The sequence below is a fragment of the Lontra canadensis genome, unplaced genomic scaffold (genome assembly GCF_010015895.1).
Source record: "Lontra canadensis isolate GAN:19392208 unplaced genomic scaffold, GSC_riverotter_1.0 scaffold150, whole genome shotgun sequence".
In the NCBI taxonomy this organism is placed as follows: domain Eukaryota; kingdom Metazoa; phylum Chordata; class Mammalia; order Carnivora; family Mustelidae; genus Lontra; species Lontra canadensis.
Window position 1 is genome coordinate 2,303,130 of NW_022631144.1, and position 144,179 is coordinate 2,447,308.

The 144,179-nt window shown below is 41.9% G+C and overlaps 2 protein-coding genes and 1 long non-coding RNA gene across 4 annotated transcripts; 1 reads left to right on the top strand and 2 right to left on the bottom strand.

Annotated features, from left to right (window-relative positions):
- Nucleotides 1–8,648: 8,648 nt before the first annotated feature.
- Nucleotides 8,649–74,964, bottom strand: PAH (phenylalanine hydroxylase). The gene is made up of 12 exons (XM_032844331.1): nt 74,776–74,964; nt 68,911–69,018; nt 54,478–54,661; nt 40,400–40,516; nt 23,576–23,839; nt 21,303–21,438; nt 20,175–20,244; nt 16,636–16,692; nt 14,743–14,838; nt 14,162–14,295; nt 10,899–11,014; nt 8,649–9,261 (listed from the first exon to the last, which is right to left on the bottom strand). Exons 1-12 carry the CDS (start codon nt 74,830–74,832, stop codon nt 9,218–9,220), a joined length of 1,383 nt encoding a protein of 460 aa, XP_032700222.1. The 5' UTR covers nt 74,833–74,964; the 3' UTR covers nt 8,649–9,217.
- Nucleotides 74,965–93,631: 18,667 nt separating this feature from the next.
- Nucleotides 93,632–103,363, bottom strand: LOC116859203. Its single transcript, XR_004381108.1, has 3 exons — nt 103,242–103,363; nt 100,663–100,882; nt 93,632–93,653 (listed from the first exon to the last, which is right to left on the bottom strand). It is a non-coding gene; the product is annotated as an uncharacterized LOC116859203 (long non-coding RNA).
- A 4,690-nt stretch (nt 103,364–108,053) lies between these two features.
- Nucleotides 108,054–110,663, top strand: ASCL1 (achaete-scute family bHLH transcription factor 1). 2 transcript variants are annotated; one of them, XM_032844316.1, is made up of 2 exons: nt 108,054–109,132; nt 109,510–110,663. In XM_032844316.1, exon 1 carries the CDS (start codon nt 108,384–108,386, stop codon nt 109,083–109,085), a length of 702 nt encoding a protein of 233 aa, XP_032700207.1. In that variant the 5' UTR covers nt 108,054–108,383; the 3' UTR covers nt 109,086–109,132; nt 109,510–110,663. The 2 variants fall into 2 exon arrangements, with proteins under 2 accessions (XP_032700207.1, XP_032700206.1); XM_032844315.1 differs by having other exon boundaries at nt 109,504–109,567.
- Nucleotides 110,664–144,179: the final 33,516 nt, after the last annotated feature.

Sequence of the window (144,179 nt, forward strand, 5' to 3'; positions counted from 1 at the left end):
CGTAAATAAATAAATGCTTTAAAAAGGAAAATTTTGAAATAATGAAAATAAAAACAAGAGGAAAAAACATAATTCAAATTATTTTTAATCACATCACTTTTCTTCTTTTTAAAATAGAATATAAGGTAAAGAATGAGAGTAGTCTCCAACCCCCATTCCAGTCCTAGTAGAAACAACTGTCAACAATATGGTCCTCACCAGTCTTTTCTTTCTTCTGCGATTATAGAAACATACCTATAGGCCATGTACATACCTATATATAATGGACAGCTTTTTAAAAAAAAATAAAAATATGATCATGGGTTTTTCACTTAACAATACCTTCTAGACTTCCTTGATAGTCAGTATTTACAGATTTTACCTCATTTTGTTTTTAATTCCTGTACATTTCATTGTACAGATTGTAATTTACCTAAACAATCTCTTACTGATAGACATTTGACCTGTTTCAAAATGCTTGCTAATAAAAAAATGCTGCAAAGTTCATCTTAGTGTCTTTTTACACTCTCCAGGTGGTGTCTTTTTAGATCATTCAGGATGAAAGATGTCAGATGGTTGGGATTTTCTCCATTTGAACTAAGAAGGTAAAGTCTAACTGAGCAGTTTTCTGATTCCCAAACTCCATTCCACTAATATTTCCTGCTTCTAATTCTAGTTTAGATGTTTGCAACCATTAACAATGATTTAAATTACGAATCCTTAAAGGCAATAGTGTATTTGCATTCCCATTCTAATACCCAACCAAGAGGAAGATCTGGTAGGCTCCTTCCTCCATCTTCTCTCCACCATCTGCTACCTCCACCTAAGTGTAGCCTTCCAACCTGACCATTGTTTTCAGGGCCAGCCCTGAGTCTTTTTGAATTCACAGAGACCAAAGCCTTGGAAGCTGTTGCTCAGCTGAATTGAAATATGCTTTCCATCCCTTCCCTTTATCTCCACCATGCTCACACAGAATGTCCAGCTTCTTGAACAAAGGCTGTATCTGAAATGTTTCTTCGGTCCTGGAGAAACAGGAAGGCTTTTTCTCCTTGCACTCTGTCTCTACATTTATAATGGAAACCGGGAGAGAAGACTAACTTGAAGCAGAATAATCTCACATTCTCTCTTCACTTTTCAGCAGAAGGCAAGAGCCCCCAGGCCTTAATCCCAGTTTGGCCCTTGTCACCCACTTTCCTATCAGCTCTTTCCACAGGACCTGGACATTGCTGGATTCGGAAAGAGGGGATGTGGGGAGTGTGGAGACAACCCGGTGTCTGGTGAATCCGGGCCAATGGAAAGGGGGACTATGAGTAAGGGCATTACACATTTGGCCAATCCCTCCCCCCAAGGAGCCAGTTAGGAAGGGCTGGAGTTGGGGTGTGGAGGGAAAAGCAGAGAGTGAGCTTATCACCCTGGGAAATCTCAGCTCCGCTGTGCGGAGTCTTCTGACACGTCTCTCTCCCTTATCCTTCACTTTGAAGCGAAAATGGACGTAAAGTAAGAAGTGGTACCTCGACGACTTAGGTTGATTTCAACAAGCCAGCCACCCCCGGGGGGAGAAAAAGCAAGGTCACCTCCGCCCGGTCTACTCCCAGGAACCCCGCGGCTGCCTTCTCTCCGCAGTCATCTTCTGGGTGCTTTTCTGGAGTTGAAGCTGAGCTCCCAGGGAGCTGAGGACTCGGTCTGCCTAGGGAGCCCCATTCTTGGTTCTCTGGCTTTGGCCCTTTGTGGGCGCCTAGCTCAAGGACAAACCCCAGGATCCTAAAGAACACACCCAGAGGTGGCTGGGGAGGGAGCAGAGCCAGAGGAGGCCGATCCGGGCGGGTGGAACTGGAGACTGCCCAGCACAGGAGAGGCACAGGGACCTCGGGGCGGGAGCTGTCCGTGGTCCTGGCCTACGTCAACGCGTGGATATTTAAGGCCAAGAACAGCGCGTCCGTCTTCCACTACAGCTGATGAAGTCCCGGATTGTGGAGCTGGAACTGATTTTAATGAACTTGCTTGCATGCAAGGTCTGAGAGTCACGTTTCTGCACCCTCCCGAGCGTAAGTCATTGCCTGGGCGAATGTGAAAGTTTCTTTTCACGTTCCCCTTCTGTGCTCCCTCTCCTCTTTGGATTTAAAAGACCTTTACTCTTTTGGCGCTTCCCTTCCTCTCACACTGCCCCCTCCCGGAATCTGTTCTTCCTCCAGCTCCCTCTCCTGCCCCACCTCAGGATGTAGGCGGAAAAGCCAGAGGTGAAGTTTGCTTAGCCACAAGCTCATGTCATCTTTACTCCTGATCCCCAGGCCATCAAGCGGATCCTGACCATTTTTCAGGGCAGCCTGAAGCTGGATTGGCTTAAAAGCCACTACCCTGGCCTGTATGTGAAGGGGATGGACCTTTAATGCCGTCAAATAGAAACTGGATCTTTGAAACAATGAGGTTTAATCCTCTTTAAATGAATCGTGTGCTTGAGGTTTCATCCGAGATGATTCTGAGCCAGGACTGTAAAATGGAGATTGCCCCCTTTAATCCGGACACTTTCCGGGGAGGGACGGATAAAAAAAGCTGAAGAATGAGGTGGTGCATAGGTGGAAACATAGAGCTGCTTCATCCGCTCCGGTCAGTGGGACCACTAAGGTGCTGCTGCATCGCCCTCACAGAAAACATTTTAATGCTCCAGATCTCAAAAGCAGCAAGAAATAGACAAACATATACTTGTTGAATTAATCCCAAAAAAGTATAATAAGTTGTTATTTTAATTATTATAATTTAATTGCTTATCTCTTCTGCCTGTCAAACTATACAGGTGATTCCAGATTTCTGGCGACATTTTCCCTACAATCCTTTAATGAATGTGAATGGAGCAATACTCTTACAGGAACAGGAATCCTTATTACATCGACTTACTTGAAGGACTAATTTGTTCTAGCCTATTTTGCAGGAATCTTTATTTCCATTTTGACATATACATTGGCTTTTTATAGGGTCAGCCTTGGAACAAAGTGCTCAGAAGGGGAAATGGCTTGACCCACAGTTTCAATGACATTTATTCCTATAATTGGTCTCCACTTCCTGCCCTCAGAAAGACAAATAGTTTCCCAAATCTCGTTTCCTTTTTTTTTTTAAGATTTTATTTATTTATTTAAGAGAGAGAGCATGTGCATAAGCAAGGAGAGGAGCAAAGGGAGAGGAAGAAGCAGACTCCCCACTAAGCAGGGAGCAAGGCGGGCAGATCCCAGGACCCTGGATCATGACCTGAGCAGAAGGCAGACGTTTAACCTGCTGAGCCACACAGGCGCCCCCAAATTTCATTTCTTTTTTTTTTTTAAAGATTTTTTTTTTTATTTGACAGACAGATCACAAGTAGGCAGAGAGGCAGGCAGAGAGAGAGAGGAGGAGGAGGCAGGCTCCCTGCTGAGCAGAGAGCCCGATGCAGGACTCCATCCCAGGACCCTGAGATCATGACCTGAGCCAAAGGCAGAGGCTTTAACCACTGAGCCACCCAGACGCCCCCCAAATTTCATTTCTTAAGGGGATCTTAAAATTAGGCAGCAAAGTGAAGGCATTTTTTTTTCCTTGTATTTGTTTCTTAGTAAAACAATATGTCTGGAGAATGTTTGGTTTTTAAATCAATCTTGTTTATGTTAACTATTTCATAAATTGAGCACATGATATTCTCAGTTGAGAAATAGTGTCTTTAGCACCAGAGCAAATGCTGGATTTTTTGACATTGTGATTAAAACTATACCGGTAATACTATAGCTCTGGAAGAAGGGAAATGCCTAATGGTGTCTGAATACCAGAAATGAAAGTGGAAAGTAAAGTTCTATTGCCTTTAGCTTCAAGCAGGACATTTTCATTTCAATCTCCAGAGTTGTCTTTTTTGCAATACAGTTTTAGCTTCAAGTTGATGCAGATTTCTTATTTTACTGCTCACAATATCAATTTATATGTACATATAGATTTGGACTGTGTTGAAATGTTTAAATTCTGCTTTGGTCAAATTCTTTTCTCAAATGGAAGCCAGAGAGTCTTTATGTAGGGCACTTCAATAACTGCCCATATTTTTTGGAAAGAAGAACCAACTGAGATCATATTGCTGGACCAAGATGTACAAAAATATAGTAACCAATTCTTTGGGGAACTCATTTGTGCTTTATAACAGAATAATAAACATTTGAAATTGCTAGATACTGCTGAAAGTGATTGAGAGGCTTCCATGCACATGATAATGCTATTTTATCTTTGTGACAAGCTTATGATGTAAGCATGCATCTTCCCTATATTACAAAGGAGGAAATGAGACTAAGGGAGAGTAAGAGTCCGACCAACTAGATCCAGCTTGATGGAAAAACTGGCATTCGAGTCACGATTGTCAGAGCAGCACTACTGAGAAATATTACACCCTTTCATTTCAAACAGCCAAAATTTATTCAAAGTCTGCAGTGAGCAGAGACAATTATCAGAATCGTGTTTCCTGGCTTCTGTACTAACGTCTTAAGTACCTTACCCTATCCTGAATTTTGTTCCAAAAAGGATAGGTTTTGGGACTTTACCACTCCCTTCCATGCCAGTGGTACCTTTCTGGCTGTCCCACGGTGCTAAGAAACTCTGCTCTGAAAGGCGTGAGTAGTCCTGTCCTCTCACTCTTCTCCAGTCTCAGCATGCTCTCTTATGAGGCACTTCACATCATAAAACCACTATATTCTAATCTCAATCTAATCTAATCAGACTGCTCTCTGCTCTAGAAAGCAATTTTTTTCCCCCAAGAGGGACTCAACACAGAGCCTCTTGTCTCTCTGAGTTTCCCAAGGACATTCAGGGAATGGATACTTTTGGAAAGATTGTTTTCTCCTTCCTCATCCAAAATCTGACTTTTTGTTAGGCCAAGGAAATGGAGCTCATCAGGCATCACAGCTTCAGGGCTCATGGCAGAGAGCAGTATTAGGACCCTGGAGGAGATAGAAAGCCTTCATAGTCCAACAGTTACCCTTTGCAATTAATGCCTTTGTTCTAGGCTGATTCTCTACTCCTGGGTGGTGCCAATCCCTGAAGACCTCCAAAGAATGGCTTTGACATATATTCTCCCACAAACAGGGTGGGTAAAGGCTTATGGGAAAGGCCAGCTGCTCTGTGCTTATTTTGGTGGAGTCTTCAGCTCAGTTCCAAATCATCTTGTGGCTTCTTGGTGGTCAAAGGGATGGTGTGTGTGTGTGTGTGTGTGTGTGTGTGTGTGTGTGTGTGTGTTTGGTGTGATAGGATGAGTGATTTCTAAAATAAATAAATAAATAAATAAAAATAAAAAAATAAAAACCCCCCATACCCCCACTTTAGAGACATAAGAGAAAAACTCAAAGACACAAATGAAGCTGCATTCCTAATCCCTCTTTTCTAAATCCAAACTCCACTCTCCCCTGACCACTCAGAAGCAATAGTGGAAATCTGCCCTTTGTCACAACCCTCTCCATTTGCAAGGTGATTCCATAAAAGGACAGGCTGCAGCCGATACTTCTTTGAGAAACTTTAGGAATAAAAAGACGTCAGGGAGGACTAAGTATATTTCTTTTTAAGTAGATCTTCCTTAATTTACTTCTAGGAAGAGTAAATCATAAACATCCAAAGTATGCACCAATTTTAATAAACTCAATAGAGGATACTGATATGCTTATTTTCTTTAGACATCACCTATCTCCAAAGAATGATCTGAGAAAAAAGAAAAAAGCTGTGGTTCAAGCTATAATCATTTATCTTTTCTCTATTTAGGCAAACTAGAAAATAAGGAGGTGTTGTGCTCCCTGTAGTAACATCTTCAAATTGGAGATTTAAGAAATCCATTCATCTTTCAGGGAGGCACATCTTTTTTTACAAAAATTATTTATTTATTTTAGAGAGAGAGCATGCAAGGGGAGGGACTAAAAAAAAGGGATAGGATCCCAAACAGACTCTGAACTGAGCACAGAGCCCCATGCGGAGCTCGATCGCAGGACTCAGGGAGGTACATCTTTTGCCTTTTCCCCCCATGAATGTTCTCTTACTTAAAGACTGTTCTCATAAAAGAAACAGTGTGAAAGAAACATACAAAGGAGCATTGTTGAAGAACAACCCTGAACCACTATAAATCATATTGTAGAGAAGAGTTGTATGTATACACTAGAGGGCTAGATTCAATCTTCTCTACAATTACTTACCACTCTAAATTTATTCACACATGAGAAGGTAAACTGTTTCTTGGAGCTAGCAGAATTAAAAGTTAAGATTATAAATGAGAAAATTCAAAGCACAAAAAATATTAGAGCCATTACTAGCATATATCAAGTCTACTACTGCTTATAGTTTTTGAAACTGCACAAGAAAGCTATTAAAAGACAGGGATCTTGTGTGTATGGTGGGGGTAGGGTGGGTACACACTCCACTGGAAAGAAACTCTGATCATTTTTTTTCCTATTTCCTTTACAGAGTCCATTTTCATAGTCTTTCCTATTTTGTCTCCTCTATAATTTTTTGCAGTCATTAGGCAAATCACTCATTGCTTTATGATAATTTCAGCCCCACCATGGATAACTGAAACATTTTATTGATGCAATTTTGTTCCTTTATTAATTAATAAACATTTATTAAGCATTTTCATATGTCAGTTATTGTTCAAGCAGTATAAACACAAATTACCTAGCCATGATCTATTCTAAAGGCACAATATCTTTTTTTAATCATAAATTACATTAAGATGCAAAATGTTCTACAGCATTTAAAAGGGAAAATTGCAAATTTAGTTGTTTCTCAACTTTTTCTTTCAAAATAGCTTATTTGTGAGAGACAATCTTCACTACATGCTCTATGATTCACCTCACTCAGAAATTTTTTTAAAGATTATTAAACACCTACTATGCACTATATAGTAAGGCTTTTAGAGGTGAAGACAGGCAAGCTTCATGTTTTATGAAGTTGACATTTTAGTGTTAAATTCTTTGATAAACAGTTAAGCTATATAATTTAGGAACCTAGAATTAAAATTTAAATTGATCCTTTTAGAAACTTATTGAACACTAATACTAAAAATGTATAATGTTTATATGTATTTCTCTTTTTTAGATGCAATTGGCTAGTTATCAGTAAAGCATTACTATTTTTTCTAAAAAAACAGCTCATTTACTGAATATGAAACAGATAATAATACTAACATATGAAAATATGTTGAATCTAGAATTAGCAATTCTAATTGCTCTAGGTTGGGTTTTTACATCCAGATAAAAAGAGCTAAGTACTGAGTAACACATTACTTTAAAAATCAAAGGTTATCTTCTAGTCAGTATGTAATTTTTTTCTGCAAAATTGCAACCTAAACCTAAGTTTTAATTTCAAACACACTAAATTATTTTCAGTAAGACTAAGAAGCACTACAAAATAAAATATCTAGTCTAAAATACTATAAAATATTTTAGTTCCAAAATCAAGAACTTAATATAAAGCAAAGAAATATTTATCAAAATAGTCCCTTTGCAAGGTGTTTGGGGTCTTAAGAAACAGATAAAAGAACATTTCCACTTTTAGAATCAGCATTTGTCAGTGGGTTCTTCAGAGGCATGAGGAAATAAATACAGATATGAAAACCCAAATTCAAAGCAATGAGATCCCAGACACAATCAGACCAAATTGATCTTTCCACCCAGGTAGCATAGTTGGGCTGGTATTATTACACACTGTTAATGGGTCAGGGACATCGGTTTAAAGACACATGTCAGCATTTGAATTGTATTTCAAGGCTGGAAGAAACCTTGATTCATCCAGTTAAACTCCTTTATGGTTCAAGTAAAACTGAGATCCAAAGTAAATTATGCAAAGTGACATAATTGGAAATTGGCAGAACTGGCCACCAGAAGTAAAGTTCTCTCAAACTTAATGCACCAATAGACTTGGCTGGGCATTAAAAAACAAAAACAAAAGCAAAAACAAAAAAACACCTGAGGTACTGAAAGATGCAGGTCTCCGTGGTCCATCTCCAGATATTTTGGCTGGATAGAGCTGGGATGTGCCCAGGATTTATTGTTGATGATGATACAGCTGGTCTGAGAATCACCCATGAACAAATACTATGCAAGTCCTCTGAGATCTAACTACTTCTAAAGTAAAATGATAAGGTGGTGTGAAAATTTCAAAGCATAGCTTTAAAGACGCTGTAATTTTTCCTACTGTTTCTCAGATAGTCATGCATTTGTGTAAAGTGTACAGCCAACAGAAATCAAAGTCTGTTGACTATCCAGACATAACTTAGATTATCACAGTGAACTCTGTGATGGTTTGGAAATCTGAGACTGATCATTTTTTTCATGCCACAGGTTATCCAGCTAATGTATTTCTAAGACAACGGAGAGGAATATTTCCTTCCAAGAAATATTTGAAACTATAAAATTTTCTAACCCCTAGACTTTTTTAAACATAACTAAAATTCTCACTTTTGTTGAGGATTTGCTATTTAATAATATATTCCATTATTCTTTCACTGAGTATTTATTGAATATCTACCAGCCAAACCTTCAGTTAACATCTGTTGCATCACATGTGTCTACAAAATATCTACAAAAAAGTTGACAATTAATTGGAAAATGATATTGAAAGTTGTGGGAGTCAGGTGAGGACTTATATTACCTTCCATGGCAGTATTCATGATTATAATAAAATACACAGAAGTGTTTCAATATTATGTTATGAACTTCAATATTTATAACTATTTTAATGAGCTCTTGAATTAAAGGAAATTACATGAGTAAAACACAACAATAATTAGAATTATAGTTTACTGAAACAGAAAATGACTTTTGTAAGTTAAATTTATATTAAATCAACAAATTCAATTCTAATAAGAGGCTTGTGTTTTATATTGAGTGATATATATTCCTTTAGGAATTCTCTATGGCCAATAACAAAAGCATATATGAAGCTTGAGTAAATCAGTTCCCAATTTTAATTAATGTTGATGAAAGGTGACAGATTATTGACTTTAACTGAATTGAGAGTATGGGATTATCATCTCTAAATCAAAGATGACCCCAGAAGATTATGCTTTTGGATATGCATTAATATGCTGTCATTTCAAGTTATTTTGATTTATTTGTTCATCCTCCATCTTGTTCCAAAAAAGATTTAAGGCTGTCAATTCAAATTAAGGTTTACTTTTCAAACTTTTTCAGATGAAATGAAATTTCCATCAACAGATTTCTATCAACAGATTCTCAGTTGACAGGTTTTGTCCATGGTTTCACTTTATTTTCTGGAGGGCACTACAAAGGATTCCAACTTCACCTACAAAGAAAAAAAAATGGGCCACTCATATCATGAGAAAACACACTTTAAATTTCTACAATGTGTAACACATTAGGGGATCAATGGGATGTATAGATATGTTGGGTACCATCCCAACCTTTAAGGAGCTTACAGATTAGTTATGGTGATATGATTTGGGCAGTTATAGCATAGGGACTTACAAGTTTTAATGTAATTAGCTTCCTTTTTCCATGGAATGAGTTAACAATTTTCTCTCTTTTTCTTTTACAGGACCATCTATAGATATTTGTAAGGACTTAAGCTATGAAACCTAAAAGTGTGGTTCATAAGAACCTCCTGTGTCAGAATCACATAGAGACTTATTACAAATACAAAGTCCCAAGATTTATCACAATTTTAGTAAATTTAGTCTGGGACTATCAGTCAGGATTGTTCATTTTTAACTAGCTCTCCAAATGATTCTGATGTACACTAGGTTTGAGAATGCATGGTCTAAGCAGATAAATCAGCCTAGATTGCTAGACCATTGGACTAAAATGGAGCCGCTCCCATTCATGCATAGACCAAGAGTCCACATGAACAAATATACTTCAAAGAAGTGGAAGGGGCCCTGGAGATGGACAAGCAATTTCAGTGGAGTATTAGAGCGATACTTCAAGCCCACCTGCCTTTTAGGACTTTGTTATTGTTACATAAGGTAGGAAATTCCACTTGACCTGGAATTCCTCCCTTTAGGCTGTTTACCCATTTGGTGGTTTCATTCATCCATTTAATAAATCTTGAGGACCTAATATAACATTTTAGAACTAGGGCTAGGTACCAGGGATTTGACGGCGAACCCAACCTGGTTCTCTACTTGGGTCTTGTTCGGAAGTGAGACAAGTAAACAATTACAAAACAATATAGTGATATGTGTTCTGAGAGAGGAACCTGTGGGAATGCCAAGACAGAGGAAGGACACTCAAACTAGTCTTCCCATAATATATCTATGAAAGACTTAAAAGATGAACTGGAATTGGGGACCTCTAAATGAGAATGGGCATGAGAGCATTTTTTTTTAAAGCATTTTAAACATAAAGACCTGCATAAGCAAAGACCAAAAGCTAGGAGGAAGGAGGAGAAGTGAAAGCTGGTCGGTGTTGCTGGAGGGGAGTTTGAAGCACTGGAAAGAGGATCCAGTGAAAAGCCATGTAACACTCCACTTTGTTTATGAGTAACTATTATAATATCCTCACTGTCCTGGAAGAGTGGTAGCCCCATGGATGAGCCACTAGATGCCCAATAAAGTAGCTAGAATCCGTCTTATAGGGGCTAAAGTTCCAGGCACAGCAATATCCACTGGGCACTTAGAGGTAAGAGAGTACAGAGCCAAAGAAGAAAGAAGAACATGACAGGGAGAAGCCAGGGTGGAGAGCTGGTGTGGTGCTGGGAGTAGCATGGAATCTAGGAAAATCAAAGAAGAAAAGACACTCAAAGCAATTCTGGCCTTTTTGCCAAGCTTTTCTCCCTTGACAAACAAATGGCTCACCTGGAGTTGCTTTTCTCCTTAATTCAATATTTGATAAATTTCCTATTGTTCCAATGGTGAGGGTAAGAAAAATCCAACTCTCTATTTCTGGTAAAGAGAGTGGCCTCCTGGGGTGTGAGTTACTTACTGTTGATGGAGTCGGCCAAAATCTTAAGCTGCTCAGTATTGTCCAAGACCTCAATCCTTTGAGTGTATGGGTCATAACGAACTGAGAAGGGCCGTGGGATTGTAGCAGCAAAGTTCCTGAAACCAAATCCACAGAGCTTAGTAAAGGGCATAATTCAGGGGAAAATAATTCTAAAAAAGATTTCTCAGTGGAATTTCACTTCAATCTCACTAGACCAAGGGTTTTAGAAACGAGGCTGAAAAGAGAGATGGAATTTTAGTGAGATCCTCTTGGGTAGACTTCGCGTGCTGTGTATGTGTCTAGGTGTATATACAAACACACTTTGGTACATATTTATTTAGTTATCTGCTTCCAAAAAAGAGATATCAAAATAAAAGCACAGAAGACATTAAAGCCAAAATTCTTACCATTAAATAAAATCAAAAAAGCAAGTAAATCTAAACAAAGAATGCTATAGAAAGAAATAAGCTCTGAGATGCTTGAAAATCAATGCAAGGAGGGAAACACAGCTCTCAAGAATGGAAGAAAACACTATGTTATAATTGAAATTTAACATGAATTGAGTGCCATTTATGTACCAAGAACTCTGTGAAGTCCTAATTGTGCTATTCTCTTTACAACTATCATCCCTAATTTAATCTTCATACAAATCATAGAAGAAGGTACTATTACTATCCCTATTTCACTGATGAGAAAACTAAAGCTTGGGGAGATTCAATGACTACCAAATCATACTGGCAATAAATTGTGCAACTGAAAATGGACCCAGGAAGTCTGACTCTGGCCTGTGCTCTTCACTTATTTGCTTTCTTGATGCATTCATTACATCTGGGTCTTGTAGGAATGTACCAGGAGGGCCTTATGAGGGACATCAAGCAATGCAACTAGTAAGATACCCCCAAATAGCCTATAAAATGCAATGGCATCAGAAATGATATTTCTAATTTGGTTTCTGGCAAGAGTCAAAGCTACCATACTGAGAAGACAACTGTAAAGGAAACTAGTGGGCTCTCTCCAAGTTTGCCAAGAGTGGTGGATCATAGTGGATGGAAACCCAAGTTCTAGAACAAGACACTGGGCTCAAACCTTGCTTCTGCCAATGACAGCCCTTATGGGCTGCACCTTGGTGTTCTCATTCCTCTATAAATGTGGAACAAGAACAGTACTACCTGAGAGGGTCATGGCAAGTGCTCTTATAGTATAGAGTAAATCCTATATGAGTGTTAGCTGTTCTCTTTCATTAGTGACTGGGGACTCCAGAAGAACAAATGGTTAAGTATGTCTCTCTACCGCTGCTTCTCTGAAAAGAGCTTTCTCAATCCCACTGGTGACATGAAGCTTGTAATGCATGTCTGTGATTTGGCCCACTCTGAGCCTCTTCCCTCTTATTCCCATAGTTTGCCTCATCTTTACTTTGGAAAATCTGCTTCTATACCATTAGAAGTGCTTCCACCTAGGCAGTCAGTCTCAGGGCCCACCTCTCCTCCAGATAAGGAGGGGGCACACAATCACTCTCAGTGTGTTTCTTTCTACCTAGAACTTGAATTTTGAAACTGAAAATGGTTAAAAGTGGTTTCTCTTAGCTGGGAGTCTTTGAGAGAATCCCTTCCTTTTCTGAACCCTGTTTTTCAGCATTCCCTTTGACTCTGTGAGTTAACCACTCAGCGGGATGGGGTTTGTGTGGTAGTCTCCTCTGGGCTGTGGGCACTGACAGAGTGGGTGGGATTTCTAAGGCCCAAGAAATCTAGGTTCTGGCAAGCTCTTCTCTGTTGGTCTGGGACTGATCACTTCCTGGGTAAGAAAGTCATCACCAGGAGGTCAGACCTTGGTTTGATAGAGAGGTTATGAGTACTGTCTCTGAGCCCCACTTCCTGGGTCCAAACCCTGGGTCAGCCCCTTACCAGCTTTATAACCCTGGGTGAGTCTCTTACCCCTTCTATGCTTCTGACCCCACCTGCAAACTTCATAGTCTTATCTGAAGAGTAAATGAATCAATACATGAAAAACACTTAGAACAGTGTTTAGTACATAGTAAGTGCTAGGTATTTAACTTGCTGCTGCTACTATTCTTCTTCTTCTTCTTCTTACCACCCAGGTGGGGTAATGCACAAAACCACTGAAATACATAATCCCCAAAGGGTCCCAGAAATGGCAGAGAAGAACCCTTAGGGGCTAGAGGAAGGCTATGCTCCCAGCAGGGGATGGAGATTTAGGAAATAATTAGAAATGAATAACTGAAATAACTTGAAGGCCCTGGGGAGATAGGAGGAAAGGAGACATCTTGGGCCAAACCATGTGGACTTATGGACAAGAATGTTACCTTCCATCACCTAAACCCAATGCAGGGGAAGCTGGCATACCCAGCTTTATGGGATCCCAGAAACCTGTATATCTATGTCTATCATCCCTCATGGATAAGATATAAAACAAAAGAAACACCGACTATCAGGATAGCCATGTCTAGGTGGAGCCTCTGCCTGGCCTGTCTCTTGCTGGGAGGAGAGTCACTCGAGCAGATTATAGATAGGTCTGTCAGCTGAGAGGGCTGAGAATCTGAGTCTTGCTAGCTTTCCATCTCTATCAGCCTTTTGCTAGACTGCCTCTGCAATTGAAGTGTTTGCCTATTAACTTATTGCATGATCATTATGTATCAGACACTGTTCCAAAGACTGAGGAAAGAACAGGAAAACAGAAAGGACAAAAATTCCTACCCAAATCAATCTTAAATCATGTAATATATCTAACATTAGCAGGTGCTAAGGGGAAAAATATACTGCAGAAGAGGGCAAGGAGTGTGGGGATGGGGATGGGTAGGGATTATAAGTAAGTCAGTTAGAGAAAGACACACTGAGAAGGTTAAATGAGAGCGAAGATTTGAAGAAGTTGAGGGGGTGAATTATGCAGGTATTGGAACAATAAAGTGACTCCCCCAGGTTAGGAGAATCCTAGGAGTGATTTGTTGGGGCCGTATACAGGGGAGTTCAGTGCCTGGACTTAGTGGCTGCATTAAAACAAGGATCCAGTGGCAGAATTGTCTGCATAGGTCAACATGTCCAGACAATAATCTGTGAAATCGTGTCCCACTAAGGAACCCCTCCCAAATAGAAAGTGAAAAGGAACAAGGGTGGGGAGGCTCTGTCTGCTGCACACTCTTATTATAAGCATTGGAGTCCATTCTCCTGGACAACCACCCACAGATCAATGGCACCAGACCAAATGAGGAGACCCCAAGTTCTTCTGACCCACCTTGGTCACCACCTCACCTCACTTTCTCCTTTGCATCATTAAAACTCTCAGCCACATAGTAGAGGGGCTGGAACTCTGTGACAGTGTACTCCTGGGTGGCTGTCTTCTCCAACTCCAGGGGGAGGAGTTTTGGCTTGCCAGACAAACAGTACTGCAGGTAGAAAGGGGAAAGTTTTCATAGGTAAGTCTGGGTCAGTTGTTCTTGTTGCCTCCATTGGCTATTTGTGTACCTTCTCCTATCGCATCCTGACTCCTTCTACACCCTCCACCAAATGCATTAAACTAAATTATTTCCCATACACTAGATCCTACCCTCATAGCCTATCTTAAAACCTACAGTCCAGATAGAAAGGAGTAGTTCCCTCTAGCCATGATCAAAAGAGGATGTAAGAGCCAAGTATAAGGATTTACATACATCTATATGCATAGGTCATCCCTGGGATCTGGAGGCCCCTCTGTTTTGTAGACCTGTGTACTTGCAGTTCAATTTCTGTATCTAACATCCAAAGTCATGAGCAAATCATAGCTGCTAAGGTACCAATTATTTGAGGATTAACCCCTAGGTTGAATCTCAAAATGGATATTAATGGGGTCATACCTGTAATTCACCAAAAGATGACAGGAGCCCAGCACCATAGGCCTTTATGGAGTCTCCTTGTTTGCAGAGACCAAACTCCACAGTAAACCAGTAAATCTGGAATGGAATGTGAAGTTGAGAGCACACCCCAAGGAAGCGAAAGGTAGCAGATGCCCCAGGCCTAAGGACAGGACTGTCCAGGTGGGAGTTTGTACAGGTCTCTTCTCTGAATCACCATGACCTGGGGTCACTTCTCTGTGTTCTATGTCTCACTCTATCCAGTCACTGATTGAATCAAGAGTTGGCTGAATGAAAGAAGTGATAGGAAGCAGAGAGGGAGTGCTGAGGAAGCCCCAAGAAGATACCACCAACAGGTAACTCTAAATGACAGGAACTCCTCAACCCCTTTTGCTTTGTTTTCTGTGGCATTAAGTAGAATGAGATGTTCCGTTTAGTTGGCCAGACTTACCATGCAATCCCATCAAGCTCAGTCATGGGAGGTAGGAGATTGGGTAGTGATAAAATCATTGAGGGCATCCTGCCATCCATGCTAAAACCTGGGCGGGTTCTGATGTACTGCCAACAATTACTCTTATCCTCCTCAAATAACCAAGCCCTTTCTTTAAACAGCTCCCAGTCCAACATGTCCTAGATGCCTGGCCTGTGGAAGGTGATCCTGGAATTTTGGCATAACTTTACTGACCAGGGCCAAGAGAAACCTTGGGTCCAGTTAGCTGCTGCAGACAGTCACGGTCTTGGAGAATTAGGGATGGCTTACTAGTTAAGTCTGTTTATTGCACTATAGAATGTGAAGTTTGTAAGCTTAGTCCTCCGTAGACCTTAGTCCTACATAGACCTCCTCATGTACAGATGAGGTGTTTTCAGCCCAGGGAGGTCAAGCAATATACATCTAGTTACACAGCAAATCAAAGTCAGAGCAAGAGCCTAGAGCTATTCCCAGCCCAGTATTCAATAGTAAGGTTTTTGTTTTTGTTTTTTGAGAATTTAGGTTGGCGATAAGTACTCTTATCATTGTCATAGCAGATAACATAATGCTCTGAGTTCTGAGTTTGTTTTCTTCCTACAAATGAGAAGCTGCTTCTTGCATCTATATAGAATCTGACATTTAAAAATCCATGTTCACACACGTGTAACTCTTCAGATCGTTATGATATACTTTTTAGGTGGACAGAATATAAACTAATGTAACCATTTTTAGAGATGAGGAAGCAAAAGCCACTTGTCCAGGGGCTCAGAGCAGCAGCTCAGTGAGAAAGAAACTTCTGGAAATTTTTGCCCTTAGGATAAACTGAATTCATAACTTCTAAACTGATACACATCAAATTGTAAGGAATGTGACTCAGATGTTGGGGAGGGATAAACTCAAGTTGGAAAGGAGTCTGTAGGAAGAAAACCCCCTGCTGCGCAGAGTTGCTGATTCCACGCTTCAATCCATGACTGTCATCACATTCACTGGAGAGAGGGAAGTGTTTGATAAGACAAGGAAAGCCCACCACCATTTCCACCTGTGTCTAATAAAGGAAAGATCCAAATGCTGGCTCCAGGGCAAAAGAGGGGTGTAAATATTTCCTCTTCAAAGCTATGAATCCAGGCTATTCCTCTACCACACGCACACTTTATGCCCAAAGATTCTCAAGAGCTATCATTATAGCCCATCCGTGTTTAAGATACTTTGTTTAAAATTACATGTAAACATTTGCATGCAGCTGATATCAAAATCAGACCATTAAGAAAAAATCAAAATGTGAAATTTTACTTGTGTGAATGTAAGTCAGCACATTCTGATATTTCCCCCCAAATGACCTGGCTTTCAGGGGGGGATTGAAGCTTTGAAGACCTGAGGGCTCTAGCCTATAGCGCTCTCACTATCCACCATAGGCAGAAGGAACTTACTGTGGCAAGTTTCTCAATGTACTCATCAGGGGCACCCAGAGAGGCAAGGCCAATTTCCTGTAATTGTAGAGAAACAGAGTCACTGGCATGGCTGGGGTCTGCATAACTTAAAACTTCACCCTCAGCTCCCACCTTGCACTACAGCACAGGAAGGTGATGGGTGACCAGAAGCCTTCAGAAGGGCCCAGATAGACCCTGATTATTCTGTTAAGTCTTGTCTAGCCACACATCAAAGAATCATAGATCCCTAGAGCAGGAAACCTTACTTCGTCAATTGGTCCTTTATATTTACTTTACAAATGAGGAAAGTGAGGCACAGAGAAGGGAGGTGACCTACTCAAGGTCACACAGTAGGTTATGTCTAAATCTTCATTGCTTGATTCCAACTCAGTGGTTATTCTCCCACAGCTCAAGCAGAACATTCATGGAATACAAGATGAGTGTCTTAATCAAGTATCCTCAAGACACCACAGGAGAATTACAGAGAAATGCTTGGCATCCACGCAGGTAAATACCAGCTAGAGAGTCTGAAATGCTATGGATCACTTCTCATTCCAGCTCCAATTACAGGATTCCCCTAGTGGTCTCTTTGTCTTTGTCTCTTTTATAACATTTGCTCCAGCTTGCTTTGTATCAGACAGAGTATATATACACAAATAAATATATTTGCTTTCCCTACTATATGCATTTATTCATTCCAAAATGTTTACTGAATGTCTTCTATGTGGTTGGCAGTGTACAGAATCAAAAGAGATCCTAGACCTCATGGTGTTTACATTAAAGGCAGACAATAAATAATAAGCATATACATAGGTATATTAGAAAGAATATGTTATTTGAAAAGAAGAAACAAAAGAAGAAAGGGACAAGGGTGAGTGGAAATGCCAGGAGAACACAGAGAGGTTGCAATTTTAAAAATAGCTTCAGAGCAAACATCACTGAGAAGGTGATATTTGAACAAAAACTTGACGGAAGTGAGGTTGTTGGCTCTGCTGACACGTGAGGGAAAAGCATTGTATAGATCACATGTATAGCCCATGAAAATGCTCTCTAAGGAGGAGAAATGTCAGTAGGTTCAATTAACAGGGAGGGACCAGTATGGCTAGAACAGAATAAGGGTGGGGAGAGAGGCAGGTGGTATCAAAGAGGGATCTGGGGCTCAGTCATATAAAACTCTTTTGGCATTTTAGAGTTTAGGATTTTATTTTCAGTGAAATTGTAGTCACTGCAAGGTTTTGAGCAAAAAAGCAGTAAGATCTGATTTATGTCATCCAAGATTTACTCTGGCTGCTATGTGAGAACAGATTGTAGGGGGTCGAGAGTAGAGACAGACCCTTAAGAAGCTACCACAGTCCCCAGGGTGAGAAACAATTATGGCCGAGACCAGCTTGACAGCAGTGGAAATAATCAACAATGGTCAGATTTTACACATATTTTGAAGGCAAAATACATACAACTTTCAGAAAGATTAGTTATGGGTATTTGAGAGAGAAAGAAGCTAATAATGTCCCCTAAGTGCTTTTGGTTTGAGCAACTGAAAGGATAGAGTTATCATGAACTAACACAGGGAAGGCTGTGGTTGGAGAAGGTTTGGACAAGAAGATCAGGAATTCAGTTTTGGAAAGGATGAATATAGATGTCTAATAGACACCCAAGTGGAGAAATTGAAGAGGTTCTTGGATACATAAGTCTGAGTTTGGGGATTGAAGTTCTGGACTGAAGTTACAAATGTGCTCGTCATCAGGACAGAGATATTTAACACAGTGAGTCTGGGTGAGATAACCAAAAGAATTGAGGTAGACATAGAAGGACTAAGGATTGGGCTTACTTTAAAGCAAGAGGCCACATGGTCTTCATCTCTGGGCCAAGCTCAGAGCCTGGCCCATACTGCATGCTGAGAAAATGCTGAGGTAGAGTGAACTAAATTCAGACAGCTTGGCTCTCCTTTCTTGTCCCTATCCCCATCTCTGTCCATCTGTCCTGTCTAGACATGCCACAGTCTAACAGAAGCCACTGAAACAGTGCTCTGTTCTCATGGTCACCATTCTTTGTGAGCCCAAAGCTTGCCTAAAAAAAGGGTCCCAAGATTTCCCTATGCTTAATCCTCATCCCTTCTTGCACTCTAGTGGGAAGCAAATCCTCCTTTTAGATCAAAAAGAATTTGCTCAGGGAACTTTCAAAATTACACCTCCCTTGGGACTGTCCAGGTATAAGTTGGAGCCATGTGACACTTATGGCCCAGTAGCATCTATCTGTTGACTCGGGTAATTGTCCACTCCTCTGGGGAACTCCCCCAAATGGAAGTGGTTTAAGAAGGATTGTCACTTAACCTCTGACTGAGCAGAATAGCTTCCGGTAGTGAGAATAAAAAGTTCCTATTCTCTAAAGAAATCACTGATTGTTCTTTGGCCAGAGGAAGAAACCCCAGTTTTAAAGTTGTTCCCAGCAATCAGTGACCTATTGACAACAGGAACCATGCTTCTGAAAGTTAGCCAGTCAACAATAGCCTCGGTCAAATGGTGATACTTACAAGTTAAGTTCAGCTAATCCAGACTCAACTCATAAAAGTCCAACACAACAATCTCTAAACACCACAGTTCCTAAACCCCACATAAAAGCAAGTTTTTTTTCTTTGTTTGTTTCAGATATTAAGTGGTAACCTCTTCAATCAACAGTGAAAGTATTTATTTCTTCCAGCTGAGGGAAAAGACATAAAATTCACACACAATCTCATTACTCTGAAATTCACGTTTGGTGCAGTATTTGTTTATGACTCATTCCATTTGATATTTATTCTTCCCTATGAGGAAGATTATTGGCAGTCAAAGCTTTGTATTGATTCTCATTTGTGCAGACTGATGCACATAGGTCACACAGCTGGTTGATGGCAGGATGGGATGTATCAACTTTCCCATGATCCCAGCTACCCAAACATGGCTTAGCCTCTCAGTGCTCTGAAGGGGTTACTAGGATTCTTTCTCTCATGTAAAAAGCTCACCACTGTGATAGAGGAATCAAGGCTTAGTTTGTTGCTTTGATGATAATGGCAAAACATTTGACACATCAGTTCTTGCCAACTAGGAGCTGGGCTATTGGAATTGGATTCTCAGCAAATATTATCTTATTTAATTAAAGCATATACAAAAACAACTGCCTGACAAGGTTGGAAATGGCAAGGCCCTAAAGAGGAGGGGAAAGGTGCCAGGAGAACTTGGAAGAAGGTAAGGTTACTTCTATGTGGGGATCAGGCAGGCTTTCTTGGATGAAAATGCTCTTAAACTAAACCTGGTGAGATTAGCAAATTCAACAGCACATATATAATTCAGAGGATGAGTGGCTCACTACCCCCCTGTTGTGATCCCTGGAATGGGTATTTAGCCATCTCCATGGGACCATATGCCCATCTCTGGTGGGATCACAGCACAGTATCTGGTTTCCACTCTTGCAGAGAACACAAGGGCCCCTCCATAGACTCAATTCACTTGAGCAATCTAGGTCTCAATCCTATAATTAAAAGGCCAAAAGCATCCATTCCTCACCTGGGAAAACTGAGCAAAGCTGCGATCTGAAAACAAGGGTACGTGTCCCAACAGTTCATGGCAGATGTCACTGAAAGAGAGAAAGCACAGAGCTTGGAGGTAAAGAGGGTTATAAGCCAAGTGAGACTCAGTTTTTCTACGTGAGAAGTGGACAAGTAGAAAGGAAGTGAGCCATTACAGTTTAAGACCTCATTCCCAACAATAAGTGGTATGTAAAGCTTGGGAACAGATGAGGCAAGGTATAAAAGAAAAGGAGGAAGGAAAGAAAAGTAGGGGGCAAGTCAGAGAACAACAGCCAGAGGGTCTTAGGTGTACACTCAGTACAGAAGCAGAACAGTAGAGCCAATATTCCTTTGGACTTTCTCCTATACACCTGAGCATGTTGTGGGTCATGAGCACTTCCTATCCCAAGTCTTCATCTTGGTATTCACATCCTGGGCATCTTGAGCAGATGAAATGTGTTCAGTTATTCCCCATAAGAAACAAAAATTAAATTAAAAATAGTGCTATTGTTTTCTTATTTTAAAGGGGGGGCAACAGTCATTCAGAGAAGAAAATTTACATTTATTTAATACATTATGTGTCAGGTTCATGAGGAATAGGTCTTTTCTGATTTGTAGTTATAAACTTTGTGGACAGGCTGCTAACTTTTTGTATAAATTGAGTAAGTTCTATTTGATTAAGATGGCTAAATGCCAACATAAGGGACATGGTGGCCAGCCATTCTCTACCTTTAGACAAGACACATCTAGACATAAAAATATTAGAATCGTTTAGATGTATATTCTGGAAGTATTAAGATACTTTGGCCACCACTTGTTCCTGTTCTCATTGGGGACATCATAGTTTTGACTCTTAAAATCCCTTTGGAGCTCGACTGTGACTTCTTATTCCCATGACCCAGGGAGATCTGAATGTGTGGTTCACAAGATGCCCAAATCTCCAATCAGTATGGTCTATTGGACAGAGAAAATACCCAAGAGAGATGATCTGTCTCTTTGTGCTAACATCAAACCATCCAGAAAACGATCTGTGGATCAGCCCTTGATGAACCCAAACCTCATCCTGGAGCAGTGAGAAATAGCACTCACTGTGGTTGGATACTATCAGCAGGAGCAGAACACTCACGGTTCAGGTGTATACATGGGTTTGGACCCATGTCTGATGTACTGAGTGCAGTGGAAGACTCGGAAGGCCAGGCCACCCAAGAAATCCCGGGAGGAAAGCAGGCCAGCCACAGGTCGGAGGCGGAATCCAGTGCAACCTGCAAAGCAGAGAAAGAAAACTCAAAGCCTATCATGGCAGAGCCAGAGGCACCTGAAGACCTTTAGGTAGGAAAGCAATACTCCCAACTGTCTAGCAGCAGGGATATTGATGTCAAGTAGACTTGGGTTCACATCTCTGCACCTATATAGTTGGGCAATTTGGGTCAAGTAACTTCATTTCTCTGAGTCTCATTTCCTCCTCTGCAAAATGTGGATAGATACTTCCTAGGGTTATTCCAAGAATCAAATAAACTAATAAATATAATGTACTTATCACAGAGCCTAGCACACTGGAGCAGTTAAAAAATCTACCTTTCATTATAGTTTATTAGGATGAAACATTTATTCCTTATTTCTCATGTCTCTAGACTAGGGAGGGAATTTTCATTCTACTTCCAGAAGGAAAGAGTATGAAAGGAACAATTCTAGCTTCTCTACTGTCCTTCACACACTACACCCCAGAAAGAGCAAGGACTTCTCTGATTGGAGCAGTTGGGAAGAGAAAATGGATATTCTCCATTTAACCCCTTTGGTCTTTTCTCTCATAACTGTCTGCCCACAGAGGAGCACATTCTGGTCTGCTCTGGGTCATGCAATAGAATATACACTTCACCAATGTATATTCTGAAAAGGTTACATAATTCAGAGGTGAAATACTAGAAAATCCATTTTGTTTGTACATTCATACCACATTCTCTAAGTAGTTTTATCAGTAATAAAGTTGATATTTTGATCCTCTCTCTGATTCCTATATCAGGCTCTCAGTTTGTTTCAAACTTGGAAGGAGAATAATAATCACAGTGATAATGGTGATGATGATGATGGTAGCTAACACTATATACTGCCCACCATATGTCAGACTCCATATGTTCTAGACACTTTATAAATACTAACTAGTTCTCCTAATAACCCTATGAAGTAGATGTTCATATCATTTCTGCTTTACAGATGGGAAAGTTGAGAACAAAGAGTTAAAGATCTTGTCCAAGGTCACAGCTACAGTCAGTCTGGCTTCAAAGTCTGTTCCTTAGTTACTTCTCTATAACTCCCCAGCTGCTATTATTACTATTTTATTATCTCACTATTGGCCATGGAAACATGGATAATTGGCCAGAGAATGTCTTTAGGACCTCCTTGCCCCTGTGCCATGTTCCCTGGACCTTCAGGCTAAAACTGACTCTGCTTGGCCTCTCATTCCCCTCTTTATCTGATAGGTAGAGACTGTCCAAATAGAAGGGACCTGAAACGTCATCCAGCCCATCCCCAATCTATCCCAGCTGCCCCTTTTCTCCCTGCCACATAATTTCCTCTGCCCCTTGCCCCAGAGTCAACCATACCATCTCCACATAGCTCAGAGGAATAGAAGATTCTTCATTTCTGTAAAGCTGTGGTCTGTCTTCCTACTTTCTCTAGTTCTACCTGACACATACTAGATGTCCAATGTGCATTAGCTGATAGTCTTATTTCAGTTTTGCTGAATTAATGCCTCCTGGCAGAAAAGAATATACTTATCTCACTTGGAAATGGTGTGCAGAGACTAGTCATCCCAATAATGTATTTCCCCACAGAGTTACTCAGATTCCAGTTCAGCCCAAATTCACTGAGCACTTATTGTATATAGTAGCACCATGCTGGATGATTTAATTTGCAATGTCTTATTTCATTCCCATAACTTCCCTAAGAGACAGTCTCCATTTGACAGATGACTAAACTGAGGCAGGTTACCCCAAATAGAGAGGGCCAAAGCAAGATCCATACCAGTTGGATGCACAGACTTAGAGTTAAGGGCTCTTGGCATTGCCACAAAGAGCACATTTCTTACACAAATGCACATTGCAGATCTCATAACACAGCAGGAACTACAAGGAGAGCCCTGTCTGGGAACCTGGGGCTTTGAGTATGGGAAAAAGTGCTTTTCAGAGGCGTGGATATGGCAAAACCCACACATGATGCCTTGTATTGGATGAGAGTGGACGAACGTAGAAGCTAGCAGTGAGGCAGAACACAGCAGAAAAATGTTTCTCCAATAGTTAACCTGCATGCATTACCACAAACACACTCACACTGGCCTCGATTTACTTTCTTCCCAATCCCTTCCCTCCCCTTCCTCCCCTTTTGTCCCTAAAGTGGACTTACTCTGAAGAAATTGAGAAACCTCTTCCAGCTGTGGAATGTTATCTTCACGGAAGCCACAGTACTTTTCCAGAAGTGGGAAGATGTGATTGTGCTCATAGCAAGCATGGGTTTTATACAAGGACTTCAGGGTCCTGAATACCATCCCCCATGTTTTCTTTTCTTCTTCCGTGTATTGCACTTGAGGGATGGGCTGACCACTAGAATACAGGCATGAAATATTTGTCTCCAGCAGAGCAAATGTAAAAAAGAGGAAGAAGGAGCATTAGCAGAGAGAGACAGATACAGAGTCTGTGAGCTGCAGCCACCCAGACTACAGGGGATTTCATAAGTTATTTGAAAGAGGAAAGCTCTATTTCATGATATAGGAAACATTCATGCAGTTTGGTTAAGCAATGATACAAGCTCTCAGCTCACCTGCACACCAAACTTTGTTCTCACTTTGGAAATCACTTGGCCTTTCTGCTCCCCTATATCTCCAATTATTTACTCAGGGTGGAAATTCACTTAACTGCAGGGACCCAGCAGGTAACATAAATGGGTAAAGTAGCAAGTATGGACAATAAGGGGGTGAGAGCCAAGACAACTGAAGAAGGCATCCTCTTTCTAAACAAAGGCATCCAAGTACAAATAAAGTAATATCATGTTTTGTACTGTGTCAACTAACATAATTATATCTGTGGGATAAAGTAGATCTAATTTGTGGACCATGAGTTTGAGACCCTTTTTTGTGGGCATGCACTTGCTGGATTTGATATTTCTGACCTTAGGAAACTATAAAGGTATTTAAATGCAGACTAGGTATAAGATCCACTTATGCAGCATTTCCACTAGGACACAATAGAACTATAGGGAGCTGGTTAAAGTACATGTTTTGGACCCTGCCCCATAGATCCTGAATCTTTTGGGGAGGGAAAGCCAAGGCATCTATTCCAATAAGCTCCCAGGGGACATAGTATAGTTTGAGAGTCATTAGTTCAAATGATCTTTTTGAAAATTCTCTAAGAATGAGCTGTGTTCTTAACAATAAAAACAAATGAAAAAACAAAGCCTGACCTTAAAAACCAGTGACTGTTCTTTGCACCACAGGCCTGTTTCCTAACAGGGTACACAGTGTCTGGGGACAAGGCAGCACTATTTACTTCGGAATTATGAATCATCTTCAGGCTCCAAAGTAGGTTTCTCCTGCCCTTTCAAAGTTGTAGCTCATCCAAACTCATTAAAGCAAAGACATTGTATGTTCCCCAGAAAGGTGGGCAGAGATTAGGGAAAAACGATAGAGTTTTGGTGAAGAATTGGAAATAGGACAACTTCAGAAGACTCTATAATGACCACTAGGGATTGTGAATAGAACATCAGGTAAGCTCCTGCCTGAGGATGCACCATTATTCTGGGCCACAAGTTAATGGAAGGAAAAAGCAGACTCTGATCATGGACAGAGATGGGTCCATTACTTGGCTCTGCCAGTTCCTAACTGGATAGCCTCTGGAAATTTAATAAAGCTCTCTAAGCCTAGTCTGTGCAACTATTATATGGGTGAATAATAAGTAACTATTTGGAGGGTATAAAAGAAAATTAAGTGGCTATGGTGAGTGCTGTGAAGTGTGTAAACCTGGAGATTCACAGACCTGTACCCCTGGGGAAAAAATAAATAAAAAAAGAAAAAAATATATTAAAAAAAAAAGAAAATTAAGTGAAATACTGTGTATCAAGTACCTAATAATGGTGCTGACCAATAATACCACTGGATAATGGATGATTATCATTATAACTGATTTTTATTTGAAAAGAAAGCTATTTACTATTTTGTAACAAATTTTTTTAAATTTATTTTCAGCATAACAGTATTCATTGTTTTTGCACCACACCCAGTGCTCCATGCAATCCATGACCTCTCCAATACCCACCACCTGGTTCCCCCAACCTCCCACCCCCCGCCCCTTCAAAACCCTCAGATTGTTTTTCAGAGTCCATAGTCTCTCATGGTTCACCTCCCCTTCCAATTTCCCTCAACTCCCTTCTCCTCTCTAACTCCCCTTGTCCTCCATGCTATTTGTTATGCTCCACAAATAAGTGAAACCATATGATAATTGACTCTCTCTGCTTGACTTATTTCACTCAGCATAATCTCTTCCAGTCCCGTCCATGTTGCTACAAAAGTTGGGTATTCATCCTTTCTGATGGAGGCCTAATACTCCATAGTGTATATGGACCACATCTTCCTTATCCATTTGTCCGATGAAGGGCATCTTGGTTCTTTCCACAGTTTGGCGACCGTGGCCATTGCTGCTATAAACATTGGGGTGCAGATGGCCCTTCTTTTCACTACATCTGTATCTTTGGGTTAAATACGCAGTAGTGCAATGGCAGGGTCATAGGAAAGTTCTATTTTTAATTTCTTGAGGAATCTCCACACTGTTCTCCAAAGTGGCTGCACCAACTTGCATTCCCACCAACAGTATAAGAGTGTTCCCCTTTCTCCACATCCCCTCCAACACATGTTGTTTCCTGTCTTGCTAATTTTGGCCATTCTAACTGGTGTAAGGTGGTATCTCAATGTGGTTTTAATTTGAATCTCCCTGATGGCTAGTGATGACAAACATTTTTTCACGTGTCTGATAGCCATTTGTATGTCTTCGTTGGAGAAGTGTCTGTTCATATCTTCTGCCCATTTTTTGATATGATTATCTGTTTTGTGTGTGTTGAGTTTGAGCAATCTATACTTTTAATGCCATTCTGATCAAAATTCAACCGGTATTTTTCAAAGAGCTGGAGCAAATAATCCTAAAACTTGTATGGAATCAGAAGAGACCCCAAATCGCTATGGAAATGTTGAAAAACAAAAATAAAACTGGGGGCATCACGTTACCTGATTTCAAGCTTTACTACAAAGCTGTGATCACCAAGACAGCATGGTACTGGCATAAAAACAGACACATAGACCAGTGGAACAGAGTAGAGAGCCCAGATATGGACCCTCAACTCTATGGTCAAATAATCTTCGACATAACAGGAAAAAATATACAGTGGAAAAAAGTCTCTTCAATAAATGGTGCTGGGAAAACTGGACAGCTATATGTAGAAGAATGAAACTCGACCATTCTCTTACACCGTACACAAGGATAAACTCAAAATGGATAAAAGACCTCAACGTGAGACAGGAATCCATCAGAATCCTAGAGGAGAACATAGGCAGTCATCTCTTCGACATCAGCCACAGCAACTTCTTTCCAGATTTGTCTCCAAAGGCAAAGGAAACAAAAGCGAAAATAAACTTTTGGGACTTCATCAAGATCAAAAGCTTCTGCACAGCAAAGGAAACAGTCAAGAAAACAAAGAGGTAACCCACAGAATGGGAGAAGATATTTGCAAATGACAGTACAGACAAAAGGTTGATATCCAGGTGTACAAGTTTTTAAAAAATCTCATCTATAGCATTTCTAATTTGCAAACTTGACTAATTGGGCAGTTAGCAGGATAGATGTCCATGATAGAAATATACAACATCCACTAAATTCCTAGCCAATGGTATGTGTCTAGAACTGCTTCCTCACTTCTTTTTTTTTTAAGAGTTATTTATTTATTTGAGAAAGAGAGAGAGACAGAGATAGCACAAGCAGGGAGAAAGGCAGAGGGAGAGGGAAAAGCTGGGAGTCCAACTCAGGGATCCATCCCAGGACCTGGAGACTATGACCTGAGCTGAAGGCAGATGCTTAACCACCTGAGCCACCCAGGAGCCCTTCCTGACTTCTTAATAAACAAACAGGCACATACTTGGTGCTGTTGCAATTTTTAAAAATGCTATTCATTAGTGCTTACTATGTGCCTATCTATGTGAGCTAGGGACTCATTTATCTATAAGTTTTACAAAATCTCATAAGGTAGATCAGTATGATTATCCCCATCCTTCTAGAACAAACAGTGGCTCAGGGGAAAAGGAGTCGAGCAAAGATGAGGCCAGGGTTTGAATCACCCAGTTTCATGTTCTTTTCACTACACTTCAGTAATTGTCAACCTTTGTATTAGGGCAAGGGCTCAAATGAGAAACCAATCCAATATGTAAAAATGAAGATAATCATTTCTCCTCTGAGACACACCTGCAGGCAGCCTTTCCCCCAACAATTCATAAACAGCATATTTCTAAACAGTAAAAAGTATCCAAGAGTGCCTTTCAGGGTTAGTACAACATATCCTTTAGTCAGAGGTAAGCCCAATTGATTGAAAGAGACTTTTCCCTGCACTTTCTTCTAGGATTTCTATGGTTTAATGTCTTGCATTTAAGTCTTTAATCCAGTTCAAGTTAATTTTTGTGAGTGGTATAAGATAGGTATTTAATGTGTTGGAGAGGATGTGGAGAAAGGGGAACCCTCTTACACTGTTGGTGGGAATGCAAATCAGTTCAGCCACTTTGGAGAACAGTGTGGAGATTCCTTAAGAAATTAAAAATAGAGCTTCCTTATGACCCTGCAATTGCAGTACTGGGTATTTAACCCAAAGATACAGATGTAGTGAAAAGAAGGGCCATCTGCACCCCAATGTTTATAGCAGCAATGGCCACGGTCGCCAAACTGTGGAAAGAACCAAGATGCCCTTCAACGGACAAATGGATAAGGAAGATGTGGTCCATATATACAATGGAGTATTATGCCTCCATCAGAAAGAATGAATACCCAACTTTTGTAGCAACATGGATGGGACTGGAAGAGATTATGCTGGGTAAAATATGTCAAGCAGAGAGAGTCAATTATCATATGGTTTCACTTATTGGTGGAGCATAACAAATAACATGGAGGACATGGGGAGGTGGAGAGGAGAAGGGAGTTGAGGGAAATTGGAAGGGAAGATGAACCATGAGAGACTATGGACTCTGAAAAACACTCTGAGGGCTTTGAAGGGGCGGGGTTGGTAGGTTGGGGGAACCAGGTGGTGGGTATTAGAGAGGGCACGTATTGCATGGAGCATTGGGTGTGGTGCATAAACAATGAATTCTGTTATGCTGAAAAGAAATTAAAAAAAAGAAATCTAATAGAAAATGTGCCTATTGTTAAGACTAAAATGCTTATTTATACTGGGCAAGCCCCTCCTTTTTTGAATTAATGTACTAGAGAAATAAAATAAAGGGTTGTTTGACATAAAAAAAAAAAAAGAAGATAGGTATTTAACCTCGTCCTTTTTGCATGTGACCATCCAGTTTTCCCAACTCCAATTACTGAAGAGACCATCATCTTTTCCCCATCAAGTGTTCTTGGCTCCCTTGTCAAATATTAGTTGACTCCCTATGCATGGGTTTATTTCTGGGCTCTCCATTCTGTTCTATTGATTGGTCTGTATGTTTTTATGCCAATACCACACTGTTTTGATTTCTGTGGTTTTGTAATATAATTTGAACTCAGGAAGTGTGATACCTCCCTCTTTGTTCTTCTTTTTCAGGATTGCTCCTTCATGTTGGTTTTAGCAAAGATTTTTCTGGATATGATACCAAAAGCACAAGCAACAAAAACAAAAGTAAACAAACAGGACTATATTAAACTAAATTCTTCAGCACAGCAAAAGAAACAACCAACAAAATCAAAAGGCAACCAATGGAATGGGAGAAAATTCTGCAAACCATACATCTAATAAGGGGTTAATACCTGAAATATATAAGTAATTCATACAACTCAACCAAAAACTTCCAAAATCAAAATTTCCAAAAATAAAAAAACTCAGTGGAACTGAATAGATATTTTCCAAAAATGAAATACTCATAGCTGGCGCTCAACACTAATCATCAGGGAAATGCAAATCAAAACCACCGTGAGATATCACCTCACACCTGTCAGAATGACTATCATCAAAAAGGCAGGAGATAACAAGTTTTGGCAAGGACATGGAAGAAAGCTAACCCTCATGTACTGTTGATGGGAATGTAAATTGGTGTAGCCACTATGGAAAACAGTATGGAGGTTCCTTAAAAAATTAAAAACAAAACTACCAATATGAGCCAGCCATCTCACTTCTGTATGTATCTAAAGGAAATTAAAAACAGATACTGAAGAGACATTTTCTCTCTCACTTTCACTACAGCATTTCTCACAAGCCAAGGCAGATGTTGATCAAAGGGCACAGACTTCCAGCTACAAGATGAATAACTTCTGGGAATCTAATGTATGCACAGTTACTATAATTAATAATACTGTATCATACACTTGAAATTTACTGAGAGAGTAGATTTTAAGTATTCTCATCTCTTGCACACACACATATACACAAATATTAAACATGTGAAGTAATCAAAGGCATTAACTAACCCTACTATTATAAACATTTTGCAGTATTTATGTGTATCAAATCATCATGTTATAACTTTAAACTTACACAATGTGATATGACAATTATATCTTAATAAATTTGGAAAGTGAAGTATTCTACAAAAAGAAAATAACTGTAATCTGAATTTTACAAAGACAAGAGACTAGCATCATCACTATTGGATTTGCTTTGTTCCTTCCAAGCATTTTCCCATAAACAATAACATCTTCCCCTTTAGCTTGCTCAGAGAGGAGCCTGCTTCTCCCTCTGCCCATCGTCTTGCTTGAGCTCTTTCTCTGACAAATAAATAAATAAAAGAGATCGGAAGAGGCATGTTTATAGCAGCAATTCCCACAATAGCCAAACTATGGAAAGAACCTAGAAGTTCATCAACAGATGAATGGATAAAGAAGATGTGATACACACACACACACACACACACACACACAATGGAATACTATGCAGCCATCCAAAAACTGAAATCTGGCCATTTGCAACGATGTGGCTGGAATTAGAAGATATTATGCTAAGTGAAATAAGTCGATCAGAGAAAGACAATTATCATATGAGGAGTTTGAGAGGCAGGGTAGGGGGTTGTGGGGGGTAGGGAGGGAAAAAAATGAAACAAGTTGGGATCAGGGAGGGAGACAAACCAAAAGAGACTCTTAATCTCATGAAACAAACTGAGAGTTGCTGGGGGGTGAGGATGTAGGGATAGGGTGGCTGGGCTACAGACATTAGGGAGGGTATGTGCTATAGTGAGTGCTGTGAAATGTGTAAGCCTGATGATTCACAGACCTGTACCCCTGTGGCAAATAATACATTATATGTTAATTTAAAAAGATAAAAAAATCACATCCAAAAAAAAAAAAAATCAATCAATCAATCAGGGCCTGCCAGCATTTCCAAAGAACCACGGGTGTGTGTGTGTGCATGTGCGTGCGTGTGTGTGTATGTGAGTGTATATGTGTGGGTGCATGTGTGTATATATATGTGTGTGTGTGTACACACACACACACACATATATACACACACACACACACATATATATATATATAAAATCTGAGAATCTGTAGCACGGAGTCTGCCATATAGAAAGAACTACAAACAGTTGTTGAAAGACAGAAAGAAGGAATGAGGAGGCAGGGAGAGAGGGATGAGCAGAGGGAAGGAAGAAAGAATCTCTTTGTTTATTAAGATACATTTTGAGAAAGAGAGAAATTTAAGTGTTTCATGTTGGAAAATCAAAATCACCATAAATTTTTATTCCAAACCTATATCTCAAGATTCTATGATACAATAACTACAAAGCATAGCTCTTCACTTTTCTTCAGAATACTAAATGGTTTTGAATCATTCATTACAGGTAGGAAGGCTTAGGAATCTAAAAACTTGAAACTACCCTTGGTGCACTTCTGCTGGATGAAGGTAAGTTGCCTTGGGATGGTACAGTCAGGAAACTGGGCACCGTGATTTGATTTCCAAGAACCACTAAACACACCCCTTTAGGAACCTTCCTACCAGACTAAATGAAGGACACATCTCCATACTTAAGACTCAAAATAAAAACTTAATGCTTGCCTGTCATTAAGGTTTGATCATCACAGTTCTCCTCACCTACCAGTCTTATTTAATAGTCATTAATAAATGGCTCTCTCCAGCCCCTAAGTGTATACACCAATTTACATACCCATCAACAGTACATGAGGGTTAGCTTTCTTCCATATCCTTGCCAAAACTTGTTACCTCCTGCCTTTTTGATGATAGCCATTCTGACAGGTGTGAGGTGATATCTCATTGTGGTTTTGATTTGCATTTCCCTGATGATTAGTGTCGAGCACCAGCTATGTGTATTTCTTTTTTGGAAAATATCTATTCAGTTCCACTGCTCATTTTCTTATTGGAATTTTTTGGTTGAGTTTGTATGAATTAATTATATATTTCAAGTATTAACCCCTTATTAGATGTATGATTTGCAGGATTTTCTTCCATTCATTTTTTTAAAATTTAAAATCAATTAGTCAATATCCAGTATATCATTAGTTTCAGATGCAGAGTTCAACAATTCATCAGTCAATGCACTTTGTCTAGGTAGTTCAAAGATATTTCCATTAGGGGAAAAAAAAAACTTACTGCATATCCAGTAGGTATCAACTCTGTCAAAGGGAATATACAAATGAAATAATGGAAAAAGCATACCAGAGTCTAACAAATGTTATGAAAATGAGAAACAGTAAGTGCATTATTTTTCTATACTATTTATGTTTTGAAGTTTTGTAATGTAAGTGTAGATTTCCTTTGTAATTTGTAAAAAAGTAAGAGTATTACAAATCCAAGTCAAACCGTTATGAAGTAACAGAAGATTGACACACTGAGTTATATCAACACACACACACACGCACACTCACACACACACACACACACACACACACACATTATACCACATGGATCTTCCATAGGGAAAGTTTCTGACGACAGTCCTTTCCAGCTCAAAGTACCTAAGAAGTTCATTATCGGTCTTCAAGAAGCCCTGACTGGCCAGGCTGCAAGGGCTTCTGTCCCTCAGTTACCAGTTAAAGAAAACCGTGGCCTCGAAGTCCATCTCTTGGTGGTTTGGCCTTGTATCGGTTGGGCTTCCAGATGACCACAGGGCCTCTGCAGCCATGCAGAGTACACTCTGAATTAAGTACACTCTGAATTAAGCTTCCCTTGATGATGACTAATCATCCTGTCTCAATTTAGACTAATAGCAGCAATTTCAGTAGCACTGCATGTAATTTATTTATAATCACCCTGTCTCAATTAAGCTAATAGCAGCAATTTTGGTTGCACTGCATGTAACCAAGTATGTTTTGACAGGAAAATATATTGTTGGTGAAGGAGGAGAGGGGAGGAGGGAGAAGATGGGAGGAGTGGAAGGGACAAAATGGAGAGAATTTTATAGGATGCAAAGTTATAACATCACCTGCTGTCTGCATGCAATCACTTTCTTTAATCTCAGAATTGTTGCAACTTGGCTGTTGAAGTGTGTGGCTTTGTTTTTGTGGGGATTTGGGGGACTGGATATGGTAAAGTCTTCTGGGTATTCTAGACTGAGATCTTTATTTTATCATTTTTATGTCATGGCTGAGGTTAAACCTCAGAAATGCCATCTTTAGACTACTAAGGAGAACAGGGGATTCAAGTCAGACAGGTTGGGAGGCTTACTAACCCCAGTCATTAGGAGCTTGACTTAAGGTTAGTTAGTTCAACACTCAGAACCTAGGTTTCTTCAGTAAGATGAGACTGTCAGCTACCTCACAGTGTTGGGTGGGTTAGGTCAGATAACGTAGTCAGGCCACCAAATAATATTCTGAATCAAAAAATGATGTATTTGTACAAAATGGTGGGAAATCCAAAAGCTGAGAAATCTGGCTCAGAACACAAAAAAGATAAATTCTGTAATGGGTCATTGAGCTCTGTCACCAATCTTGGGCCTTCTAAACAACATCTGTAGAATTCTTACCTTACAATTTCCATTTCATATATGCCAATAATGAGAGGCTGTTTGCATTCCATCGGTCCCACACCAGCTAAAGGAACCATGCATGGTACACGGGAGACAAGAGGTTCAAAGTGGTACAGTTATCTACCAATACCACCATGAAGATACTGGCCAGAGATTTGCAAACCAATAGACCAGGGCTGCACTCACAACAGCCCCACCCCTCGCCCACTCTCTATTGCTGGTCTTGGCCACCACTAATAAGGCCAAGATGTCTGTTTTGGGAAGGATTATTCAAATACCTGGTTGTCCAAGCCTATAAGCTGGAAGTCATTGTTTTCCTTCAATCTTCCTTCATATCTGATAATCAACTTTTGTCCATTCTTCTTCCCAAATATCTTAAGTCTATCTTTTTTTTTTTTTTTTTACTTTATTCTCACTGCTATCCCTTACTTTAGGTCCCTATCACTTCTTGCCTGGACTACCATAACTGCTTCCCAAGTGGCCCTTCTTGGGTTCTCTCCCTGTGTCCCCCCCTCACACAGCCCAAGTAGATTTATAAAGCACAGATCTGGTGAGGTTGCTCCCATCCTTAAAAACAATCAATGGCCTCTCATCAGTTTTAGGATAAGGTCCAAAATTTTTAACACAGTCCACAGGGCTTTGTGTGACTTGGTTCTGCCTATGCTTCCAACTCTGTGTAGAAGCAGTAGTAGTTCTGTGTACTACAGTAGTAGTTCTGTGTACTACATTCCAATTCATCCAAATTGGTCTTATTTTAATTCTTTAAACACATTATGTTTTCCCCGAATTAAGGCCTTCACACATGCTGTTCCCTCTTACTGGAATACTCTTAACCACTCTTCCAAACCAATAAGCTATGACTTCGCCTTTCCATCCTGGTTAAACTGAATTTTTAGAGACCTTCTTTGCTTTTTCCAAAGTTTATTGGTTTTCCTCTATAATACAATTTCTCAATAACCTGAGTGTTTCTCTTTCTAGATAATCATTATGCTTGTTACTATCATTAAACTCAGGACTCTGTTTGTTTCACTTATCATTGGATTTTCAGTACATGGCATAATCAGCATACTTCTGAGTAGGAGCTGTTAAAAATTATGCCAAAAAATTAGATCACTGCCTAACAAGCTCACTGTACACTCAAGGGGTCTGTGTGTTTGGTGTGTGATTTACTACTTAGTAAGGCCCAAACTCTTAAGGTAAGATGCTGATTTATAGAAGATGGACAAGTAGCAAAATACTTATTTTATGACCAAGTTGCAAGTGATTTCTATCCAGTAGAAAAAAGGAACATTTGTGGTTATGGCTTTATTGCCTTCTAGAATATTGATCACTTGTATAGCAATCTCTATTGTCTTGTTCCAGCACTCAATTTTAAAGACCATCCACACTTTGGTCTTTTGTAGCTTCCTTCACACCAACGTTGTCATCTGGCTGGTTTCCTCACTACCAAGTTAATGGATTTTTGACAAATCTTGACTATATACCTGTATGACAGTTGTTTTTAACTTTTTGAAAATTATGCTTTGACAGAGCAATTTAGGAGGAATGCAACAAGTCTTTGATGACTGACATCCTTAGAACAGACTCTAATGGGGCCCACGGTTGGAGAAGTTTGAATGGGAGAAAGGAAGAGAAGAGAAGCACTAGAAATATAGCCCTGCTCTTGGGAAGGGTAAGTCTTTCTGGAGAGAAGAGAAATTCAATATCTATATCTGAAAGACTGAAAAACAGTCGGAAAGCTTCAGATAGTAGAAGAAAGGACAGTTGAGTTAACTAATATTTTCTTCCCCAGAAAGCTCCCCAGTGCAGATCTTCAGCTTTAGACACTGGTGTAGGCACAAGGGGATCTGGAATAGGGAACTCTTGGGGTTAAGGTCTGTGTGGCAGAGGCTCTCCAAGATCTGTGTCTCATCCTTCTTTCAGAGAACACTTCTCAACCACTTTTCTCAGTCTTCTCTGAAGCTCATAGTGGCCATGTGACTGGGCTGCAGTCAATGAAATCTGAGGGAAAGATATGAGTTCCCTACAAACCTGGCCCATAAGACCCGGGAGTGATTCTCACTCCATTTTCCCATGTGCTGGCAGAATGAAAAGGGCTTTGAGGACTTGGAGGAAGGCGCTAACCTTAAGTGGAAAGGACTTAGTCTCTGAAAGACTGTGTAGAGCAATTTTCTTATTGACCTATGCTAGAAATAACCATCCAGTGGGCTAAGCCATGGAGCTTTGGGGATTGTTTGATAAGCAGTTAGCCTACCTAGTTGTTAGAGGGCTCAACTCACATTTTCCCTCTTTCCAGAAGTCCTCTCTAACCATTCCAGTCCACAGTGACCTTAGAACTGATAGCACATGCCTTCTGATTCATTAAACCATGATTAAAGTTGGTGTTTAATCATGTACTTTTGTGTGTTATGACTTAAACTCAATATTACCCAAACTGAGTTCCATGGAACACTACCATTTAAGATAATGTTACTAGGTATTCCATGAAAAGGGAGTTCCATAAGGAAAAAAGTTTGATGGACATTAGGTTGAATGAGTCTCATGTTTGCAGGACTTGCCAAAGCCCCTAATGAGATAATGGGGCTTGCATATGCTTAAAATGGGGTTCAAGAATATAGTGTTTCTCACTTTGATAGTGAGGTTTTTTTTTTGTAGATTACAGTTTGGGAAGCATGTCTATAACCCTTTCACTTGTGTGTGTGTGTGTGTGTGTGTGTGTGTGTGTATCTATATCTTATGCCTTCTATGAGGTTACAGTTCATAAGGAAGTGACTTCATTTTTCTCTGATGCTCTGTGCTCAAAGTATGCTCTCTGATGCTCATTTTCTCTGATGCTCTGTGCTCAAAGTACACACAGTTCTATAGTATCAGCATTAAAAACTTGGCCTGGGGAAGAGGTAGGTAGAAGGTTTCAAGGAGGCCAACATATGAGTTGGGCCTTAGGAAGTGAATAGAGGTTTTGCGGCAGGGATAGAGCAGGTGAGAGGATAAGGAAAAGTATCCCCATGAAGGAGACCACACAGACAGTCCCACCGAGGCTGGGGAATGGTCAGAGAAAAGAGACTCAGTTTTAGAATGGAAACCAAACAGACCACTTGGATTCTGCCTGCCAAGCAACTGTACAGTTTACCACTTTATAAAGTTGTAACCTATGAGCTGCAAAGTTATAACCCAGTCACCTCTGGCACTCCCCTTGGGAAAGAATAGATACCAATCCTCCCTGTATTCCCACAACCAGAGGCCCCTGAAGGGTAGGAGTCATGTCCTATGAATCATTTCAGCTCCTGTTCCTTTGCCTGGGACACAGCTCACAGGGCTTCCTGTCTGAGATTTCTCCTCTGAATGTAAAAACACAACCCTCCCAGGATGGCTATCACACTTAAATTTTAAAAATGCTAGTGCAATTGCACTACTGGGTATTTACCCCCAAAATACAGATGTAGTGAAAAGAAGGGCCATCTGCACCCCAATGTTTATAGCAGCAATGGCCACGGTCGCCAAACTGTGGAAAGAACCAAGATGCCCTTCATCGGACAAATGGATAAGGAAGATGTGGTCCATATACACTATGGAGTATTAGGCCTCCATCAGAAAGGATGAATACCCAACTTTTGTAGCAACATGGACGGGACTGGAAGAGATTATGCTGAGTGAAATAAGTCAAGCAGAGAGAGTCAATTATCATATGGTTTCACTTATTTGTGGAGCATAACAAATAGCATGGAGGACAAGGGGAGTTAGAGAGGAGAAGGGAGTTGAGGGAAATTGGAAGGGGAGGTGAACCATGAGAGACTATGGACTCTGAAAAACAATCTGAGGGTTTTGAAGGGGCGGGGGGTGGGAGGTTGGGGGAACCAGGTGGTGGGTATTGGAGAGGTCATGGATTGCATGGAGCATTGGGTGTGGTGCAAAAACAATGAATGCTGTTACACTGAAAATAAATTTTAAAAAATTTAAAAAAATGCTGGTAAGGCATTTAGCACAGTGACCGGCATATGGTCTATGCTCAAGAAATGCGAGCTGTGGGTATCACTTGCTTAGTAAGTGTTTGGGGAAGGGAGGAAGGCAGAAGGGAAGGAGGGAGGGCAAGACACTGGCAACAAAAGAAAGAAGGCCAAGTGGAATGCAGTTATCCTATTTCACTCTCCCACTTGGTGAAGGCTGGGACGGAGATGCCCTTTACCCTCTGTTGCAGGAACAATCCTTCCTTGGCTGCATTTCTCTGAGTGGTTGTTTTGGAGGCTCTGAAGTGAGATATTGAGTTAAACTTCAGCGCACACTGCCAAGAGCAGGGGAGCGGACTGCGCCAGGGACAGAGTGGAACAGAGGGTCCTTTGGGGAAGAACACCCGCCACTCCTCACACTGGCAGCCAAGGCTTGTGCGGCCTGAGGGAGTGTGGGGAAGCACTCAGGAGGGTTTACTCTGTCCTTGGCGCATGGGTTCCCAGGCTCTAATGAGGGAACAGAGAGAGCCTGGCCTCCTCCGTGGGAAGACTGTGTACCTGACAAAATTGTTCTTTTAGGATAAAGTTCATCAGAGCGAGAGGCCTGGGAACCGAAAATGTGGGCTGGGTCTGCAAGAAGAAATGAATTCTAGGGAATCTGACGACCAGCTCATCTGTGTGAGGGGACACAAGAATAAGAGGAGGGAAATGTCCACGTCTGTGGTCTCTTCCCTCTCTCCTCTCTGCCCCAAGGGAGCTGCAAGTGTGGCCAATGGGAAGGGTCTTGGGTCAGGCCAGGAGGCCTAGAGACTGGTAAGAGGAGGAAACACTCTGATGGGCCAATTCCATGGGCTGGGTCAACATGGCCAGATGATTTTTTCCAGAGGAATGATCTCTTCGCAGACACTTTGCTCCCAAGGCCCACAGCCAAAGACCTGTGGAAGGGGATCTGGGGCCTCTCCCAGAGCACGTCTACTGCCCCACAGGAGAAGGCTGTACCATCCCCAGGAATGATACAGCCTTGAATGGGGATGAAAATCCTCCAATCTTACCTTTAGTTTTTCAGGGGAAAGGTACTTAAGTGTATATAGATAAATATATTTATGTATATACATACACACACATACACACACACACACATATGATACTGAAATATGATTCCTAGCCTGAGCTAAGTAGTTTCACAAGTAAGAATCAAGGAAGCTATAGGACATCCTTATCAAGATGCGCAGGCCAGGTAACTACTGTAATAGGGAGACTAGAAACATGTTTGCCATTGGGGGCTGCTTAGGAAGCTACGGCAATGCATAAAAAATTATATATAATAATTTTATGATATACATAATTTAATCATTCATATTAGTGTCTAAATAATAGAAGGAGAGGTAGGGGGAAAGACATGGGGAGAGGAAGAAGGAAGCATAACAAAATTAACACCTATTATTTCAGGACAGTGTGAGAATAGGTGATTTTTTTTTTCCTATTTTGACATCCGGGTGTCAGGAGGGAATTCAACTTTGTTTCTGTTAATAAAATAGTTTCTCATTGTAAAAAAAGAAATGCAGAATACCTCCAAGAGGAAAAGGGAAATAACTGGAATCATGGGTGATCTTCATTTCCTTCCTCGTGCTTCTCTGTATTTTTAAGTCCACTATAAGGGATTTACTATTTGAATGAGAATAAGCAACATGTGTTCATATTTTAAAAACCAGCCTACTCCAGAAATAACTCTCTCTTTGTCTCTGAGAAAGCTCTGGAATTTCTGCCACTGGCTGGACCTTTGTCTTCTGGCTCTGTGAGCACTGGGTTAAGAGTCTTAAGGCCCAAAGATTAACACAGGACTTTAGAAAAGTCGTGTACTCTCACTGGGCCTCAGTGAATCTATCTGTAAAATGGGAACATCTGCTTTGCTTACTGCAAAGAACCTTTGTGAAGATCAAGTTCACAACTTACTCAACTGTAAAGACCCACAGAGATGTAAGAAAACAGACTCCAGATGAAATGTAGACACTCTCACTAAGTTACGCTAAACCACTGTAAATTAAAACAGCTTCCAAGTCCTTTAAAGATTAAGAAGCCATTTGCCTGGACAAAAAGTAAGTGATGGGCCATGTGATAGTGGCCCTTTTCACCTAAGGAGGAAGGCAGACCTGGCCCTGGCCTGAGTCCTGCTTCTCCGTGGAATCCTCCACCCCACAAAAAATAGTGATTAAGTTCCCCCACCCTGGTCTTTTCAGAAACCAGTGGGGGACCTGTTCCCCTGCCCACCACACACAGGACACGGTTTGAGTACTTTGTCTGGTACATCAGAACTTTAATTTTTTTTATTACTTTTTAAAAGATTTATCTATGTATTTGAGAGAAAGAGAGCAAGCACAGGGAGGGACAGAGAGGAAATTTAGCAGACTTCTTGCTGAGCTCAGATCGGAGCCCAGTGCAGGGCTGGACGCAGGGCTTGATCTCATGCCTCTGAGATTGTGATCCTGATACCCTGACCTGAGCCAAAACCAAGACCAGATACTTAACTGACCACGCCACCCAGGGACCCCCCGCCCCAATCAGACCTTTTAAAATTTGGCCCTCACACCTAATGCAGCAGCCAGTCATTTCAAAATATTCTGCATTTCAAAATATTCCGGATACTTTCAGGACACTGAACCTTTGCACAATACTGTTCCCTCAACTTCTTCTCAGGTTTTAGGATCCAAGTCCAATGTCACCACTGCCCTGCTATACCTGGCAGAGTTGTTAGTGGGTTACTGTGTCTCAAGCTCCTGACTTAATCCTCTACAGTTGTATGAAAACAGAAAGAAAGACTATTTACTTATATGAGTGTGTTTGTCTATTTGTGCATACATACATACATACATACATACATACACATATATACCTATAAACAATAGTTTCCAGAGGCCAACCTATATTTGCGCCAATAATAATAACAACCACGATAACTATGACAGTGATGCTGTATAAGACGACAGCCTACAAATGTCTGTCCTACAAGCAAACAAATGAAGACACATTGCTGGGGATCAGGGAGTGGAGTAGGGTCAGGGAGGGGAGGACTGAAAGGGTCTCATGGGAAGGGGCACCGATGTGGGGGACTCACAGGATGGTCTGCATCCAGTTCTGCTCCATAGCTGAGAATCTGATTGGCAAATCTGTCAAGCTCTTGGATGGTTCTTGGGAACCAGGGCACTGAAACACAGAAAGGGCAAAATCCTGAGCGGAAGATCGGCAGGACATGGCCAAAGGTTTCAGCAAAGACAGAAGCATGGATCAGCCCCAGTTAGACAAACCATTGGGGGGGGGGCACATAGGGTCCCCTATAATCCCCAACTTATTCAAATTTTCATTGGAAACTAATTTTTAAAAAATTTTCAGTTTTGTTGAGGTATATCTGACAAATAAAATGATAAGATATTTAAAGAGCATATCATTGTGATTTGATACAGGTATACAGTATGAAAGCATTTCCCCATCTAGTTAATTAACACACACATATTTATCTTTGGCAGTTAGTAAAAACATTTAAGTTCTAATCTGTTAGCAAATTTCAATTATATAATATAGTGTTATCGCCTACGGTCACCATGTCTTACACTAGATCCTCAGAGCTTACTCACCTTTTAGCTAAAATACATCCTTTTACCAGCCCCCCCCCTTTTTGCCAGCCCCCAGCCCCTGGCAATCATTTACCTACTGTTTGTTTCTGTAAGATTGGTGCTTTTTTTTTTTTTTAAGGTTCCATATATAAGGGATACCATGCATTATTTGTCTTCCTCTGTCTGGTTTATTTCACTTAGAACCTCAGAAAAGAATTTTAAAATATCTTCCCAGACATATTCTCTTTCCTGAAGATTTTCTCTGAATTATCTCCAAATTTACCTAGTATAGTGGGGTGGTTTTGAAGATTTTCTTTAGTAGCAGAGTATTACATGTAATCCCAGAATATACATCAGATAAAATCAGAGCTGTTCTCTTTTAAACAAGGATGAACCCATGAGACCCTATCTTTCTATCACATATCGCCCTCCCAAATATTCCCAGGCTTCATCCTGGCAGAATCTTTTGATGCCCAAGCCAATTTGAAAGTCACGGATGAAACAGAATGAAGTCAGGCAGCTTAGGATTTGACAATATCTTGTAGCACCTAAAGAACCTGCAGGATTGCTTTTGGAGTAACGTAGTGGGGAAGGAGATGAGGCCTGAGCTGTGTGGTCTACAGGGAAGAAGACATGTCGGGGTGGAATTGTCCCAGGAATTAACAGAGACTAAGACATTTTGGACTATAAGGTCCATGAAGGCAGAAACCATGAGTGTGTGCCCAGAGGGGAGGGAGGGCATGGGGGTGGGGGGCAAGAAGCAATGGAGGAAGGAAGGAACGAATGAAGTCTGGTTATGCTAACTTGTACGGCATTCACAAAAGTAACTACCATCCCTGGAGCACCAACTCTGGTCTAGTTGCTGTTTCTGATTTCTGAAGTATCTCCAAAATAAGGAAGGCATTATGACCTCTATTGCACGGATGAAAAACTGCAGCCCTGAAAATCTAAAGAACTAGCAGACAGCCACACAGAAAGTAAGAAAGTGAGAGCTCCTGGAAAACTCATGGAGCCTAAGGAGACATGGGAGGCTGGGGGAGCTGTGAAGGGAGGCCAAGGCGTCCAGTGCTTCCCCTGAAATGAGGTTTAGAGGAAAAGAGGCTGAACTTGGAGTCAGTAAGGTCCGACTTGAACTCTGGGCTGCATCTACCTACTTTTGCTCTCTGGGCCTCAATCCTAACTATAAAAATGGGATAACAGCCACAATAACAGGAAGATTAGCAGATGTTTTTTGAGGCCTTACCACGTGTCAGCCACCGTGCTTACCATATTGGTGGAATATCTGTTTTAATCTGAGTATTACTGTGAGGAGTAAGTGAGAATGTAGGCAAAGGGTACAACCCAATATTTTGCCCATAGAAGGAAGCTTCCCATCTCAGGCAGGTGGTTTGGGATTCTTGCCCCACCAAGTGGGGCGGGAAAGCACACGCTTGCCATCTAGTGGCCAAACTGGGGAAGCGCCATCCGTGATCTCAACATAGAACAGGCAGGCAAGAAATCAGCCACGTTCCACAAAAATGAGATGCTTACTCTAACAGCATTAACAGAGGGCCATTTAGAGCCTTGTTTCCATAGCTGTAAGGTGAAAAGCTGTCTGTCCCATATGTGAATGATAAAAAGTAACACTGAGTGCAGTTCTAAATATTTAACCTGCGAGGTAGGTACTATTGGTCTCCCCAGATCACAAACGTGGAAGCTGAAGTACAGAGAGGTTAGGTGGCAAACCCAGATACAGGGCTTCCTCTGCTAGGAAACAGATGAGTCAGGATTCAAACTCAGGCCTGGATGACTCGGTGGTTTCCACTGTGACCATGAATCCATCCTGCCACTCTGGGGAGTTAGAGTACATTGTTAGCTGGGCTCTGGAGCCTGACTGCCTGAGTGTTCTTGCCATCTCCCACCTAGAGGTTCCATGCCCCTAAAGCCCAGCCCACTTCTCCAGGTTGGCTCTCTGTGGTCAGAGTCACAGGAACAGACCTTGCAGCTGTATCCAGCTAGGACTTATCTAGCACTGGCTTGCTGACAGGCACCGTCCTCCCATATTATATTTATCCCCTCACCCAATCCACATAGCACCCCCAGGAGCTGGGTGTTATTACTATCCCCATTTCATAGATGAGGATGTGGAGGAACAAGGAGGATAAGTCTCTTCATAGACCTCCTGGGTCCCAACTGTTAGACTTTGGAGTCTGAGATGACTCAGCACCAGACTATTCACCTAGCATGGCACCTGGCTTCCCACTTTGTCTCCAGAATGTTTCTCTAGGCTCTTCTTTCTTCTTGAGTCCACTGCTTTACCTTGTGCAATGGATCTCTGTAGTCAGCACTGAAAATGGGGGCTATTCCTTACCCGGGTTTGGAAGAACTTGAGAAAGGACATCTACTGTAGTCAGCCAGAGCCCAGGATCCCCTCTGAGACCATTCCGGCTTCCCCAGAATGTCGCCATCCCATACCTCTCTTCCAGGGCACCCCTTCCCCACTCTTTCCTTTTTCTCTCTTGCTCGAGAATCATCCACAATCCCAGCAGTCACAGTTGCCCCCAGAGACAGGGCAAGCCAGCCTTGTCTTGCTGCCCCCACCTCTGACCTGGGGCACTCTTCGTCTTTTCAAAAAAGATTCCATAAATAAGTGTTCAGCACCTACTACTAGGGCACTAGACATTGAAGGAGTCTTCACTGCCGTGGTGCTTACATTGTAGTGGGGGTGGGTGACCAGAAAGTAAAAATAAATACATTTAAATAGATAAAGTGCCAGGACATTCTTTTTTTAAAGATTTTTTAAAAACGTATTTGTCAGAGAGAAAGAGAAAGAGAGTACAAGCAGTGGAAGCAGCAGGCAGAGGGAGAAGCAGGCGCTCTGCTGAGCAAGGTTCCTGATGTGAAACTCCATCCCAGGACCCTGAGATCATGACCTGAGCCAAAGGCAGATGGTTAACTGACTGAGCCACCCAGGTGCCCCTGCCAGGACATTCTTGAAAAAGAAAGTGGTGTAAGGAGATGGAAAGTGAGGGAGATATTATTTCATGTATCATCCTGTGACTCCAGATCCCAGAGGGAGGGTCTTGGCACCCTGACACTGCCTTTCCATAGTTCAAGGGGATCTGGGATAGCCAGGGTCCGTCTTTCATCCAGAACTGTCTCCCTGTTTGTCTCAGAGAGAGTCAGTCTGGCAATCTTCAAGACCCAGTGCAACAGAGCTGGCCACCAATTGGCTGGAATGCTGTCTCTGTACTTATTATCTGTGGCACCCAGAACAAATTATGAAACCTCTTTGTGCTTCAGTCTCCCTAACTGTAAAAATGGGAATAATAATAGCACAATGCAGTACTACTTGATTGGAGCAATATGAGGTTAAACGAGCTAATAGGTGTGTTCACTGAGAACAGTACTGGAACATAGTAAACACAGTTATGCTCACTGGCAAGCTCCAGGGAATTTTTGTTAACTCTGCCCTTAGCTTAGCAAGCAGAGTAGAAAGCCTTCAGGCAAGACTAGAAAGTCCACTGCTTATTTTGTTGTGTAATTGAGCAAGTATTTTATCTCTTAGAGCCTTAGTGTTTTATCTACAATGTAGATTAGAATCATCTTCCTATATTACTTTATTTTTGCATGAATTAAATGCTATAGCAAATGTGATCTATCTTAGCACAGTGCGTGTTTCTCAGTAAGTGCTTTTCTGTATTAACCATGAGGGTGATGAAGAATTTAATGATGGTGATAAAAAGGAAGAAAAAGCGGGAAGAGGAAGAAGAGAAGGAGGGGGAGGGGGGAATGGGAGGAAGAAGAGGAGGAGAAGGAGGAAGAAGAAAAGGAAGAGGAGAGAAGAGAGACTGGAGTCAGAAGCCCGTTCACAGTTAAGGTCCGATACTAACAGGCTTTCAAATCTTGAGCCTCACCTTCTATGCTACGTGGGGTATGGGATTCACTTGTTGCTGTAATCCTTTTTGGATTTAGTATTTTCGAGCCCTACCAGAATGCTGTGAAGGGCTGAGGCTGGCCAGAGGGCATGTGAAAAATGTGCTTCTAGTTCATTCAGTATGCCCATCTTGCTTGGAATACTGAGCACAAAATGCATTGCTCCTCCCCTTTCTCTCTCTCCTCTCACCGAAGGAGCAAGGTTCTGCTCCACAGATACGGGATTCAGAGCTGTGTGTGCGGCCGTGTACCCGCTGAACGCCAGAGGGCAGCAGAATCAGCATATTTTCAGCTCGGGGTGTTTTTCTGGTTTTTTTTTTTTTTTTTTTTAGCTCCTCCAAAGGGAGAACACTAGTTAGACCAATGGGTTAGTTCAGACAAACCCAGAAAAGAAAAGAAAAAAAAAATATATCAAAGAATATGAGAAGATTGCAAAACATCAAAGGATTCGAGTCTTGAGGAGACAAATGTGGGAGCAGCCCACCACGCCCCAAGTCCTCGTCACAGAGACTATGAGGGATCCCCAGGCAGCACTGCAAGACCGTGGGGGCACTAACCCCTGTCTAGGGAACTCTGGTAGTTTTGGAGACTTGTCACCAACCAGAAAAGACCCAGAACACAGCCAGGCTGGAGAAGTGGCGAAGCTTGGTGGCTAATTATACAGATTTCAGAGCCAAAATGCCTGGGTCCAAATCTTGCCTCTGCTACTTGGTAACTTTGGGACTTCAGGAAAATTACTTAACCTCTATCCTCCAGTGTCCTATTAGTAAAATGACTATAATCATAATATGGCCTTCAGAGTATGTGAAGAGTAAATGAGCTAATGGGTGAGTAGTGCTTAGAACCATGTGTGGCACACAGCAAGTGCTTTTTAAGTAATTGGTTCCATTATTATCATTATTATCATTGTAGAAGGCCAAGTGACAAGGGGTGACAAGCCTGGTAAACACTTTTCCCAGGCAGCAGCCCTACCTTTGGATCTATTCACTTGTCCCCTCCCCAGACCTCACCTGAGGCTAAAGCATCATCTCCCAGAGGACACTGTGTAATGCCTATGTGTCATCTGGGGTAAAAGGAAGACTCAGGCCAGACCTCACAACAAAGAGATGGAGTTCACCAGCCATCACCTTGGAGAGCAGGGCAAGGCTTAAAGAAATGAGACCCGAGAGAGGCAAGTTCTGGTTGTTGGGGATCGGGGAAGCAAGGTCCCGACATGGTTCACTTCCTCAGTGTGGCCATGAAGCACATGAAATGACCAGGCACTGAAGGAAAGGAGACTACAGAGGACCCCAGACAAAACAGGACCAAGCCTTTGCCTTTTTGTACGAAGCCTACACTTTGTTTTAGAGCCTATCATATTTATTTCTTCCAATACTACATATACATTTATATACGTATATCATACATATTTATATTTGCAGGTAGGTATGTGTCTCAGAGTTCAGAGAGGCCGAAGTACTCCATGTCCCTATATCTGCATATCTGTATTTGTTTCTATGTACCTGTAAGACCATTAGTCTCCGTGTGATGCCAGAGCTTGAAGTCCCCAGGGCAGGAGACAGAAGGGAAGACTGGGGTAAAATGGAGGAGATGAAGGCTGGAACCCCACAAGGACAGACAGATGGCTAGTCTTCAGAGAACAGCAGAAGCCTACAGCTGGTAGACGCCAGTCCTTCTTGCCTCCCCACCCTTGATGGAGCAGGTGTCCTGCAGAAGCAGGGGCCCTTCATCTGCAGTTGAAGATGCACCCGGCCCAGGAGTTGGCAAGACTGAGCAGCTCCAGGGAAAGTGAACTGGTTGCAGGCCCAGCTGTAAAGCTTACACCTTACCCTGTGCAAAGTGTGTGCACATCCTGGGCCTGAAGCCGGCGGGTCTATGTTCAAGTTTCATCTCTCCCACCCACAAACTCTGTGACTCTGAACAAGTGACTTGATTCCTGAGGCTCTAGCTTCTCCTCTGTGAAATGGGTGAGGCGGCCTATCCCTGGCCTGCTTCTTTGGTTAGGGTGAGAAGCGACGGACCCGTGCACAGTAAGTCGATCTCCCACCCTTACACTTGAACCTAACAAAGAAAACCCAGAAACACTTCTCTGGTTAAGTAGGGTCTCAGAGGCCACTGGTGGCAGGGTCAGAGCTTGTACCTAGGAACCTGGGATCTTCTAATTTTCCCAACAAAACTTATAGCTATTTTTTTTCCTTTGAAGTTAATTTTTTGAGAGCTTAGGATGCGCCAGATACTATGCTAAGTATATTATTTCTAACTGTATAATTCTCAAAGCAATGCTAGGGGGTGGACATTTTTTCTGCTTTTCTGATGAGCAAACTGAGGCTTGAAGGGGGAAGGGACTTGCTAAGATCACTGCGCTTACTGTGAAATGAGGATTCTGAAGAACTACTCCACTGGGCTTAGAATAAGGTGGGGGGCAGTAGGGGGGGTGATTTTAGATTCCTGATCTCCCACCTGGAGACAGAAAGGAGGTCACACACTAAAGCAGGAATTTAAAGTGCTTGAAGAAAATCCCTAGGGGAGCGCCGGGTCCTCCCCATCTTCCTTCCATCTCCATCTCCCTTCCCAAGCCTCCCGGGTTTAGGGGTAGAAACTTCATGTTTCCTTTCTCTTCTTCAGTGGCAGTAGTGGGCCTCTCCCCCACCCTGGTACAGTGCTGGGAAGAGAGACTGACCCCGGCGACCCAGGCCTTCGTCTTGAAAAGTTAAATCAGATTAGCTCATTAATGACCTTTGCAAATATCTCCGTGGTGGGCTGGCTTCTGTGGGCCCCTCGACCGCCTCACGGGCTGCTGGGCTTAGCGTTAATGAATGACTTGGGCAGGCTGGTGCAACAGAGGCCCTCTGTGAAGCCAGAGGCACTGGAGGGGGGCAGATCATTAATAAATATTGATTTGGCTCCAAGGGAAGCAGCCTGCAGGACAACTGACCCTGGACACCCACGTTGTGGTCTCATTAAGTCGGGGTCAACTGCTCAGCCCAGACGCCGAGGGGTGGCTAGCTTAGGAGTGCTCCTGAGTAAGAGGCCCCCACAGGCCTGGCGGAGCCTGCTTCCTGATCAATGGGTCAGAGAAGGCCCATTAAATTTATAGCAGTTTAAGGTGCAGGCTGAGTCCCATGAACCCCCTCCCTCCAGCAGACATCCACCAGCCCCAGGGGCTAGCCAGCAAGGCACCCAGACTTGCCCCAGACTTCTGCCTCCAGCCTGTCTCAGGAAGGGCAATAAATCCTTCTTTCCCGGGCCCAAAATAGAAGGGTGTTCTCACTCCCTCTTTCCAGGCTCCTGGATGTCTCCTTTGAAGCAATGGCCTCCAGCCTCCTGGAGAAGTATTGGTGTGCTGATCCCAACAGTTCCCCCAAAAGGAGAAGGGTAGTATGCCAACAACCTGCAGGTTGAAGGCTTTTGACGGTTTTATTTCTCTCTTTTAAGAGAGAAGAAGAAGGAAGAGAAGGAGAAGGAAGACAGGAGGAAGAGAGAAGGAAGGCCCCTCAGGAAGGACTTGGCAAGAACGGGTGAACCAAATTCTGGCTGTTGGTGTCAAGCTAGTTCCTTCCTCCTCCTGGACAGAGCAGAGGAGTGGTGGGTTCAGGGCTTGCTTTTATCAGTGATGCGACAGGCAAAGCATTTGATCTCTTCATCCACATGTTAAAATAGAATGAAAAGCAGACAAACAAAAGGGCCTTAGCATGAAAAAAAGAGGTAAAAGTGTGCTGAAATAAATTGACGGTGGAAAGAATGAATGGGTATGTGTGAAATCATGAATAATATCATGAAAAAAATAAAAGAATGACCCGCAGCATCCTTTATTCCAATCACCATCCTAAACTGGAACTATCCTCCCAATATCCTTGTGAAGATGTCACATATCTTATAGACATATCTACTGGCAAGTTGCCCACTATATCCTCAGATACCAATTTCTGGTTTCTGAAAGCTTACATTGTAACTCAGTCTGAGTACCTGCCACTTACAACTGGAGTTATGGACGATCTACCTGAAGACAAACAGAATACATTGAAAGGTTCTTGCATATCATGTCTGTCTTCTTCCAGGTGTCCCTCCCTGACCCTGCACTCCCTTCTCACTACCATGCCCAACACTGGCTTCAGTATACCTTCTAGGTGCTCCTGTTGTGACCCATACTTTCCTATTCCTGCATGTATCATGCCACATAGAAACTACCTACTCGATTATAAGACACGTGGGTCTAGGCACCATGTTTGTTTTTTTCCCTACTGCATCCTTATCTTATGGCTGACACTGAATGGGTACCCAATGAATATAAGTTACACAAATGAATGATTAACTGAATTAGAACATAAATGTGGATGAAAGAGAAGAAGGTGATAAAGCTGACTGTAGTCTTTGAGAGGGAGTAGTAAAAGAAAAAGTTTCTTCATCTGAAGATGAAGAAATCCTCAAGAGTCAGGATTTTAATAAGTAAGAGCCACATAATTTATAAAATACTAAGGAAAGAGAGAATTCCATGGGTATCATGAATTAAATCATTAATCCATGGCTAAATGCTAGAAAAAATGTTTAATCCATGGTTAAATGCTACAAAAATTTCAAAGAGAATGAAAACAAAACAAAAAAAGAGGATACTGGTTTGGGTCATCAGTGTTACCAGAATGGTAAGGAAGAGGAGAAGGAAAGAAAGAAGGAAGTGAGAAGCGAGGGAGGGAGGAAGAAGGAAAGAACCTGCATGAGAGCTGGCCTTCTATCTCTTAGACCAGTACTATTGCTAATACAACACATAGACAAGCTGATAAGGGTATGCTTCAAAAGCATATTCACAGGAAGTAAGATTTGGAAGTGACAGGACATTCCCAGCACCCCTCACATCATCCCACACATGAAGCTATGTCCCCAGTTGCCAGGTAAGGTTGGACCCAGTGAGGGTGTGGCTGTCACCAACTCCTTATAGATTAGCCTAGTCACTGTCCATCCTACACAGCTGGTGGTGTCAAATAATCTAATAGCTGGCTGGTGTTGTGGATCATAGAGCCCCTCCCTACTGAGGATTAAGGATGTGTAAGTTCAGGGGCTATTCAACTCAAGCAAGCTCAAGCCATCAAACACCATAACCTTCAGAGTATCTTGCATGATCTTCCCCATAAGCCCTAGAAAGTGGCCAAGTTGGTCTTAGCTCTATTTCACATATGAGAAACAAGAGATAAGGAGGTCACCCAGCGGTCAGGTGGTCAGATGGGATTCAAATCTAGCTGGCAGTTCACAGAAGAGGAGTCCAAGTCCTAATTCTTGACTAAATTCCTGGCTTTTTCTGCATCACTATGGCGCTCCCTCAATCCAACGTGAATGGCAAATCGACATTGTTACAATCATTTCATATTCTCTTATCACCTCCAATCATACCTGTCGCACAGAGAAAATGTATTTAACAGGGTAAACCTGAAGGCCGCATGGACTGCGGTAACGTCACTGTTCCAAAGGAGCACTGTGTCTCCTTTCCTAATACTGAAGATGAGAATACCATCACCTTCTCGCTCTAGCTATCTAAGTTGGCTGTTGCAAAGCTTAAACGAAACAACCGAATAGAAAAGAACTTTGAAAACACAGGATTGGGCATGCAAATAAGGGCTCCCTCTTAGAAACAGAGACCGTTTATAAATTCATGATCTTCCTTAGCTTGAAGCCCTGAGACCCGGCAAATGGAGCGGGCTCTAGAAATAGTGTTCCCCTTGGATCTTCCCTTGCCAGTTAGTTGAGCTACCTCTAACAGACTGCAAGGGAGCGAGCCCCATACCAACAATGCCGGCTCTGCTTCCAACTCCGGGCTTGGTACACACCCCCTGCTTTGGTTTATCCTCTTAGCTGTGGGTCTGCTCCTATCAATGTAGCATTCTGCTGAAGCAAAAGTCTCATGCCCAGCTGTCATGACTTAATGACATCAATCGCACCCAGCAAGCATCCAGGTGGACTGAAAAAGGCTGTCAGTCCCGTGTGTTTTTACAAACATGCATGTCCTTGATCTCCTGCAGGTGCAAGGCCACAAACAAGCACCCTCAGCCCTGAGAGGTGCCCTTGGGGCAAAGTGAAATGCACAGGAGTAGGTTTGGAGCCATAAAGAGGACAAAAGGAAGACGGAAGCACAGAACAGAACAGCAGAGGCAGGGAGAGAGGAAAGGTGGGCACGGGCGATGGGGATGGGGAACCCGTCCCCTCAGCCATCTGGAAACCCCTACAGCCCTAAGCAGCTTCTCTCTAAGGGTCTTCAACTCCTTGGGAACCATGATCCCTTTGAAAATCGCTCTTTAAAAATATGCATGCACAGGTATATGTACCATCTTGCCCACAATCTCCAAGGAATTGTAGTCTTCCTCCCCCAACAACTGATCTGAGACTGCAGCCCTATCCAGGCCCTGCCCATTAGGGCAGCCTTACTGGAGCAGCAAGGGGGCTGGACTGCCGGTCTGGAAGCAGGGAGGGGTGTTTAAGGGGGAAGGAATGAATGTCATGATGCTGCCCTTTGTCTTCTCACAATAACTATTTCCCTTAAATCACAGCTTCAGGAATCGATCCAGTAAAAAAGACAAAACTGGGGCACCTAGGTGGCTCAGTGGGTTAAAGCCTCTGCCTTCGGCTCAGGTCATGACCTCAGGATCCTGGGATGGAACCCCGAATGGGGCTTTCTGCTCAGCAAGGAGCCTGCTTCTCCCTCTCCCTCTGCCTGCCTCTCTGCCTACTTGTGATTTCTGTCAAATAAATAAATAAATAAAATATTTTAAAAAAGAAAAGAAAATAAAAGAAAAAAAGACAAAACTGTAAGTGCCCCCAGGCCAAACAGATAGAAACATAGACAAACAGACAGGTAGATAGATAGATAGATAGATAGATAGATGAAAAAATAAATAGCCCTTCCACTCCCCCACAGAAAATACGGTCATACTGTCAGCGTGGACTCCCTTTGCCTCCACCACAGGACTTTTAAAATTACCACAGCTTGAACAAAGTCCACCAGATGTCCATTTGCTCTTGGAAAAATAATTCCAATCGGATAAATTTCTCAAAAGGTGATAATCCTATACCCCTGTCTAGCCAAATCAGTCTGTCCGTCTGCTTCTCCTGGCTGCAATCTGCCTCCATGTAGGAATTTTCCATCCCCCTCTAAACGTAACGTCATGCAGAAGACTCAAAGGGAAAGGTAAAAGGATTAGTAGATTGATCGATAGAAGATATTAATGCTCTTTCATGTTGGGTTGAAGAAGGATTTGAGGTCATCAGGAGAGAGGGTAGCGAGAGAATAGACCTCAAGTATTCAAAAGACTCTCTGGATTAAAATCCTATTAAAGTCACATCAGCTTCTCCAGGAGGCATTTTAGAAGGTTGGGATTTCTTTAACATGTCACCATAATTAACCTTCCCTTAAGCTGTTTTGGGTGGGGAACTTTAGCAATTAAGAAACTGGAAACTTTCATTTTCTATCACCCACATGGCCTTTTGAATGGTTTAAAAACGGGAGTGGAAAGTGGTTTAGCCTAATTGATTCAAGGGGTTCAGTTCTCCCACTTCAACCTGCTGTCAAGCTCACTCCTGATATCTGAGCCCCTCCAAAGAAAGGGCATTTTTGTTGAGTGAAAGAACCAAAGGTTCAGATCTACCATAATGATATTCTTCCTCTAATCATTCTCGCACTGAGTCCCATGAAAAGAACAGCTCTGCAAAGGGATGGTTGTTTTCCCTAGAAGGATCTGTTTCTGGGCCCAGACTCCAGGTCACAAAACCAAGAAACCCAAAGAGGCACCCCTCTCTGCTGGGGCAAGACTGTTGTTTTAGCACCGTTAGCACACTGAACAACTGTTCTGTTCCATGGACACTGGGGTCAGGAAACTGTCTCAGATGGGGGCAGCCTGTAGGGGCTGGAATGATCAACCACATGAATAAATGAAATGAGACACGTGTTGTTTTCAAGGGTTTGTCTTACCAGGGTTGTCTTCACTAGGTCATATGTCAACCCAGTTCAAAGTTCAACCCCCTGCCAGATTCCATCACCTGCCCTCATCACAACACCTGCCCCTGGACTATTTCACCTGGGTGTCTCCTCACACTCGTCAGCCCGTGAGCACCTTCAGAATGGGTCGTGTTGAGCCTTTCTACCCCCCCAGCCCCTATCACGATGCATGGTACAGAGTGGTGCTTGACACAGGCTTACCCGTAACCATACAGAATTCACTCTGTGCCTTAAGGCAAGTCATGGCCTCAGTCTTTTACAATGAAAAATTAAGGGGTCTGTTGGACTGAACGACCTCTGAGGTCATTTGGCAGTTCTCAGAATCTCTGAAAAAGTTGTTGTGTACAGGCTGGCTTTTCATGGCTCCTGTGCTGGGCTCATGATTTATAATAACAGTGAAGGTAATGGTAAGAATAGAGAACATCTATTAAACCCTTAATCACCATCTGCGAGGTTCTCGATGCTCCACCGGTATTATTTCATTAATCCTACGAGGCCGACTCTTGTTACCCCCCATTTGATACAGTGGGAGATTGTGAACATCAGTCATTTGCCCAAAGTCACACCAAGTGTAGGGCACCTTGGCTCTGGAATCTGGACTTCTAACTATTCTTGCATGTTTCCATTAAGAACTTCCTTTCTGAGCCTCCAATTCAGGCTGCCCACCCTTCAGTTGATCTACATGTGTCTTCCCTGGCTCCCCAAGGAGCTGCCTGCCTGCTCCTCAATTGCTTTGATTTCCTACCCCAGGACCCCAGCTGGCCCAGCCTCCACCTGCTCCAAGCAGAGGCAGAGTTTGCCCCAGGATCCAGCAGGCCCTTTGTCCTGAGGGCCTGCAGCTCCTGTTGGGAGCAGGTGGCCGGAAAAGCAAGAGAAGGCATTCATCAGCAAAGCAGTTCGGGAGGTGGAAGGGAAGGAAGGCAAATACGGTTGATCTCAAGAGGAATTCCAAGTGCCTGCCCTTCAGTGACCCGAGCCCCTGGGCTTGGCTTTCTATGCTCTGCAGGGGCAGAATCCGGGAATAAACTTCCCCGTCTTGGTAGCAGCCACAGGAGGACAAGGGGAGGAAGAGAAGAGAGATCTCCTAGGAAGGCTTTGCAGGTATCGTTTAGAAAATGTTTCAATGGCCTGTACAAAGAGGTGGGTCTTCTCTCATTTTAAGGCATCTCTGCCAATTAAAATGTTATTTTCCACTACAGAGTTTGAAATCCTCTTAGGTCCCAGTCTTCACTGTTCTGGCAAAAAAAAAAAACTTTAATAGTAGAACAAAGTGTTTTGATTATTGAGGAAAAAAGAAAACAGTTCATTTCAGCAATCACACTACTAAGTATTTGCCCAAATGAGTTAAAAACTTATACCCACACAAAAACCTGTACATGAATGTTCATAACAGCTTTATTCATGATTGCTAAAATTTAGAATATATAAAATTGCAGCAAGAGAAAGAAAATTACTAATATAAGGAATAGTTATCTTAAGGAAGTGAAAAAAAAAAGCATATTTATTAAATGTCTAAAATGCTAGGTACTCCTTTAGGTCCCTAACATACTTCCTCCAGCTTAGTCCCCTGCAGTGGTCTATAAGAATAGACACTACTTTTGCCAGTACTTTTTGAAGAGAATGCCAAGTTGCTTGTGTTGCAAAATCCCTCTGTTCCTTACCTGTGTCTTTTGTCTTATCCCGAGAAAGCTCATGGACAGTGGCACCGATGTCATGCCTCAAAATCTTGATGATGTTTGCCAGGACAGGCATGCTACGTTTATCCAGATAGGTAAAAAATTCATATTCATCTTTCTTTAGGCGTGAAGGTCTGGATTCAATGTGGGTCAGGTTTATATCATTCTCCTAGAAAAGAGAAGTAGGAGTGTGAAGGGGACAGTCACTGGAATTAACACAGACAAAACACACACAACTAGAGGGGGGCCTGGGTGGTTGGTTAAGCATCCAGCTCTTTATTTCAGCTCAGGTCTTGATCTGAGGGTCGTGAGTTCAAGCCCCATGTTGGGGCTGGAACCTACTTAAACATGCACACACACACACACACACACACACACACAACCAAAGCAAAACACACAACACAATAAAATGCGGAGAGAGAAAGAATAGGACTTTTTTAAATATAAGAGTAGAAGAAAGTCCTTAAAGTAACAAAAGTTGTTTACTTCTCTGTGCAAAACCAAGTAATAAAAGGTGGAGGAAAAAGTGCAAATGCTACAGAAATCTGCTAAAGGTTTAGAGTTGCAAACCTAGGATTTTGGTTTGGTTCAAATGTCTAGGGCAGAAGTTGGCAAAAATGTATACACAGGGAAACCTCCTTCTCAAATGAAATCCCCTGGAATCTCAATAATAATATCTCAGTAAATTAATAATACAGAAGCAACATTGCCCAGCTTAAATAGGCTCCCCAGGAATCAGGCTTATTGGGTTTAAATCAGAGTTCTCTATGGATTGTAAGATTAGACAATTTGCTTTCATGTTTCTAGTGCTCAGTTTTTCCATCTGTAATTTAGCAGTATTAATGATACCTGCTTCATAAATGTGTTGGGAGCATTGGTTGACATGTGTATGCATAACCCCAGGTACATGGTAAATGCTCAGTAAAAATTAGCTAGTATAAAAATGGTAGCATAACTATCTTTCATATTTTTATATAATTAATTTTCTTTCTTTTTTTTTAAAGATTTTATTTATTTATTTGACAGACAGAGGTCACAAGTAGACAGAGAGGCAGGCAGAGAGAGAGGAGGAAGCAGGCTCCCTGCTGAGCAGAGAGCCCGATGTGGGGCTCGACCCCAGGATCCTGAGATCATGACCTGAGCAGAAGGCAGAGGCTTTCACCCGCTGAGCCACCCAGGCACCCCTATATAATTAATTTTCATTCAGGTTATACAACAAATGTAGGTAGTACCTCTCAGGTACTGATCATCCTTCCAGGTGGTTGGTATGTATCAGTGAGCAAAACAGACCAAGATCGTTTCCCTTATAAAGCTTACATTTAAATTGAGGGAGACAAATAACAAACATAAACTATAACTAACTGATTTATGTATTATGTATTTATGTATTATATTATTATTTATATTTTATATTATTTATAATATTTATATTTATTATTATATATTATTATGTATTATATTAATTATTATTATGTATTTATGTATTATAATGATTGTAATGGAAAAGCCCAAGGGAAAAAAAAAACACCAAGCAGAGCATGGTGAAGGGGCTAGGCAGTCCTGGGGGTGGCGGGGGGAAGTGAGGACAAACTGTAGAACTAAATAAGGTGGGCACATGAGGCTTCATTGAGAAGGGAACATTCATGGACATGTGGGTTTTATTAAAACAGTAATCACTAAAGCTACTCAACTTCCATGTCTTTGACTATCATGTTTTATTTATTATCAGTTTTGTCATGAAAAAGAAAAAGTCATTTATGTAACCTGATCCTCAAATTTAAATGCATGGTAGTCATCTGCTTCTTATTCGGAAAGTCTAATTTCATTGACGGACTGTCCTTTGTGAAGAAAACCAAGGAATATGCTCTACATTTTCTTAAAACAAATAAATAATAGGGGTTATCCCAAACACTTAAATGAATAAAATAAAAAAAAAATCTAACTTGATTGATTCTATAATTCCGAAAAATGAAATTCATCTATCTTGTAATTCAGGAAATATATTTTTTGGAGGGTGGGGAGGCAGAGGGTAAGGGAGAGAGAAAATCCCAAGCTAGCTCCACACCAGCGTGGAGCCTGATGCGGGACTCAATCTCATGACCCTGAGGATCATGACCTGAGCCAAAATCAAGAGTAGGACACTTAACCAACTGAGGCACCCAGGTGCCCTAAGAAGTATATCTTTATCCTTGATTGTTAAAGGCATGTGGTTGAAGAGAAAACATGAAGAATTACAATGATGACACTTTTTGTTTTGATTATCACCTCACAGTTTAGAATTACGTTCCATGGCCTTCCGAAAAAGGCTTTGAGTAGGTTAAGGGAGTTGTAAAATGTGAAATCAGAGATGATGATGCTTTTCCAGAAGTGGCTGGAGAGTCATTGGTGTTCTGACCCACCCTGCCTTCCTGCCAGGGATATCGTGAGAATTCTGCAAATATCAGCTTTTATCATTATTATTACTAGTGTGCAAAGCACAAAAACAAAAAGTTCTGGGTATGGCAAACCAATAAGTAACCCCACACATGTACTCTTACTGTACTTTCTTCCTCATAATCTGAGGGCACATGATAGAGCCATTGTTGCTGGGCACCAGCTTAAAAGAATCCAGCCTGGACAGTGATGGCCAGGAAGCCCAATGTGAGGGTCCCACCTAGAGAGAGAGAGAGTGTGTGGAGGAGGGAAGACCAGAGAGATAGCAGTTGCTCTGAAGCTTTCCAGACAAACAGAGGTAACTCCCTAAACAAAGCAAAGAGCAATGTCATCCTTCTTGGCTCAGAAAGAAAGAGAAGCTCCACCTACTATTTGCCCAGGTTGAAAGTTTAAAAGAAGAGATAACCTGTTCCTGCCTTGTATAAAGCAGAAAATACAGCAAAGCCAAGAACCAAGAGTGGACACATCTCCAGCATGCTTGTTTGCAAGAATAGAGCAGGTTGATGGAAGGGGTGAGAAAGGTGGGAGCTGGAGAAAGGTCTTGAAGACTGACTATAGGCTGTTGTGTTCAACACCAACCTTCCGCCCTCCACAAAAGCACTTCCAGAGAGAAGACTCTCACTTTAGGAATAGCCATAAAACAACATAGGCCCCATGACTCAGTTTTTATAAGGCTGGAGATCAAACTTATGGGGAAAAAAATTCACCAAAATTCATAACTTAACCAAACTCCCCACAATAGGGGAACAATTAGGAAAATTATAGTGGAATCACTCGTGGAGATTATGCTGCTTTTGAAAAGCAAATAACATTCACAAATCAATCAATATGATACAAAATGTTTAGAAAATTAGAAGCTTCCACCCGTTAATCCCCTTCACTTATTTCTCCTGTCCCCCAATTCCTAGGATTAGGAATTAGCTTCTAATTACAAAATAATAAGTCATGGGCATGTAATGTACAGCATAGGGAATTAGTCAATATTACTGTAATAACTGTGTGGTGACAGATGATAACTAGACTTATGGTGGAGATAATTTTGTAATGTATAAAAATATCAAATCACTATGATGTACATCAGAAACTGATAGACTGTTGTATGTCAATTATACTTCAATTAAAAAAAAAACTTCCTCTGCCCCTCAACCCCTTACCCAACTCATGCTCTCTCTCTCTTGCTCTCTCTCTCTGACCAAATAAATAAAAGATTTTATTTATATATATATGTAAATTATATATAATGTAATTACATATGATCTACAATGGTATTATGTATAATATAGTTATATATCACATATACTTAAAATTAAAGATTTTATTTATTTATTCGGTCAGAGAAAGAGAGAGCACAAGCAGGGGGAGCGGCAGGAAGAGGGAGAAAAAGGATCCTCGCTGAGTAAGGGAGCCCCATGCAGGACTCAATCCCAGGACCCTGGAATCATGACTGGAGCTGAAGGCAGACTCTTAACTGACTGAGCCACCCAGGGGTCCCAGTAAATAATATCTTTAAAAAAAATGCTTAAAGCAGTATCAGTAATCACTCTAAAATATGTTAACAATAGTAGTCTATAGACAATGGGCCTACAGATGATTTTTGTTTCTTTCTATTGTTTTCATCATAGTTCAACTTTTCTAAAAACAACACTTAGACTTTTACAAAGAAAAATTAACATTGCTTCTTAAATGGTTACAATGACAACCACTTGGGAAAATACTTATGATGAATTTAAGTATGTGATAACTATAACATGTTTTTAAAAAAATTATGCCCCAGGTCAAAAAAAAAGGAAGAAAGAGAGAAGGAAAGAAAAAAAAAAAAAAGAAAGAAGACTAGAATAAAATGCATCAAAATGAGTTATTATGAGATTATGTACAACTTCTATTTGTTTGTCAAAAGACTTACAATATTACACATATAATGAAAAGAAAAATATATCTTTTAAATGTGAGTGAAGTTTTTGGCTAAGAACACTCCACCAAACTCTCTAAGCTATTTCTTTCCCATTTGAATCAATTTGTTAAAAATTAATTCTCAAGTTTGGCATGCAATTTACTTATTGGAGTTTTTCCAGCTTAGATACCAATAATCTTGGTTGCTAAGAGAGACTTTAGAAATCAACCTTCAAACCTGATTATGATCATAGTTACCTTTTAGTAAATGAATTTTTATTTTTAAGCAAGGGGTCTGAGTAGATATACAAATGGACCCACATATACTCACCATATTTTTGGGTGAGGGACAAAGAAAGAACTTTTTCTGTTATTGACATGGACATCTGGGTGGAGGCAAGAAAAGTTTAAAGCTAAACATTTTGAGGACAATTTCATGATTTGTCCCATAGCAAATCTACACATAAAAGATAACGGTGTAACAACTTAATTAATTAGGACTCTTGAGCAGAGAGTGTAGGGACTCAGAGAAAAATAAATTGAAATGAAAAGCCTCTTTTAATAAGGATTGGCCAGGGGGTGCCTGGGTGGCTCAGTTGGTTAAGCCTTTGCCTTCAGCTCAGGTCATGATCTCAGGGTCCTGAGATTGAGCCCCACATTGGACTCTCTGCTCAGCAGGGATCCTGCTTCCCCCTCTCTCTCTGCCTGCCTTTCTGCCTACTTGTGATCTCTCTCTCTCTCTCCCTCGGTCAAATAAATAAATAAAATCTTAAAAAAAATAATAGGGATTGGCCAGAAATCCCTTCCTGTTCCCATCCTTAAGAAAAACCTTTCTACAGGGGTCTTGGTCAGTAGTGAATAAAACTGCAGATACACAGAATTCCCAATGGTGAAAAATGGACTTGCCCTTCTGGATATCTTCAAGTTTGGGGTTCATTCTTTCTTCTTCCATTTCATTCCTCAAGAAAAGGAGAATGGTACAACGGAGGAAAGATGGGCTTTGGAAATTAATCTGAGTTCAATTTCTGGTTCTGCTGCTGACCACCTCTGTATACATTAGCTGGTCATCCTGAATTTTTATTTATTTATGTTTAAAATAAAGACAATAGTATTACCTGGTAGCTCAGTAAGAAAAAGAGAAAAAGTACCTCACACCATTTTGGCTTCATTGATGGATACCCAATAAGGACTTATGATACTTTGCTTCTCTCAGTTTGGTATGGATATACATTTCCCTGGGAGGCAAAATACATTATGTTTTATGAGTTCTTTCACCCTTTATTATTTGCTTTACCCTAAATTTTTCTCAGCTTTTCCTGAAAACATGTTTCAAAAAGGAGAAGAAAAAGTTGAAGATATTTTCAGATGGGGTGAGGCTTGAAAAGGATATCTTCTGGACCACTCCACGCTGTTGCCTTAGAATAAACTTAAAAGAGTTATGTTCTGACTTCTTCCAGAGGTTTCCGAGGGCAAATCAAAGACATTCACAAATAATGTCCCAAATCATTGGTCTGAAGTAAACAAGACCTTTCAATAATTCATTCAATCAAGCACCTTCCATGTGCCAAACACTGTCCCAGTGCTAGGATACAACAGTGAACACAGTGGGAAAAATCCATGCTCTTCTGGAGGTCACATTCTCAAAGCAGGAGATAAACAATAACTATGAAAAACAAATAGAATATACAGTCTTCAGATGGAACAGAAAAAATCCAAACCAAAGAGGTATTAGATATTCCAGGGGTGCCATGGAGGTGCTATTTTAAACAGTGTGGTCAAGAAAGGCTCAAAAAATAAACAGGTGACATTTAAGCACAGATCTGAAGTCAATGAGAGAGCAAGCTGTGAGTGAAACAGCAAGTGCAAGGGTCCTGGGGCAAGACAGTGCACAAGATGACTCAGAAACACCAAGCTTGCCAGAGTGTCTGGAGCAGAATGAGCAAGGAGGAGGACAACAGGACAGGAGGAAGAACAGTAACTGACAACGACCTATCAGCCATTATCTGAACTTGGTTTTTCACTCAGAGTGGTAATAAGAAGTTACCTATAATAGGTAACAAGGAAGAGAAGATACATTTTGGGACTCATGTTTTGAAAAGAGCACTCTGGCAGCTGTTTTAATAATAGACTGTAGAGGGGCGCCTGGGTGGCTCAGGTGTTGAGCTTCTGCCTTCAGCTCAGGTCATGATCCCAGGGTCCTGGGATCGAACCCAGCATCCGGCTCCCTGCTCAGCGGGAAGCCTGCTTCTCCCTCCCCCTCTGCCTGCTTGTATTCCGTCTCTCGTTGTGTCTCTCTCTGCCAAACAAATGAGCAACATCTTTGAAAAAAAAAAAAAATAAGAAAAAAGAATAGACTGTACTGGGCCCAGAGCAGAAGCAGAAGCAGTCTGGAGACCCCTAGAATATTTGGGGTAAGAAATGACAGTTACAAGGATTTGAGAAGAGATTTTATGGAGATGCAGGTGGGCTTCTTATTTATTTTACTGATCTCCTCTTGGGACAGGGCCAGGAACAGTCCTGGTTGAGCAAGAATCTGGAAACCGAACCCACTGGGTTGAACAGGAAACCAAGAACATTCAGGAAAGCATGGGCAGCACAATTAAATTCTAGAGTGGGTTCCAGATTATTCCCCACCCTGCTCTGGAGGAGAGTTCTTGGTCAGGTTCAGGCTGGACGGTCAGCCAGATTAACACACCCTGAAGACCATCTTTTGGGACACGATGCTGCTTGCTCTGGAAGAACCTCTGCTGTAATCTCTGGGCCTTCTCTTCCCTCTGTCTTCTCCCTCTTTGTTAGATTATTTCTTCTCCGCCCTCCCCTCCACTGGGTTGGGGTTGCATCGAACTCAGAGGAGACCCCTTTCTGGAGAGATCTGGAGTAGCAGCTTAATCTAGGCTCTTTTCGAGGCTTTGGAGAGTAGAGCCTTTTTGTTCCCGTGTTCTTCTTTGTACACCTTTTCTTGCCAACAGGATCATAAAATGAAAAAGGACATGTTTCAGTCCAGGGCTCCTGAGGAGCAATCACTACCCCATCAGGGGGGTCATGGCAGTCTTTCAATTTTCACCATGTGAGATTGAACTTCATCAGAAAAGTTCAAACCATAAGCTCTGTGTTGCTATTTCCCAAATATGTCCACCTCTGAAGGGTTTTGCAGCTAAAAACAGTGCCAGTTTTCAACCTGAGGTTCTTCTAGTCAATACATAGTCACCTGACCTGTACAGAAAATTAAATGCATCACCATCTGTACGGGTAAATAATGAAGGCAACCTAAATGTCCACCAACAGGAGAGGATCAAGTATAGTCATACCATGAATGTGCAGGGGGGAGAATAAATGAGCCCGAGCACTATGGACTTGAGCAAATCTCCAAAGCAACATTCGCCACTCTGTCATCAAGAAAGAAACTACAGGGGCGCCTGGGTGGCTCAGTGGGTTAAAGCCTCTGCCTTTGGCTCAGGTCATGATCCAAGGGTCCTGGGATCGAGCCTCGCATCAGACTCTCTGCTCAGCAGGGAGTCAGCTTCCCTCTCTCTCTCTCTGCCTGCCTCTGCCTACTTGTGATCTCTGTCAAATAAATAAATAAAATCTTAAAAAAGAAAGAAAGAAAGAAAGAAAGAAAGAAAGAAAGAAAGAAAGAAAGAAAGAAAGAAACTACAAATGAACTGTTAAAATACGATTCCAATTTTACAAAGAGTCAAAGCTTGCAAAACTAGGCCATGCATTGCTAATGGGTAACTAAATATAGCAAAGGCTAAAATGATATGTGGAGTAACATTGAATTCAGATTAGTAGCTACATCTGAGGAGGAAGCTCATGGAGAAGGGTATCCAGGGACTTGGACCACTCATGCAATGTTTCATTTCTTAAGCAGGGGGTGAGTTGCATGGGTGTTCTTTCTATCATGATAAATACTGGGGGCTTGAAAGAATATATTTTTTTAAGGATTTTATTTATTTATTTATTTATTTATTTATTTATTTTTCATAGAGAGAGAGAGAGAGAGGGAGAGCGAGCATGCACAAGCAGGCAGATGGCAGGCAGAGGCACAGAGAGAAGCAGGTTCCCTGCTGAGCAAGGAGCCCAATGTGGGACTCAATCCCAGGACCCTGAGATCATGACCTGAGCTGAAGGCAGTGGCTTAATCAACTGAGCCACCCAGGTGTCCCTTGAAAGAATATTTTAAAAGTCATCTGTGTTGTAAGATTTTTTTTTTTCCTCCACTGGAGCTCAAAGCTCTTTTTATTTTGATTAAAGCAGCAATGTTCCTGTAAACACTTGTACTGCTCACGACTGCTCCGGACTTATGGCCAGAGGGGTAAAGACAGCCCTCGTGATTCATTCTAGATCCCGTCCCGCTCTCCAGGCTCAGGGGTCACAGGCAGGACCTTAAAGTCCAAACTTCAGGTAGTAAACATGACACACGAGCCTAGATGTCCCCCCACCTTTTGCAACCCAGACTCAGTCCCCAGAAACGCTGAGGTTGGCAGACAGAAAGGCTATGAGGATTCTGTTACCTGACCACTTGTTTATTCTCTCCCTTCAAGTTATTTGTTTCTTTGTTCTGGAATTAAGTTTTCCCTTCCTCTCTCCTGGTCACCCCTTTCAGGTTTCAGCTTAACCACTGCATCTGCAAAAAATCTTCCCTGGCCAACACTGCCTCATGGAACCCTGAGCTTCTCTCATTTTTGTAGGGACAGAGAATGGCTATATGACTCACCCCAGTCTCCCCAGCACCTTATAGGGTCTGATAACAGTAGATACTCAAAAAATATTAACTGAATGCATAAATGAGAGAGATTGAGCTCACTGAACATCCAATGGGGAAAAGGCATGAGTCATCTGGGGACAGGGAGAGTATAGGAAGTGAATATGACCAATATTGACTGGGTATTTTCCATTTGTTTCCAAAAGCCCTGCCCACTGTGGAAAATGGAAAGTAAGCTCTGAAGTGGTTTTGGCCCCAAGTGTCTAGTGTTCGGCAGCTTGCTTAGTCAGAACCTCCGTGTGCTCATCAATTAAATGATGCTAGTTGAGCATACCCATGAACTCAGCACTCTGTATATTCATGTGTTTGCTTGTTCCCTTCCCTAGAAAATCTATAGTAAGGTGATTAGTGTAATGCTAGCAGAGGGAGGAAGACTTCTTCTTTGCCATCTCCCCAGGGAGCTGGTATCTAATTTTATAGTCCATTACTGAGGCACTTGCAGCAAAGACTCTCAGGGGACTATTTTTCCAAGAAGGTGCAAGACATGAGCTAGCAGAGGCTAACAATATAGAAAGCTACAGACAATGTTCCGATAAAAGCATGAAGAATTGAAAATTAGAACAACCGAGGACAGTGGGATGTTGGCAGATTAGCCGGTAGAGGTTTGGATGTATTTCTAATTATTTGACCCCAAGTCACAAAAACAACGGCTTCACTGTCTCACCACTCAGCCAACACATGCAAACCAGTACTTCTGTATATCTCTTATAAATACCAAACTGATTGTGTTACATTCTGATGTAGTTACTAGCTGAGGCTGACAAGGACGCTAGTCCCTCGTCAGGCAACAACGTCCCTTAAAGGGACGGTGACTTGGGTGTTAAACATCTGAGGAAAAGAAGGGCTCTCATGCAGGGAATGAAGCCTGACCATGCTGGGAGAAATCTGCCCTCACTCTGCAGATTCCACGTTTTGTTTGAGGGGCTAGGATGTCTATATGTGCTCCCGGTGGCTAGGGGCTAAGAAAGCTGTCACCATATGGAGTCAGGCCAGGGGGGCCAGATGGTCCAGGTTCACACAACTGTTGGTGTTTCGTTTATTACTCTGAGCATGTATTAAAGTTTAGTTAAATGTCCCTGTTGCCTCTCTGCTATGCTGCAAGCCATCAAAGGATAGTCTTGCTCGTTAAACATAGATAGAACCACAGTGAGAGATTCATAGGGTACAGGTGATTCTCCCATTATGGAATGTTCTCCTTCCATTGCCAATCTTGGGGGAGTTGGATAGATTTGTATCCTTTGTCTCTATTAAGGATAAGTAAGCTTATTTATACCATCATTTTGGTTTTGATTCTGCCCTGCCTTTTGCTGGCTGTTTTCATAGTACAATACTAGAAATCAATGACTTCTGGCACCCTTCTACAGTAGAGACATTGCCTTTAACTGATTTGAAATATGCTCCTTGTAATTTCTATACCTTGACCTTTTACCTCTAAAGTAATAAAAAGTAAGTAGTATTTTTCTCCCATAAGAGCCCTTTAAATATTTCCTTGCTTCATCTACCCTTTTCAAGACATAAAATCCTAATCCTTTAACTCCTTTTCATATTGCTAGGAATTTAAGAATCCCCGAAGTTCTATGACCCTCTAAAATTGTGGTGCATAGAAATAAAAGTAAACATTTATTTTTTAAAATATTTTATGTATGTATGTATGTTTTTGACCCAGAGAGAGAGCACAAGCAGGAGGAACGGCAGGCAGATGGGAAGGGAGAAAGGAAGGAAGGAAGAAAAGGAAAGGAAGGGGCACCTGGGTGGCTCAGTGGGTTAAAGTTTCTGCCTTCGGTTCAGGTCATGATCTCAGGTCCTGGGATTGAGCCCCACATCGGGCTCTCTGCTCAGCAGGGAGCCAGCTTCCCCCCACCTCTCTCTGCCTGCCTCTCTGCCTACTTGTGATCTCTCTCTATCAAATAAAAAAAATAAAATCTTTAAAAAAAAAAAAAGAACTACTCTTCAGAAGGTATTAACTTGATCTGTATGTATCAACAAGTATATATCTCAAGACACTGCATTTAGAAAAAAAAAATACATAGCAATTCCTCCTGAACACCTCATGTGTAACTAGTCTGAGGGTTTTACCTGCATTAAGTCATTTAATCCTCAGAACTACCCTTTGACGGGTGCCTGGGTGGCTCAGTGGGTTAAGCCGCTGCCTTCGGCTCAGGTCATGAGCTCAGGTCATGATCTCGGAGTCCCGGGATCGAGCCCCACATCGGGCTCTCTGCTCAGCAGGGAGCCTGCTTCCTCCTCTCTCTCTGCCTGCCTCTCTGCCTGCTTGTGATCTATCAAATAAATAAATAAAATCTTAAAAAAAAAAAAAGAACTACCCTTTGAAACTGATGAGATTATTATTAAGAGGAACTGAAGTACAGAGAAGTCAACGATTTTCCCAAAGCCACATCTGTCTCTCCAGAGTCCGTGTTCTTGACAGATCTACTGAACTGACACTCAGAGGCTGCAGAACAGCAAGCACAGCCCACTACTTGCCAATATCATTATTATGTGTTAAAGGACTGAAATATAGGAAAAAATAAACTAAACTCACAATAAGGCTGCCTTGGCCAGGAAGTTCACAGCATGACAGGATTGAGGGAGACCAGAAAGCACTACAGCAACATCTTTAAAGTTGTGTTTCTTTTTAAAGAAACAGTACATTAATTTGTAATTTTTGAAACCATAATCGTACATGAAAGAAAATGAAAGTGAACTTGTCGAACTGTTAACAGTGGCTGATGTGGATGACGGGAATATGGGTAGTTATTTTTCTTGAACTTTGGTACATGTTTCAATTTGAAGGAAAGATGGAGTACCTAGTGACAGATCCATTTCCCTCAAAGAATAGGAGGATGGGATCATGACATTTGTATTTAAAAAAAAAAAAAACAAAACTCCAGAAGTATTCAGATGTACTGAGACAAGTGTATCTGGCAGAGGTGTGGGGTGCCAGAGAGAGCTCATGGCTGGCAAATTCAGAATTCCCTCACCAGCATACATTAGCTGTGTGACCTTGAACAAATGACTCAGCCTTTCAGAACCACTTCCTTCACACAAAATATAGTAATATCACCTCCACCAGGTTGAATGGGGACCAAATCAAGGATCCTCTGTGCCTGCTTTATCAGGTACTATGGTTCTGCAGACACTAGAATTCGATTTCCTATCATCCCTCAACACTTCGAATAAATGTAACTTAACTGTATTTTGCCAGTCTGTTAAGGGTAGAAGGAATGCTGTTCTATTCAAGGTCTAGGGCAACTTCTGAAATATATTTGGAAAAAAATGCAACACACACTAACAAGAAACCCTTCACCAATCCTGATACAGTGACCTCTGTTTCCTCCTCTGTGAATGTGTATAAAAATGCCACTTACTGACCAGAGCAGTTGAGTTTTGAATAATGCTTTTAAAAATGTTCACCCAGAGTATACACACACACACACACACACACACACACACACACACACACTCTGGGTGCATTTTATCTAGTCCTGGTAATTTAGTTACTTGTGGTTTATTTATTAGGTTGAAAACATCCTGTTAATTTACTATTATTTAATTTATTAACTGATTAAGTCCTGACCTCTCAAGGGGAAAATGCTGATTAACTGTATAATACAAAGGCTAAGATGTTTCATAGGAGCGTCTTACAGATACATTCTTCCTTCTGAATAGTTCCTTGTTCAGAGAGTCCTCTGTCTCTCTTCTCTGTGCTCACTGTTTGCTCTCATTCAGGCAAACATTCCCCTACCCACCCCCACCTCCTTTGGAAAGCCAAGTTCAACATTTTTAAAAACAGACTTTATTTTTTAAATAGATTTTAGATTTACAGAGAAATTAAGAGGATAGTATGAAAAATTTCCATATACTCTGCACCCAGTTTCCCTATTACTAACATCTTATGTTAGTATGGAATATAGGTTATAATTAATGCACTAATATTGATGCATTTTCAGAAAATAAAGACCATCCTATACTTGAATTTTTTTTAGTTCATATCTAATGTCCTTTTTCTGTACTAGGATCCCATTCTAGACCCACATTACATTTAGATGTTATATCCCTTTAAGCTCTTCCCTTGACTGTGACAATTCCTCAGACACTTCTTGTTTTTGATGATCTTGATAGTCATAGTTTTAAGGAATATGGGATTTTAAGGAATTTGTGGAATGTCCCTTAATTGGAACTTGTCTGCTGTTTTTCTCATAACTAGACTGGGATTATGGTTTCAGGGGAGGAAGACCATGAAGGTAAAATACCATTTTCATCAAGTCATATTGAGGGTTCATCTTCTTACGTGAGTCATCACTGTTGATATTGACCTTCATTGCCTGGCTGAACTACTGTTTGTTGGGGTCTCCACCCCCTTTCCATCCTATCCTGTTTGGAAAAAAGTCATGCTGTGCCATCCATACTTAAAGAGTGGGGAGTGATGCTCTTCTTTGAGTATAGAATATCTACTTAAATTATTTAGAACTCTTCTGCATGGGAGATGTGTCTTTTCTCCATTGATTTATGTATTCAGTCACCAGATACAATTTTTTAAAAAGATTTATTTATTTATTTGAGAGAGAGAGGGAGAGAGAGAACATGCATGAGCAGGAGGTGGGGGAGAGATCAGAGGGAGGAGAGAGAAACCCAAGCAGACTCTGCCCTGAGCCCAACCTGGGATGCCATCTCACAACCCTGAGATCAGGACCCCAACTAAAACCAAGAGTCAGATGCTTAACCGACTATGCTACACAGGCACACCATGAGATATAATTTTATTAAAGAACTTGGGGTAAAAATTAATTGGTTCAAAGATATTCCTTCCTAAAATCCAGGACCAAAAAGAATGAAGCTTAATTTGCTTTGCTTCTATTAAATTTAATTTCATTCTTAATTGAACATTAAATATGTATAAAACTGGTCTATAGAGGATATAAGGCTGACTGAGCTAAGATTCCTTTCCTGAAAAAACAGGCCCAGACAGAAAATGTATATATATAACAAGGCAGATAAGTACTATAGTTAAAAATAAAGTGCTTTGGGAGCACTGAGAAGATAGTAACTAATTCAGGGAGAGCTTGATAAAAAAAAAAGTCTGAAACCAGGGCCAGCTTTCTGTGCATGTAACCAGTGATTCTGAATGATTCCGATTATGAATAGAGAGCAGCCCAGATAGAATGGAAGGCTTCACTAAAGTCACACAGTTGGTTAATGCCAGCGTCTGAGCTGAAAATGAATTCTTCCAGTTCCGGATCCCATGTTCCTCTTGCTGCATTTTATTAGAAAACAGCCCAGAAGTCTGCTATGCATTACCCAAGATTGAAATGGAATGGCATGGAAATTACCTCAAATAAGCGCAAGACTTTGGCCAGGGCACCAACTTCTTCTTTGAGTGAGAAGATCAGTGATATGGCACCATTTTGACTGGAGTTGTCTTCAATATAGCTTGTTTCCTAAAAGATGAAATGTTCTTGGTTAAAATGCTTTTCTATGAAACCTCCAAGGAAGAGGCTGGCATGAACTCTCTCTTCTAGTCAAGGCTTAGAATACAGTAAGCTACATATATTCTACATAGAAATATATAATTTCTGATGGAAAATAAGGAAGTCAAGGGAAGTGATATTTTCAATAATGTTCTTAGGTCAGTATTCAATTTTAGAAACCTTTAATTATTTACTGACATCACCAGTCATCCTATAGCTTCAAGACCTTTTAATGAGCACCTGCCAAGTGCTGGACACTATTAGGGCCCTGAGATCCAAAAGTGAGTAAGACAATGCCCCATCCTTCAGGAGCTCAATATTTGGCTTAATAGACACATAAACCACACAAAGATCCTTAGAGGTAGTATAATACAGTTCAAAAAGTATTCAGGAAAACAATGAAAAATATGGTGTGGAATGTACTAAAAATGGGTGTTTGAGACCAAAGACCTGGGTTGAAATTCTCTGTCTTCCAGTTACCAGCTCAAACAGTCTAGGCAGATAGCTTGACCTTCTAAGTTTCCTCATCTGGAAAATCTTGGTAATCATAAGCTCTGTCAAAGCAGTATTCACATAATGAAAAAAAACTTAAAAGATAAAACAGTTTACATATAAAAATGAAGGAAATATATATACACAAGAATTACTTCTTGGCCTTTGGCAAAGATCTCAAGAAAGCATCACACTCAGGAAACATTGTTCTGTATGCCGGGATCCAAGTTATCCAATTAAAGTCACAAAGTACATAAAAGTAATACAAATAATCTATTGGAAGATGGACATCCTACACTACAAAGCAAAGTATGACAAGGATCTAGCACTTTCTACATGCATGTGACAGCAAACTAAGGTGGGATTAGGATTGGTATTGCAGGGTTTGCGGCAAACTTTAAAAATTGTATAGTTAAGTTTTACAGTAATATATAAAGCTCCGTACGTGCCCACAAATCAACAGTATACACCTAAAACTAGGAAGAAAAACCCATGCAGAACAATTACTCTCTTGTAAGAAAGCTGATGAAATCAGTGGAATAGATGTTATATCAGCTCAGTAAGAAGGCTGTGTTAGACGGCTCTCCCAGTGACTCAGCATAATAAGCCTTGCATGAAAATTGATGGCCCCTAGGATGAAATTCTTCTCATTCAGAAAGTTCAGATTTTCACAGAACCGCACCCAAAACAGAGGTGGGGGGCAAGAACCAAAATTATCAGCAGGTGTAATTAGATGGAACTTCACATGACTCGAAGATTGAACTATTCTACATCCCTAAATGGACCGTGATTTTCTCTTTCTTGAAAAAAAAGCTTTTTCTTTTTAAAAAATTCCAGTATAGTTAATCTATCATTTCTTAAGAGCCTGTAATATCCCAGGCATTATAATAAGCACTTGATTTGGATTATCTCATTTAATTTTGATACAATTTAGGAGGCTTTACTATCCACCAAGTGTCAGCTTTTATTGACAATAAAATGAAGCCTTAGGGAAGGTAAGTAATTGTCCACAGTTATACAGTCAGCAATGGAGCCAGGGTAGGACCTCACATCATCTGACCCCAGCCTATTTCCACCACTCACAGCTTCTTCTTGCAGGACTTCGTCCTGCCTCTCCCTCTTTTAAACCCTGCCAGAGATATGCAGAGGAGTCTCTGACGTTAGTCTTCTTCCTTCCAGAGAATGTTAAGCCCTTAGTCCTTTCTGGTTTCCTCGAAAAGATGAAAGATTTCCATTTCTGGTTCAATTGGCAACATTCTCTTATGTTGGCCTCCAAGAAAAGTTACACATTCCAGATAGACCTCAACAGACACCACCAGAAATCACTACCACCTTCCTGCTCCTGTAGGTCCGAGTCCAATCTGACCTTCTCCAGAAATGACCCTTGGGGTTATGTCCTCCTTTTGTTCCTACTGCTACCATGCTAATCCAGCTTTTAGTGATCTATATTGATCTGGCCCTAAGAGACTTTTGCTTGTGTCCTCCTTCTACTCAGAATTCTTCAAAGGCTTCCCATGGCCAGCAGGATAAAATATCTCTTTCTGATATACAGGAGTATCTTGAGACCTCATCTCCAGAGGCCCGCCCACAGGAACCACCTTGCCAGCAAACGGGTTTTCTCCCTTGTCTTTTCAGCTTCTCATTAAAGCAAATGCCATGCACCACTCTGCCTCGTCCCCTTTCAAATATCTTAGCCTGCCTCAAAAGCTCTCTTGGGGTCTCACTTCTGCCAGGAGACCTCTGTATTCCCCAGCTGAGGAGAACAATCCCTTCAGGTTCTATGCATTCTATTTGGCTTCTGATGCCCACATAGGACTTGACTCGCAGAGCTGGCCCTGTTTTTAGGGTTCATCTAGTTCCTCCCCCTTATTTTCCCTATTTCTTGTAGACCAGTTATTCAATACCTCTCTCAACAGCCTACTCTTACCCATGCCTGTCCCTTTCACTTTCTCCCCATACACTTTCTAGATCAGAGATTTTCAAAGAGTGTTCCTTGTTTCTCCACTTCAAAATTACCTGGGGATTCCTTGTTCAAGAACAGATTCCGAGGCTTCACCCTAACCTATTAAATTTGAGTGTCTGAGGTAGGCTCTTGGAACCCACATCTTCAAAAGATCCCAGATGATTCTTAACCACAAAAGATTTTGAAACCACTGATAAATGCACAGCATATTTTTTTAATTGTGACTTTTCCCAAATATGTCTGCAAACTCACATTTACCGTATGATAAGGTACTACTTTTATTGTTATTCATATTAATAATAAGACTTGCCATTGAAGGAATACCCACTACAGGCCAGGAGCGATATTGGTGCTTTTTATAGTTAATAGACATCCCATCATTGGCAGCAACTAGCACTGTTAACAAGAGTTCACATGTAATCGGTTCATGGAGTCCTCACAATAGCACCATGAAGTAGGTGCTATTATTTTGCAAGTGAAGGAACAGACTCTGCAAGTGAAGGAACAGAGGTTCAGTGAACTGTCCAAAGACACCCAGCTAATGAGTAGCAGAGCTTGGATTTGAACATGGTTCCAACAATTCCACAATCCGTATTCTGCCTCCTAATGACAGACCAACTGAGTCAACAGCTCCCTTTTTCCAAAACTTGAGGGGACTTAAATGAATAGAAGCTCATGGATGTTTGTGATATGGTGTGGCCTTGGGTGGATCCTGATTCCAGCTTTGCTATGTTCATCCCGTATGGGACTTTGGGCAAATCTCTCCCAGAATATAGTTTTATTGGCTCGTAATCTATACCTTATTTGCTTTCAAAAGGCATGTGAGTTGACTTAGAAATATGTACACCCAGGGTGGGTAAAGGTAGAGAAGTAACTCAGAAACTAGATCGGAAGAAATAGGGCAGGGAAAATGAACTTTACTAACACCCAAGAGAAAGAATTTGGATCATCGGGCAATCCATTTAATAGGAGAAATACATTCCCTATGGTTGTGTCTAATAAATATACTCTGTTATCTTTGGAAAAGAGCATTTTTGAAAATTAGGAACAAAATTTAGCTAGGTATTCCTTTTGATCTTAGTGTTTTTTGGAGCCATGGTAGGAGGTTTCTATTTGCATGTGGGATTATATGCATAGACGTCCACAGTGGAAGACAACCAAAACCAAGATGTGGACATCCTTTCATGGACACGCTATAGCTCTATATTCCAGGGTGTCTCTGCAGGAGGAGGCAGTGTGGGAGAGGGGTGCCCCAGGGAGTTGGAAGTGAGATCTGTGTTTGAACCCTGGTTTCACCATTTAGAGCTCTGATTTCTGAGTTTCCCTCATCTTGTATTCCACTGCCCCATTCTATTTTTCTTCACAGCTCTTTTCTCTACATGAAATTCATGTCCATCTCATTCGTTTTTGTATTGTTTTTCTTACCCACTAGAATAGGTTTTACCAGCACAGAAACTCTGCTGTGCCTGGCACATAGTAGGGGCACAATAAGTCTCCTGGGTGAATGAATGAGCCAAACATCTATTGCAGGGTTGTCATGCCTGTTGTATGTGTAGATCACATAACCTATCACATGCTCTCCAGCCTTGTATCAGAATAACGTCCAGCAGGGCTATTCATCTGGGTCAGGAGATTCTAGAAGGCATAAACCAAGTCTTTTTTGCAGACTGTCAGGAATTCTAAAGACTATTCTAGTCCAAACCACCCTCCCCACCACCACCCCAGTTTTACAGATACCAAACTGAGCTTCCTCCTCCTAGTTAGGTGACTTCCCCACTACACAACTTCAGTAAACAAAAAAAACAGAGCCCACACCTCCTCACTCCATGTCCAACATCCCTCCATGGTGTAGCTGTACCAAGCACTATGCTTGACTCATGCTTGTCTCTCTTGCCAGTGTTCCAGACACATTTTGTCAAGCAAACAAATAAGTTCTGGCTAGACACTATGCTCCAGGAACTGTGCTAAGAGCTTTACAGACACTATTTCATTGACTTCACATCCCAACCCAAGGGTATGGGTATTTTTATTCCAATTTTTCAAATGGACAAACCTGAAGCTTTGCAAAGTTTAACACCCTGCTTTCAATGCAAAGGTATTACCAGGCCTGCTCTAAACCCTCCTCTCTACCCCCAGTCATCAAGAGTAACAATCTGTGGTTCTCAATCTTCTAACTATTCTAGAAATAAAGCTTTAAGCTCCCATGTCTCCCTAACCAGAATGCTGTCCCACTTCCTCCATTGCCAATGGCACTGGAACTAAATGATGACAGAGACAGGATCTGTTCTGGGATCTGTCTGACACCCATACTATCCCTCCTCAACACAAAGTTCTGTTTACCAAGCACTGCAAACCTTTTTCAAAGGAAAATTTTCTCACTGGACTCAAAAAAAAAAAAGCCAGTCCAAAGTTCTGTGGTCTCTCTAGCTATAATAAAATATCAACCATGCTCTCCTCTCCAGCTTGTCTGTTCTCCAGATGGCTCTCACTAATCCTGCAGATGACACATGTCTGTAAAGTCATGTTATCTCCCAGGGCTGGGCTTTAAGTCTGAACCCTAGAGCCTAGGAGTGTGATAAGTCAATTAAAGAATGTATTCTGTGATTTTTCACCTCAAGAGAAAGTCAATAAATCCCGAACAGAATGCACCCTGAGCATTATTCCCATCCCAAGTCACGTCTAGCGTTCTCTCACATTCCCAGTCCAGGGCTAAGCCTTGTTCATTTTCCTCTCTGTTTAATTTTCTCTTTCCCCAGGTCTGAGTAAGTCTGAGACTTCCTCAAGCCTCACTTTCTCCCAATGGTGAAAAAAAGGATTCAAATTTCTTACAATTTTGCCATGTTGATAGGTGGCTGAGAGCACTTCATATGTATCACAGTAAAGCAGATCTAGAAGAATCCCATCTCCCATTCCAGATCATTACAAACCAGCCACTTCAGGCTAGGAAAGAGAAAGCAGGCAACAGAGAGGGACAGTGACTTGTCCAAAGACACACAGCTGATTGGGGGCAGCTCTGAAAGCCCCGACCCCTAAACAGCACTCTTTCCCTGAAAGCTGCATAGGACAGATGTCCCTCCCGAGGGAAGAGCTGTTGAGGACCTGTGTTACCTGTTGCCTTCCCGGACATTTTCATCACCTTCAAATAAGTTCAGATTTCTCCATGAGTTTAAGGGAGTAGGAAACATCAACATTCCTCCAACCTTTTACCTCTAGGGACCAAATTCCCCTGCCTGAGCGCTGGGCAGCGTGCAGCCAGGCCAACTCTGGCTCACCTGTCCCTCAGAGAGTTTCCTGCCAGGGCTTCCATTCTCCAGGACCACAGCTGACATGCTGGCTCCCCTTGTGAGTGAGATCTCTGGTCGGTGGCAGGCAGTTTTGCAAACAGCACGTGCTGCTGAGGTTTTTAACCTGGAGTTGGGAGGGGAGGACAGATTCCAAGGTTGTCCCCTGAGAGTACAGGCCACAGTAACGCCCCGGCCCCCGGTAGGCGTTGTCCTGACGCAGTAGACTCCAGGTGACCCAGCGGCCCCTACCAAGGGGAAGGTGTGGCTAACGCCTGCAGGCTGGACTTGGCTGAAGCCCCTGACTGGAGCCTGGGGCTACGTGTGCACTGGGGATTAAGCAGGGTTGGCAAGTCCTGGACTCAAGAGCACGGGAAGCGGTTTCTCTGCAGTGCAAATAACCCTGAGATCTGCTGATAAAAAATTTTAAGAAATCATCCTTTCTTCCCCCACCCACCTCCCCATGGGAGCAGAGCTGGAATCTAGATTTAGATTTCTGGATTTATCTAGATTTAGATAAATCTAGATTTAGAATCTGGATTTAGATTTCGATCAGGGGTCAGGGGCAGGGTCCTTTCTATTAACCGTTAAGCCAACTACCTTTCTGTGCTTTGACTTCAGAAAGCTACATAGAGGTAGCATTGTGAACGCTGAGCACAGCAATAAAAAGCAAAGGTAAGAAGAGCACCAGCTGGGTTGCAGTGCACTGACACGTCCTCGAGCTGTTTACACAACTGCTGAGAGTGTAGAAGAGACAAAGGTAGAGCCACCTTGCCAGGAACTTGGGAGAATATGAATAAGAATGAGGTCATGCATTGAACATTTAGTACAGTTCTTGCCATATAGCTGAACAATCAATAAATAGAAGTTACCGTTTAAAAGGATGGGACAACCAGTAATCACTGAAGACCTCTCCTGTGGGCCAGGCAGTGTTCCAGGCGCCGAGAAGCAAGCAGTGAATGAAGTAGAGGATATTGCCTACCTGGCCAGCCTGCTGTTCTGTGTGCGAGACAGAAAATAAATTAATAAATTTAGTCAAAGCTAAGCTTTTGGAAGAAAATGAAGCGGAGAGAGGCAAGGACTGAGCTGGTGGGTACGGAAGAGGGGACTCCTTCAAACAGGTAGGAAGATGTCCTTCCCTCCTGTATTTTCAGACCAGGAATCTGAGATGAGGCATTCATTGCCAGTAGACAATGGGGAGGGTGGGGAGAGTAGGGTGGGTGGGGGCGAGTGTAGGGGGAGGACACTGCAAAGTCAGAAGTTCAGAAAAAAATGTGAAAAAATCTGGGGCATCAAGGCATCAAAGCCTTGAGGGCCTGCCTAATATTTACCCAGGACAGAAAACAAGCCAATAATGGAGGTTGCTCGAAATCCACCCCTTCCCCTCCCACAATTCTCTGATGGAGTAACCAAGCATCGCCAAAGGGGGGGAAAATATTCTCATAGTTGAGATTCAAAACAAATGGACTAACTCCCAGTTTCACCACTGATGAGCTGTGTAGCTTTGGTCAAATCCATGCCTCAGTTTCTTAATCTTTAAAATAGGGATTTTTAAGGATTATTGTGTAGGATTCCTTGAGCCTCTATGATGTGCCGGGCTTTCTATTGACTGCTAAGAATAACTAAGTCTAATAACATAACTAAGTCTAATTTCTGTCTAAAAGGAGTCCTTGAGTGTCTTGATTCATATGTCCTGTGGTAATTGGAAGATCCATGCTGTTGAACACAGAAGAGCAAACCCTGACCTCCACCCTCAGGAGAAATTGTATCCTTTAACTAACTCCAGTAGTTTTTCATTTTTGTTTTTTTAGTGTAGCAGACCTGAAATAGTTTCCTTGAGCCCCAGGACTGCCTGACAAGCACCGTTCATCCCATGCTATCGCTGTCATACTGAGAACAATGGACAGGACAGCACCTGCTCTCTAAGCTCATGCAGTAAATAAAGGCAAACAATGACAGCTACTTATTTACATGCACACTGTATGCTGGGTGCCGCGCCAACCTCTCCACGCACATGATTTCATTTATTCTGCTCAACAGCACCATGCCCGATGCACCCCTTCACAGATAAGGAAAGTGAGACCCACGTAGTTTAAATAAGTAGTCCAAAATTGAACTACATTTCGCCCAATTCCAAGACACTGGCTCTTAAATATTCTTTTCTTCCTCTTTGAGATATAAAACAAGAGTGATTTTTGGAACAGCAAAAATAATAGCACATCTCTTTTCTCCTCACACCAGCAAAAAATGGAATTATTTATCCAATCTCACATAAAAATGCCCCAGACCTGGGTTGGGAGCAGAACACACTTGATTTTCAGATACCCCAGAGAAAAACACTGATAATTTTATTTTAAATTATTCCAGCAAAAAGGGAAAGTTTCTCTACGCAGTAAGATAAAAACTCCCATTGCTTGTGATAGAAATTTTGTAGACATTGTTTAAATTATCTTTTTGTCTAATTAGATGGAATATAATGTGTTGGTCTTACTAGTGAGGGCTGTACCGAGTGCTAAGAAAATTGCACCAGACCCCAGTACAAATCTAGAAGGAGCATCGGAGAATGCAAACCTGCAGGACACTGAGGTATTGTGAATGGCCACACAGACTGGCACCATGTTGCAAGTGGTGTAGCTGGTACACTTAGAGCTGACCTTCACTGATTTGGAAGGTGAAGATTTCCCAACTACTGCAGGTTATCAAGCAATCTCATTTAACCTCATTTGTGGAGGATCGAGTTAATCATAAGCCATGATTTCATAGCACGTAATCAAAACCTACAAGATCCTTTCTTGGTTTATTTATTCATTCTCTTTTATCTTCATTCCCTACCTCCATTCCCTCCTCCCAGAGGTGATATCCCTAAAACTTTTAATACTCAGCCTTGGATTTTTAAAATGCCTGGAAATACTAGTGCATGTTTGTACTTTCCATGGATGTGAGTGATGTTGTAGTATAGTTTTACTATAGAATGTAGATGTACTATAGATTTCATATTTCCTAATTTTTTCTTTCACCATATTCTTAGGATAGAACCATGTTATGAATGTACATCTAGTTCTTTGCTTTCCTAACCAGGTAGAGTCTCTTCAGTGTGTATCTACCACATTTGACTCCAATGTTCCCCTAGGCTGCTTCTAACGCTCTCCATCCCAAACAATTCTGCAATAAACACCTTCATACTTTTTCCCTTAGAGACCTGTGTGAGAATTTGTCTTGGATAGAAGGTTGGGATCCTGAATCATAGGGAACATGCATTCTTAACTGCACAAACTACTATCAGATTGCCCGTTAGAATGGCTTGTACTAGTCCACACCCTTATCAAAAAGGCCAAATAGTTCCTGTTGATGGGGATCCCCAATACCTGGCATTTTTCCAAATGTCTGATTTTTTGCCAATCCGATCAGTTTGAAGAGGTATGCCCTTGTTGTTTGTGCTTTGCATTTTTCTTATGACAACTGGGTTTGAGCATCTCTTTAAAGATTAATGCCACTGAGATTTCCCATGCTGTGAATAGTTCATTATATCCTTTGCCTATGTTTCTATTGGGATTCCTGTTTCTCCATGCTGACTTGCAGGAATAATTTGTGTAGTCCAGATATTAGCACTGGGCCTTTCTCAGACACTAACCTATCTATCCTAATAGATCACTGCCATTTTACTGTCAACTGGTGTTCTTCCTTGAGGGGAAAAAAAAAAGAGATAATTCTAATATAATAAAAATTTATTTTTTTAAATTTGGGGGGGACATCTATTTAAGAAGTCCTTTACATCCCCAAGTTACAAAGGTATTCTCTTCTTCCATCAGCGTTAGTTTTATCTTTCATACTTGGATCTTTAGTATATCTGCATCTTTTTGTGGATGGAATGACCCAGGGTTTCTTTTCTCTCTTTCCTCTCTTCGTGTCATGAGTCAGCTTTTGAACAACACTGGCAAAGACTTTCCCTCACTGAGTTTTTTTGTCAGAATTTTCTGACTTGAGATGAAATGATCTCAGAGATACACAGTAAGAGATACCCCCTTTGACTTCTGGTACCACATGTACAATTTTTTAAAGATTATTTATTTATTTATTTGACAGACAGAGATCACAAGTAGGCAGAGAGGCAGGCAGAGAGAGAGGAAGGGAAGCAGGTTCCTTGCTGAGCAGAGAGCCTGATGTGGGGCTCGATCCCAGGACCCTGAGATCATGACCTGAGCCGAAGGCAGAGGCTTTAACCCACAGAGCCACCCAGGCGCCCCATACATGTACAATGTTTCAAATTGCCATTTAAACTTGAGTCTGTCTCTAAGATTTAATTTTATCACGTTGGTTTATTCCATTATGTCTCTTCTTGTGTCCTTATCATACTGCATTTATTGATATTACGGTATGGTTTGATAGTGGATCTTTTTTTTTAAGATTTTTATTTATTTATTTGACAGACAGAGATCACAAGTAGGCAAAGGGAGAGAGGAGGAAGCAGGCTCCCCGCTGAGCAGAGAGCCCAATGCGGGGCTCGATCCCAGGACCCCGGGATCATGACCTGAGCCGAAGGTAGAGGCTTTAACCCACTGAGCCACCCAGGCACCCCGATAGTGGATCTTAATATTGAGTTGGAAAGTCCCCATTCTTTTCCCAAAATGTACTTACTGATTAACACACATTTATTCTTTCATATTCCAGCTGAAATTTGGATTGATTTTGCTCTGATTTTACTGGTTAATCTGGGGACACTTGTGTTAAACAGTAGCAATTACACAGACATACATGCTAGATTCCTATTTATTATGAATGCAGCCAAAATTTCTCCATTACTATTATACGTATATAGGGTTTTAATGTCTGAACCATCTTTAAATTTATGAAATCCTGTCTCTAATGTACTGAGGTTTTTTCATTTTCATCACAGTGTTGAACTTAGCAAGTGCCTTTTCTACAAAATTACATGATGGATTCCTTTTAGTTTATTAACATGGTAAATTACATTAGTAGATTTTCTAAATGTGAAGCTCTTTTTGTATATTAAAATAAAGATTACAATAGTCACACTAGGAGTGGTAAAAATATTTTGCTATTTTTATCATTTTTGGAACAACTACACAAAGTAAAAATTATTTGTTTCTTGAAAGTTTGGTAGGATCTCTTATAAATACAGTGGATCTAGAATTTGAGGGGTTAAGAAAAGGAAAAGTTTATATTTCAACGTATTTAACTATTATTGGTCTTCTTATCCTTTCTATTTCTTCTCATTCAGAAATTAATTCAGTCTGTCAAGGTCTCCACAAAGCTGACATATTTCCTGTTCATAGCATTCTTTTATTTTTAAAAAGTTTGTTGTCTCTGTATTTATTTTCTCTTTTTAGTTCCATATTTTGTTTATTTGTATCTTCTTTCATCTTTCCAGATGTTTGTCCATGAAGAATCAACATTCATAACACTGATCTTCCCTAATGTTTGTTTTTTACTGCATTTTCCCCTAATGTTTTCTATTGCATTTTCTCCCCACTCTTTATTATTTCCCTGTTTGAGCATGCTTTGTTACTCTTCTCCCAATTTCTGGAGTTGAACACTTAGCTTATTTGTTTTCAATGTTCTTTGTTTCCTGATAAATGGATTTTAAATGAAATATTTCTAAGTACCATTTTAGCTGTGTCTCATTAATTCGATGCAGTTAGTGTTTTTACTGTTGTTTGGTTTTAAGTTTGGAATAAAATTTTCTCAATAACCCAAGATTTATTAGAAGTGTATTATTTAAACTCAAGTTACTTGGATATATATTTTTTTAAATTTCTAACTATATTACACTATGGTTAAATAGCCTAGTCTTCATGATTTTGATTTTTTGGAGTTTGTCAAAGCTTCATAACCAGGTATATTATAGTCCATTTTTATAAATGTTCAGGTATGCTAGTATTCTTTATTTCTTGAAAATACAAATATATATGTGTGGATGTATGCATATATAATGATTTTTTCAAAGATTTTAAAATTTTTATTCATTTATTTGACAGAGAGAGAGAGTGCGCACAAGCAGGGGGAGTGGGAGAGGGAAAAGCAGATTCCCGCTGAGCAGGGAGCCCAAAAAAGGGCTTGATGCCAGGACCCTGAAATCATGACCTAAGCCAAAGGCAGACACTTAGTCAACTGAGCCACACAGGAGCCCCTATATTTATGTTATTCTAAAATTCCTATTTAAGAAATGAATAGATCAATCAGACAAAAAGTTGTAGAACATGTATTTATACATGGATTATTAATATGTATGATTATATATATATATATAAAACTTGTATTTTATTTTTTTAGAATTTATTTTTTATTGTGTTCAGTTAGCCAACATTATAATGCATCATTAGTTTTTGATATGCTGTTCAACAATTCATTAGTTACATATAACACCCAGTGTTCATCACATAACTTGTATTTTAATTTAATCTAATAGTTTCTTTTTATTAGTAAGTTTAGCCTATGAATTTTATTATAAGGACTTTTATGCTAGTACATATTTCTGCCATTTTATTTCATATTTTCCACTTCCCACACTTTATATTTATTTCATTTTCTCCTTTTTAACCTTCTACTGGAGGAATAAGTCAGTTTTTCTTTTGTTGATTTGAAAGTTTTCCTTTCTATTTTTATTCATTTTCTGGTTATATGGACTGAAATATTTGTGTCTCCACCCCTCCAAATTCTATATTGGAGGTTTAATCCCCAGTGTGATGGTATTTGAGGACTTTGGAAGGTAATTAGGTCATAAGGGTGGAGACTTTATGAATGGGGTTAGTGCCCTTCCAAGTAGAGACATGAGAAAGCTTGCTTCCTCTTTCTGTTCTCCATCATGTAAAGATGACCATCTGCAAACCAGAGAGGGAGTCCTCACCCAATGGTGGATCTGCCAGCACTTGGTCTTGGATTCAGCAGCCTCACAACTGTGAGAAATAAATATTTGCTGTTTAAACCTCCCAGTCTGTAGTATATTTGGTATAGCAATCCGAACTGCCTGAGAAACTGGTAATCTCTAAGTCATTCATTTTTTTTTATTTAGATATAATTTTTATATCATTTATTTATTTTTCAAGAGTTAAATATTCATGTAAATTAAAAATCAAAAAGTTAAAACATAAATAGTGAAAATTTTCTCACACTCCCTTATCTTTCAGGCACCTAAGTCTCTTCCCCAAAGACAACCGATGTTATCAGTTTCTTTAAGAGATTTTTAAATTTTTTTAAAAAAATTTTTATTGCGTTATGTTAGTCACCATAAAATACATCATTAGTTTAAGTTTTTATTTATTTTTTATTTCTTTTCAGTGTTCAAGATTCATTGTTTATGCACCACACCTAGTGCTCCACGCAATACGTGCCCTCCTTAATACCCACCACCAGGTTCACCCAAACTCCCACTCCCCCCCCTTCCAAAACCTTCAGTTTGTTTCTCAGAGTCCACAGTCTCTCACGGTTTCTCTCCCCATCCAATTTCCCCCGACTCACTTCTCTCCATCTCCCCGTGTCCTCCATGTTATTCCTTATGCTCCACAAATAAGCAAAACCATATGATAATTGACTCTCTCTGCTTGACCTATTTCACTCAGCATAAACTCTTCCAGTCCCGTCCATGGTGATACAAAAGTTGGGTATTCATCCTTTCTGATGGAGGCATAATACTCCATAGAATATATAGACCATATCCTCTTTATCCATTCATCCATTGAAGGTCATCTTGGTTCTTTCCACAGTTTGGCGACTGTCGACTGTGGTCATTGTTGCTATGAGCATTGGGGTACAGATGGCCCTTCTCTTCACTACATCTGTATCTTTGGGGTAAATACCCAGTAGTGCAATTGCAGGGTCATAGGGAAGCTCTATTTTTAATTTCTTAAGGAATTTCTGCACTGTTTTCCAAAGTGGCTACACCAACTTGCATTCCCACCAACAGTGTAAGAGGGTTCCTCTTTCTCTGCACCCTCCCCAACACATGTAGTTTACTGTCTTGTTAATTTTAGCCATTCTAATTAGTGTAAGGTGGTATCTCAATATGGTTTTGATTTGAATCTCCCTGATGGCTAGTGATGATGAACATCTTTTCATGTGTCTGTTAGCCATTTGTATGTCTTCTTTGGAGAAATGTCTGTTCATGTCTTCTGCCCATTTTTTGATGTGATTATCTGTTTTGTGTGACTTGAGTTTGAGAAGTTCTTTATGGATCTTGGATATCAGCTCTTTGTCTGTAGTGTCATTTACGAATATCTTCTCCCTTTCAGTGGGCTGCCCCTTTGTTTTGTTGATTATTTCCTTTGCTGTGCAGAAGCTTTTGATCTTGATGAAGTCCCAAAAGTTCATTTTCACTTTTGTTTCCTTTGCCTTTGGAGACATATCTTGAAAGAAGTTGCTGTGGCCGATGTCAAAGGGGTTACTGTCTATGTTCTCCTCTAGGATTCTGATGGTTTCCTGCTTCACTTGAGGTTTTTTATCCATTTCAAGTTTATCTTTGTGTATGGTGTAAGAGAATCATCAAGTTTCATTCTTCTACACATAGCTGTCCAGTTTTCCCAGCACCATTTATTGAAGAGACTCTCTTTTTTTCCACTGTATATTTTTTCCTGCTTTGTTGAAGATTATTTGACCATAAAGTTGAGGGTCCATATCTGGGCTATCTACTCTGTTCCACTGTTCCATGTGTCTGTTTTTGTGCCAGTACCATGTTGTCTTGGTGATCACTGCTTTGTAGTAAAGCTTGAAATCAGACAACATAATGCTCCCAGTTTTGTTTTTCTTTTTCAACATTTCCTTAGAAATTTGGGGTCTTTTCTGGTTCCATACAAATTTTAGGATTGTTTGCTCCAGCTCTTTGAAAAATGTCAGTGGAATTTTGATCGGAATAGCATTGAAAGTGTAGATTGCTCTAGGCAATATAGACATTTTAACGATGTTTATTCTTCCGATCCATGAGCATGGAATGGTCTTCCATCTTTTTGTTTCTTCTTCAAATTCTTTCATGAGTGTTCTGCAGTTCCTTGAGTACAGATCCTTTACCTCTTTGGTTAGGTTTATTCCCAAGTATCTTAAGGTTCTTGGTGCTATGCTAAATGGAATCATTTCTCTAATTTCCCTTTCTGTATTTTCATTGTTAGTGTATAAGAAAGCAACTGATTTCTGTACATTGATTTTGTATCCTGCCACATTACTGAATTGCTGAATTACTGAATTGCTGAATTGCTCAAAAGTTCTAGTAGTTTGGGGGTGGAGTATTTGGGCTTTCCATATAAAGTATCACGTCATCTGCGAAGAGATAGAGTCATCTGCAAAGAGAGTTTGACTTCTTCATTGCAAATTGAATACACTGTATTTCTCTTTGTTGTCTGATTATTGTTACTAGGACTTCTAGTACTATGTTGAACAAGAGTGGTGAGAGTGGGCATCCTTGTTCCTATTCTTGATTTCAAAGGGAGGGCTGTCAGCTTTTCCCCATTGAGGATGATATTCACTGTGGGTTTTTCATAGACAGATTTTATGAAGTTAAGGAATGTTCCCTCTATCCCTATACTTTGAATCATCATTAGTTCTTGATGCAGTGTTCCAAGATTCATTATGTACAATACCCAGTGCTCCATGCAATACACATCCTCCTTAATACCCACCACAAGGCTTAGCCATCCCCCACCCCCTCTCCTCTAAAACCCTCAATTTGTTAAGCAAATATGTGTTTGTGTGCATGTATTCCTCTCACTTTCAAATGGCGGCATACTGTGCATGGTTAAGTACCTTGCCATTTTAAACATTTAATGGGTACATGTTGAGATCACCCTGTTTGCTACATGAAAATCCTCTTGAATCTCTTTTAATAGCTTCATTGTCTTCCTTTGTGCAGATTATCAAAATTTAACCAGTACTCTCTTCATATTGTTATTGTTTCCAATCTTTTGCTATTATAAATAATGCTGTGATGAATAACTTCAAACTTGCATCATTGTACACACATGTCAGAATATGTCTATATGGAGGTATACTGTAAACAGAATTTCTGGGTTAAAGGATATGGACATTTATCATTTTAATAAATATTGACAAATTATCCTCCAGAGGGTGGCCACATAATTTAATACCCAAACTGGAACTTTTTGAAAGTGAAAAAGGTACCTGTTGTATATATAGTGAGATAACAGGTATAAGTCAGGACTATCCCAGACAAACTGTTATGTATGGTCCCCCAATCCATATGTGTTCTACTAATTTACACACTACAAGAAAAATGTTACAGTATCCATTTCTTTATAACTTTTCCAACACACATGAGGTTGCTTACCTCAGTATTAAGGAATGTCAACAAGTAGGTTCAGAAACACACACACAAAAAAACAGACATCCCTTGAGTAAAAACAAACAAACAAACAAACAGAAAACCAAGTCTACTGAATCATATTAGAACAAAGAGATCATCAACATTATCTAGGGAGAGCACAGAGCAGAGGTTTAAGTTTCCAGGCCATAAACCTCACCAAGGAGTACACACTTGTGGATGATAATGTCTGAGTGAATGAGAAATATATCAGACCTTCTGAAAGCTCAGCAACTCCCACCTATACCTAACTAATGGTCTTGAGATGAAAACAGTTCTAGACAGAATCTTGCCTAGAATAGGCATAACTCATTAATCTCAGCGATACATTGCAAGGGCAGATGAAGAGTCTACAGCACAAAACTTAGAAAACTTAGAACCAACTTCCCACATGTCACAAACTCCTCACGCTAATGTAAACTGCTTGGCTAAGAACATTTATGAATTTATTCTTGTGGGACCAGAACAAATATTAGATACCAAAACATGCGGTCTTTAGATCAGCCATGAGGCCCCTGCACTTATCAATATTTTAAATCCTTGACAATCTGGAGAAGAAAAAGCTCATTATAGTTTCCGTTACAATATTTTTTATTTTGAGCAATGTTTTTATTTCTATTTACTTTTCTGTGAATCATCTGTACTTTGGATTATGTCCCTACTCTTTATTTTTGAAATCACCAGACAGGACACTGGCCTAGGCTTCATTCCTACTCCCCAACGTCAATCTCAGATACACCGCACTATGGAAGATACACATTCTTCAAGGAAGTACCTACAGTTACAATCTAGTATTGTTGTCATCTAGTACAAAAATAATGTCTAAATTTTGATTATTTTTCTAATGGGGAGTTTTGTATGTGCCTTGGAGATTACCCACTGGGGGCTTTCAAACATGGTCCTGTGATCCAGGTGATACCTCTTGACTAAGAGAGGTCCATCTCACAATAAATTTCTATTTCTTTAGGGGTCATCGCACCATGCAGCCTAGTCAAGGAAAATGTACTTTTGTCCTGCCTGTGGTGGAGTCCACACTCTGGCCATCTGTCCATGTTTAATATTCAAAGAAGCTAGACAGTTTCTTTTCTTTATACATGAATTAGGCATAGTCCTTACATCCCTCAAATTTCAGAAGACATAGGCTGAGTTCTCTGATAGGTTCTTTTTCACCCTCCTAAATTTGGTATAAGGTGAAGACGAAGGATTTCTGGAAAGAAAAGAGAAATGTCACGGCACACTAACAAAACTCTCTAATAAAATTCTTTCTTTCCAGTCATTTGAGTTAGTGTCTTAGAATGCCCTTATAAATCTTTAAAATGAGTGTTGAGTCAAGGATTGCAAAATGGGCTTCACCATCTCTTACCATGTTCTTCATGGAAAGGCTCAGATTCCAAAACAATGACCACAAAACAATCATATTTAACATATATAATCAGTGTAGTAATTAGACCAATGGAGGTTTTTAAATATTAAATATTTAACTAGGTCCATGTATGTATGCATAATTTGGAGAAGGGGAAAACTGAGATGTTATTTTCCTGACATTTCTTGGACTATGTCTTGGACTACTTTTTCAAGGACATTTGCACAACAACAGCCTTAGAAGAGGGAGATGGTGTCTCTCTATGGGAAAAAGGGCAGATTTGGTTCCTGATGTGTGAGAGATAAAGATCTCCACCCCCAAAGATATTCCATGATAATAAAGTCTTTCCCCTCTCCCTGGAGAATTTCTACTTACAACCCAGAGCAAAGACAATGCCTCTCCTTGGAGAGGAGGATGGGGAATGTGCCATCAGCCCCATAGAAGAAGTGAGTTTTCTAAGCTCAGTGTTCCTTGGCTGTGACGCAGAACCAGTGTGTACTCAGCATCTACCTGGATCCACTTTGTTTTGACACCTATGGGACTTGGACAAAGGGAACCAATATAAACACGACATGTGTGTTGCCTATTGTTCTCTGAGCAATAAACAATCTATATCCTCTGGGCTTATCATTCCTTGCTGGCCAGTTTCAGGGAAGTATGGCAAGTCATCTTAGCAGTTACACTGATGTTTAGGAAATACTTGCTCTATTTGACAGAGAGAAAAAAAAAAACAAAACAGAGATGAGGCAATAATGGCTAGCATTTTCTTTTCTTCTCTCTCATTGAAATAGAAACTCTAAATGTTAGCCAGCCAAACCCAAGACTCCCCAGAATAAAATACTACATTCCCCTGCCTTCCTTGAAGTTAGATGTAATTGAAGGTCTAATATTTGACCAAAGAAACACAAGGAGTAGAAGTTTGTGCAACATCTGAGAAGTGTCCCTATAGAAGGCTTGCCCTTCTCCTTCTATTTTCTCCTTTTTGCAGGATGGAGCACAGAAATCCTGACTGGAATTGGAGCAGCCACTTTCGATTATGAGATAAACGTAGGAATGGGGCTATGGTTTTCAGAATAAAAAGAGAGAAGAATAAAGATAAAACGAGACTGATTCGTGACATCATGAAGACTTAACTCAGCAGCCTTGGACTTCTGACCTTGCTTTGATATAGGAAAAAATTAACTTCTATTTTGTTTAAACTCTTGTTATTTTGAAATTTTTGTCACTCACAGCCAAATCTAATTCTGACAATATGAAATGCCTGGAAATGATGTTTAAGATTAATTTCTCTAAGAACTCCTGTTTTCCTTATCAGAACTTAGAGAATATTGCGATGTTTTACTGGAAAAACTTGGGAAATTCCCACCCAGTAAAATCAGTTGGCTGGGAGCTTCTTCAGATTCTCATTTCTTTTTTTTTTTCCCCTTGTTTAAAAGTTTTTAAACTTTTATTTTATTTATTTTATTGTATTTTAATAGTTATTAACAGTGTTATATTCATTTCAGATGTACAATGTAGTAATTCCACACTTCCATATATCACCCTGGGCTCATCTTAACAAGTGCACTCCCTAATCCCCAATATCTATTTAACCCATCCCCCCACCCCCCAACATCAGTTTGTTCTCTATAATTAATAGTCTGTTTCTTGATTTGTCTCTCCCTTATTTTATTTATTTTGCTTGTTTGTTTTGCTTCTTAAATTCCTCATATGATGGAAATCATATGATATTTGCCTCTCTAACCTCTTTAACTTATTTTGCTTAGCATTATACTCTCTAGATCCATCCATGTTGTTACAAACAATAAGATTTCATTCTTTCTATGGCTGAATTGGGGATCCTACTTCTCCCTCTCCAGCTCCCCTCCCTTGCTTCTGTTCCCTCTCTCGTTGTCTCTGTCAAATAAATATGTGTGTGTGTGTGTTTGTGTATGTGTATATATATATATATATATATATATATATATATATAAAATCAATTGATGCCTTCATATCTTGGCTATTGTAAATTATAAATAATGCTGCAAAAAGCATAGGGGTACATGTATCATGTGTCCCTTTGAAATAATGTTCTTGTATTCTTTGGGTAAATAGTGTGTGTGATTACTATATCATAATAAGGTTGGTCTATTTTTAACTTTTTGAGGAACCTCCATACTGTTTTCTTTTTTTTTTATTGTTAGTTTTGAGGTAGTGTTCAATGATTCATTAGTTGTATATAACAGCCAGTGCTCATCACAACATGGTGTTTTTCCTTAATACCCATCACCCTCTTACCCCATCCCCCCAGATCCTCATTTCTTTTTTTTTTTTTTAAAGATTTTATTTATTTATTTGACAGACAGAGATCACAAGTAGGCAGAGAGGCAGGCAGAGAGAGAGGAGGAAGCAGGCTCCCCGCTGAGCAGAGAGCCTGATGTGGGGCTTGATCCCAGGACCCTGAGATCATGACCTGAGCTGAAGGCAGAGGCCTTAACCCACTGAGCCACCCAGGCACCCCAGATCCTCATTTCTATGGCATACTTCTTAGCCTAACTTCTCCCACACAGACAATCTATAAATCTGAAGATCGCCAATGCCCACATAAAATAAGTACAATTAACATGTGAACTTGTGGTTTTAACCAAAATAAAACTTAAAGCAAGCTGTTCCTACAATTCTTAGAACTTAGACATTTCTTTGAATTATAATTAAATCAATAGGTAAATCACGTGCATTTGATCACAAGAGTGTTAAATGAAATGTGTGTGTGTGTTTGTGCGTGTTTATGTGTGTGTCTGTATATTTTGGAGACTTTGAAGCCATTACATTATCATTCCTTCTTGGCAACAGGAGAGTGAGGTCACTGAATGTTGTCATTCAAACGTTCATTCATTCAACAAATATTTGTTGAGAATGTACTATGTGTCAGGTACTGTTCCAAACAATAATGAGTAGGACAGTCAATGCTCTCATTGATTTCACGTTCTATTAGGGAACATGACCAGTAAACAAGTGGACAAAAAAAAGAAAAAGGCAAGATATACTCAGTACTGATAATGACCAAGAAGAAATAATTTTGAAAAGAGGTATTACACAGGGTACCTGGATGGCTCAGTCATTAAGCATCTGTCTTAGGCTCAGGTCATGATCCCAGAGTTCTGGGATCAAGCCCCACGTTGGGCTCCCTGCTCAGTGAGAAGCCTGCTTCTCCCTCTCCAGCCCATCCCCAAACTTGTGTTCCCTCTTTTGCTTAAATAAATAAAATCTTTTAAAACATTTAAAAATAAAAAGAGATATTATGAAATAAATTGACTGTTTTGGAGAGGCTGATTTAAGTTGAATGCACAAAGAAGACCTAGTCAACATGGCATTATTTGAATTACGGGAAGGCTTTGCTCTAATTACAAAGATCTGGGGGAAGAGACTCCCCGAGGAATGAACATCTATACAAAATCTCTGAAATCATGAACACATGGAACTTCTTTGAGGGGCAGACAGAAGCCAGTTGTGGTTGAAGTAGAAAGAACGGAGGACACGGGGGGTGTGCGCTGAGTTTGGAGAGGTAGGTAGAACAAATCATGTGTTTATGACCAGCGAAGTACTAAAGTCAGCTCATACAGACTTGTGAGAGCTGATTTTTCAGAGGTTTTGTGAGTCTGTTGCTAAACACATCCATGATTAAAAACTCAATTATGGAAACTTATAATTAAGTAAATTAAAAACAAAGATAATGAATACTCATAATTATTTTACTAAGTTCATTGTCCCAGGTTATTTACGCCTGTTATATCTGCATGATAGAAATACTACATGATAATATGCTACTGCACATCTCTCCTCAGCTTCAAGTTCACATCAGTAGCTTGAAATCTGCCATGATGGGAATATTGACACCCTGGAAATCAGAAAACACTACAAATCAAGAGTACAGTCAGTGGTTTGCTAAACATTTACCACATCCCATTGACTATAACTATGGCAGCTAAACACAAGTAGGACTGGATTGAAACCAGATTTCTCAGATGCCAGGACAACAATGTCATGCAGTGACTGAAGATATTTTAGAGCAGAATGGGTTCGGTTACTGGTCAGTGGTGTAAGAGCACCAAATCTAAGCAGATCAGGCTGAGATTTAGTCTGAAGAAAAAAAAATCCAGTGTCAAAGGCAAGGGAAGCTACCTCAGTGGTGAGTCTCAGAAGTAAGGATTAGTACTCAATTGGTTAACCCAAGTACACGACCTCCAAAAAGCCTTCTCTGACTCACTGCCCCCCGGCACCTCAGATAGCATCTTGAAATTTTCTTTATAACTAAGCTCATAAACTTTCTTGCCTTTCTGTTACTCTTCTGTCCCCTCCTACTAGACTAAGCATTCTCAGACCAGAGACCAAATCTTGGTCTTTCTAAATTCCAAGACTAGGCATGGTGCCTGATCCATACAAAGTACTCAATTCATACTAGTTTCATCACAAACATAGAAAAACACACAACAAAAGTGTTCAGGGGGAAAAAATGAGGGAGAGATTAAAACTTCAGCAGTAGGGGAATAACTCGATTACAGTTCATTCACATAACAGAAGCAGCCATAAAACTACTTTTAAAATCATAAAAAAATTTATCTCAAAATGCACATAATTCAATTAGTGACTGGTAAAATATAAAGCCGTATACTTCCCATTGTGTAAATATATCATAAGGGATACCACCACAAAAAAGGAGGATAAAGTGGTGTTTTCTCTAGATTGTAGGCTTGAGAAAGAGATTTTTTGGTTATAGTTATGCTTTTATATTTACGTACGTAAGGAAGAAGAAATGTCCCAAAGAGAGAAAGTAGCTTGCCTAGAGAATTTGCCTAAAGCAATACTTGATTTTTCATTAGACATAAATGAAGCTATCTCTCAATGTTACTCTTTCCATCTCCTTCTCTCTGGGAAGAGAAAGGGACAAATATTTATTCAGCACTTAAATATTTATTTAGTGCCAGGCACACTTCAAAGGTTATTTTATTTAATCCTTGCTACAGTCCAATGAGAGAGGTTTTTAGTATTCTCACAGGATGGATGAGGAATTGTGGTCTTGTGGGATAAGAAGCAAAAGACCTGGGGTGCTTAGGTATAGGGTTGGGGAAATTATCACTTCTCCTTTCTCTCTGGCTCTTGAGTGAGCAGAGCACTCTGCAGAGGGCAAAGGTGGTATAAACACCTCTGTCCACTCAGAGACTCCTAGTCCCTGTAGAGCCTCGTTAGATCTGACCATTAGAAAGCTAAGGTCTTATATAATTGGCTGCTCCCATGTTAGGGATATAAATATTGACTGGAGGGGAGAGGAGTGGGGGGCATGAGGTGGCTGAGTGATGGGCATTGGACATTAGGGAGGGTATGTGTTGTGGTGGGCCCTGTGTATTGTGTAAGACTGATGAATCACAGACCTGTACCCTTGAAACAAATAACACATTACATGTTAATAATTTAAAAAAAAAATTAAGTAAAAGAAAAAAAGTAAGAAAGAAAAGAAAAGACCAGGGAAATCTGGGTCTTGAAGCCCTTTGAATGCAATTTCAAGTGCAGGGACTGCATTTATGATTCTATGCTATAGAAAAATAAAAAGGAAACCTTTCTTTTCAATTGTGTTTAGTGAAGATACATCTGATGACATCTACATTTATTGTTTTTCCTGAAGTCAAACTTGCTCATCAACAGAATAAACTATAAAATTAAAAAAAAAAAAAAGAAAGAAAGCTAAGGTGTTGGTACTTGCACTCATTACTTGTTGAGTCATAAATTTGGGAAACACATCTCCTGAGGCACTCAACCCACCAGACCATGGAGTGCTCAGTTTCTTGGTAAGACAAATATGTGATCTTAGGCATGGATTCTTTCTCTAATTCTTCTTTTTTTTAATTTTTATTTATTTTTTAAATTTCTTTTCAGTGATCCAGAATTCAATGTTTATACACCACACCCAGTGCTCCACTGGATGGAGGGCAATGGAGGGCAATGGAGGGCATACGTGCCCTCCATAATACCCACCACCAGGCTCACCCAACCTCCCACTCCCCTCCCCTCCAAAACCCTCAGATTGTTTCTCAGAGTCTATAGTCTCTCATGGTTCATCTCCCCTTCCAATTTCCCCCAACTCCCTTCTCCTCTCCAGCTCCCCAGGTCCTCCATGTTATTCCTTATGCTCCACAAATAAGCAAAACCATATGATAATTGACTCTCTCTGCTTGACCTATTTCATTCAGCATAATCTCTTCTAGTCCCATCCATGTTGCTACAAAAGTTGGGTATTCATCCTTTCTGATGGAGGCGTAATACTCCATAGAATATAGACCATATCTTTTTTATCCATTTTGTCCATTGAAGGGCATCTTGGTTCTTTCCACAATTTGGCGACTGTGGCCATTGCTGCTATGAGCATTGGGGTATAGATGGCCCTTCTTTTCACTACATCTGTATCTTTGGGGTAAATACCCAGTATTGCAATTGCAGGGTCATAGGGAAGCTCTATTTTTAACTTCTTAAGGAATTTCCACACTGTTTTCCAAAGTGGCTACACCAACTTGCGTTCCCACCAACAGTGTAAGAGGGTTCCCCTTTCTCCACATCCTCTCCAACACATGTAGTTTACTGTCTTGCTAATTTTAGCCATTCTAACTAGTATAAGGCAGTATCTCAATGTGGTTTTAATTTGAATCTCCCTGATGGCTAGTGATGATGAACATCTTTTCAGGTGTCTGTTAGCCATTTGTATGTCTTCTTTGGAGAAATGTCTGTTCATGTCTTCTGCCCATTTTTTGATGTGATTATCTGTTTTGTGTGACTTGAGTTTGAGAAGTTCTTTATGGATCTTGGATATTAGCTCTTTGTCTGTAGTGTCATTTACGAATATCTTCTCCCATTCAGTGGGTTGCCTCTTTGTTTTGTTGACTATTTCCTTTGCTGTGCAGAAGCTTTTGATCTTGATGAAGTCCCAAAAGTTCATTTTCACTTTTGTTTCCTTTGCCTTTGGAGAGTTGCTGTGGCCGATGTCGAAGAGGTTACTGCCTATGCTCTCCTCTAGGATTCTGATGGATTCCTGCCTCAGTTGAGGTCTTTTATCCATTTCGAGTTTATCTTTGTGTATGGTGTAAGAGAATCGTTGAGTTTCATTCTTCTACACATAGCTGCCCAATTTACTAAAAGGGTGTATCTTAACTGTTATTACTACACACACACACACACACACAGAAAAAAAAGAAGAAAAAGTAAGTGGTCACTATGTGAAGTGATGAGTATGTTAATTAACTTGACTGAAGTGATATGAATATTCAAGCATCCAGTTGTATATCTTTAATATACATAATTTTTATTTGTCAATCATACCTCAATACAGCTGGAGAAAAAATATTATATGCCTAGGCAATCTCTGTCATTAAAGAAAACAGAATTTCTTTCCTTGTTAGGAATATACTTGACAAAAAAGTATGAAAAACGATTAACACAACATTTTTTCCTTTTTTGATAAGAATTCTGTCAAAGAGGAGATCCTGGTGGCTTGGTGGGTTAAAGCCTCTGCCTTTGGCTCAGGTCATGATCTCAGGGTCCTGGGATCAAGTCCCGCATCGGGCTCTCTGCTCAGCAGAGAGCCTGCTTCCTCCTCTCTCTCTCTGCTTGCCTCTCTGCCTACTTGTGATCTGTCTGTCAAATAAATAAATAAATAAAAATCTTAAAAAAAAAGAATTCTGTCAAAGAAATGTATCAGAATTCTTGTATTAAATGGCAGAAATATACAGTGGTTCTACAAACTTGTGTGTGAAGTGCTATGCTTTCAGCATCCAAACTATCAATACTGAAGAACAAATTTTAATCATATACTGCAGAAAAAAAGATTTACCTTTTAATTCACTCTAAAGACAAGATGATCAAAGAGTGCACACCAAAAAATATAGACGTTAGTTACAGAAGTTTATCTGACACTTAATTTATAAAAATATGTTAATTTATCTGAAATGTGTCTCATTTTGCTAGCTTTAAATCATATATAATTTGTATTTCTGCTTTAAAGATACATTCATTTTTCTATATAATATTTGTAACCATATATCTTTTTCCTAAATAGAACCCCAAAATTTTATAAGCTTCAGGGTCCCAAAATTTGAATCTGCCCCACATAGGACTTATGTGGTTAAGACAGGAAAAATATCCTGCCTGAATCCAACTTAAAGTCCAATGAGAGAATAGACAATGAAACAAGTAGTAACAGCAGGTAAGGGGTAAGCTGGGTCAGGGCTGGAGCTATGGGAGAGCAGAGGAGGTGCCCTGCTATGTCCAGGGTCCATGATGACAGTTAGGAAAGGAAGGTATTACCCAAGCAGAAAGGTGAGGTGAGATGCCCTAGGTAGAAAGAACAGCCTGAGCCTCACATAGGAAGAGCATGAAATCTTCACCAACTAATCTAGTGTTCATGAGTTGTTTTTAATGAAACCTTTGATGACTTCAAACAGCTTGGGACTCCTCCTCTTTTATTGCTTCCCTGAATAGCCTTTTTCCTTGCCCTCTTACGAAAGGGATATCGTGTGAACCCTCCAAACACAGGAACTGAGTCTTTTTTTTTTTTTTTTAATTTTCGCATCCTGGAGCATACTACATACTTGGCATATAGCTGATATTCAATAAATGTTTTTGCAAATCATATTTATTCAGCTCCTGTTATGTGTCAGGCCCTGTTCTGGATACTGGAAGTCACTAATAAATGGAACAGACATAGTCCCTGCCCTCTTGGGGTTTACATTCTCGTGTCTGTTGAGAGAACGGATGAATGGTAGTGTGCATGCTAATACAGATCACAAAAAGAGATGTTAGGAAAGGGGATTGATCTAATCAGAGTCTGTCCCTACCAACCCCTATTCCTTAGTTCCAGAATTCTCCTGTGGACATAATGATGTCACTCTCTTGTTTAAATGTCTCTCAGACCAGTGGTGCCTGCATGGCTCAGTCGTTAAGCATATGCCTTTGGCTCATGTCATGATCCCAGCATCCTGGGATCTAGCCCTGTTTTAGGCTCCCTGCTCAGCAGGAAGCCTGCTTCTCCTCTCCCACTTCCCCTGCTTGTGTTTCCTCTCTTGTTGTGTCTCTCTCTGTCAAATAAATAAATAAAATCTTAAAAAAAAAAATCTCTCAGACTGTAACACTCAGACCATTGGTCTGTCATTCAAGGCTTCCCATAGCCCCACCTACCATGCCCAACCAGTCCAACCCAATCCCTTAGCGCATATCTCCTGTTCCTCCCATCATGCTCCTTCTCACACATTTGTGGAAACAACATGAAGAGTTCTGACAAGTTAACAACCCTCATTATTTGATACCATCAATGTCAACTACACTTTAATCCTGATTAGGTACTTGCTACATACCAGGTTATGTATTCCTTGGAGAGATGATCTGATTGCTTTCTTGAGGTTAAGAAGATACTCACATAGAAAGGTCTTGCTGATCTTCGGGAGCCTATGACAACTAGTAAGTGAATGGACAGATGCACCAAAGGAGGGGGATAGTTTTTCTGAGTTCTTTAAATTTTTTATGGAATACATTGCATGCCACTCTCTGTATCACAGATGTGCATACATCTTATACCAAGTCCATTCATTCCATCAATAAGCATTTATTGAGCACCTGCCTTGTTCTAGATACCATGCTGGGCATGCAAAGGAAGGCAAAGCAGAATCCTTACTATTATGGAGCATCAAGAGCAGTGGATTCTTGTCCTAAGAAAATTGGGAAGCTATTTAAAGATTTGAATAGAGGAGCAATAGGGTACATTACACTTTGAAAAAATTACTTTGCCTGGGATATAAAAATACCATTTCTTTACACTCTTGTGTCTTTTTTACATTTGACTATGTCATCTACTTAGATTGTTCTGGGGGCAGTGAGAAGAATGTATTTGAGGGAGATTAAACTGGAAGCAGAATGACCAATTGGAATACTACTGAAATAGGGCAATGATATTAGCAATAGACAGGAGGGAAATGGTATCTATTATCTATCTATTATATTTAATAAATATAATTAATATATTAATATAATTAAGATGTATGTTGTGTATAGGTAAGACTCAGCAGCAGTGGAGGGGGTGTGGGAGAGCAGTGAGAGTGTAGGACAACTCCCATGATTGTGTTTTCAGTGCATGAGTAGATGATGCCCAGCCCTGAATTACAGGGCAAAAAGGAGGTAAAGATTTGAGGGAGTCAGAATGATGAGCCCATTTTCAAACATGTCGCACTGGCTATACCAGTGGAGCCCCCGGTAGTGATGCTGGTCACACAGTTTGAGATCCACAGAGAGGTCCAGGGTAGAAATAAGAATTTAAGAGTCATAAGCAAAAGACATGGAAGCTAAGACCTATAGACAACGTGTGTCATTGGGAAACTTTATGGTGGAAAACTAAAAACTAAAACTAAATGGAAACTAAGTGGAAAACTAAAAACTAGTACTGAGAAAAAATCACCCAAGGGATAAGAATCATGGTAGCCAGAGGAGGAGAGAACATCAAGAAGAGGTGAGAAATCAGGGCCAAGTGCAGGACCTGAGTAACTACTACATTTAGCAAAGCAGAATACCGGTGGTTGTATTAATGTGTATTCTTCAGAGAATCAGAATCAATAGGAGATATCTGTATCTATGTCTGTATCTATATTTGTACCCATAGATAGATAGATAATGAGAGAGAGTATAAAGAATTGATCGCATGGTTACAAAGACTGAAAAGTCCCCAAAACGGCAGTCAACAAGCTGGAGCCCCAGGAGAACAGATGGTGTAGCTCTAGTCTGAGTCCAAAGGCTTAAGAACTAGTAAAACTAATGGTGTAAGTTCCAGTCCAAGTCTGAAGACAGAAGAAGACCAATGTCCCAGCTTGAAGATAATCAGGGAGAGAAAGAGAAAAAGAGAGAGAGAGAGAGAGAGAGATCTCTCCCTTACTCATCCTTTTAGGTCTATTCTGGCCAAAGATGGCTTGGATGATGCCCACCCACATTGGGAGAGCAATCTACTTAATCCACCAATTCAAATGTTAATTTTGCTCAGCACACCCTCAGAGACACACTCAGTATACTGTTTAACCAGATAGCTGGGTAACCCATGGCTCAGTCAATTTGGCATGTAAAATTAACCTTCGCAGTGAGGAACTCCAGTAGGGACAAATCTTAGACTGTGAGTTGATATAGACTACTGTTCTAAAAAATCTGACTGAGAGGTGAAGGCAGTCATAAGATCAAGGAATGGTTTGGCTGTTTTTAAGGATGGGAAGATAAGCATTTTATGTTACAGGTTTAGGAATTAATCAATCGCATTTTCCAGGCTGAATTTGGGAGAGACCAGAATAGGAAGAAATAGAACTTGAGAAAGGAGGTTGGAGAGACGTCCAGCAAAAATGGGGATGAGAAGGAATCAGAGTGGAGAATGGAAAGCTATGATTTCCAAGATGGAGCTATTCTGGGTGTAGACAAAGCCCAAAATGTAGTCTCAAAAGGAGTGGCCAGGGGTGCCTGGGTGGCTCAGTGGGTTAAGCCTCTGCCTTCGACTGGGGTCATGATCTCAGGGTCCTGAGATCAAGCCCCATATCGGGCTCTCTGCTCTGCAGGGAGCCTGCTTCCCCCCTCTCAGGCTGCCTCTCTGCCTTCTTGTGATCTCTCTCTCTCCCTGTTTCTGTTAAATAAATAAATAAAATCTTAAAAAAAAAAAAAACTCACTTAATTAAAAAAAAAAAAAAAAAGGGAGTGGCCAAAGGGGAGTGGAGGTTAAGTTTGCTGGAGTCTCAAAAGTCAAGGAAGCAAAAGGCTCCATGCTGGGTGGGTTGTTCCCATGGTCCTTTTATCTAGACTGAAAGTTTCTGACCATTCTTCATACACAACATCAAAGACTATCTCTGTAATAACTTACCAATCCTCTCCACCCACTTCAGAAGTCACTAGGATGTCCCTTTATGCAAAGAAAGTGTATCTATGGGGAGATTCGTTATTCACAGTTCTGAATAATGGATACTGATCTTATCAACTAGAATACCTCTAGAGTATTAGTCCTCCGTCTTCATAGTACAAAATGCTTACTCTATAGCTTGTCAGTAAGGAATATTGGGAGTACCTGGGTGGCTCAGTTGCTTAAGTGTCTGACTTCAGCTCAGGTCATGAACTCAGAATCCTGATATGGACCCTCATGGCTCCACACTCAGCGAGGAGTCTGCTTCTCCCTCTCCCTCTGCCCCTCCCCCTGCTTGTGCTATCTTTCTCTCTCTCTTAAAAAAAAAAAAAAAAAAAGACGATGGGCCCTGATTATGCCTTGATGTGCCTGAGATGAAGCTTCAGAATCTGAAAATTAACAGGCACCTCATATATATCTAATGTGGGTATTGTGGGGACACGATACAAGGAACACAGCCCTCTATGGTCGAAATGAATTGTACAAGATTTGTAATTGTACAATTAATAGAATGGACTCCTAAAGAAGGAATCCAATGGCAAGATTTTCATGCAGTTCTCCCTGCAGTTTTAGAAATAACCGGCAGGTGGCGAGCGACTCACACAACCCGCAAGGGAGGACTAGGAGATTTCCCAGGACCCAAATCCCTGACCAAAAACTTCTCAGGCCAAGTAAAGGAGAATCCTGTTTCCCAAACAAAACTGTCGGTGAGAGTGGTGCGTTTCTTCCCTTCACACCCGAACCCTGGTGAGCCAATGGCCCACATCTTTCCCTGGCCTCAGGAGCCTAATCCTGGTACCAGCAGTGGTCCACAGTATAAATTTGTGAATGAGGTCATATGTTCCCTGAGGCTCTTCCCATAAAAAACTGAAAAAGAAGTTGGTCTGCTCAAAGAGGGGAGCCCTTGCCACTAGAGGCTCACATGATGATGCCTGTATTGTCTATATAGTCAGAGCTGGAGCTGAGGTACCTTTGTAGTGTCTCATTTTGTAGAGGAAGGACAATCTAGGAAGAGGATGAGCAATTTGTCTGAGGACACAGAGCTAGAAAGTTTCAGAACCTGGAATTTGTCTATTGACTTCAAGTAGCTTGCTTTTTCACTGTACCTAACACTACAGGTGTCCATGTGTTTCGTTTGCTGGTGTCTCCTCACCACTTGGTAGAAGCTCCAGATGACTGTTTAGTTGGGGAGGAGGAGCTGGATGGCGTTAGGATGTGTGTATATAACAATTCCACCCTTTGTAACACTGTGTATTTCCTTGGGGGTAACCTGGTGGATGAGGCAGGGTGAGAGTCCAGACTAATGGAGCTTGAGGCAGAGGGCTCTCCGTCATGGTCCCACTGTGGTTTTGATGGTCTTCCTTTCTTACACACCTCCTCTTCTGCCTGCTAAACTACAAGCTTATTGAAGGCAATTATTGTCTTATTTCTAACTATGCTCTGTAGTTATTTCATGAATCAATGAGCATAACAACCTTGAACATTTTTGGATCCCAGTGGCATTTTCTAACATGTTAGATGAATAGCATATACCTCCTGTTATGTATTCAGGATGCTTGCACTTTTTAAAGATTTTTTTAAAAATTTATTTGACAGACAGAGATCACAAGTAGGCAGAGAGGCAGGCAGAGAGAGAGGGGGAAGCAGGCTCCCCGCTGAGCAGAGAGCCCCATGCGGACCCTGAGATCATGACCTGAGCCGAAGGCAGAGGCTTAAGCCACCCAGGCACCCAGTATGCGTGCACTTTTTAACAAATGCATGTACACTATCCACTGTGTCCCAGGCACTGTCTTCAGCATTTTACAAATACTAACTCATTTAATTTTGCTTTTGTTGCTGTTCTTTAAGGTTCCATGCCAATAAATATCCATGTATCAGAAATTACCCTCTTCATCCCCCTGCACACCCCTCCTCCCAATAAAGACCCTGCAAATACCAGGCCTAGGAAAGTGTGGAAGAAGGAAAGCGTTAAGGAGAAGAAGGAAAGAGTTAACGGGCCACCTGGGCCCTGTTTTCCTAGCAGAAAGCGAGCCCTGGCTGTGGCTTCCTTCCTAACCTTACGTGAGCAAACTTTCCACTTGGCCCTTGGGGCAGTCGTCCAGGTCGGCATGGGAGGTGGAGATGGCTCACAGCCGCCCGGCTGATTTATAGGCCAGAGCATTCCCGGGCAGCGCCGCAAGGAGTCGGGCTGAGCTTGGACTTTGGGAGGTGATGATGGACACAGGACACGTGGCCACACAATGGGGACACACGACTGACCTCAGTCACTTCGGCAAACTGCCCCTGCTTTCCGGAGGCGGCAGGAGCGCTTAGGGAACTCCAGAACCCGGGGCGCTTGCGTCCTTCGCCCCAGCCCGTAGCTCCCGTTACCCTGTTGAGCGCAGGGAGTACCCAAGCGCGTTCAGGGACCCCAGAGCTCTGAAAGGCCCCTGACCTTCAAAGTCGTTCTCAGCGCATGGGAGTCCTGATGCGTTTCACACTGTGTAAAGAAAAGCGCAGAAACCGTTTCAGCTCGGGGCTGAGATCGGCCAGGACGCGCCTGGGAGGGAACTTTCCTCACATGTCAAATATCAGCCCCAGCACCCGGGAATTTTGTGACACCATAGTGGGCTAGGGAGGGTGAAAGACAGAGGAAGGGTCAAAAGGGGGTGGTGGAGTGCGTGTTGTGTGTGTGGTGGGAAGTGGGGGGATAGGAAGAGAGGATAGGGAGAGGAAAGGGGGAAGGTGGCTGAAGGCGTATGAATTTGAGAAGGAGCAATCAAGTTGGGGGGAAATAGCAGGACTTTTTTCCCCCTCCTATATGCAAACTGTCAGTTTGGGTTAGCACGAGTCCTTATCTGGCTCATTAGCATGAGCTGTGGCTAACGTGCTTAAACCCTCTAATTATTTATTATGCCGTCACGGAGCAGGTCGCAACCCTGGGGCGCGCTTGCAGGGGACCCGTAGAGGCGGGCACAGCGCGGGGCTGGGGCGCAGCGCCCAGTCTAGCCCTGAGTTCCCAGGGTGCGATCCTCTCCGCCAGGAGCCCCACAGGGCGCTGTTCCCCGAGGCGACGTTGCGGAGTTGTTGGGGTGCATCAGAAAGACCCTCTCCCCAAAATTCACCCCAGACCCAGAGAGTCGTCTACACTTTGTTCCCGATCTTCTGTATTGCCAGTTCCAAAGACTGAAGTTGAAGGAAGGAAAAAGGATTTTTGCACTTTTGCAAAAATGGAAGCCATACAAGGAGCTGGAACTTGGGAGGGGTGGTACTTTGGGTCCCTGTTCTGGAGGAACCTAAAGCTTGGGGGAGCCTGCCTTTCCTCCCACTGCACCCCCGCCTCCTTCCGAGAGAGTTCATAAATGCTGGGGGAAACAGGAGCGGCTGAAAGCCGGTCACTCCCGTCCAAGGTTTTATTCAGAAAACAGTTTCAAAATAAGTTAACCTCTGTAGGGTGTTTTTCCCCCTCCCCTTCTAATTGTCCCCCCTTCCCCCTCCCACTCTCCATTCGAGTCTGTTTTATGTTCCTCTGCGTTGTGCCAACTATTTTATCTTTATTCCTTCTCTTTCTCTTTGGCCATTCATTCCTTTTTTTGTGTGTGTGGCTTCTCTGGCTGATGTGTGGCTCGTTACCACCCACTGCACGCTCGCTCCTGTAGCTGAGGTGTTTCTATACAAACTCAAGCGTCCAGTTGTCATATTAATTATTACACTGAGTAATGACTGAAATGGTCAAAATAAGGGTAGACTCGAGAGCGCTTTTTCTTGCTGCTCAAAGATTCAGCAAAGAAGCCGTGCAACAAAGCAATAATTGGTCCCCAGAAACACTCCGACAAGGCATGGAATATAGGTTTCATAGAACCCTGTGATTGTGAAGGGGGAAAAGCTCTGAATGGACCCCACGCTTCTTTTCTAAACTCTCTTGCTGAGCAAAAAATGGACCTCTGTTTGAATACTGCCCTGATCCTTGAATACTATACCCAGCAGAGAAAAAAATGCACCATTTATTGTAAGTTTTTTTTTTTTCTTCTCCAGCTATTCATGGGGTCTCTGTGAAGAATCAGCTGGTTTTGTTTACCGTGAAAGACCTTTACTTTATTTTCATTCTTGGAGGAGGTGGAAGGGGGGAGGGAAGGAGAGCCATGTGCCTAGACCTAGAGGAGCTGGCCTACTGTAACAAAATAGAGTGTAACAAATCCTACAAAAGTTTAGAATGTATTGATTCTTTGGAGAGCTATATAGATTAACGACTTTCTTTATGCTTAGCCCAGGAAGGTATTTAATCATAATGTAAATGGGGCTTTAGAAAAAAATAAAGACTTAGCAGCGTTACTTCTCCTTATTTGGAGAACTTCAAAAGGACTTGTGAGAGTGGCTGCAAATTACTCCCTCACCCTACCCGAATCTCCCCTCCCCAACCAAAAAGCCACAATAAAATAATAGTTTGTGCTTTTTTTGTTTTGTTTTTCCAGCTTTTTTTTTTTTAAGGCTTATTGAAAAAGCAAATAGATTTGTTTGAAGCCTGGATTCCTTAATGCAGGTGCAGGCCTGGCTGCTGTGACCAAGCAGGCAAGCCAAATCCATGGTTTATGCTGTTCTGCCTCTCCCCACACCCAACCCCTTTTCCCAGGCCAATCCGGGCTGGTCAGACCCAACTCAGGCTAGGCAGCAGCAGTTTCTGGGGTTACCTTGGGAAAGCTGAGCTTGGAGACAATAGATTAAACAGTCAGAAACTTTTCCTTTTTCCTGGATAGGACAGTGTCAAGTACAGACTTAGAGCAGTGTCTACCCCAGGCCAGCGGCCCTGTGTTCCAGCTACTGGAAACCAAGTATCTGCTATGAACACCCTGTATACTCACTTTTCTTGAGGCATCGAGGCTTCTGATGCTTAGCGCTCACTCAAATTAAAGGTTGCACTAAAAGTCTTGTCTCCAAATCAAGAATCGGAGGCCTGTGTTCATCTTTGTACTTTCTTTGCTCTTTGTTCAGGATTCACCGTAAATATAATTTTACCAAATGATCTGTTGGATGGAAAATCAAGCTTCACTTTTAATGTTAATTCCCCTCCTTCCAAAAGAAAAAAGCACAGATGGAGCCTTTTAAGAAAGATATGGCTGAACTCCTTTCTACAGAGAGAAGATGCACAACTCTGGTGTTTGAGGATAGTGTGTGAACAAAGGTGGCACAGGCCTGGCCTTCAACTGTGAGTGGAAATGAAGGTGGCAGACTTGGGGCATCAGGACCTCAAATGCCCTGGGGGGGGCAGATCCCCCTGCATCACTAGGAAAGCTGTCTCCCCACACAGGTACAGGAGCTGAATATATTCAAGGTTTCATCTAAGGTAAGGTACTCTTCCAGGATTCCCTAGCATAGAAGAGGGGCCTGAGATGCTAGAGAAGGTAAGGAAGGGTTTTTACCGTTTTTGAAGAGAAAGAGAAACCTTCGCATTTTTCTGGGATTGTCTATATTCTGGGTAATACACACCAAAGGAGGTCAGCGTATGGCCACCTTATCACAAGAATGGCGATCCCTGACATGTGTGGAGGGATTTACAAAGTGAATTCACGAACAACATCAGATTTAATTCTCCTGACAGCATTGACAGATAAGCAAAGAAAATGTCACTACTCCATTTATGGATGAAGGTATTAAACGCTCCTTTTGTGCATTTTCTTCTCCCTCCACATCTAGATAAATGACATTTTGAGTGTCCTAGTCAAGTAAAGCCCAGGGGACTTGCTTAGAGGCAGGGCCCTTGGTTGGCAAGGGAGGCACAGAAGGCTAGGGGTAAGGGCCAATGGCTCTATTAAATCCGTTCATGTGCAGGCCTTGAAGCATGTCTGTATCTGAACTCACTTGCTTCTGTTTTATGTTAAAATCTTGGGTCCTATCTCTATCTCCTTGATTTTTGACCATACCACCACTTCTCCAAAATGACAGAAATTACCCACTTCCAGGTGCTGGGACTGCGGGACAGGGTGACAGTGGATCTCCAACTGCTGGACAATGGCTGCAAATGATTATCACAGTGTGGTTCCAGTAAACTTAGAGCCCGCATCCTCCTACAAGCCCCTTCCTGGGTGGGCTATATGAACAGTGACTTTCTCATAGTTTTAGAAAGGCTGTTCTCATCAATTCCTTCCGATCTTAGACCTGCCCCAGAGCGCTCCATATCCATCTTGCTGAAACCTCAAAACACTTGGAGGTCGTACTACAACTATGGGCATGGTACAGATGAGGAAACCAAGACTCAGAATATAAGCTATTTGCTTCATGTCACAGCTGTTAGGCAATGGAAATTGGATATCAAATCAAGTCCATTTGCTTCACCTCTCAGTGCAAGGTCTAGGGTTCCCCGGGCCTAGGACAGTGCATGGCAGTTCTCTCAGAGGTGTGTGTGTGTGTGTGTGTGTGTGTGTGTGTGTGATATCATCTAGGCCCCAGGGTCAGAGGCAAGATTCTCAGGGGCTCTTAAGCTTCAGTCCTTTGTTCCAAACTGGTGACACCACCCGAAAGGCAATTTCAGTGGGAAACTCACTTTGGTAGGGCACAGTCTCCAAAGACAGAGGCCAAGCCCCTAAAAAACAATACTAAACCACTCTACCTTTTGGTTGGAGAAGATGGAGAGGAAGGGTTAGGGCTTGGTGGGTTAGGGCTATGGTGAGGAGCATCCTTTGAGTTTACTCAAATAGGCAGAAGGGAACGCCTGAGTTCTTTGAGATTTTGCAAAGCCCTTAAGAAGCAGGCTGAGGACGCTGGAGTAGGGAGGGTGAGGATGGGATTTGGTTCTGGACTGGAGCAGGGAGAATAAGGACACATGTTCTAGGGCCGGAAGGATCCCAGTGCCCGCAGTCTTTTTTCTCCTGGGCGGAGAGGAACGCATATGGCCACTACAATGCATGGCTTCACTAGCTGGAGCTTCTATTTGGGTGCCCATTTTCTGGCGTGTGTGGGGTGGGGGTTGGGAGTAGGCTCTGCCCTTGAAGTCCCTGATCATTAGGATCTCCATAACGCGTGAAGTCCGCACCCGAAAAGGAAACTGAGAACGCGTGCTGGCTGTTGGCAGATTTTCCGCACTCGCAGCCCCATCTCGAAATGAGCTGGTGTAGCCGCTCCTGCACAGATGGAGCAACTGAGGGCCGTCGAGGAAGAGGAGCTTGTTCAAGGTTACAGTGCAAACCAGGATTATAGACCTTGGTCAAATGTGGAATGTTAGAGTCTGAATGGAAGGGCGCTTGAATCCGCCTTGGAAAGAAAAAGCAGTCAGATGGGTCGGTGTTGGCGACTCCCCGCGTTTTGCTAAAAAGGAGTGGATAGGGCCCAGGAGGCTTTTCCGAGACGCCTCCTAGCGGCCAGCACCCGGGGCTCACAGCTGGGGCTCGTGCGTGGGGAGGAGTGCCTGAGTAACCGCTATTCTCCAGGTGGTCTGCGGCTTCCACCGACGAAAGCGGCGGTGTGGCTCAGTTTTAGGCCCCACAACTTCCTATACTTCCCGGAAGGGAAGACAAAAGTGATCCTGGAGTCCTCTCAACTCCTTTCCTGGGGTGGGGTGGGGGTGGGAGGAGAGGACAGAGGTGTAAACCCCACCGAGTCCAGCAGTCCTGTGGGGTGAAGTCACAGGTTACTGTGTGGGGAAGGAGGTTCACAGAACTGGTCTCTGTTGGTCACGGCTCCCTCCGATGCTTCCCAAACCCACACGTTTTCGAAGAGGAAACTGAGGCAGAGAAGAGAGGTGCTTCTCCGGAGCCATCCGTCTTCACTGCCCATCACCACCGCTATTGTTCTGGTAACACTCCAAGCCAGTCACACATACCAAAGGCGGCTCCTTGGGTCACCCCCACAGATCCTTTAGAAAGACCGTTCTCCACAAAGGAAGTCCAATGAGAAGCAATTCTTTGGATAATTCCCCCACAATCAGCCCTGCTTGCTGGTCTCTGATCAAAACTGTCTGTCTCTACCGGACAAATCCACGGATGATTGTCCTCTTCCTTCTGTCTAGGGAGACTCGACCTGAGACGCGCCCCACACTTCTTCCCCTGCCTCCACTAGAGCGGTGCCGAGATGGGACCGGTGGCTGGGTCCGCATTCTCCGCAGAGCCCCGTCCCAAGGCGCCCCAAAGCTGGACCCGGCCATACCAGAGAGCGCCAGGACCAAAGCCCAGGAAGGGCGCCTGGGTGGGCGCTGTCCAAGCGGCCGAGCCACCGCTGTAAGCGCCTCCCCCTCCCTCGCCGCGCCAGCACGCGGCCCCGCCGGGCTCCGCTCCCAGTCGCCTGCCACCGGCCCGCCGGGCACACGCCTGGGGCGAGATGGAGGCTGCGCCAAGGCCGCCGAGGTGCCTGCGGCGGCGTGGAACAACCAGAGAAGCTCCTCTGGTCCCTCAACCTCTACCCCCATCTCTTTCCTCAGACCCACCCTGAGAATACCCCAAGAGTACTCCCCTCTTTATCCATCCCCCAGCCGAGTCCGGAAACAATCCTTTGGGAAGGGGGGCGATGCTACAGGCAACCGAGGTCATGAGGGGGGAGGGCGGAAATCGCTGCCATACCCCTACGTATAGCACCGATCACAACCACCCCCAAAGAGAACACCTCTGGTCTTGTTGGTCCCCTCCACATTTACTCAGTTGTGGGAACCAGATCCTAGTTTGTCACCTGGATGGGACGTTGGAGACCATCTAATCCAAACTTCTGTTGCTACAGATGAGGAAACTGAGGCTCGGAGCGGTTGCCACTTACCAAGGGGCCACAGAGCTAGCGAGAGGATGCGTTGGGACCCAGTCTTAACCGCAATTTTATTTACTTAACAGTCCAGTAATTCCCACGGAGTTCTCCCCATCTTTCTAAACTTCAATTGCAAATTGCTTCAGCTCCCCCAAACAGCAAAGACTCCCAAGAGAATGACAGTGGATGGGAGATGAAAGCAGGAAAAATAGAGCCCCATTCTCCCCAACCTGCCCACCACCCGTGGCACTTGTCTGCTCAAACCCTTCTCTGTGCTCTGCTCCAGTTGTCAGGAGAATCCCGAGGCACTTCACCCCCAAACCTTTCCACCCATACACCCCCAATTCCCAGGGCTACTGGCCCCTCCAGGGACGCTGGCCCCCCCTTTCTAGAGCCGCCCCCGGCTGCAGCCCGCCCTGAGCGCGCCGCCTGTTTATTCAGCCGGGAGTCCGGCACGCGCCAGGCGCACGCACTGCAACAACAAACCCCACTGAATGGAGAGTTTGCAAGGAGCGGGCGCAGGGACCGGGCGGGGGGGAAGAGGAGAAGAGGAGGGAGAGTTTAGGGAGTGGGTGGGAGGAGGAGGTAGGAGGGGGGGAGTGGGGGCTGCAGCCGCTCGCTGTAGCAGCGGGGAGTGGGGGGCGAGGCGGGGCCAGGGCTGCGCGTGGGGCTGGGTGTCCCATTGAAAAGGCGGCCGCACTCCGGCCGCCCAGCACTCTCTCACTTCTGGCCAGGGAACGTGGAAGGCGCACCGACAGGGGACCGGCCAGGGAGGGCGAGTGAAAGAAGGAAATAAGAAAGAAAGGGAGTTAACAAAATAATAAAAAAACAGCCTGAGCCACGGCTGGAGAGACCGAGGCCCGGCGCAAGAGAGCGCAGTCATAGGGGGCGAAGAACGGGAGGCTCAACAGACGGTGCTCACCACTGACTTTTGCTTCTTCGGCTTTTTTTTTTTTTTTTAAACAAGAAGGCGCTAGCGGCAGCCTCACACGCGAGCGCCACGCGAGTCTCCTGAAGCCAACCCCGCGAAGGGAGGAGGGGAGGGGAGGAGGTGGAGTGGAGGGAGGAGGAAAAGCTTTTGCACCTTCTTTGCTCCCACCCTAAGAAGTCTCCCGGGGAATTTTTTTTTTTTTTTTTAACTTCCCTCCGGCCTCCCTCTTCCTCTCTCCCCTTCTTTCCCTCTCTGTTCGTGCGCCCAAGTCCTGTCTGCGTCGCCTCGCGCGTCCGCACCTCGCGTCCCCGCTTGCTCCCATTCTGCGACTCCTTGGCGGCCGCTGCGCATGGAGAGCTCTGCCAAGATGGAGAGCGGCGGCGCCGGCCAGCAGCCCCAGCCGCAGCCCCAGCAGCCCTTCCTGCCGCCCGCAGCCTGCTTCTTTGCCACGGCGGCGGCGGCGGCGGCGGCGGCAGCGGCGGCGGCGGCGCAGAGCGCGCAGCAGCAGCAGCAGCAGCAGCAGCCCGCGCCGCATCTGAGCCCGGCGGCCGACGGCCAGCCCTCAGGGGGCGGTCACAAGTCAGCGTCCAAGCAAGTCAAGCGACAGCGCTCGTCCTCGCCCGAACTGATGCGCTGCAAACGCCGGCTCAACTTCAGCGGCTTTGGCTACAGCCTGCCGCAGCAGCAGCCGGCCGCCGTGGCGCGCCGCAACGAGCGCGAGCGCAACCGCGTCAAGCTGGTCAACCTGGGCTTTGCCACCCTTCGGGAACACGTCCCCAACGGCGCCGCCAACAAGAAGATGAGCAAGGTGGAGACGCTGCGCTCCGCGGTCGAGTACATACGCGCACTGCAGCAGCTGCTGGACGAGCACGACGCGGTGAGCGCCGCCTTCCAGGCTGGCGTCCTGTCGCCCACCATCTCCCCCAACTACTCCAACGACTTGAACTCCATGGCCGGCTCGCCGGTCTCCTCCTACTCGTCAGACGAGGGCTCTTACGACCCACTCAGCCCCGAGGAACAAGAGCTGCTCGACTTCACCAACTGGTTCTGAAGGGCTCGGCCTGGTCAGGCCCTGATGCGAACGGACTTTGGAAGCAGGTAGGTCGCATTTGGGAGCGAACAGAATGATTTTCTTACCTTCCTTCTTTTTCCTCCGTCTTAGTGTCTGGAGGACGGAGACTGTCTCCACGGAGATTGGGGGTGGGGGGAGATTGGCTGCTGATTTAAAAAAAAATTGTTAAAGTTTGTCGACTTCAAATGCTGCTTGGTTTGTTTCAGTATTGGCCCCTGGGAGTGGCTTTCCCTAGTTCTCCAAGGACTGAGGGTGGAGTGAGGTGGAGGGCTGCCGGAGACTCGAGTACCCCGACCTGTCAAAAGAGATGCTCTACCTGACAGATCCTTTTCCAAACCTTCACCTTCCCCCGCCGCCATCCTCCAAGTTCACACTAACCTCTTCCCTTCTTCTTAAGTTATAGGGTGACCGCACAACCTGCATCTTTAGTGCTTTGTCAGCGATCTTGAAGGGAGAAAAAAAGAAAAAAAGAAGAAGAGAAGAAGGAAAGAAAAATGAAACAAAATAAAATCAGGCAACCAACCCCAAGACCAACTAAGCCATGCATGCCTGAGAAGCAAGGCTCTTGCAAGGCGGGGATACGCTCAGAACTGTGTCTTTGCACTCCAGTCATTAACGGAGCTATGAAGGGTGACTAGAACCTGAGTCAAAGCCCAGAATGCAGCTTGTGTGCATAAGCAGTGGGCTCCTGGCAGAAGGGAGCAGCACAGCCCTACAGAAACTCCCACCCACCAGTAACAGGCAGAACTGAAAGCACTTGCTAGGGTGCCTTCACCTCCCTGCCCTCTCTGAAAGCGCAGTTCTTAGCCCTGTAGAAATGGGTTAGTGTCTTTCATCTCAGTATCCCCCATCCCAGTAAGCTGTGGACATTTGTCTGCAGTGAAATCATGCTCTACTCAGTCCTTTGAAACTCAGATCCTCCTGGGGTGGGGGTGGGGGGACTCCCTAAATCCCATTTCCTCACACCATCTTTTCTACCATTTTCGTCATAGAATGCTTCCAATCTTTTGTGAATTTTTTTATTATAAGAAAAATCTATTTGTATCTATCCTAACCAGTTTGGGGATATATTAAGATATTTTTGTACATAAGAGAGAAAGAGAGAAAAAATTTATAGAGTTTTGTACAAATGGTTTAAAATGTGTATATCTTGATACTTTAACATGTAATGCTATTACCTCTGCATATTTTAGATGTGTAGTTCACGTTACAACTGCCATTCCCCCTATGTGGTTTTGTAAAGAACTCTCCTCACAGGTGAGATCAAAAGGCCACCAGATGAACTTCAGCACCAATGTGTCTTACTTTATAGAAACTTTGTTAATGTATTAATGATGTTATTAAATACTGTTCAAAAAGAACAAAGTTTATGCAGCTACTGTCCAAACGTAAAGTGTGGCAGCCAGTTGGTTTTGATAGGTTGCCCTTTGGGAAATTTCTATCACTGCCTTTTTTTTTTCTTACTGTTTTATTACAAACTTACAAGAAACGTGTATAACCCTGTTTTATACAAACTAGTTTCGTAATAAAACTTTTTTCTTTTTTTACAAATGAAAATAATCAGCTGCCTCCAAGTCTTCCTTGACTCCACTGTCCCTGTCCAAGTTATTTTCGAAATGCCAAAGGGAAGGAGTGGGTGGTGGACAAGAGGGTGGTATAAAACATGCCAAGGGGCAGAAATGACAAAGATAAGTGCTATGACCAGTCCTACCCGAGGTGACTCTATGATGAATGCAGGGGGAAAGACTTGCATAAGCAAAGACCGCTTTCTTCCCTTTTTATGCTGCAAGCACACACACCTCAAGAACAGGTACTTATAATGGCTGTGATGTCTTTTGATGGGTTGATTGTGCATTTTTAAAATCCCCTGGAAAGTGAACTGGAAAGAGAGGGTCCTCACCTTACTTTCTAACCCTTACCCCAATTTGGGATTTCTTTTTGTGAAACTGGAAAGGCTGGATGGGATCATGGACATTAGGGGTGGATGGAAGGCTGGTAGTACTGGAGCCTGGGCATGGGGGTGGTAGCATCCCCCTCCCCACCGCCCGCCGTTCTCCCAGTGGTGGGTGTGTTCTTCCTTCACTCCTAGGCACACATTTTCTCTTCCTTTGCCCCACTCCACACACTTTCCATGTTGATTTTAAGTAAAGGACACGTATGATATGAATTCCTTGCAGAAGGAGTTAGATTTAAATGAATGAAAGCCTTAGAAATGTGTGGTCGCTTTGAGACACTGGCCTATCTAAGCTTGTGACTCTATCCGAATAGCGTGAGCTGCGTGTAAAAGTACCCAATTACCAAGATTCAAAAAGAAATTGGTGGGTTTTTGGCTGGCTTGCTTCTTGTCAGTTAGCAAGGACGTGATCAGAATCCTACCCCCTCTCTCGCCAGCTCCTAGCTCGCCGCCTGCATTACTTGCAGATTCAGTTTGCGTGTCTCCAGCCAAGCGGAAAGCCTAGCGCAAAATGCATCTTACAAAACCCAACAAAGAACGGAGAGCCAGCACGTCTTCCAGAGTTAAAAATCTAGTCTGTGTTGGTACATCTATACCATTTAGTGGCACAGAATAATCATTTTTTAAAGCCGCGATGCACGGAGCACGCCACAGCGTCTGATGTCATTTTGCTAAATGACCCTCTATAGAATGCACATTGAAGCTTCAGTCCCTTTCAAAGAGATGAGCGTAATTAAGGGGAAAAAAAAATCAGTAAATTCCTCATCGCCATAAATAATCGGACTTTCTGCCAGCAGTGGGCCAATTTAGAGCTTACTTGAGGGAAGTAATGCCTTTGTGATGCCTGCTTTTATTTTTATCTTCTCATTTGGAGGACCAGAGCTGGAGGTCCCCCCCCCCATTTCTTTTTCTTTTAATTTAGCTCCTTTGCAAGTTTCCAGATAAGGTATGCAAAGAAAGTGTAGCAAGTCATTTATGGCTATGAATATAACATTAGGATAATGTTTCAGCCCCCACAAAGGGGATTTTTCCCCCCTTCTCCTTCTGAAGACAGGTGTTCTTTTACTCACTTCTGAATGGGAAATATCCAGTCTCGTTAAACTCGAGGCAAAGTTAGCCGTTGTTTGCCACAATGCGAAGGCAAACTCTAAAAATTCACAAAAACACACACAATTTTGCCGAAGCTAGGAAAGGGCAAAGCGGGGATTGGGCAAAATCTCATTACATCTGCTCTAATCGCTTAGCAACACAAAGCCGGGGCTTGTGCGGGGAAGGGAAGCCATTCACAGTGCTCTGACAGGCCGCATTCAGCCAGCATTAGTCAGCTCCATAAATCACCGCTGCCCATTGGCTGCGCGGCGGGCTTTGCAGCGGCCCTGGGCTGTCAGCGAAATACAAAATGTAGACCCCAGAGGCTAGCAATCGCGGCCTCTCCCCTGTCCTAGCCCCCACCTCACTTTTTTTTTTTTTTTTTTTTTTTTTGGAGGAGGGTACTGGAGAAGAAAACTGCCTTGACTTTACTGACTGAGAAATCTCACCTATTCAAAAAGTGGCCGGGAGACCCCTGAGTTAAGACTGGAGACACGCCTGAAATTGACAAGAAGGAGGGGGCAGTGCGGGAAAGAAAAGGCAGACCTGCCCCTGGCTGCCGAACTGCTGGACCCGAGCACTATCAGAGGCTGGAGCTGGAGCCACCAGGATGCACATTGCACCTCCGTGACAAAGACTTTTAAAACTTTTAAATTGGGAGTAGAACTGGAGAAGAACTTATCTCAAGTTCACATCAGGTAGGCCCACCAAAGAAGAGAAGATACCAGTCTGCTCTCTGCATCCAGCAAGCATCAAAGGAAAAGGACTGAGATGTAATAAGAAGGAGGGAGTGGAATGTACATTCCCACCTGGCTGTTATTGCAGACCTGGGGCTGTTGGAACACAGAAGCAGCAGCAATTCAATTCCTTCCCAGCTTAAGTGTTCCTGTTTGTAACATGGGGTTGATGGGACCCACAGCAGCACGAGGAGACAATGTAAAGCAGTTAGCACTTGCCTTGTGGGGGAGGTTACAAGCTCTATGTAAATGTGAGTGCCTGTAGTTGTTATTCTCGACTTCCAGCCCTGCCTCTCATTTTCATAGGACTGGTCCACAGATGCATCTAAATCACAGCCTAGATTTGAGACTTACCCATAAACCACACAGAAAGAAGTTTGGCAGTAGATGTGGAGTTAAGTTTGGCTTAACTGGGAGGGTCAGGTCACCTTACTTCAAATGTCACCTCCTCCCAGAAGTTTCCCTGAACACTCTGTCTAAAGCAGCTTTCCCCCTGGCCACCCTCACTCTCTATCCATTCCGCTGTTTCTCCTTCCTGGCATTAACTACTATGTGAAAAAACTATCTTTGGTCATATGATTGCTCTCAACTGCCCCCCTGCTAGAGGGTAAACTCCAGGAGGACAGAGACCATACCTGTCTTGTGCACTGGCATCTCCACAGCCCCTGGGGAGACAGGTATTTGCTGACTGAATGGATGGTCTGCCCTGTCAGATTGAGGGCAGTGCTGCTTATCTTCCTTTCCTCCTCCAAACCCATCTTCTCTGCTCTGCTTTGTCTTTCAGGAGGCTGGTTGTTATGGACCTCATCACTAGGGCTCCCTTGACCTCTGGCTTTCTGTTGGGTTTGGCCAGTGGAAGGCACCAATAGGAGATTGCAAGGTAGTAAGGGAGGTAGGTTGGGTCCTTTATACCCCTGTTCCTCACCGCTTGTGCTCAGTTGCTCTGACAGTGACTCTGCTCCTGGATCTAAGGCTACAGCTCTTGTCAGAAGGCCTCTCTCCCAGAACAGATCTTGCTGAGATGTAGTGACAGCTTCCTCCTCTTGCTTCTTCAGGCACAGAGGAGGTAATGGCTCCCTCTTGTTAGTAGTCTCAGGGTGCTGCACCATTTTGCTTCCCTTAGCCCCACCCACCTCTCCTCTTTCCATTAAACTCTTTTCATTTACCCTTTCAAGCGGGCCATCTGGTTCTGTTGACCTTGGCTGGCGCATGGACTACTCTCCCACAGGATCTCGGGGATGTATCAGTTTTGTGTAAAATTTCCGGGGACACACAGGGTTATCAGTAGGAAACTAGGGCAGAAGTGAACCTAATTCTGTTCTAAACCTAACTTTGGAAAATGAGTTCTTTTTGAGCTAAGAATGACTTACCCCAAGGATCGCAAAAGAAGTCAGTTATAGGGTTCTCTTCTGGAAAATGAAGATAATAGCTTCCCTTGATAAACAGAAAACGAAAAGGTTTTAAAGTTATCAATGCAAGAAATACCAGTGCAAGAGACAACTGCTTTTCTTGATCTTCCTGAACCACGCAGAAAGGTGGTGCTGGAGGCTTTGGTACCAAGATAAACAAAGACCATGCTTCGGTGGGGAAGCCATTCATTCATTCACTCAGGCATTTATGTACTCATTTAGAAATGGAGGAACAAATTATTAAATTTAGTCAACATTTCTAGGACTTGTCTATATTTATATCTTTTAGAGTGAGCTCTCCGAGAAGCTTGTTTTATTGCAGACTCTTTTTAAAACACTATGGATGTGTCTCTGATATAGTGAATGCCCTCAACCGTATTTTCCTCTCCCTATTGTTGAGACGTCTCTCAACTTTTTTCTCCCGGTTTCCACTCCTGGGCCAAGAAATGATCCGTTTTCGGATTCCCCCAGAAACTCCAGGTTATCAAAGTCGAAGGTGGCGTGGGGGGGGGGGCGCGTGGATTCGCTGGCACTAACGTTCTCTTCCCGCTGCGCCGGCGAAGGGTTGGTCTCTAAGGCAGGTCGAAGTTATATTCCTTCTTCCTTTGTATGCAAGATTAGGTTGTTACAAAAGAGGGTGTGTAGGTTAATGGCAGGAAGCAAGTTGCTGCGCAGAGCGCGGGCCCCGAGCGCGTGTCAGGTTTAATGATTTATTCAAGCTGCAGCGCATCTGGGCGTTGATTGGCTGCAGGCATGCGTCCGCTGTCAGCTGCGCGCGCCGGCCTCGCCCGGCTACCTGACCGCAGGGGTGGGGCTGGGGGGGCTGCTGGGGGCTGGTGGGGAGAGGGGGGCGTGGGCGCCGAAGGAGCCCGGAGGTGTGAAAGGGAATAAGAGGCAGGAGGTGGGCGAGAGGGGAAGGGAGAGAGAGGAAAGGGAGAGAACAAGGGGAAGAGAGATTGGGATGGGGTGGGGCTGGGGGGGCGGGGGCAGACGGAAGAGAGGAGGAAGAACAACTCCGAAATGAAGTCCCGGGTAGAGAGGAGAGGAGAGACAGAGATGTGGAGCGAGCACAGAAGAGGAGAAAAGCAGAAGGAGAAAGAGACAAAGAAGGAGAGGGAAGAAGAATGAATGGGAGAATAGGGAGAGTTTGGAGAGGGGAGTGGGACGCGCTCCCAGAACGCCCCACGTGCGCCCCCCCTCCAGGCAGCCTGCAGGCGGCCGCTCACAAAGCCGCCTTTGATGCGCGGGCTACCAGGGCTATTTTGGGAATGAGATGGGGAGAAAAGGCGCCAACCCACACTCCTTGAAGGGAGTCACTTTCTGCAAAGTACGCTGGAGAGGACTGGGCCCTGGTCCGGGCAGTCAGGGCAGGAAGTGGATGCCGGGGACAAAAGCTCGGCACCTGCCAAAAGCAAGAGCGCTTGGAGAGCACCTCCCCCCGCCGCCCCCTCCCCGCGCCCTGCTCCCCTGAGGGCCGGCGGTAGGCTGCGCCGCCGCACTCGAGCGCTCCCCAGCCCGGCGGGTTGCAGGCACTGCGGCCGCGGCTCAGCCCACCCTCCCAGAGACTCCGTGCCAGGATCACTCTGCCTGCCTTTCTTTGGGTCTTTCCCCGTCTTTGAGTCACTTTCTCTTTCTCCTCTCTCACTTCCCTTTCTCCCTTTCTTTCTTCTCCTCTCCTTTCTGCACTCATTTACTCTCTCGCGGTTTTCCCATCATTATTTACAGTTCACAACAACACCCAAACATCTCTAGATTGGAGCCCTACTCCAGTCAATGGGCCCTTTGGAAGGAGGGAATGGAGTGAGGAGAAAGAGAAGAAGAAAAGTATTGGGCGGTAAAGGGAGTGTGGCTTTGAAAATCAAATGAGAAAACCAGCCCACTGTGTGAATTTTCCTGGATAAAGTTGTTCAACCTAAAGTTGTTCACCATTAGAGTGGCTGCTGGTGCTGGGAGTTGGAAATTCTATCAGTAACCACCCCTCTTCCAAGACCAAGAGAGAAATAAGGCTGGCTTCCCCCTCACCCCCAGCCCTCTCTTCCCATCTCCAGTACACTCAGCCCTGGCCTCCCCCGGCTATCGCTCTTCACTAGGAAAAACAGTCTGTCCCCATTGTCCAGGTGCCAGCAGGGCCTTTGGCGAAAGGGAGGCCGGCCAGCCCTCTGATCAAACTCAAAGGTTAGTTAAAAGACAAAAACAGCTGAAAGTCTTCATGAATAATGCCGGGCCAGCCCCCCTTGCCCCCCCAGCTCAGTGTAGTGCAAGCCCCGCTCAATGCCCTACCACTTTGTTATGCTGCTCGCCTAAGTCAGAATTTCACAGAAAGACCGAGAAGAAAAGCTCCCACAATTAGGGGTCGCCTGTCAGAAAACATTAACGCCTTCCTCTCCCAGCCTGTCAGGCCTGCTGCAGATACAAACCGCCATGGCGAATTGGCCCTCCACCCCGTGAGGCACCCGCCAGCCAAAGGAGCAGAGATTTGAAAGCTGAAGGAGTTGGAGCCCGCCTAAGTGTGGTTTCTGTAGTGTCAGGGTGTGCAAAGATACCCCCAGCTGCTTCTTTCTAAGAGTCAGGGCAAGATGCCTGGGAGGGGTCATACAAGGTAGTCCTGTGGATGGGTGCATGGAAAGCACTCCCAGACCAGGGCAGTGTAGGAGGCCCGTTTCTTGCAATGACCATGGTTAAAAATCTACACATATGACCACCCCCTCATCTCCCCTGATTGAGCATTTTCCAAGTGCCAGGCATCTAATTTTGTTCATAATCAGAGCAATCCTACAAAGTGTTGTATTATCATTTTTACCTTATAGAGGAAAAAAAAATGAGGGGCTCAGAGAAATTATACAACTTCTCCATGCTCACATAGCTTGGTAGTGGCAGAATCAGGATTGAAATTCAGTTTTGCCTGACTCCAAATTCCATGTTCTTTCAACCATAATCTAGCCGGCAGATTTTCCAAGAAGATCGAGAGATCAACTTTGTTTGTCCACTTCTGAAAACATGACTGACATGTGAGATGTTCTTAGCCATCTTTCTTATATTACCAAGAATATTTCCTGTTTCTAGAACAGCATGCTTGACTCTCAAAAATCTGTGGAAGGAAAGAAAGAAGAAAGGAGGGATTCCTTAGAATGGTGCTTTTGATTTTCTTTGAGCATAATTTTGTTCCAAAAGATATTTGATTTTGGGGTCTAGAAATCTGGTTGGGATTCTCCATGTACCATCAATTAACTAGGGAGTTGAATCTTTCTTTCCTTATCTGCATAAATGGAGATACTAATACTTATCTGTGAGGGGAATTGGAAAGACAGAATATGTGTAACAGGAAAAGTGCCTTGCATGGAATCTAGCACATTCACTTGAGGGGCACCGGGGAGGTACAGTTGGTTAATGACTGACTCTTGATTTTGGTTCAGTTCATGATCTCAGGGTCATGGAATTGAGCCCCATGAGGAGCCCCCCATGTCAGGCTCTGCCCTGGTTGGAACCTGCTTAAGATTGTCTCCTTTGCCCTCTGCCCCTCCCCACCTCTCTTAAAAGGAAGGAAGGAAGGAAGGAAGGAAGGAAGGGAGAAAAAAGAAAATTCACTTGAAAATTAAAATTAGAGTCTTTGTGTGTGTGTGTGTGTGTGTGTGTGTGTGTACGAGGAAAATAAATGCCACACAGGCAATTACATCCATGAAACAAAAATGATCCATGGATACAATGATGGCGGTAGCTAAGTCTTCAGGCAATTTTGTATTCTGTTGTTCTGTGGTGTTCACAACCTGGGGATGGTATGAGCTAAAGCAGAATCTCTTCGGGAGAATGTCTGGTGGTGTGGAAGAGTTTCAGGGCCTCCAAGAGTGAGGAGTCACCCTCTAGTAAGAGCAGAATGGTTTTGCTATTGCTTATTGCTCTCTGGTGAGGCAGACAGGAAATTACCAGCTCATTTTGTGGAAGGCAAAAATGAAGTTCTAAGAAGTGATAGCTTTGCTAGAAGCAAGCAAGCACTAGAAGTTAGAACTGGCCTTTGTGCTTTCCTCCTAGGAGCCTTATCCTCTCAGCATTTGAGGGTGATTCAGAACTTTGGCCTCCTCTCGGAGCTTCAGAAGGAAAATTTTCAGAAAATCATTCTTAGAAATTCAAGGGATGGCCTTCATTCCCATTGCATCTCCCACTGTTGAGATTAATTAAATTTGCATCAACTCCCAAGTGTCTGGGTTTGCTGTCACCCCTTTGCTGTAATTCCACCTACCAGCAGCTCATCCAAGTTCCTAAACACCAATTTAAAAAAAAAAAAAAAGAAAGAGAGAAAGGGAGGAAGGGAAGAAGAGGAAGGAAGGAAGGAAGGAAAGAAGGAAGGAAGGAAGGAAAGCCAGCAAAGCTTTAGTTTATAATTCTAGGAATCTTTAATAATTCTGCAACAGTCAGTCAGCTTCTCCTTCGTTGTTTTTCCACTGATTCTTTGTGGGAATGCTTTGGTTTCCAGAGAACAGGGATGCTCTGCATGTCCTTTGTCTCTCCCACATGTTTCTTTTCTCCTCATTCTCTGAGCAACCTTCTTCATCTTCCAGAAGACAGAGTCTGTCCTTGATAAATTATCATTACCTCATGGACTGCTGGCCGAAATAATGGAGGAGTGTAAGCACAAGGTCTAGTTTGAGCATATTTAATGAAAGTATGACATTGCCTGAAGATGTTCAGAATGCAGTCATGTTTGAAACACAGGTCAACCTTAGGAGCACCCCCCACAAGCACATGATAGAACACTGCTGAAGTGAGACCTGTGATTTATAGAGCTACAGTGATGCAGCCAGTCATAGTTTATACGAACTAAGGATGAGAGCTTTTCCTTGAAAAAACAGCAGAAGCAAACATTGAAGCCCCAGAAGGGGGCCAGGCTGGACCAGTCCCCCTTCAGCATTCAGACAGTTCATCATGTCTCCACTTCTCAAGGGAATGGAAGCAAGGCTTGGAGACAATGCAGTGCCCACATTGGGTTCTTTCTCCGAACAGTCCTTTCCTGGTGGAGTGGCCCAGAAGCCTCCTCTGGACCCACCTCCCCATCTTCAGGAATATCACCTGCTTCACTGGGACACACAAAGAGCATTAATTTTGCAGTATCTAAAGATGGTAAACATTTCAGTGAACAGCTTATTTGTCACCAGAGATTCTCTACAGATGAAAATAGACATGCTAATTCTAATTCTTGGTACTTTTCCTAAGGAAGAAAAAAAATCAGATATGCTCAAAAGACACACAATGAAGAGTGTTGTAGTAATATTATTATTTTTATAGTGTTGAAAATATAAAACAACCTGTAACTTTACTATTGGAGTTCTGGTTCAAATAAATATTGGCAGGATTATACGATGGCATATTGTACAGAATTGTAAATGGGATATATATTTATGAGCATTTATGTAGATTTATAGATCTGTGATATAATAACTATTTTTTCATAAGTGAAAACAATAGCCATCACCTATAATTCTATCAACCAGAGAAAATGAGTCAATGTACAATTACCTATTTATTTTTTGATGAAGTGGCTTCATATAACTCACTTTTCTACATAAAATATGAACATAAATCAGTTTAGTTATTAACTCAACAAATATCTTCCTAAGCCCTATTCTAAGCCCTCACGATACCATAGTGAAAGACCAACATGACCACCCCCCTTTCAGTTTGTGGGGTAAGAGAGACTTTAAAAATCTTATAGTTACATGTTTCTGATTCATCATAGTCTTCTGTGACAAAAAATAATTTCAAATGTTCATTGAATGTACCATAATATTTTAACCAATCTGGGTATTTTTATACAGGGATTTCTTTATTTTTTGCTTTGTGAATAAATCCTGTGATGAAAAACTTTATAACCAAACAATTATGCATGATTATGTCCTGAGGACGTATCTAAGAAGGAGAATTGTTCTGTTAAAGGAAATGTGTTTTCTGAGAAAAGACTTTTGGATTCATGTTACCTGATTGTTTTCAGAAAAGCTGAATCAGTTACATTCTCACCAGCAAGGATGAGGAGGACAAACTCCCTCATGGCCTCATGAGGTATGATTATATTTTAAACAGGCAAACAAACAACTTTACCAATTTTTTTAAAGTGACGCCTCCTTCTTTCATTCGGCTTGTCTTACATTGTTAGTGACATTTGATTTTTTTTTTTCATATTTACTTACACCAGCGATTCTCATACACTAGACTGCATTATAATAAAGCTGCATTATAATAAATGGGGGGCCTATCTGCTTAAAATACATATTCCTGGGAGTCTAATTAAATAAGTGGTTCTGAGATAAGGCCAGTTTGTGGAAAGTGATTGTAACGTTAGCCCTTCTGGGGGAAGAATTCAGATAACCAGCTTTAGAAGTAACAACTGTGAATGAGATAAAATGACCAATAGCATAAAGGTGATTTATATCCCAAACTTACATTTCCAAAGTTCCAGGGGTTGAATGTCTCCGACGGTAATCCATAGGTAGGGAATGTGAAGGATTATTTTGGATTCTGAGTCCCAGAGTGTTCCTGCCTCTCTCGTTTCCAGCCTCTTCCCATTCATGCTGACCTCCCAGCCCTGCTCCCCACCTGCTGCTGGCCTAGAGAAGAAAGCCATTTCCATTGGCCTTGGCTGCCTGGGGAGATCTATATTACTCTGGGGAAGACAAGAGCTGTCCCCATCTTGGTAAAGTGTGAAATTCGGTTTTGATTGCAAAGGGAAGCCATTTCAATGGGATTACACCGTGACCATGTAGATTAAACTCAGCCATATGGCCTAGGATGCTTCTTCCTACTGCCAGGTAACTGCATTGCTAATGACGTGGTAATGACATTTTCAAATGAAAAAATAAGGCCACCTGGACTGGAATAAAGGAAGCAAAAAATGACAAGATGCCGGTAAACATGAACAGAGCTCTCAACCCTCTGTGGGCTTTGAGGAATTTATAAGTATAACCAAAATGAGCATGTCCCTGGTATTATGAAAGAGCTCTGCTTGCTTGGCGTAGTAGAGAGAATTTCCATGTTTGCATCAAAAGGGACTCCAAGGGTCAACTGAAAGAGATTGCTTGACTTCACTCAGCCTCAGTTTCTTCATCTGTTAAATGGGCATAAAGACACACTTTGCAGGGGTGTCAGAAGAACAAAACAGGTTATGTGATGGTGATTTGTAATCTGCTATTTGCTCTACACAGGTTTTTAAAAAAAGACGGTTTTATTGGTCTGAGCTCTCAGTTACAAGCAAAAGAGATAAACTGACTGGCTTACACTGAAAGAAACTTATTGAAAGGCTTTCAGTTTTTTAGAGCAACTGGAAAGGCTGATTCCAAGGGTCAGAGATGAGGCTGGACAGCAGTCACAATCATGGTTAAAATAATTCCCTGTAATAGTTGGGTGAAGTTGTAGCCAATTCTGCCTCCAGCCTCTGGATACCACCATTTATGCTGTCACCATCCCCAGAACCAGACACTGGATGTCCCACTGGCACCATGGAGCCATTGCCAGGAAATTGCCTGGCTATAGCCATGGTCCCACCTGCCGTTGTGACAAAGATGAATTCTCTGCTATCTCTGTTCTTTGTGCCAGTAGCTATCAAGTCCACATCTGGGGTGGGAGCTTCTCATTGGTTGAGACACAGATGCAAGGGAGACCAGGAAAATGGTATCTGGCCTTGCCCACTTTTATAGTAGGAGACGGGCTCTGCTTTCTACCAAAATGCTGAAGAGCACTCAAGGAAAGGGCACTCAGATGTCAGGTAGCCCAAAACAAAACAAAATAACAAAAAACGACAAACAGCTGTCAACCAGGGGTCATCAAACTATTTCTGTAAAGGGTGACAAATAGAGGGGCTTCTGGGTGGTTCAAGTCTGTTAAGCATCCAGCTCTTGATTTCAGCTCAGGTCATCATCTCAGGATTGTGAGATCCAGCCCCACATGGGCTGTGCACTCAGTGGGAAGTCTGCTTGAGGTTCTCTAACTCTCCCTCTGCCCCTCCCTTGATCTAGTTCATATAAATTAAAAATAAATAAATAAATAAATAAATAAATAAATAAATAAAACAGGTAACAAGTAGATATTTTCTGCAACTGTAGTGTAAGAGAAGCAGAAACAATATATAAATGAAAGTGTGGTTGTGTCCTATTAAAACTTTATTTACAAAGACAAGATTTGGCTTTCAGGCCATCGTTTACAGATATTTGCTTTAGAGTGATGATGATGGTGACAAGTGGGGTAACTTTAGAAACTGTCCTTTGAGTCCTTGCTGGACATGGATGCAGCTGGAGATAGTAGCAATATTTACATTGTGCTCTGGCAAGACATCTCTCCTCATTCAGTTCTCTTGCCACTCCTAACTGTTGGTTTCTCTGTGAAAATCATTTCCTAGTTAGGGGGTTAAAAACAGATAAGCTATTTACATCCAAATAGAACTGAAGTTCAGATCTAAGCATTAGTTGAGAGGCTAATTTCCAGGTGAGCAGTATGGCAGAGGAGAAGGAACAAAAGAAGGACCTTCTTCAGTCCCTGCCTTCCTACACAGTCACCCCTACTGCCCTCTGGGTCTTGCAGGTGGTTCTCTCTCCAGCTCTGCTCCATCTTTTAAGTCAAGTGCCATTATTGTTTGACATGGATGGTAGCAGAAGAGCCCTTAGTTGACTCCAGGAGACTGGGGATTAGTTTCTTCCTGGGGCCTGTCAGATACACTGATGAAATAATCAGTAGCTTCTTATATTTTCTCTGTGACATTCCCATAGACTGGTTTATGTGACCTGGGGGATGGGTGGGATGGGAGTCAGTCCTATGGACTTAATGACCAATCATCACAGGTGAATGTGAGCTGTCATATAGATGGAATAACTCCTTGATGGAAAAGATCGTTTCCTTCTCTTCATCATTCATTTAACTCATAGGGATTGTGATCCTAAAATATGTCATGTCCACATTGGGCACTGGGGCTATAAAGATGAATAAAATATGGTCTCTGTCCTGGAAGATTGCAATTAGTTTTATCATTATAAGCAAGCTCTTTTCCAGAAGCAGTCATTTATTATATCTGGTTCTCCCAAGGGTACTAAATGTTGCAGGGAAATGGGCTTATTCATCACTATATGGGGGAGGTCAGGCAACAATTTTATCAGAAATACCTTGGATGGCACGTGCAGAATACCCAACCTGTGATGGTGAAATCAAATATGAGGGACTTGCCCCTTCCTTTTTCCTCCCTCCCTCCCTCCCTCTCTTCCTTCCCTCCCTTCTTCCCTTCCTTTCTCTCTGAGCAAGAAGTCTGGCAGTAGGAATTGGGGTTGGTATAATGGCTCAGGGTGCTCTCAGGCCACAGGTGCTGACTAGCTTTCCATTCTTACTTAGCATTTTGCTGGGTGCCTTGTGGCCCCAGGATGACTGCTCCATCTCTAGATTATATCTGGTTTCTAAGACAAGAAAGGCGAGGATAAAGAGGAGGGCTGTGCCAGCTGAAGCTGTTCTCCCCTAAAGTGTTTTCTTGAAACTTCCTCCATAAACCCCAATTGTATCTCTTTGGCCAGAACAATATCAAATGGCTAATGGAATGGGGCAAATGTAGCCAGAAATGGATTTTTAAGCCATGAACATGGTTGCTTCAAACACAAATGGGAGTCTGTTAGCAAGGAAGAAGAGGAGGATGAATATTGGGTATCAAAGAGATTCAAGGCCCCTCTACAGTAGATTCTATACCAAGAACCACTTTATACTGGGGCGTCTAGGTGGGGGCTTCTTACTTTGGCTCAGAGGCTCAGGTCACAAACTCAGAGTCCTGAGATTGAGCCATTGTGGAGCCCAAGTTCAGTGGGGAGTCTGCTTGTCCTTCTACATCCCACCCCCATACTCTCGCTCTCTCTCTCTCAAATAAATAAATAAAATCTAAGAAAAAGAGAGAGAGAGAGAGAGACACTTTACACCAATTCAAGGATCCCACCACCAAGCTCTCAGTCCTTTCAGTTTTCCTTATTTGTCTATACTTTTAAGTTGCAAACCAGACCAGATTTCTCAACACAACATCATCAGTTTCATTTGTGGAGACACTGGGTATTTAAAGGTCTCCTCGTTTAACCCTCTGAGCAAAAAGTGGCGAAATGGAGGCCCAGAGATACTACCTGACTTACCCAACATCACACAATTAGGAAGGGGTATTTCTAAGATTAGAACCCGTGGAGAGGCTGCCAGGTATAACTTTCAAAGGAATATATTCTCAGTAGGATTTCAAGATGGAAAGACGTACAAACCATCAAGGCCAGGTGGAATCTTTTCTAATCGGTTCCTTGATTGGTGGATTCTGCATTTAAGCCCATGACACTGACATTGGTGTTAGAACTCCACATTCAGTCCTTCCTATCTTTGCCCATTCGTAGAGCCTCTAAGGGTCTTAATTCAGCTCTCATTAGTTATTTAAGAGGTCTTGAAAGAACATGCCAAACTTGTTTTCCAAATCTGGGTTTCTGATGTTGTCACCCACCCAGTATCTTCAACCAAAAACCCAAGAGTCATTTCCAAGATTCTCTCTTGCATTCTCTCCAACTGGCAGCCAGTGAGCATCACTAAATCCAAAAGGTTCTATATGGTATCTGAAAAATCAGTGGAAACAGGGAACTATTCAGTTTATTGATTGATCTCCTTCCTCAGATTAAAGATTAGACCTATTAGGCTTTAGTTTGGAGATATTTTGCCTGTGAAAGTGTCTGGAAGTTGAAGGAAATGTATAGAATATGTTACTTGAAAATGTAAAAAATATATTGTTTAAACATATTTTTTCTCTGTTTCCAGAGTTTTTAGAGACCCTGTATTTATCTCAGATTCAGCCCCTGATTTCCCAGCCCCATGGCTTCTATCTTTGTTTAGGACCTTCTCATTTCTCCCTGGGTCTCTGTCTTTGAGATCAACCCCTTGTTTGTGTCACATCCAATTCATACCGCAGACAGCAGAGTACTTTAAAAACAATATGCAGACCACATCATTGCCACTGGAGTGATCACTCTGAAGTGTGACCATATATCTTTTATGGTTTTCCCACTGCCCATGATACTACATCACTTATGAAAGGTTGATAACCTAGCTCCTGCCTACAGTCTCAAGCGGATCTTCAATCATCCCTGTTGACCTTTATATCCCAGCAACACCAAACACTTTATAATCCCTTGAATGCTCTCACTTTTTCTCCTCTCATTACCTTTTCACATGCCCTCTTTGTTAGTCTGGTGTATTCATTTACCCTTTAAGTTCTGGCTCAGACATTGCTTCCTCCAGGAAGCCTTCCTTGATCTCACCTTACACAGATCAATCACTTTTTCTCTGGAACTTTTACATATTCTGTTGTTATTTAGTTGCCCTTATCACAATGTTCCCTAATTTATTTGACTACAGCTCTTCCTTTTCTTTGTAAAGAAATGATCAAAACAAAAGGACTTTGAATTGTGTTTAAAATTCAGTAGCGCTGCCCAAATCATTTTTATTAAGTAGACTCTGCTGTATCAGGAAGAGAAATGATGGCAATTTTCATATTGACCACCAGGAGTTACAATGAGCATTTTGTAGCTCTGAGAACAATAGCTCTTAAGAAAAGGAGCCAGGAAACTCCATGATGTTTCTCACTCACTCTAACAATCTGTGAATCCTCATTAATTGTTTAACAATGCTTCACAAGTCTTAAAAGTAACTGAATAAAAGAGGTCATTAGTGTGTGCTTCAAATTAGGGAGAAACCCTCAATTTTCAGAACACAAGAGGAGAACTTTTTTTTTAAGATCTAGAGAACAGTAAGAACATCTGTAGCAAAGTTCAGACTGATTTGGGACTTTTCTTCTCAGCCCAAAAAAATCCAGGTAGCAGGGAAGGGAGAAAGGATGTGGAGAGAATCTAGAAAAAAATGGATTCATATGTTAAAGAGAAACTCATAATTCTGTTCTCCTAATTTTTTTTTCTCCTATAAGAGGAACTTTTATATTTTGAGTTCACAGTAGATTGTTAGATATTTGGTAAAGGAGCTATGTTTGATATCCTCAATGCCTAGTTCAGAAACCATAGTAGGTGCTCAATAAATGAAGATTTTAATTAAATAACATTATCTAGTGGGTGATTGGTTTTGATGAGAAAAGATCTAAAATCAAAGAGAAATAATAGACATGGCAAGAAAAAAACAGTTGCTGTGTGAAATTGCAGGCCACAGGAAATGACCTAGTTCTGTGTTCATGGCCTGACTGGACCTGCGCCCAGCACTGGGGGACATGCGGCCTTTAGGTTCCGAGGCACAGCCCAGTGCAGGAGGATCTGGTACACATCCCATGTCTCAGGCTTATCAGTTCTGGGCTCCATAACTCAAGTTCTGTTTTTCTGGTCGTGTTCCCACCCCCTTTCTTTTGTTGCCTTGCCAGTGACATGCAACTTTTCTCCAGCATTTTATTCTCAACGTTTCTTTTCAAGCAACCTCAGGGAGTCCAGGTGTAGAAGAAGTGCGGGGAAGCCCTCAGCACTGTGTGGGCCCACTGGGAGCAGGGATCCGACATCATTCTTCCTGGTCTCAATTCATATTTTTTTTTTTATTTTGTTCTTGGAACCCTCTTCTTTATAAATCCATTCAGCAATTTTTTTTTTTAATTTATACAAATTCAATGTGTGTGTGGGTTTTGGGTGGGCTGTGGAAATTGATTTACGAGTCAACCACTTTTCTCTTTTCTTGCCATCTCCGCTTGAGTGGTTTGTCGGCCCTGGGCCTTTCTTTCACTGGAGGAGAATAAGGTTGTCTATGGAAGAGGTCAGCATTTCAAATTGGTGGAGTTCAACTGCACAAATGACATAGAACTGACAAGAAAAGACAGGGGGTTTGGAGGTCACAGACTGCATAGGTCTCGCTTAGGGTTTTTGCTTTGTGATGAACCCTGGCACCAAAATGAATTAAATAACAGGCTTAAGGACTATTGAGGGAGGACTGAATGCAAATCAAAGATAAGTAGAAGTTTTCTTTCCTAAAAGGGGACTGATTTTTTTCCTTGCCTCTCCCCCTTCCATATCTACTCCAGCAAGAGCTGCCTGTTAAACATGATTTCGCCAGCATTATGCTGGACGCTTTCACGCCACTACTGCCGCGATGGCCTATCTTGGCCTATGATTAATGACCTGCTAGGCAATTTGGAAGCCATAATAACTCCGCGGTCCGCACACAAACTATATAGTCACATTCCTTTTGCGGATTTGCCAAGCTGTTACCAAGGGGCCCACACAGGAGCCGGATTGCTTGAAAGATAGCAAAGCATTTCTGCGAATGCTATTTGGGTCTTATCTTGCTGGAAAGTGCGATGAGCAGCAGGCTCATTTACAAAATCCAGAGTGCAGATCTCATGGCTTCTTTATTTCAGCCCAGATTAGTGAAAACAAAAAACAAACAAAATTGTGAAAGAAAAAAAGAGGGAGGGAGGGAGGGAAGAGAGGAAGGAAGGAGAAAAAGAAAAGCCTGGTAAAAACCAATGTCTCCATATGGTCTTTAGGTTCTGAGTGATTACAAAGACAGCATATAGTGGTGTTCTCAAGTTTCAAACACAATCATCAATGCCTAATGCTGATAATGCCCTCTAAAAGGAAAGAGATTTTTGAAAAGCCTGTTAGAAACAAAGGCTGCTCTTCAAGTTCACTGTTTGGAACTGTTTGCATGAACACTTCTAAACAGACAACTGGTTTACTGGACTGAAGGAGGATTGGGCTGGGACTCAGAGGGCTGGTGTCTAGTCTCAGTTCAGCCAGTGTCTCGCTCTTTGGCCCTGGATGCCTTTCTTCTCTTCTCTTGGCCGCGGTTAGTTTTGTCGTCAGTTCAATGAGAAGGGTGGGTTGAGCAAACGCTCTAGCAGGCCTTTGCTGGCTCTAGGTTGTATTCATTTAGCAAGTATTTACCGAGGGCCCACCATGTATGTGGCACTCTTTCAGATCTGGAGGTATTTAGGGAAGAAAGCAAAGATCCCTGTGCCACAGAAGCTTACCTCCTAGAGGGATGAGACCATCATAAACAATAAGTAATTGGTAATAAGTAAATGGTATCCATTCATGGGTAAAAAGTGCTTTGGAAAAGGAAAAAGTAGGGCAGAATAAGGGGGAACAGGGACATGTTGGGGTGGGGTTGGATGCAGAGTGCCATATGAAATATGGTTGTCAAAGTAGACCTCCATGGGAAAGTGGGATTTGGCAGTAACCTTCAGGTGATGAGAGGGTCAGCCATGCATTTATCCAAAGGGGAAACATTCTGGCAGAACGAAGTCCTTAACAGTCTGAGAATCTATGGGTCCTGTCATTTTACCTTGATAACCCCTGGATTTCAGTCACTTAGCTGGCTGGTTGCAGCTTTATCACCCAGATTCATAATTCTCAACTATGGCTACATGTTCAAAGTACCTTGGAGACAGAATAATACAGAGGTCTCAGTGCCATGTCCAGAAAATCTGATTTAATTGATATGGGGTGCAGCCTTGGCATGGAGAGTTTACAAACCTCCACAGATGTTTCTAACATGCAACCAAGGTCAAGAACCACTGATCTACCAAGCACGTCAACCCTACCATAAACCTCCCTAAGGCTGTTTGTCACTGAGGAACTCCCTCTTTCAATTCACAATATCAAAGCGACGGTCACCTGGTTCTTGGGCAATATCTCATTTAGAGCTTCTTATGCATAAGCGTTTTATGTAGCACTGGCCATGGAAAGGAGAGCAAGCCTTATGCTATTCGGGAGATGACAGACTGTAACAATTCTTCACTGAGCTTGCAATAGATCAGTAAATCCTGCGTTATCACAAATGTAACTCATTCAGATTATGACTTCATGATATTTGCCATATCCATGTAAAATTGACTCTTGGCTTCTATTTAAATTCTTACTTTGCTGTAGCCCTTATCAATACCTGTGAAATCGATATAAATGAATCACCTTATTAAACAAATCACTTCTCAAAATTTCAAAGTATGCATCTATATGCTAAAGACATTCACTGTCAGCATTGCCTACTATCCATGAAAATGCTTTGCATACCACTTTGTCATACATCAATGAATCTGTCTCTAGGATAGATACTGAAAAGTGAAATTGCTGGGATATAGGGCATTAGCATTTTAATTTTAATATATACTGCCAAATTGGCCTCCAAAAGAACCTCATCAATTTACACCAGACTACAGGATCATGTTCCACTCCTTAGTTGTGTTTTTCATGTAGCGCCACTGTTTGTAGGTAGTGGGTTCATTAAAATCTTCTCACCCACCATGGAAGGGATATATTTGCCTAGACCTATCCACACTCTCATCTGCAGCACAGAGAAGTCTGTTAGAGGCAGTTGGAAACTGGAATTATCTGGCCCAAGCAGGGATGCTACTTCTCATCTGAGCACTGTGCTTTGACCAACTGAACTAAGCAGAGGGCCAGCATTTTAGAGTAAGGGGCAGAAAATCACAGAAGCTGTGAAACTTCCAGCACATTCATGTTGCATTAATGATGACAGAGAACAGAGATCCAAAATAATAGTGGCTAAAATAAGTTTGGAAAATAAGTTCTCATACATAATTGTCAGTATCTAATAACTTCAGGGATAGCCCTGAAGATCTGTGGTGGTAGGAACCCAAACCATTGTATCTTCCTCCACTTTTCTCAAGGTGTTCCTTTGTTCTGTCTGGTCTAAGATGGTGCACCACCACATCCACATGCCAGCTGGGGTGGTGGTGGGTGGGGGATGGTGGAGGAAGACACACCCTGAAGTCACATTTACTCTGCTCATACGCAAAATTTAGTCAATTGGCCACATATATCTGAAAAGGTGTCTGGGAAATGTTGAGTTTTGTTTGTTGGTTGGTTGGTTAATATAGTCACGCACTCAGCTAAAAAAAAAACAGTGGTTCCATTACTGTGACAGAGAAGGCGAGAACAGGTAATGTCAGACAATAGTAATCTTACAGTACATGTCAAAAGGGCCATTACACAGGATCTTAACGATGGAACAAATGGCAAGTGACATATGGAGATTCATTTATGTTTTAAAAAGTGTTTTCAGAGGTGCCTGGGTGGCTCAGTGAGTTAAAGCCTCTTCCTTCCACTCAGGTCATGATCCCGGGGTCCTGGGATTGAGCCCTGCATTGAGGGGGGGGTCTTTGCTCAGCGGGGAGCCTGCTTCCCCCTCTCTCTCTCTGCCTGTCTCTCTGCCTACTTGTGATTTCTCTGTCAAATAAATAAATTAAATATTTTTTAAAGTGTTTTCATATATGTTGTTTCATTTTGCACTCACATAATCCAGTGGATTAGAAAAGTGGGGGGAGGGAAGAACTCAAGAAACTGATGGAATGGACGGTTGAGACAATTGCACTATGAACAAGCACTGTGACTTGCTGTACTTGATTTAAGAGCCTCATTGGGTTGTTACTAAAATACACTCTTATTATCCCAAATGCTTGATTCTGCAGAAGATAGGATTTCTGAGAGAATGGAGATTGATTTTTTTTTTTTTTTGATGGAAACATGAAAGCTAGTTGGAAATAACGAGGTAAAGAGGAAAGGTGAAGATTCAGGGAGGCAATTTTGGGAGCTCAGCAGACAGACAGGACCATGGAGATACATAGCGTTTTGAAGGGCCACACTCAGCTATCTGGGATGATCACTAACATGATGAAGAACTTGCATAGTTGGGATTTATTTTTTAAAGTGGTGTCAGCAGTAGGGCTGATGGATTGGCTGGGTGGCCTGGGGGCAAGGGAGCAAAATAGAGCCCCTGAAGATACTGTTGTTTTATGCTTTGTGTTTTTGTCCGTTCTGTAGTGTTCATCCTTTTCTTTCTCAATGTGGGTCATCCTTCGAGCCTCAGCAGAGAGGTCATCTCTTTTTGGAAACCTCCAACCTCTAGTTAGAATGAATCTCTCCTTCCTTCTCTACCCTTTATTCAACAATTTCTACACTTGATACTTTACTGAAGAAGTTTATAGCATATTAGTGCCCCCAGGATCAGGAACGATATTAGAGTACTTGCATCTTGGTTAATGCTCACCCTGGCTGAATTGAAACCATTCAGTCCTGCATTTTGTTGACACCTCGTGAAAGCAAAAACTAGTATGAGGTGGTAGAAAGCCCTCTAAATCGGTTGTAGCAGTCTGGATTCAAATTCTACCCCAGCTTCTAGGGAGCTCAGAAATCTTGGCCAAGTCATTTCAGCTTTTTTGACATGAATAAACTTGTCTGTTTAATGAGATAAGATACAATGCCTCTTATATCTCAGAGTTAATAATGTCTTTTTTTTAAATGTGTAACCAGAATGTTTAGAAGTTTTAACTGAATAATTATATCAAAAGTATGGGTACAACCCCCGGAAGTTAAAGATTCTTAGAAAGTTACAATAATGAAAACAGTACAGTAATAATTCACTAATTAGTAAATGAATCAATGGAATGGAATACAACATCTTGAAAAATATTTACAAAAAAAGTAGTATGAGAAGTATGGCATTGGCACAAAAACAGATACATGGATCAATGGAATAGAGCAAAAAATCAGAAATGGACCCACAACTGTAAAGTCAACTAAGCTTTAACAAAGCAGGAAAGAATATCTAATGGAAAAAAGACAGTCTCTTCAACAAATGATGTTGTGGAAACTGCAAAACAGCCACATTCAGAAAAATGAAACTGGATCACTTTCTTACACCAGACACAAAAATAAATTCAGAATGGATGAAAGACCTAAATGTGAGACAGGAAGCCATCAAAATCCCAGAGGAGAACATAGACAGCAACTTCAGTGACCTTGGCTATAGCAACTTCTTACTAGAAATGTCTCTGGAGGCAAGGGAAACAAAAACAAAAATGAACTATTGGGACTTCATCAAGATAAACAGCTTTTGCACAGTGAAGGAAACAATCAACAAAACTAAAAGCCTACAGAATGGGAGAAGATATTTCAAATGACATATCCTATAAAGGGTTAGAATCCAAAATCTACAAAGAACTTATCAAACTCAACAACCAAAAAATAAATAACCTAATTAAGAAATGGGCAGAAGACCTGAATAGACATTTTTCCAAAGAAGAGATGCAGGTGGCCAACAGACACATGAGAAAATGCTCCACATCATTCAGCATCAGGGAAATACAAATCAAAACCACAATGAGATATAACCTCACACCAGTGAGAATGGCTAATATTAACATAGAAAACAACAGATGTTGGCGAGGATGCAGAGAAAGGGGACCCTCTTACACTGTTGGTTGGAATGCAAACTGGTGCAGCCATTGTGGAAAGCAGTTTGGAGGTCCATCAAAAAGTTGAAAATAGAGCTACCCAACAACCTAGCAATTGCACTACTAGGTATTTATCCAAAGGATACAAAAATGCAGATTTGAAGGGGTACATGCACCCTAACGTTCATAGCAGCATTATCAACAATGCCAAATTATGGAAAGAGCCCAAACGTCCATCAGCTGGATGAACTGAATGGATAAAGAAGTGTGGTATATATACACAATGGAATATTACTCATCCATCAGAAAGAATGAAATTTGCCATTTTCAGTGACATGGATGGAGCTAGATTGTATTATGCAAAGTGAAATAAGCCAGAAAAAGATTAATATACCATATGATTTCACTCAAACATGGAATTTAAGAAAAGAAACAGATGAACATAGGAGAAGGGGGAAAAAAGAGAGAGACAAATCATAAAGGACTCTTAACTATAGAGAACAAACTGAGGGCTGCTGGAAGAGAGGTGGACCAGGGATGGGTAAATGGGTGATAAGCATTAAGAAGGGCACTTGTGCTGATGAACACTGAGTGTTATTATATATAAGTCCTGAATCACTAAATTCTATACCTGAAACCAATTTTACCATATATGTTAACTAACTAGAATTTAAATGAAAACTTGAAATAAAAAATAAAATAGTATGAGATAATGGACCATTACAAACCAGTGGGGAATGTATATATTATTCAACATATGATAAAATTGGGTATTTGAGGAGAAAACTGTAAGTTACTTTCTGATCTTACTCTATAATGCAATAATCTGGCTTAAGTGAGAGACCAGTATAAAAAATAAAGCCACGAACAATTAAAAGACAAAATAGGCCCTTATTTAACTGACTTGTAGGAATGTGAAGACATTTTTAAGCACAAGAACAATAAAAAAACACACAAGACAAAAAACAGATTAGACTGTAAGGACAATTTAAAATTAAGTATATTACATTGTCATAACCACATTAAAAAGCGAAGAATGATCCAGTAAAAGTATCTGTAATGCACATTACAAATATTTAGTACTTTCATTAAGAAAAGAGTTTTATAAACCAATAGGATATGCCATAAGTTTATAATAGAAAATGGGCAAAAGACACAAACAGATCATTTATAAAATATAAGAATGGTCAGTAAAGATTATCAGCACCACACTCTAACCAACTGAGCTAGCCAGCCAGCTTGGTCAGTAAAGATTAGAAAAATATTCAACTTCACCAGTGATTAAAGACATGAAAATGTAAATGATATTTTTCTGTCCATTTAAAATATAAAGATGAAAAAAATTGGTAATACTCAATTCAGGCCACAGAAATAAATATTTCACAATGCTGTGTGGGAATCCAAGTTGACATAGCCCTTTGGGAAAAAATTTTACAGTATATATCAAGAATTTTGACAATCTCATACCCTATAAACCAGAAATACCACTCATTGGGATTAACATCCAAGAAAATAGTCATAAATATAAACAAAAATGTATCTTTAAAGACCATAACTGAAATACAACTTACAGTAGCAAAAACTTGGGAATAATCTAAATGACCAGAAATAGAAGAATTGTAACATAAATGATGGTGGAGCCATAATTGAGAACTACTAGGGTCTTCATTAAAAAGTGTTTGGGGCACCTGGGTGGCTCAGTAGGTTAAGCCTTCAGCTCATGTCATGATCCCAGGGTCCTTGGATCAAGCCCTGCATCTGGTTCCCTGCTCAGCGGGGAGTCTGCTTGTCCCTCTCCCTCTGCCCACCCCCACCCCCAGCTCCTGCTCTTGTGCACACACAAGCTCTCTCTCAAATAAGTAAATAAAATCTTAGAAAAAAGTGTTTGTTGGAAGTCTGTTTATTGATTTGGAAATGATCACAATAAAATGTTGAGTGAAATTTAAAAAGTAGGATCCATAAACTGCATATTCAGTATGTATTCAACCCAATTGTGTAAATATAGTGTATACAACCATCCATAGAGAGTATGGAAGAAAAGAAAGAGCATGCTAACATTCTTGGGTACCAGGATTTCAGATGGTTTTAATTATCTTTTTAAATATTTCCTGTGTGAGAGTATACTTTATTTATACAAGCAGAAAAACGTAAATGTTATGAAATCTAGCAACAAGTAGATGAGCAAGCAACCTTCTTCTCCCTCCTTCCTTACTCCCCAGCATGTGTCATAGATGATCTAGGGAAAAATTGTTTTTTTTCAGAGTCTGGGTTTTTAACTCAGAAAGCCCAAGAATAAGGTTGGATTTGATTCAAAGACTCATTTGTAGGAAATTAATGATGGGATACAAAACATGCAATTTATTGAGCACCTCTTATGTGCTAGGCAGGATGCTAGGCATTTGGCAAACATCATTGCACATTAGCTGCTGTAGACCCACTGCAGTCCTCCCCAGGGGCTCCCTCTGAATGGTCCCTTCTGGTGGGACCAGCCACTGCTACACAGAGAGGGGAAGAAACAGATGAATCCCTGTGTACTCAGCCAGAGTTCAGAAACTGTTTCTTCATACCTAGGAATACATCTAAACAAAGAGGCAAAGAATCTGTACTCAGAAAACTGTAGAATATTCATGAAAGAAATTGAGAAAGACACAAAGAAATGGAAAAAATATTCCACACTCATGAACTGGAAGAACAAATATTGTGAAAATGTCTATGCTACATAAAGCAATCTACACATTTAATGCAATCCCTATCAAAATAACACCATCTTTTTTCAAAGAAATAGAACAAATAATCCTAAAATTTGTATGTAATGACAAAAGACCCTGAATAGCCAGAGGAATGTTGAGAAAGAGAACCAAAGCTGGTGGCATCACAATTCAGGACTTCAAGCTCTTTTACAAAGCTGTAATCATCAAGACAGTATGGTACTGGCACAAAAGCAGACACACAGATCAATGGAAAAGAATCGATAGCCCAGAAATGGACCCCCAACTCTATGGTCAACTAATCTTTGACAAAGCAGGAAAGAATGCCCAGTGCAAAAAAAGACAGTCTCTTCAACAAATGGTGTTGGGAAAATTGGACAGTCACTTGCAGAAGAATGAACCTGGACCATTTCCTTACACTACACACAAAAATAAACTCAAAATGGATGAAAGACCTCAGTGTGAGACAGGAATCCATCAGAATCCTTGAGGAGAACACAGGAAGCAACCTCTTCTACCTCAGTCACAGCAACTTCTTCCTAGAAACATTGCCAAAGGCAAGGGAAGCAAGGGCAAAAATGAACAATTGGGACTTCATCAAGATCAAAAGCTTTTGCAAAGCAAACAGTCAACAAAACCAAAAGACAGCCAACAGGGGAGAAGATATTTGCAAATGACATATCAGATAAAGGGCTAATATCCAAAATCTATAAAGAACTTATCAAACTCAACACCCAAACAACAAATAATCCAATCAAGAAATAGGCAGAAGACATGAAGAGACATTTCTGCAAAGAAGACAGCCAAATGGCCAACAGACACATGAAAAAGTGCTCCATATCAGTCAACATCAGGGAAATACAAATCAAAATGTCAATGAGACACCACCTCACACCAGTCAGAATGGCTAAAATTAACAAGTCAGGAAACGACATATATTGGCGAGGATGCGGAGAAAGGGGAACCCTCCTATACTGTTGGTAGGAAGGCAAGATGGTGCAGCCACGCTGAGAAACAGTATGGAAGTTTTTCAAAAAGTTGAAAATAGATCTACCCTATGACCCAGATTTGCACTACTAAATATTTACTCCCAAAATATAAATGTAGTGATCTGAAAGGGCATGTACACCCCAGTGTTTATAGCAACAGTGTCCATAATAGCCAAACTATGGAAAGAACCTAATGTCCAATAATAGATGAATGGATAAAGAAGATGTGATACACACACACACACACACACACACAAACACACATACACACACACACTGGAATATTATATGGCCATCAAAAAATAAAATCTTGCCATTTGCAACAATGTGGATGGAACTAGAGGGTGTTATACTAAGTGAAATAAGTCAATCAGAGAAAGACAATTATCATATGATCTCACTGATATGAGGAATTTGAGAAACAAGACAGAGGATCACAGGGGAAGGGAGGGAAAAACGAAACAAGATGAAACCAGAGAGGGAGACAAACCATAAAAGATTCTTAACCTCAGGAAACAAACTGAGTTGCTGGAGTAGAGGGGGTGGGAGGGATGGGGTGACTGGATGATGGACACTGGGAAGGGCATGTGCTATGGTGAGCACTATAAATTGTGTAAGACTGATGAATCACAGACCTATACCCCTAAAAGAAATAATGAATTATAGGTTAATAATAATAATAATAATAATAAACTATTTTTTAAGAAAAAAAAAGAAACTGTTTCTTCACAAAAAACATTGGTAATGGGGGGGTGGTTAGGTTCTCCCACATGATTCTTTTTATTATTATCTTAGGTTTTTGTTTTTGTTTTCTTTACAATTTATTTTATTTATGGGACATAGAGAGAGAGGGAGAGAGAGCAAGAGAATGGGGGGAGGGGCAGAGGGAGGAAGTCTTCAAGCAGACTCCCCACTAAGTGTGAGCACTGACCCTGACTAAGAGCTCTATATCACAACCCATGAAATCACCACCTGAGCCAAAACCAAGAGTCAGATGCTTAACCGACTGAGCCACCCAAGTACCCCTCATTCTCTTAGTTCTTTTTATGTAGGTCTAGAAATCTAAGCCTTGTTTGTTTAAGTGCTCGGTGTATGCAAAGCATTGTGCTAAGTGCTTTACACTCATTAACTCCCTCAATCTTTCTTATATCCTATGAGGCTATTGTTGTTATCCTCACTTTATTAATGTGAGCCTGAGGCTTAGATGTGTTAATACAGTACCTCTCAAACTTTAATGTGCATAAGAAGTAAGGAGTAAAAATGCAGGCTCTGATTCAGTAGGCCTTGGTAAGGCTTGAGATTTCTAACAAGCTTCCAGATGAGGCTAATCCTGCTGGTTCCTGGTCCACACTTTGATTAATAAGAGGTCAATCCACTTGCCAGATCCTGGGTCTTGAATGGGACAAAGCCATGCCATAACCCCCCACAGGCTGACTTCACACAAGGCTACACCACTAATATGTGCTTTGGTCCTCACTCTTCCAAAACCCTCTCTGTCCTCCATCCTCCATCGGGTCTTCTGCCAAGAAGTCAGTCAGGTCTGTACTCATTGCCTCAGGGGAGGGACTGAGAAGACTGGAAATAGACATAAAGGAATATTCCTTCTTTTCCCAAATTTCACAATCTGGATCCTCATCTTATAAGAACACTAGTCACCAATCAGGATCCACCTTCATCCAGTATGTCCTCTTTTTCCCTTTGGTGTAGGTATATGGATCCCACCTTATAATTCAGAGATGCTGAGAAATTTGCCTAAGTCACACAGTAAATACACAAGAGGCATTTGAATGAAGTCTGTCTGATTTCAAGCACATGATCTTTCTACTATACCTGGTGCATCACCTTTGGTGTCAGGTCTAAGGTCTAGTCCTGGTCCATTATCTACTAAGTTATGTAACATGGAATAAGTGTCTCCATCTCTTAGTTTTGCTGAAATCCCTCCTCTTTAAATGGAGCTAATAAATGTCATCTTCATTGGTTTTATGAGTATCTAGAAAATTGAAGTAGAATGTAGTGGTAAGGGCAAGGTTTTGGGTTTATACAGCTTTAAACTGGAGTCTTGGCTCTAAGTGACTCTGGGCATTTTGTATATGCTTTCCCAACCCTTAATTTCTTTATCTATAAAAAAAGAGATAATATCTCCTACTTCAGAGGTTTATTGTAAAGATTAAATGAGATCATATATTTAACACACTTAGCTCATTATCTACCAATAGTAAGCAAGCCCTTAAAGGTGATCTATATTTTGGTATTTGAAAGTATTTTCTAAAGTACGAAATTTTAACTAATGTCAGTTATTAAAATTGCATTGTGTTTTGGGTTTGAAGGAATCATGTGCTCTCAGAGGACAGAGTGATCGCCCTGACTTTTGTCTAACTGAATGTCACCCAGGTTTGACCATCAGCTGTAATTAAACCTCTGCAGAGCCACTCTCCGGCTGGAGATTTGCCACATAGGAGGACAAAAGCTCCTGCCACAGAGTTCCCAAATGCTCCACTCCCCAAGTAGGGGGAGGGTCACTAGCCTGTTGGAGGCACTATAAGGTTTCAGGGTCTCTGACAAGTTCCTCATTAGCTCATCCTCTCTCGCACACTCCAGGACCTGACAGCCTGCATCAGTCTGTTGGTTGTTCCAAGCTGTCACGTGGCTGGCCGCCCTAGACCTGTTTCAGCTTGAGCAACCCAGGGCAAGACAGAATGTCTATCAAGGTATTCACCAGGGTATTCTAATCAGCCTTGAAAACATTTGCCTGGCTCTCTCTGCTGATACCTCCAGGGAGCCCTCATTTGTAAAGTTAGCCTTTTAGCTTCCATTCCCTTCCCTTCTCCAAATGCTCACTTTTTCCTCACTCAGATAAAGACTGATACATGTGCCAGGTTCAGGGTGACTGCCGTGCCTACAGCCCTGTCTGAGGGAAGTCACTTTATGCATAAATCTTAATGCTTTCTAACCACATGAATTTGACCACAGCTCTGTAGACCTGAGACCAGTGCCTGTCCCAAGAGAAGCTATCTGCAGGCAGTCTAAGAAGTTAGCTTGGTTTAAGATTTTTGGCCAGCAGGGGAGCTCAATTCCTCATGGTGACCTCAGTGCCCAGACAACCTCTCTCTCTTTTGAGATGTTGGACTGGAGACACCCTTAAAGACATGTGGCCCGTGAAGTGGAATCAGCTGAGGGAAAGTAGTGACCAGAAGCCACAACAAGGCAGACACTAAGAAGCAGAGGAAGGCCTGTCCAGAGAGAAGTGGAGGAGAGACAGAGAGAGGGAAGGAGTCCTGAGTACGGAGGAATTGTGATGAAGACCTTCTGAGGGAACTGTTGTTAATGTGGCTCTTGAGCCACCAGAGACTCAATTCAGACATGGTGGTTTTTGAGGCGCCCCAAATAGTAATCCTGACTCTGTTATTTTGTTCTTAGGCTGTAAGCAATGGTCATGAACTCTGATGCCTTGAGGAAAAAGAAGTGTGTTAGAAAGCTGTGGAAAGGCTCATAGAACTGAAGAGTGATTGAAGAAGCAGGCCTGGCAGACAGCAGAGGACAGACATGCTTGGGATCCCGGGTTCTCCTCTTCCATGAGTCCAGCACAACTCTGACTTCACCCCCACTTGAGAGTTAAACCATCACTGAGATAGACTGCATATAGTACCGTGGTCCTGCTTGTGATGAGGGAGTTGTAGGAAAATTCATTTGACAGAAATTAGGCTTCCTTGACAGAAATATGGGTGGGCTGGATGCTGGTAGGAACAAAGAAATAGACATCTTGTCCTCTCAGTCTGGCTGTGTGGCTGCTGACCCTGCTTCCTGTTCCTGCTGCAACCTCCCAGTTTTACCTGAACCTGTCTCACAGAAGTGATCCTCCTTTATCCATTCTAGTTTTGCACCTGTTTTGAAATGGTATTGAATTTTTTTCTTGTTTTATTGGTCAGGCATTAGTAGAGGGCACTAGTGTTCCCATTCCCTTTCTCTTTTTTGTATCAAGGGCTGTTGTCATGTGATTTTCCAGCTCCTCCTGCTAGAGGACCACCAGACTTTCTTGCCCCTTGTGTGTGGGTGACTTGTGTCAGGCACTGGGATGCAGATAGAAAGAAGCATAGGCTTGAATCCTGCTTGAGAAGCTGGGCTTTGTCCGTTTGTACTTCTGACCCTGCCAGAAAAACGACAGGCTCTAGGTAGCCTACAGGTTCCAGGACATTGGCAGCTCTGCAGAACACACCCTCATGTACCTTGCACCTGGGAACCAAGCCCAGTTGAATTCAACCTAGATCAGCAGACCTCCAGCTGACCTGCAAGTGAATGAGCAAGGAGATGTGTTTCGTTTGGAGACAGTTCATTACACAGACTTATTATGGTGATAGCTGATACATACATGTTGCCATTCAGTAAAGTGTAATGGAAATAAGGAAGATTTTGTAATAAGACTTATTTTGGAATTCTGCTTTCAATATTTACTAGCTATAGAACTCTAGAGGAAACTTCCTTGAGCCTCAGTTATTAGGGTAATGAGAATAATAATCTCTTTCTTACTTCCCTTTTCCTATAGCACTTTTAAAAGACAGCTTTATTAAGGAATAGTAGATGTAAGTAAACTACATGTGTGTAACATGGATAATATGATAAGCTTGACATATATGTGTAGCCATGAACCATAACCACAGTTAAAATAATAAACAGATCTATCACCCAGAAGACTTTCCTGGGGCCTTTTTGTAATTCCTTTTTCCTTTACCTTCCATCCCCAGGTAACAACTGATCTGCTCTCTGCCAGTATAGACTAGTTTACATTTTCTAGAATTTTCTTGAAGTGGAAACATAGAGCATATACTCATCTTTTTTATTTGCTTGGGTTCTTTGGCTCAGCAGAATTATTTTGAGATTCATCATGCTGTTGTTTGTATCAATACTCATTCCTTTAAAATTCTGAGTAGCTTCCCATTGTATGGATGAAACATACTTTGTTTTTCCCTCTACCTGTAGGTGGACATTTGAGTTGCTAACAGATTTTGACTATCAGTAATATAAATATTAATGTAAAAGTCTGTGTGACAAACTCTTTCATTTCTCTTGGGTGAATACCTAAGAGTAGAATGGCTGGATTGTAAGGTAGGTGTATGATTTTGTTTTATTTTTCATTTTTTTAAAGATTTTATATTTATTTGACAGACATAGATACAGGGAGAGAGGGAATAGAAGCAGGGGGAGTGGGAGAAGGAGAAACAGGCACCCCGCTGAGCAGGGAACCCGATGCGGGACTTGATCCCAAGACCCTGAGATCATGACCTGAGCCGAAGGCAAATGTCCAATGACTGAGCCACCCAGGCATCCCCTTGTTTTATTTTTAATTGAGATTTTTATTGAGAAAATGGTGGATTCGCTTGCAGTTGCAAAAAATAATAGAGATTTCATGTACACTCTTCCCAGTTTCCACGAATGGTAACCTTTGCAAAACTATAGTATAATATCATAACCAGGATATTGATGTTGATGCAATCCAGCAATCTTATTCAATGTATTCATTTATGAGTATGCTTATACTTATCTTCAATTCTCTGTGTGTATTTAATTCTATGAAATCTTACCACATGTACAGGGTTCTGTATCTGCTACCACAGGCAAGATACCGACCAGTTACATCACCACAAGGATCTCTCCTTTAGCCCTTTATAGACCCTCCTCTTTCCCCTCATCTCTAGTCTGGGTAGCTATTAATCATTCCTTCATCTATACAATTTTATATTTTTTAAAGAAGTTATATATATGCAATTGTGCAGTATCTAATCTTTTGGGTTTGACTTTCTTTTTTCCCAATTGGTAGACTTCCCTGAGGATTTGTCTAAGTTGTTCGATGTATCAATAGTTTTCTCTTTGTTTATTGCTAAGTTGTATTCCATAGTGTGTATGTACCACACTTTGTTTAACCGTTCACCTGTTGAAGAATATGTAGTCTTATTTCAGTTTTTGACTATTATAAATAAAGCTGCTATGAACATTTGTATACAGTTTTTGTGTATATATTGTGTTTAGAAGTAAGTTTTTATTTCTTGGAAGTAAATCCCCAATGGTACAATAACTGGATTGTGTGATAATTGAAAGTTTAGTTTTATTAGAAACTAAAAATTCCTTTCCTGAGTAGCTCTACTATTATATATTCCCACAAGCAATGCATGAACTATCCAGTTTCTCTACATCCTTACCATTGTTTGGTGCTTAATATTTTAGTCATTCTAATAGGTGTGTAGTGATATCTCATTATGGTTTTTTTTAAATTTATTTGATAGACAAGTAGGCAGAGAGGCACGCAGAGAGAGAAAGGAAGGGAAGCAGACTCCCCGCCGAGCAGAGAGCCCAATGCGGGACTCGATCCCAGAATCCTGGGATCATGAACTGAGCCGAAGTCAGAGGCTTTAACCCACTGAGCCACCCAGGCGCGCCTCTAATTATGGTTTTAACATTCATTTCCTGACGGCTAATGACGTGGAATATTTTTTTCCATGGGCTTGTTTGCCATGTCCATAACCTTTTCTGTAAACTGTCTATTCGTGTCCCTTGCTTTCTAATTTAATATTTTCTTTACTGTTGAATTTTGGAACATCCTCATATATTCTGGATACTTATCTTTTTTCGGGCAAAGATTTTCTCCCAAGCTTAGCTTATATTTTCCTCCTCTTCACATAGGCTTTCATAAAGTAAAAATGTCTCAGTTTTGTGACAATTCAATTTAATAACCTTTCCTTTTACAGATCTAAGCACTCTTAGCCTAGCCCTAGGTCCCAATGACTTTCTCTTGTTTTTATTCTAAAAGGTTTAGAGTTTTATATTTTGTGTTTAAGCTAATGGTCTATTTTTTTTTAATTTTATTTTTTATAAACATATATTTTTTTCCCCAGGGGTACAGGTCTGTGAATCGCCAGGTTTACACACTTCACAGCACTCACCATAGCACATACTCTCCCCAATGTCCATAACCCCACCCCCTCTCCCAACCCCCTTCCCCCTGCAACCCTCAGTTTGTTTTGTGAGATTAAGTCACTTATGGTTTATCTCCCTCCCAATCCCATCTTGCTTCATTTACTCTTCTCCTACCCCCTTAACCTCCCATGTTGCATCTCCTCTCCCTCATATCAGGGAGATCATATGATAGTTGTCTTTCTCTGATTGACTTATTTCGCTAAGCATGATACCCTCTAGTTCCATCCACGTTGTCACAAATGGCAAGATTTCATTTCTTTTGATGGCTGCATAGTATTCCATTGTGTATATATACCACATCTTCTTTATCCATTCATCTGTTGATGGACATCTAGGTTCTTTCCATAGTTTGGCTATTGTAGACATTGCTGCTATAAACATTCGGGTGCACGTGCCCCTTCGGATCACTACGTTTGTATCTTTAGGGTAAATACCCAGCAGTGCAATTGCTGGGTCATAGGGTAGTTCTATTTTCAACATTTTGAGGAACCTCCATGCTGTTTTCCAGAGTGGTTGCACCAGCTTGCATTCCCAAGCTCCCCTTTCTCCGCATCCTCGCCAGCATCTGTCGTTTCCGGACTTGTTAATTTTAGCCATTCTGACTGGTGTGAGGTGGTATCTCATTGTGGTTTTGATTTGTATTTCCCTGATGCCGAGTGATGTGGAGCACTTTTTCATGTGTCTGTTGGCCATCTGGATGTCTTCTTTGCAGAAATGTCTGTTCATGTCTTCTGCCCATTTCTTGATTGGATTATTTGTTCTTTGGGTGTTGAGTTTGCTAAGTTCTTTATAGATTCTGGACACTAGCCCTTTATCTGATATGTCGTTTGCAAATATCTTCTCCCATTCTGTCAGTTGTCTTTTGGTTTTGTGAACTGTTTCCTTGGCTGTGCAAAAGCTTTTGATCTTGATAAAATCCCAATAGTTCATTTTTGCCCTTGCTTCCCTTGCCTTTGGCGATGTTCCTAGGAAGATGTTGCTGCGGCTGAGGTCAAAGAGGTTGCTGCCTG

Coding starts and splice junctions, on each gene's coding strand:
- ASCL1 (XM_032844316.1), top strand. CDS start 108,384: ATGGAGAGCTCTGCCAAGATGGAGAGCGGCGGCGCCGGCCAGCAGCCC.
- PAH (XM_032844331.1), bottom strand. CDS start 74,832: ATGTCAGCTGTGGTCCTGGAGAATGGAAGCCCTGGCAGGAAACTCTCT. Junction 16,693..20,174: donor GCTTTGCTCAGTTTTCCCAG/GTGAGGAATGGA, acceptor CTACAATTACAG/GAAATTGGCCTTGCCTCTCT. Junction 14,296..14,742: donor CATCTTTTGGTGAATTACAG/GTATGACCCCAT, acceptor TTCTACCTGCAG/TACTGTTTGTCTGGCAAGCC.